Genomic DNA, 140620 nt, shown 5'->3' on the forward strand with positions numbered 1-140620 from the left:
GGATTTATGCTGCAGTAATGGAGATCAGCACCTACTATTGACCTTTGATTTGGCTGAGGAGACTAGCATATGTGGTTCCACATAGTCAATATTTCTGTAGCCTCACACAAGGTTGTGATTTTCTGGCTGTGAACAAACTAGCTGTCCATTTATTTCCATGAGCAATGTTTTTACACTTTGCACTCCCCATCTGTCCTTCCTGAGTGGCCAACTGGTTGACATTGGTCACGTTTATAGTATTCTTTGGACTGATGGGTAAACAGACTGGTTGGCCATCAGCCACATATACACATTGAATATATCAGGCCATGTGACTGGCTTCTCCTGAGCATAATGGTACACTACCCACCCCTATTGTACTCATCAGCCCAGATGTGCAAGCAGCTTAACATGTAATGCTAATTTATCACTTCAAAACAGTTTTGTCCTACTTGCTCCATTTCTTTGTTAATCATCTAAATTTGGTTGCATAATTTCTTTTCTGAATCATGTGTAAAGTCTCCACCTCATTGGCATCACTCCAAAGCTCCCCTCTCTCCCCCACTCCTGCTCCAAACACGCACAGACATAGGAATAATTATTCACGTTGGACAATGCACATGAACACCCAAGGATCTGCCCCAGTCAGAAAAGGGTGGAGATGGGGCATTAGCTGCCATAGCACTTGAACATAACAGCCGTAGGTTTTATGTGAAAACCCAAACTAGACATGTAATCACCTGCTATATCCAGCATAATTTAATGCCTGGTATCAGCATTTGCAAGAGTGTGGCAAGTCTGGAGCCTTTGGGTGAAAGAATCAGGGCACTCTTTTTAGCTACTAGAATATGCATATTGAGCCAGAATCATCCCTGATATAAGTCCACTGACATCAAGGTAGAATAATCAGATTTCTGTAACAGGTCATTAAATATATTAATATTTTAAAAGCTTTCACCCTATTCTGTATTTTCCTTCCCAGGAGTGAATAAGAATAGTTTGCTGTAATTTGTGTGTTATTTACATCTACTTGTGTGAGTCACTCACTGCTGTTTTTTACTGAATATATGACTGACATTGAACTATGACACTGTTTTCCTGTGATAAGCTTTGTTATATAATTGGTAGTGATGCTGACTTTGCCTCTTGCTATTTTGTAGCCACAAATAGCTAACACTGCTGACGGAGATTAAATGACTTCACGAATGATCTAAAGAAAAAGGCAACCTGTCAAAAAAACTGCAGGACACACACACACACACACTCTCTCCACCCCCAGCAGTGTGGATTGTGTCCAGTGTTTTGTTTAAGTTATTAGAAGATGACACTGGAATCAGTTTATAGCTGCAAATTAAGAGTGCTGTACAAGATGGCAAACTCCAAAAATAAAAGCAACCACTTTAAAGTGATCCAAATACGCTCCTGCCCCCAATCTTTCCCCTCAAAGGTTGTATCATTCTAGCAGGAATAATCTGCACTCTCCTCTATAAACATCTGAATTACAAACAAAGTAGCGAGGAATTTTAAATAATCTGTTTGACCCATGCAGGCTAGTTGTTTTCATTCTTCATCCAACCAGTTGACTGGTAGGGTGGTCAGCATTGGTCCTTGGTGTCACAAACCAGGATATGGGCTGTTAGGCCTAGTGACTGGAGCAAGAGCCAGGCAGCCAGTAACCAGAGCCAGAGTCAGGACCCAAAGCCAGGGGTCAGAGTTGGATTCTGGAATCAGAGCTGGAGCAGACTGAGCAGAACAGGAGCAAGGCTACAAACAAACCAGGATCAGGACTAGCGCAAGGCAGGCCCACAGGAGAGCATAGCTGCAGGTGTACCTATTGAATAGTGAGAGAACAGTAGTTGTGGACTCCCTCCACCAATCAGACAGTATCATCAATCAGGAGCCCCTGCTGCAGCTCAGCTATGCTCACAGGCTGCCAGGAGACTCAGCAGGCAGAGCTACACCTTCTCATTCCTGACACTTGGAGTTTCTTCACCAGGGCCTTATATCCTCATTGCAGCTTATTTCTGTTCACAAGTTCCCAGCTGGCTACACTGTTTGGTTCAAGTGTATCTCTTAGAAAACTACATGGTCCATGGTGATCAAACTGATAGTCACTTCTAAAGTTCACTTCACTAAACCAGGCACAGCTGAGATTACAAAGTCATCTTGGATTCTTTGCTCCAGCCCAGGCACCACTGTGTTCAGCTTTAGCCAGCAAGCAGCTCCTTCTAGGCTGGGTCTCTGTGTCCTGCTCTCATAATACAATTTGTTTCTGCATCCTGCCTGCCCTCCATACACTCATAGGGGAAAGCCCTGTGCCATAAGTCACATGGCATAGTCACATGGAAGAGGCTTCACTAGTTGTACTTGTGGTGAATGCTTGGGGCATTAATCCCTTGTAAATTGCAATTCAGCATAAAAACAAGGTTGGTCCCATTCTCAGGGAGAATTGCATAATAAAAAAATAATTGAAAGACTATTTCCCAGCACAAGGTTTCTTACCCAGGCTCTTGGCCTTCTCCCAGGAAACCTCCAACTTCCTGCTCTTGAAACACTTGTTTTCTTGACCCCTCCCAGGAGCATCTGTGTGAGCCTGAGTTGTAATTAACTATTTGTTTGCCAGGAACATACCCCCTTCCACTGGTCCAGCTGCTCTACAGTAAAAAGGAACTCCACATATAGGCTCAGTGATAACTAATGTCCACTGGAAATGGGTTCTCTGAGTCTACATCTGAACCAGAGAGTGCGTAACCCACACAATCCCCTATCCAGGTGTGATTGCTGTAGTCAGCTCTTGTGGCATCACTGAGCAAGGCTTTCTGCATTTAACCTTTTCTGAGGAGAGTTTCATTTGAAGTACTTATATATCAAGAATTCAGTATGCAGTTCATTACCACCTTTGCCCTACATGTCAGCTGTCTAGGTCATGGCACCTGGTACAAGATAATTAAGCCCTTGGGACCTGTCCTGCTCTCAAGCCATGACTGTTTCACAGTTAAGCTGAGTGGGGACAAAAGCTATTTACCAGAATAAGAACGGCTGGTTGTCCTGGCACAAAAATGCGACAAGCCCTCAGATGTCTAGATGGCAGTGTCCTAAGATGTGACAAGGGTAATTTATTCAAAGTATATCAATCTGTAGTATAAATGCAGAGAAGCATCCTTCTCTGTACTGCACATTCTGCCTTTACAGTGTTAGGACAAAGAATGGGGAAAATGCTTTATTACCACCTTACGGCCCCTGTTTATGAGGAATTTCTTTCCATCCAGGTGTTGATGAGTTCATTGTGCTGTCCCCATAGACCACAGGTGTCCCCATGAGAAAGCTGTTGTATTATCTGGGGTGACTTTGGAAGGGGAGGAGAAGGACTTGTAACATTTAGGGAGAAGGAGAATGACCTGTCAGAAGACCACAAAACCATACACTGGTGAGTTTTTGAAGTTGCACACACACATAGCATGCATACAGTACAGCAGATTTTCAATAAACACAGGTATCTAGAACTGCTTTAAAACTCCCCATTTTCAGAGCACCACAGAGTGGCTGGCCAAAACCTCCACTGATTGCCGGAAGGAAGGCATTTGAAAATTTATTTGTGTATGACTTGTACAAAGGCACCTAAAGAGCTGATTGCAGAGCCAGGAGCCCTGCTCCCCAGAGACCAGATATAACCGGTAGACAACACCACTATTGGTACATTTGTTAAAAGAAGAGTAAATGTTAAAGATAAATTTGTGTGTAACTGCCAGGTTAACAGGAAGAATAGTAAAATGGCCAGATCTTATTCTACATTACTACAGCTGTTTTGCACTGCCTCAGCTCTGCAGGTCACTGGGCAACCCCCCAGTTTAGGGGAAATCCTTGGGTGGAGTAGAATTGCTATAGCACCTCCTAGAACACCGCCTATCCTTTCTAGTCACCTGTGTCAGAGTACGGTTGAGAAGAACAGGCCTGGCCATTGCAATTCTTAGCTGCTGGAACAGCTCAGGGTGGGGTGGGGCAGGGGTGTCTTTGAAAGCCAGCATAAGGAAGAGCACCTCTTCTTTATGATGGAAACCAGACCAGGATTAGGGTATGCAAAGGACATCTTTGCTCCTGCCTCCTCAACTTCCCTGACCACTGCTTGGCCATAGCTTAGGATTTAGCCACATCTTTGTAAACCTCTGAGGTCAATATCCTAGCTCTTTTATTAGTAAATGAAAATAATGTCCTGCAGTTACAGACAAATTTAGTTGTCTTTTTCAAGACCCCATAACACCAGATTAGGTCCTTTTCTAGGTGGCCATGGCCTAGAAAAGGGGAGAGGGTTGGTGGAAAAATTATATGGCTGTTTGAGGTGTTTTGAGGGTTCTGCACCTGACTGACTTTGTACAGTATCATCTTTGCACGTACTTGCACACTGTATGAATAGATTATACCCTTCACTTAGTTGAATATATTACTTGACATCTTAATGCATTTGACAAGTAAAAAATTAATGTAGCTAATATAAGTCCCAAATACTTTTATAGCATTTATTCCTGTCATTTGATTTTAAATTATAAAAATGTTTAAATAATGTACTATAGGCTTTCCGAACCTGACACACAATTGCAAAGATACCTTTGTTTTGTTTACATTTAGCTCGGATTTCCAATTATATAATCATAATCCCAGATCCTAGTGGCAGACTTTACCATGCTACACAACTCTGATTTACTTCAATGAATACCAGTGTCACTGCTAGCTGATAGATCATGCGATTGTTCCCCAACTCCAAACTCCTGCAGTCAAGACAATGAGGTAGTAATTAAGGAAACACTGTGAGAAATAAATTTTGTCCATGTGATGGGGTTTACGGATCACACACTAACCCAGAGGAAGGCATGGCATGGTACTGGGTCAGGAAGGCACCGCCCCTCCCCAGCTGCTGAACATGCTCCCGGTGGAGGTGCAGTTTGAAAAGGGCACTGGAAGCCGAGTCAGAGGGACGAAAGAGTTACAGGCTGCACCAGGAAATGAGGCTGATGCCTGGAGTTGTAGCAGAGCAACTGCAGCCTTGGTAAGGCCACTCTGGGAGCAGTGGTCCATATTTCCTCCCACACTTCTTTGGTGTCAAGAACCTACAAGAGGCCCCAAAGAATGGGATGGTGTTGTCCTTTGGCAGACAAAGCATGGACCAATGAGCAGTCTGGATATTGGGAGCAGGGTCCTGGGTCAGGATCTGGTGGAGTGGGAGGGCCTGGGTCCCCCATGCTGCCCCTGTCTTGAGAGAAAGAGGGGACACACAGGACAGACTGAGGCCCCCTGTATATGACTTAGCAGGGTGCCCTCCAGGATGGACAGACTGAAAAGAAATGTGAAACCACTGCCTGACCACTAAGCCAGCTAGCTATCAAACTCTACCAGTACAAAATTGATGGAGAATTCAAGCGGGTGTCCTCGGGCCTGAAGGGAGCCTGAGGCATGTGAATAAAAAGTGAAGGGGGTTGTAGAGCTGCATCTTGACACATTGCTGAAATGGGTTGTGGAGAATCTGCAGCAACAACAGACTTGGTTACTGCAACAACTGGCAATGCAACAAAAGGAACAGGCTCAGCAGCAACAACAGCAGCAAGCTTATTAGGTAGTTGGCAACACAACCGAGGGAGGAGCAGGTGATGCTGCTGCAGCCCCAAAGCCTGCCGCTAATCTGCCAGTGGGAGCAACTAGCATCAGCCTGGCTCCAGACCTCCCTTTGAAACAATATGGGACCAGATGCTGACCCCAAAGAGTTCCTAGTAACACTAGAGACCGTTGGCTGGTGGAGAGCTGGGCGGTCCTGATTTGCCCATATCTCAGAGGGATGGCTCAGGCTGTATACCAAAGTCTTGATGTGACAGCGACACAGGAGTATTTCCTACTCAAAGGTGGCCATCCCAGTTGCTTTTGGCATTTCAGGTGAGGCCCATTGCCAGAGGTTCCGGATGTGGGAGGTTTTTGGCCAGAGCTTGACCCAGGGTGGTAGCCCAAACTCTAAAGGAACATTGCTGGTGGTGGCTCTGGCCTGAAGTTAAAAAAAAAAAGAAAAAAGAAGGGGGCAGGTGGCAAAAAGAGTCGAGCTGCAGCAGTTTCTCCAAATTCTCCCACCCAGAGTATGGAAGTTGGTGGTGTGACACCAACCATAGAGTCTTCCAAAGGCAGTGACACTGACAAAATTACATGCAGTCTGCCAGACCTGGTCCGAGAAATACCAAAGGGGAGCCCTAGCTCAACCATGGCCAATGCAGAGAAGGGCAAGAAGGGGAGGTACAAGAGAAACCTGGCTTCCCAATCCAAGGTTGGCCAACTGAGCAGAGACTGCCCTTGGGAGTTCAACCCCACAGAGAGATGAAACAGGAGGGAGGCTTCAGCCTGGTTAGAGGCACTTTCACAGGAACACCGTTCAATGAAGGAGACAAGCAACGGAGGCCCTACACTGTCTGGCAATTGCCTCATGTGTGAACAACTGGGCCACTTCCAATGGGATTCCCTATACATGGACTGCAATTCAGGGCAGGTCTGGGAGGTGGAATCTAGAGTCCACAAGAAGGGACCCCTTCCCTTCCCCCCCAAAATGGGTCTCACTGCAGGTTAATGGGGGTCAGAATGCAAAGTTTAATAGATTTGAGGGTGTAGTCAGACAATGGTCAGAGAATACCTGTTAGGGGTCGAGGGAGAGTCAGGTTCTTAGCACTATTGGTGAGTTTGCTGGTTTGAAAGTCCCTCTGGAACACATCCACAACTAGAATGGGTCACTGAGTCCTTTGTTCAGAGCTTCATTTATAGAAAGGTTTCAGAGTAGCAGCCGTGTTAGTCTGTATCCGCAAAAAGAAAAGGAGGACTTGTGGCACCTTAGAGATTAACAAATTTATTTGAGCATAAGCTTTCGTGAGCTACAGCTCACTTCATCAGATGCATTCAGTGGAAAATACAGTCTTTATTCAAGCCTAAGTTAATTGTATCCAGTTCGCAAATTAATTCCAATTCAGCAGTCTCTCGTTGAAGTCTGTTTTTGAAGTTTTTCGTTGAAGAATTGCCACTTGTCACGAAAGCTTATGCTCAAATAAATTTGTTAGTCTCTAAGGTGCCACAAGTCTTCCTTTTCTTTTTGTTAATAGAAAAATTACTCTAGAGGTTAGAAGCAGGAATGAAGACAAAAATGGAAAAGATGCAGCTGCCCTTTATATTCCTTTTGCCATATGGCTTGAACTTCCTGTGTCCCAAACACATGATTCACAGCACATGGCATGGAAAAGCCTTAGATTCTCTGTTCACAGGCATACTACATGCTTTGCTAACTCATAAGCGGTATCCCCTGGTTCCTTTCAATGGGTCCATTGTACAGTTGATGACCCTTGATGGGCCATTGAACAGGCTAGGCAGCGCTGATGACAGTCTGTCTAGGGGTGTCACCCAGATGCACAGTACAAGTTTGGAAATACAGATATACCATACATATCTATAACTCACAATACAAAGGTGATACAAACATATAAACAAATCATCATACTTAGCAAATCATAACATTTTCAGATACCTTACATGGCATATCTCTGGTCATATTCCTTGCAATTTTATAATATTGGTATCAACAATATCATAAATGGTCACCCATGTTCCATACAGCATCACACTGCTCAAATATATCATGTTAACCTGCTGAAAGTGTGGAAAGAGCAGGGGGGACTCTGTCATTCCATTCCCTCCTGAGCTCAGTCCCCAGGCTATGATGGTTCCCCACCCAGAGACAATAACAATCAGATAAGCGTTACTACGGGAGCAGGACCAGAAGATACATCAACTCCTCAGAACCTTCCCACCCATATTTTCCACAACCCAAGGTTGGCCTCACCTGGTGTCTCACCATATAAAATCCAAACCCGGATGAAAAGCATGGAAGAATGTGGGAAACAGTGTGGCAGGAACTGCAGAATATGTTGACCCAGGTTACTGTCAAGGAGTCACACAGGAAGCGGTGAAGTCCGATAGTACTGGTGTCCAAACCAAACAGTTCAACAAGGTTTTGCATTGACTTTTGAAAAGTGAACACAGTATCCAAGTTCATTTATTCCATGCCATGTGTCAATGACTTGCTGGATAGGTTGGAAGCTGCCAGGTATATATCCACTCTCAATCTGACCAAGATCCCCCTGACCCCCAAATCCCAGGAGATTGCCTTCTATACACCCATGGGTTTATTCCAATTTACAACCATGCCTTTTGGTCTGTATGGGGCCGCCACTATGTTCCGAAAGTTAATGGAAAAAGTATTATGAACACACAGGCAGTACGTGGCCACTTATTTCAATTCTTTTTGTCATTTATAGTGAGACCTGGGGGGACAACCTGAGACGTCTCACAGTAGTCTACAAGCACCCCAGGAAGCAGGACTGACAGCCAACCCTGCTAAATGTTGTTTGGCCAACTGTGAACTACCTGAAAAACAGTGCGGGGGGGGGGGGGTGAGGAAAGCGGGGAGAGGGGGGGGTTATGCCCATTGGTGGGAAAGGTGAAGGCTTTGTCAGAATGCTCGATTCCCTGCTACATAGAAACAAGTGTGCTGCTTCTGGGGCTAGCAGGAAACCGTAGGTGGATCATCCCTGACTTTGTCTGATTGCTGCCTCTGGAGAAAGACGTTTAATCAAGGAAGATCCTCTGGACTGAAGCCTGTGACAAAGCCTTCCAGGTATTACAAGAGCCACTGATCCAGGAACTTGTTTTGTTTCACCCTGACTTCTCAAGCCCTTTTATTTTGCAAACAGATGAATTTGTCAGCCTTGGACCCATATTGTCACAAGAAGTGGGAGGAGAGGAACATTCTGTCCTATATCTTAGCAGGAAGTTGTTCCCATGGGAAGTTGCGCATTTGATTATCAAGAAGGAGGCCCTATCTGTAAAGTGGGCTGCAGAGGCCCTACATTTCTACCTGTTCTGGCTAGCAATTGTCCATTCACCCCTATGATGGCTACAGTCCATAAAAGATCACAACTCCTGAATCATGTGGTGGTACTGGTCTCTGCAATTGTTCCACTTCAAAGTACATCAAGCTGAAACTGACATTTTCTTTTCATGAGATGGGGAGAGGTCTGTCAACAAAAGTGGGTCTGCAACTCTGGAGCTGAGGGGGAGTGTGTGTGATGGGTTTTAGAGCCCCATTCCAAACCAAAGCATGGAGCAGTACTGAGCCAGGGAGTCTGGCTGGCTCACTACAGTCCTTAATCAGGAATAATGTATATTAGCTGCATTTTTACAGTGTTTTAAACTAGTTGCATTTGGAAATAGAAATCTAAAATTTGCTAGCCCCTGAAAATCCCTCTCTAGTACACTGTACAGCACTAAGATATCCCAGTGACAGGCATGTTAGAAATGCCTGAGCTAGACAGACGAAAACTATCAATTAGGTGAATTAGTTCAGACTAAATATGAATCTCAAGTCTATTCCCCCACCCCAACCTCAGTACTTAGAGGGTAGAGAGAGAGAATCACAGGGAAAGGAAAGGGAGGTGGTCAAAATAAAAGTAGGGTGTGGGGATTGAGAGGGATATAAAGTCAGAGGTAGACTGAAGCAAATTTTAGTTTTTAAACAGAGGAAAGCAATTCTGAATTTGATTCCGAGCTTGATAGGAATCTAGTGAATACAAATTTAGATCCATTATTGAAAGATCCGTCCAGCTGTATCATTCTGGATCCCCTGGGAACTGCATTAGTTGTTTTAGGAAGCGAACAAGCATTCTGGCCGGAATTCATCCTCTCTTGATTCAAATGTTCTTCATGTGGTCAGAGAGGTGTACAAAGACCACGTTCCCCAGAACCTTCCTGTGGAGCAACAGGATGCAGATTGGATGAGAATTAGCAAGTGAGCACAGGCCAAGTGGGACTTACTCAGAAGGGGTGATGGGGCTGTCAGAAGCGATAATTTTGAGTAGGAAAGGGGAAGAGCTAGTAGAGACAGAGAGGCTGATGGCAGGTCTATAAAGAACTAGTGCAGAAAGACACAAGGAAACAAGTGATAGTAGAAGGGAATCCAATAAGGAGATGCTTTTGTTCCGAGAGGAGAGGAGGCAAATAATGGCTTTGTGGAGAGGTGGCTCTGGCTGCCAAATGGATCTGGGAGGTGGTGATGTCTGATCTTGTGGCTTTCACTGTAAGGAGTATGGGTTTTTGTATTACACAAAGTCCGAATCTAGGAGCATTGGCCCTTCCAGCCATACGTTCTAATTATGCCTTTCACCACTAGATTAAAGAGCCCTTTAGTACCCAGTATTTTCTCACTGTCAAACTACTTTTACACTGTAATTAACTGACCTCAATCTGTTTTGATAAGCTGAACAGATTGAGCTCTTTAAGTCTCTCAAATCATTTTTGGGGCTATTTTCTGTGCCTGTGTCAATTTTTTCAAATGCGGATACCAGACATTCCAGTCTGGTTTCACCAGTGCTGTATAAAGAGGTAAAAATCACCTCCCTACTCCTAGTGACTACTCCCCTGTTTATATATCCAAAGGTCACGTCAGCCCTGTTTGCGTGTGCATGGACCAGGAATCTATTGTGCAAGGCACTGTACAAAAAGAGAATACTTGCCCCCAAATTTTTATTTTTTTGCGTGACAGTTCACCTTTAAATAGCCATACAACTCCAGCTTCTCTCACAGCTCTTATCCCCCTCTTTATAGAGTAATGTCAAAAAAACATTCAGATACAAACTAGGCTGGTGAACTGCTAGCAAATTATTTCCAGGTAAATCTAAAACCCCTGACACATGATACAGCGGTTATTTACCCAACAGTAAATCTTCTTCGAGATGTTGTCGTCAGGGTGGTTTCCACTCTGGATCCACATGAGGCTCATTAGCATCAGATTGGAGTATTCTGAATAGCATTGCTCTTTATGCTCCTTATCCGGGAGCACCAAGTGAGGTCTATGAGGGCTCATGGACATCGCTTGGTGGTCCCGGATTAAGGGCATAAAGAGCAGAACCCTTCCTCATTTCCCTCACAATTTAAAGCCCGTGTTTGCTGAAGACTCTGAAAGTAGGGAGAGAAGGTAGGTCCTGGGATCTACCTGAACAACATCATCTTAAAGAACCACATCTTGCATCTGAAGAACTGAGTTTTTTACCCACAAAAGCTTATGCCCAAATAAATCGGTTAGTCTTTAAGGTGCCACCGGATTCCTCCTTGTTTTTTTTTTTAAAAGTTACTTGAAGAAGAGTTATTTATCCTATAGTATGATTCAATGTGGATCCCACTGTAGATGACTGGCAAGCAAGCATCCCCTCTGGATGGTGGGAATAAGAACCTTCAGTTGCATCAGTCGAACAGCTGACAATACTGCTCTCCTGAACTTGGCATCTGGTCTGGAAGCTACGTCCAAGTCATAGAGCTTGACAAAGGTCAGTGGTTTACTCCTTATTGACACCTTGCATCTCTCAGATATTGGCATATTCTTGAAGTAGTTGGTGGCTGTTGCCTGAGCACTTGTAAAGTGAACGTTAATATTCTGCGGGAGGGGTACACTAGGCAATTGATGAGTCAAGATACAGTGAGTTATCCACTTGGATATTCTCTGTGATGAAGGAGGCTGAACTTTTGTTTGGCCACCTAAAGCTAGAAATAGATGAGGAGACAAGTCTGAAAAGTTCAGTTCTATTGATATAATAAAGTAAGTTTCTGGGAACATCCAGCGAGTGCAGTTTCTTCTCTCCAGCACAGCAGGAGATTTAGGGAAGACAGGTACATTAATTGATTTGTTCAAATGGAACTCTAAGACTATATGTGAACAAAAACTTATTGAGACCTCTTCCTATGACCAGGTCCTTGTGAAACATTATGTATGGAGAGGTTCAGCCGTGAGTGCCTGAAGCTTGCTCACTCGCCTCGCTATGGCACCCACAAAGATCATATTAAGGGTGAGGTAGCACAAACAGCATTCTGAGAGAGGCTCAAAGGGGAGATCCAGCAGGTCTCTGAAAAGAGGGATGGGGAAAGAGGAAAGGACAGAAACTGGATTGGGTAGTCATGACTTATGGATCTCTAGAATCCATTTGTCATCTGTGATACTATACAGAGCTTGGTGGAAGTGGGCAAGGCAAGCGAGGTAGAAATGCCAAGGCACTGTGGTAGCTGTTGCTGAGCATTTCCTCCCACAACCTCCCAGTGCACGTCCCCCCTTACTCAGACTGGGCACTAGGATGAGGCTTTGGGCCTGGCCTTAGTGGAAAAAAAAATCACACCAATTGCAACTACACATCAGTTTTTCTTAGTTTCATATCTAAAATAGACAGTGTGTAACTGGGTTTGACTCACCACAGTGGATCCTCCTGCTGGTCAACCTGGGAATTGTCTCGGGGTTGCCAGTGCGCCCTCCTCTGGTGGTGGTGTCTCACCCATTGTCACTCCTATCTCTCGTCCAGGACCCACGTCACTCCCCGGACCATGTTGTCCTTTTCTGGACACAGCCCTCTGGATGTGTCCCACTCGGTTCTTTCCCCCTCTCCGGGGGGCCGACAGGCCTCAGCCCAACCACTTGCCTCAGTGGCAATCTGCAGTTCAGGTTCTAGCCACTCATCTCAGTGGCAGACTGCAGTCCATGCACTGGCCACTCTCCTCAGTGCCCGGGGCGGGCGGGGGGGGGGGGGAGAAATGGGGAGCCTGGGCCCAACAACTACTCCGGGCCCTGACCCAGGGACTCTATAGCCAGCAGCCAAGCACTGCCCCTCCTCCAACTCCACTGTTTCCTTCCCTGAGCCACTTCCCCCACAGCCCTAGCAGCTCCTCTGCCCTTGTGTCAGGGCCTCAGTCTGGCAGCCATCAACCTGGAGCTTTCTGATACGCTGCTGACCCTGCCCAGCGCTGCTCTGTCCATGGTGCTCCAGCCCCCTAAGCAGCCCATCCTCCTCCCTCAAAACTCCGCTTTGCTCAGTAGCCCCTTCTTATATGAGCCAGCCTGGCCCTGACTGACTCCTCCAATAAACCTTCTCCTAATTGGCTGGCATTACAAGCGTTTTCCTTATTGGCTGCCTCCTGCGCAGCCTCCCCAGAGTGGCTTTAACCCCTTACATACCAGTGAGGGGCAGCCACCCCATCTCACAGTAATAACGTTCAATAGCCAGTGATTAGGTTGATTTAAGAAACAAACTGATGGTACAAGCACTTTCAGTAATGTTATCTGTATTGTGTAAAAATGTCTGCTTCAGCAGCTGCACTTCCTCTGGAAGAGAAAGCTTTTGATCTTATTGAGTAGTCTTAATTTGCTGGGTTTGATCCTAACTTTAGTACACTGGTGTTTCTTCTCTGCAACTTTCGCTTGCTAATATTCATATTTCTCAACCTCTTTATTCGCTTGCTAATATTCATATTTCGCAACCTCTTAGCTCCCCCCTTCTTTTCAGGGACACCAAAATATGCTCCTATTGCTAGTGTAGACTAGACTTAACTGAGGTTCTCTCTCTTTATTTATTTTGGCTATAAAGCTGTTTGCAATAGCTATCCAAAATTCCCCTAGTACTGACTTGTGTTACCTGCGGACGATCTACTGATGTACTATACACAGCTAATCTTGTGAACCCAGTGGAATTAGCACAGATCTCTTGCTTAGTCTTCTCTCTGTTAATCTGCCATACTGCACTCTAAGGTGAGCAGGGGGACTATTCATGGAGAATTATCTACCATATTGCACTACATGAAGGTGAACAAAGGAACCAGCGTTGATTTAGTCTTTCTGGAATTTGTTCCTGTGACATCCTGGGGTTCAACCCAGACCAGAAAGGGGTTTTGCCACTGTCTGCTGTGGAACCCTGGGTGCCTCTGTGCTGCACAGCTTTGGTTCGGAGCCCTGACACCAGCAGTGTGCACACAGCACAATGGCCTCACCCTGACTTCCACCAGCTTGCAGGGTGACACCAACACCCTCCCAGTCCTGAGTTCTCTCCTGGGTTGAGAACCACTGCCTTACATGACATCTTTTTAGATATAGATGATGACAACAGTGTGGCATGTGTAGTGAGTATGTCGGGCCTGACAAGAGTTGCGGACACACAGTAGTGAACACAAATGGGCTTGTGTGTCACAGTCCCTATGATCTTGCTTCTGAGAGAGAAGCAACATTTGGCTCAGACATTCCTTCAGAAAAATAAATGGATGGCAATCCCCTGGCCTGAAAGAAGCTAGATTTGTTGTCTTCTCTCCCCAACAAGGTCCCCTTGGGATCTTTCAGGGAAGATACTGGTGTTCAAGAATCAACTCATCAGAGATTCTACCCCTTTCTACTGTACGGGGGCCACATGGGTCTCCGTTTCCCCTAGAGGTCTCAGTTAGGTATATCAATAGAGATCCTGGAGGTCTGATATAGAAGTGGTAGCAAGGAGAGGGAGCTGGGCCCAAAGGCCCCTTACCACACTTCCTGGCATTGGTAGTGTCCCATGGGGTGTCCAGTGCCCTCCATCTACAGCCTGAGGGAAGGGGGAGTAGATGGCTGAGCACCACAGAATGTGGCTGCTGATGTGGTCTATAGGGACTCAGGTGCAACCTTCCATCAGGCACACTGCCCTTCTAGATTCTCTCCCCTCAGAGATGGGCGAGGGGGGTTGTTTGCCCTGGAACCAGTTCATTTCCAATCCTGCTTGCCTCTTTCCCTTCCCAGGCTTGGGACCACATTCTGTCCACAGAGCCAGCTGAGCTCCCCAATGAGACATTCAATAAAAGGGAGTAAGACACAGACCTTTCCTTGTGCTTATAGCTTTTCTCTCTGAAGCCTGCAGGGCCACAGCCACTGCAAACACCTCAGAAGAGGAAGCCGAGTTAGAGGACAGTTTTCCCAGAAGGCAAACGCAGCCCTGGGACACGACTGGGAATCAGACACATCAGTGAGTCACACTGTTAGTTAGAAATTTGAAATAAAGTTTCAAATTTCCTTCAGAAAGGTCCCACAGCAGTGAGGGCTGGGTGAACAACTGGCCACTGGGAAGGCAAATACACTGGAGGGAATTTCAGGGGGAAGGCCATTGCCCTGCTCCCAGCAACTGACAAGTCTGGTCCTGCCCACAAGCCACACACAGGCTGAAGTACCCCTTGTAACAGGTCTGTGGACCCTAGGGTGATGAACAGTGACCACATAAATGTTTTCCAGCTGAACTGAGAGCTGCTTAACTCTGACTTTGGTAAGTCTTTGGTAGGTTTTCCCATATAGTAGCTTATTCTGTTTAATTATTTAAGCATGGACCATAGATCTTTATAAACTATTTTTTCAGAGAAACTGCATTTTCATTATTTGTTTCCAGAATTAGTTTGTACTAAGTACTAGATCTCTCTCAATTTGTTTTGAATATTATGCAGGGCTGGAAAATTGATAAACACAAAAATACCCATTATAAAATATAATTTAGGTTCTGCGTGCATATTTGAACAGAGCCTTGAACTCCTCTTAGACTGGTATTGTGACATGTATTATTCTGAAGGCAGCTTTCCCTAGATTTACAATAAGATCTTTGGTAATGAAAACTACTAAAGTTTCATTTTGTTATTTTAATTAAAGAAATACATCAATGTCAAAAATCTTATTATAAAAGTATTTTATTGACATATTTGCAATGAACAGGATGAAAACATATTTCTCTAAACAAAAAAAGGAAGGAGAAAAAAATTAAACAGAAGAAATTTAACCAAAGCCATCAATTAGAGACAAAGGGAAATCAAGTCTATATTATTAGGAAGTTTAGAACACCGTGATCCATTTCTTACTTAGGTATATATGCACTGAGTTCAGGATACATCTCGTCTGATTAGGTCACCAAAATAAACAGTTATTGTCTTCAATTTGTTATTGAGAAAATTTTGTTCTATTTCAACTTGCCCTCCTGGTCCAGCCAAGGAAGCAACCTAAAAAGAATAAAAACAAATAGTCTACTCCCAGAAAAACAAGCAATTTCAAAACACATCTTTCATTCATCTCCACATAACCAAACATAATCAAAAGTGTTTTCTTTGCTACTATTAAAACAGGGACACACTTTTTGGTAACAGTGAAAAAATCCCTCCTTAAACATGTAAACAAACAAACAAAACAATGGCTGATTAGTGTCTACGTGCCATTTGTGCCTCTGAAAAATCTTCCCTCTTCATAGCTATTAAAACAGTAGGACTACATATGAGGAAAAATGCTTGCTATTGTTCACACTTCAGTGTTATTTAAAAGTGGTTACCAGAAATGTTAATCCTGGGGTACAGGACCCTCAGTTTTGAGAGCACTGCAGTTCGCCCATCTCACTTGCAGCAAACAGCAACAGGAAGGCACCAAAATCCCATAATTTCTGTAGATTATGAGAGCTAAATTTTAATCAAGAAAAGGATGAAAGATTGCATGGGAGTTGACTGCTCAAGAAAAAATATGGGATGAGAAAAATGTGTCACAAAAAAACCCTTAACTAGACTTTTTTTTTTTTTTTTTTTTTTTAAGTCTCACATAATGTTTAGAATAAAACAGTTAGCAAATTAACTGCTGCTAAATGTTCCAGATAGAAATCCTGGCCCCACTGAAGTCAATGGCAAAAAGTCTACTGAATCTGCTGATGTTCAGCTACTATGCTTTGAACATCCTTAATGCTCAACTATTTTAAAGCAATATTTACAGGACAGTAGCAAAGAGAACTTGTTGCAGCAGGTGCTCTCATTCTATGACTATAGCATTCAGTAATTGTGTTCTTCCTACTTCATATGTACAGTGTGCCAAGTATGAGCATTAGGAAATACTTGTTTATTACAGCTGTACATGGGATGGACTACCACAAGAAGGAAAGAAAAAATATACGGAACGTAACTGAAAATGTATCTTCAAAGAAAAAAAGAAAAGGTACCCTTGAAGACCCTGATCTGGCAATGTGCATGGGCAGGCAGTTGTGTGGATGCAGGGCCTCCTTGATTTCAGTGTGCTTCCACACATGTGCTGCAGTCTGTCTGCAGCTGTTAAACGACTGGGTGGCACCCAATCTGATACACTTTGTTGTCTTTGCATCAGTTTTGCATTGAAATTGCTCCCAAGAAAGCAAACGTACAAAGTGATTCTATGCTGACTAAAATTTTAAGGTCATGAACTACAAGCCTGCAGTAGATTTTAACTGACCTTTAGATCAAGAAGTCCATGGCAGCAGCTGCTAAAATGCAAAGTTAAGTATGCACTGTTACCTCTTCTAAACTCCTTTGAGACTTATACATGAGTTTATATTTAAACATGCTGAACTTCCTCTTATTTTTGTATTAGTAAAAAAACAGCTACTGTAATAGAGAGGAAATAACATTAATTTAAATTCTACTTTGAACTTTTTTATGGAAATCAATAATTATCACATATTAATCTGAAACACATTTATTTTCTTTCTTACAGCAGCAGACAAAAACAAAAGCCTTAAAAGCTTTTTCATTCCACAGTTTAATGTTAATAAGAAAAAACACTGTTCTTGTCAAAATGCAACCGAATACTTAAGGCAAAAAAACAGAAGCTGACTGAGGTATTTATAAATAGCACAAGAATCTGAATTTGGCAAGTGGTCAGGAATGTTAAATGTTCTGACTTATTTTTTCTTACTTGAAGTTTTAATGGCAAAGTTGTTAACATCTAAGGGCAAAACAAATTTAAGGATGTTAGTTTTGTGCTACTCTTCTTTAAGAATTCTGTTTAAGAAAAAGCAATAATCACCCTCTTCAAAATTGTTGGAATACATATGTTTTGTAATTAGATTTGTTTAAGTTATTACATCAATATTTTGGACGAGACTACTCAGTATGAGAGCAGGTACCTACACAATGCCAGCAAAAAGGCATTTCAATATAAATTTCAGCACACTAGGAATAGAATTTGCAGCATGAAATGTTTCTGTGCATGACTAATAAATTCCTACTAAACAACAGAAGCATTTAATCAAAATGTCTGATAAAGATAAAGAATGGACTGATTTCCTTAATTTTTCCAGCTTCCTAATAAACCAAATGGAAACTACACAACTAAATAAAGAAAAATAAAATGTCGGACTTAGCTGAAATGCAGGACATAAGCGTTGAAGAAAGGCAGCACGTACTGAAGCACATTTGAACAATTACAGTGTATGTGGCTATTTATAGTTTCATAGTATTAGATCCAGGATGAGTATAGTTACAATTTCAGTCAATCACTAAAAATACTTTAAACAAAGTGTGACAAGGTTCCTTGAAGCCAATTAAATATACAAGTATAAGCAATATAGGGAAATTAAACAAAATGTAGTATAAAAGTCTCAAGATTCCAGATTGCCATGAACTACACAGGTTGCCTGCTCATCTACACTCTATGCTAATTCCTCAACCTTCTCTTTGTTGAGGAGAGGTCCAGAGAAACAAACAGAATTCAGTACAGAGGTGCTGCTGACTCATATGGAACAACCTGCGTGCAGGAAAAAAAAATCTAAGAACTTTTCCAGTTATGTTCATGTACAAATTACTGGAGATCTAATTATGTACAAGATACTTGCTGGCAATTCTAAATCAGCAGGGTTCAATGAACCCTGACAGTTATAGGGGGGGAAAAAACCAAAAACCCCAGCATTACACAAGACTAACTACACACTAATTGACAAATGCTTTTAAAAACTGCAATCACTGCCTTCCTCAATCCCTATTCCCCCCTTGGTTATTTTAATACATTCTGTTCTTTCATCTTCCATTATTCTTAGAAATATCAACATGCACCTCCTATGAGTCTTAATAAAATTATTTTAAAAACAAAAAAAAACAAAACAATTTTTTGACATTTCTCCTTTCTACTCTAGTTACATTTTAAATATAATATAATGGGATGTGAAAAAGGAAATATGAGCAGGAAAGTAGATCTGGATAGCTACATTATCTTAGATAATGATTAAAAAGTATGGCTCTTTTTAGGTTAGCAATTAAGGTAATGTGCAAACTTACTATATATGCTGAGAGTACACGATCCAGCATGGAGTGTTTCTTTGTCCTCCTCTTTTTCTCATACTTTCTTCAGACCTAAATTCCTTAAAGCAGCTAATCTAGGCATCAATTTCCTCCACTAGCTGGACTTATGATGCATAGACTCCCCTAAAATGCCCAACTTCTTTGACTGCTGACACTGCCATTTTACAACAATCTTACAACAGTGCTATGGCAGCCATGTCACTTTATACAATATGTAGATAGCAAATTAAAATTAATATTCTAACAACCTAGAAACTAACAAAAATCCTAACCTGCTAAGGAAAGTTAATATTCTTTAACTGCTTTGGGCTTTACACAGAACACAACCAAGTTCCAATTACTCACCATCCTTGCAGGGAGCATTTTTCATGTAAATACTTTAAAGACCCAATGAAGAACAACAACAATGTATGAAAACCCCTCAAAACTCTGGTGTTATTTAAAAACTGAGATAAGCCCAAACCAAAATCTCAGATCCAAGCACCTTGAAATTTAGCAAGTTTGAAATCCAGAACTGATCCTGTGATTCTATTGTCTTGAGTCTTCATTAAATACTAGAGCACCTGAGTTTGTTTTATAGATGAGACACATTTTAAAAGCAAAGTACAGTAAGTATAGTTACCTGGCAAAATCTATGAATCTAAGTTCTTCTACTGTGCCAATCACAGCACATTCAAATTAACATAAGATCTCACTGTCTCTCACTCTTTGCCTTTAACTATTCAGAAGGGAAGTTATAAGAAATACTTCTCCATATAGGTCAGAGGGTCAGGCTTTGCTATGTCTTAGTCTTGGACCTTGTCTAAAAAGCATTGCTAACCAAAGGGGATCAGCAGCAGTTTTAAGGACCAACTCATCACAAGGCTTCAGAGATAGAAATGCATGTCACACAACATCTGAAAACTGGGTTAAATTACACAACATTCTTTTCTATGCCTTGTACGTCATGAGATAGACTATAATCAAATCTCATGCTTCAGGCTTCAGCTGGTTGTCTGCAGGGGTCAGGAAGGATTTTTTTTCTCCAACGCATAATTGGCTAGGTGTGTTCTGGGTTTACTTGTTCTCCCCTTCCTCTGAGGCATCAGAGATTGGCCACAGCTGAAGACAGGACACCGTTTGGATGGACCAGTGCTCTTGAGGTGGTTCAGAAATTCCTCTTTCTAGATGCCTGGATGGTGCGTCTTGCTCACATACGGATTGCCAGATTTAGGTTGGGAAGGACTAGCAGAGCCCTTGGGAGTTTCTCCTCCTTCCCTTGCATTGTGGAGTGAGGTTGGCCGCTGGGATCATGCAGACATATCTCACCTGTCAATTTCCTGTCATTACAGGGGCCTCAAGCACTGGTGATACTTTAGTCTGTCCTGTTCTCTGCCAGTTTAGTATCCTGAGGACTGAAATACCTTATTCTAAGAAAAGCCTTTGGGCTTAGTATAGGGGTATATGGAGGAAATATAATAGCTTGTGATATACTGGGTGGTCATACAAAATGATCTGATGCTCCTTTCTCGACTTAAACTCTATGGAAAAACAGTCTATGAAAAAAATGCAGTGGGTGCATGCCTAGAATTTGATATTTCATGCTTTAGACGTTAATGTTGCCATGGAAAATGCGGACTGAAATGTTGTGGACAGCTACAGTCTTGGCTTATGTTTGTAAAAGAAATCCTGCCTTCACTGCATGTTTAATGAAACAGAATTGGATTTTATTTTGCACAAGACTTTAGCGGACATCCCTGGGCAGTTTGCCTAAATCTTTCCCTTAAATTCAGAGGGAACTCCTGTGCAGCCACTGAGTAATAACTTATCTGCAGCCATTTTATAAACCATCATCCTGACAATTTTTGTCATGCTGTTCTGGTTATTATTCCAAACATGAATATTTTGTTGGGTCTGTCAGCTTTACATAATTATGATTTATTTGGCCAACAAGTCAGCAATTAATAGCTCCCCTTCCAGTAAAGTCTCTTGTGTTCATTTTTCCTCACCTTATCCAATTGCTTGTGACGTTTAAGACTTTTTATAAAGCAGAGTTAAAGAGAAATGAGATTTGCTTAAGTGCTAAAAGCTAAAGCACAAGAAAGTCATTAGATGTTACCCAAAAAAACAAAAGCAGCACTGTTCCTTTTCTTCTATAATAGTAAACTAAAATGCTGTGCCAAAAAAAAAAAAAAAAAAAAAGTCAGCTGAAGAGAATAAATTTTGATGAATGTTTTTGTGGCAACTAACAGGAAAAGACCTTTCTCCTTAATAAAAAAAATTACGTTTCAGTTTATGGAAGCCAAAGTTCTGTTAAAATTGCATTGGGAAGCCACTGATATAGACATTAAAATAGGCTCTCTTCATGCTTAAAAGCAAAAGTCCACCCTGCTCTTGATGAATATTTTACACCACTGTTCTTTAGTTACTTCAGTATTTACTGATAAACTGCTGGTGCAAATATCTTACAATGAATAAATAGCGAATAGCAAGTTAAGAAGCTTCAGAAGATCTTAAGTGAACAATATGAATCATCAGCACAAAGGCAACATACGAGAAACCCTTCAGAACCCCAGGAAAGAGTCACATTCTGGCCTTACAATTTAACATAGAAACATTTTCCCTCTGAAACCACACGTTTACTCGATTTACATAGATATGTGTCTGTCTGGAACCCACTTTGATTCTCAAATAAGTTTTTACTAGTTTCCTTTTTGTTTGAACAATATTAAGATATTTTATTTGTAGAGTTACTGGAAAGGTTTTAACAATACCACTATATCCTGTATTGCCTCGTCTTAACATATCAAATAGAAGCTCAACACTATCTTGATTGATTTGGCTTATTAGGATAATAACATAAAGGTGAAAGACCTCATCTGAAAATTTGTGCAAAGCACCCTGCTGCTTTTGCCAGAGAACAAGCCACCTAATTTTATTTTTTCAAACCAAATGGTCAACCTACTTTGGTCAACGCAGTGAGAGTGTAGACTCTGCACTATTCGAAGCAGTGCACTCTAAAGCCAGTTAAGACTGACTTGGTGGCGTGACAGAGTGTTGAGATGTGACAGGTGGGTCAGCACTCTGATCACTGTAGCCTGAATTGGTTCCCCCAGTAATTGCTGATTGCATAATTAGCTAATCAGAAGGAGAGACTAGGGAGGTAAGGAACTAATTAAACCTCAACAATTAGACCTGAACAATCTGATAAAAGCCAAGAAGGAAGTGTTATGCGGGGGGAGGAGGACATGACTAGCTGAGTCTAGAATGAAGGCACTCCTTAGAGAGAGGGAGACCTCCTCTCCTTTTAGGGCCCTAGCAAAGAAGGGCTGAAAGAAACACAGGTTAAAACTGTGATGTTGCACTCTACTGGGGCTGGTGAATTGGTTTAGAATAAAATGCAGCCTACATACAAGAAGAAAGTGGGTCAGTTTCTGGGGCATCAGGACAGAGCATGGCCCTGTCACAGACGGACAAAACACACTTACCCCATTATTCCCTTCTAGACTACAAGTTTTTTTCTGAAGATGGTGAAAGCTGCAGAGATGTTACGGCAAACTACAGACGGAGCATGACCACAGAAGGAATGGGAGGGCACTAGGAGTTGCCAAGGAAGTAAGGAATTACAAACAGATGTGGAAAATATCTGGATAAACTAGCTTTCTATACAGCTTAAAAGATAGCAAAGTTACACAAAGTTAGTTGGGAAAATGGCTTTTGTATGGAAAATCCATCTGTGACTTAACCTTTACAGAGGAATAAACTAAATCCTAACAGATGAATGCTGAGAAAACTTATCTTCTAACTACCAACTAAACAGCTCTAATAGAGATCTCTGTGAAACAATGTAATGATTTAACATAAATCAGCATTCGTACACTGCTTTGAGGCTACCTTCACCCTCACCTTTTGTAACAAAGAAGGGCAAAATGGGAAATCATTAATACTGATGCTTTCTGAAAAGAATCCTGCTCCTTCTCCCACCCCTGTAACATTTTCATGTTGAAAAGAATCAGTGCCGATTACTTTAGACGGCCAATGAAAGTTTGCTTGTTGGGAATAACAAGGGTGCTTTCATGTTTGTTAACCCAGAATTGTCATTAGTCTTGACAGTTACAGATTGCAATCACCTTTGCTGAAATAATACAGAGTTGGTTGAATAAAATCCAGTGATAGGGAGACAATTTACAGCAGGTTAATTATTGTATGCTAAGACCAAGATTTTCCAAAGGGACTAGTGATTTTGGATACCCAATTTGAAACACCTTAAAGCAGTGGTTCTCAAATGTCCCCCTTCTTTGTGTCTGTAATAGTTTATCCCCCCACCACGTAAGTACATATACAGATAAAACAAAAAATCAACATGCAACTCTCACTAAATATTAAAAACAGTAACGCATTAATTCAAACAGAGCCAATCATCCATTGTAATAAGAGGAAAAGCAAAACTACGATTGCCGTTGATACTTACAATTAAATGTTCACACTACATCCTAGCAAATGACTTAACATATAGATGGCGACAACTTTGTATAATGCTGTGCAAGCTTAACAGAAATCCATCAAAATGCACAGTCCATCTAGAGTCAAATGCACAGCACCATCTGAGGACCTGATATGTTTGGACGCATCAGCTTTGCTAATTATTCATTGCTTTGGGTAAAATGTGCGCCGTACGTTTCTCCCCCCACAACACTTCTCACGCCCCTGCCCCCAGAATATATTCCGCTCCACCCCAGGCGGGACACAGTTGGACAACACTTGCCTTAAAGGGACCCAATTTTCAGAAGGCGGATGCTTAGCACTTTCTGAAAATCGGATTTCAAGATCTCAAGCTGAGCATCCAAAAACGGAGGCTGCCAAAAATAAATACTCTTACAAAACTTGACCCAATTGTTTTTAACCTGTGAAAATTGTTTACTGGACTAAGGGCACTTTGTAACAGTTGTTTTTAATTGTTTTATAATTGCATGCCTATTTACAGAACTGAAAACAGACCGTATTAAGAAATAAGGACAATTCATGGTAACACATATTATAAACTGTCTTTTTGCTAAAAGGAAAAAAATGTTTTTTCTAAAGTAAATATTCATTCATAACTACTGACCTTGTTGTGATTTCATTATTTTTAAAATTAAAAATAGGATACTCAAGTGCTCAGAATACAATATCATGGAAACTAATTAACCAGGGTCAGAGTGGCTAGTGATAATCCAAATTTCACAAGTTTCTTGGTAATTAGCCTCTATCAAGATTGGGTAGGCTGGTAAAAAAATCATATTAAGTAAGTTGATACTTGAATTGGAAAACCAATTTTACCAACTGTGGATGATTTGCACTAGGTGTTCTCCCATTGTTTTATTAAGCTATTCCAATTCGCTTTTTTTGCCAGGTTAAAAATCCTACAGTTTTAATCAGAGGTGTCACATGCAGAATCTCAATAGAACATATAAGGAGGGCGTTTTTTTAAATGAATTATACAAAGTTCTATATTAATATGCATAATCAGGAATCTGTTTGTCAAAAAAATTAACAATGCAGACAGAAAAAGAAGATTCTGGTACAGACATTCTTGCGGACAGATATTTTGAAATAAATTACCAAAATAATTGTAACTGGCATAATTATATTGTGTTATTTTCACAAATACAATATGCAGAATTTTCAAATATAGTGTGCAGAATTTTTAATTTTTTGGCACAGAATTCCCCCTACAAGTACAATATGCTCAACAATATGCTCTTTCTCAGCAAGTATAAAAGGTTGCAACATTTCAAGAGAGAGTAGCAAAATCCCCTAAAGAAAAAACAAGCTATGAAAAGAGCCAGCACTACTACCTTAGGGGCAAGTTCTGCTCCCCGATCCTGATGGTTTTACTACTTGGTTTGAAAAAACATTGTAAGTGAACAAGTCACCAGAAGAAGTCAGTGGGGTTCTTCAACTATCTGAATGTTCACAGAGTTTCCACTGTGCTTGATTTTGGAAACTGTAAAACAAACAAAACAAATACCCTAAAGAGAACAAGGAAGTCTCTCTGAAGCTGACACTCTAATCCTTTTCATTAAACCTGTTTCTCCGGAAGAGTTTTTCCAGCTGAAATTTTGTGCTACGGTATGTAAACGTACAACTAGCAGCCAATTAAAGTGATCTCTCAATCCAAGTCTTGTTAAATCGTTTGACTGATAGTTTTGATATTTTGAAAATACTAGTTCTGGATTTTTTTTTTTTTTTAAAAAGAGAAAATATACTCGGTGCATTAAAATCGTGATGCAAGGAGATTCAGCACCATGAAGTATGTCACACATACAGAATGCAGGGCTGTCAAACAATTAAAAAAATAAATCGCGATTAATCGCGCTGTTAAACAATAATAGAATACCATTTATTTAAATATTTTTGGATGTTTTCTACATTTTCTAATATATTGATTTCAATTACCACACAGAATACAAAGTGTACAGTGCTCACTTTATATTTATTTCTGATTACAAGTATTTGCACTGTAAAAAAAACAAAAATAGTATTTTTCAAGTCACGTGTAGTGCAATCTCTTTATCATGAAAGTTAAAAACTTTAAAATGTAGCATTATGTACAAAAAAACCTGCATTCAAAAATAAAACAATGTAAAAAACTTTAGAGCCTACAAGTTCACTCAGTCCTATTTCTTGAAGTTCAGCCAATTGCTCAGACAAACAAGTTTGTTTACATTTGCAGGAGATAATGCTACCCATTTCTTGTTTACAATGTCTCCTGAAAGTGAGAACAGGCGTTCTCATGGCACTGTTGTAGCCGGCGTCGCAAGATATTTATGTGCCACATGCGCTAAAGATTCATATGTCCCTTCATGCTTCAACCACCATTCCTGGGAACATGCGTCCATGCTGTCCTGCTCGATTACCATCCAAAGCAGTGCAGACTGATGCACGTTCATTTTCATTATTTGAGTCAGATGCCATCAGCAGAAGACTGATTTTCTTTTTTGGTGGTTCAGGTTCTGTAGTTTCTACATTGGAGTGTTCTTTTCAGACTTCTGAAAGCATGCTCCACACTTCATCCCTCTCAAATTTGGAAGATTCTTAAACCTTGGGTCGAGTGCTGTAGCTATCTTTAGAAATCTCACCTTGGTACCTTCTTTGTGTTTGTCAAATCTACAGTGACAGTGTTCTTAAAATGAACAACATGTACTGGGTCATCATCCAAGAGTGCTATAACATGAAATATATAGAATGCGGGTAAAACAGAGCAGGGGACATACAATTGTCCCCCAAGAAGTTCAGTCACTTGTAGACTCTGAAGTTTTACATTGTTTTGGTTTTGAGTGCAGTTATGTAACAAAAAAAATTTAGATTTGTAAGTTGCATTTTCAGGACAAAGATATTGCACTACAGTACTTGTATGAATTGAAAAATAATATTTCTTTTATCATTTTTACAATGCAAATATTTGTAATCAAAAATAATATACTCTTGATTTCAATTGCAACATAGATTACAATATATATAAAAGGCCAGAAAAAAATCCAAAATATTTAATAAATTTCAATTGGTATTCTACTGTTTAACAGTGCGATTAAAACTGCGATTAATTCTTTTGAGTTAATCGTATGAGTTAACTGCAATTAATCGACAGCCCTAAAAGAGTGCTTAAAAACAAGGAAATTAAGATTTATAATTAGCATAAATAGAAACTTCTTTAAAAAAAGTTAAAAACAGGTCTTTCATATTTTACTGGGGCTGTTCATCTTCAATTTGACCTAAAAATGCAACACATGAAAAATTATTCTTGTAACAAAAGATCACAATCATAGGCAGGTAAATTTGATGGGATTTAAAAAAAGCAAAACAGTTTCTTGTAAAAAGAAAAGGAGTACTTGTGGCACCTTAGAGACTAACAAATTTATTTGAGCATAAGCTTTCGTGAGCTACAGCTCACTTCATCAGATGCATTCAGTGGAAAATACAGTGGGGAGATTTATATACATAGAGTACATGAAACAATGGGTGTTACCATACACACTGTAACCAGCGTGATCACTTAAGGTGAGCTATTACCAGCAGGAGAGTGGGGGGGACGGACGACCTTTTGTAGTGATAATCAAGGTGGGCCATTTCTAGCAGTTGACAAGAACGTCTGAGGAACAGTGGGGGGGGGGGGGGAATAAACAAGGGGAAATAGTTTTACTTTGTGTAAAGACCCATCCACTCCCAGTCTCTATTCAAGCCTAAGTTAATTGTATCCAGTTTGCAAATTAATTCCAATTCAGCAGTCTCTCGTTGGAGTCTGTTTTCGAAGTTTTTTTTGTTGAAGAATTGCCACTTTTAGGTCTGTAATCGAGTGACCAAAGAGATTGAAGTGTTCTCCAACTGGTTTTTGAATGTTATAATTCTTGACGTCTGATTTGTGTCCATTTATTCTTTTACATAGCGACTGTCCAGTTTGACCAATGTACATGGCAGAGGGGCATTGCTGGCACATGATGGCATATATCACATTGGTAGATGTGCAGGTGAACGAGCCTCTGATAGTGTGGCTGATGTGATTAGGCCCTATGATGGTGTCCTCTGAATAGATATGTGGACATAGTTGGCAACAGGCTTTGTTGCAAGGATAGGTTCCTGGGTTAGTGGTTCTGTTGTGTGGTGTGTGGTTGCTGGTGAGTATTTGCTTCAGGTTGGGGGGCTGTCTGTAAGCAAGGACTGGCCTGTCTCCCAAGATGTGTGAGAGTGATGGGTCGTCCTTCAGGATAGGTTGTAGATCCTTGAAAATGCGCTGGAGAGGTTTTAGTTGGGGGCTGAAAGTGATGGCTAGTGGCGTTCTGTTATTTTCTTTGTTGGTCCTGTCCTGTAGTAGGTGACTTCTGGGTACTCTTCTGGCTCTGTCAATCTGTTTCTTCACTTCAGCAGGTGGGTACTGAAGTTGTAAGAATGCTTGAGAGAGATCTCGTAGGTGTTTGTCTCTGTCTGAAGGATTGGAGCAAATGTGGTTGTATCGTAGAGCTTGGCTGTAGACAATGGATTGTGTGATGTGGTCTGGATGAAAGCTGGAGGCATGTAGGTAGGAATAGCGGTCAGTAGGTTTCCGGTATAGGGTGGTGTTTATGTGACCATCGCTTATTAGCACCGTAGTGTCCAGGAAGTGGATCTCTTGTGTGGACTGGTCCAGGCTGAGGTTGATAGTGGGATGGAAATTGTTGAAATCATGGTGGAATTCCTCAAGGCCTTCTTTTCCACGGGTCCAGATGATGAAGATGTCATCAATGTAGCGCCAGTACAGTAGGGGCATTAGGGGACGAGAGCTGAGGAAGCGTTGCTCTAAGTCAGCCATAAAAATGTTGGCATACTGTGGGGCCATGCGGGTACCCATAGCAGTGCCGCTGATTTGAAGTTTCTTGTAAATTTCTTTAACACTTTTCCCCATGTTTTAGTAATACTACTGCTCCCTCTAGAGATAGAAGAATTAACAGAAGAGAAACAATTTGATAAATTGCACCTTACCTAGGGCTAGTGTACTCCACTGTAGCGTGTCTGGGGAAGACACGCTATGCCGATGGGAGAGTGCTCTCCTATCGGCATAATTAAGCCTATGATTTAGTCACAGGTGTTTTTAGTAAAAGTCATGGACAGGTCATGGGCGATAAACAAAAATTCACAGCCCGTGACCTGTCCATGACTTTTACTAAAAACACCTGTGACTAAATCTTGGGGTGGAGTGGGCTGGGAGGCTGCTGCAGGGAGTGGGGCATCGCTGCAGGGGTGGGGGTGCAGGGCCAGTGGACCACAGCTGCTCCAGCCGGCTGGGGATTGCGGATGATCTGGCTACCCCGGGACTGCTGTCGGGGGCTGCTAGAGCAGTGGCTGGTGTGGCTGTGCCCTGGGATCAGCCAAACTGGCCCCTGCAAAAGTCATGGAGGTCTCAGAAAGTCATGGAGGTCTCGGAAAGTCATGGACTTCCACAACCTCCAGGACAAAACACGGAGCCCTAGGCATAATTATTCCACCTCAATGAGAGACGGAAGCGATCAGTGGGAAAGCATCTCCTGTCGACACAGCGCGGTGTGGATGCCGCTTTAAGTCCACTTACGTTGCTCAGAGGGGTGGCTTTTTCACACATCAACTTAAGCAGTAGTGTAGACAAGCCCCAAATTTAAGGCAAAGAGTTTTACCAGTAAGGCCTACTCAGCACACGAAGGCAGTCCCATCGACACTAGACTCTAAGAGTTTGGGGTTTTTTTTATTAAACACACAGCTAGTATAGAAAAGGAAAGTGTCAGTTTTACCTCAATGTAGCTGGTCAAGATGAATCCTAGAAATGAGCCTGGAGTTCAACCTGACCAGCTAGAGCAAAATAAACTTACCACTTGCTTTATCTGTACTAGGATTTTCCAGCAACACGGCTATCTAGTTGTAAAAAGAAAAATACCCCTTTCCCCCCGTGTAGACATAGGAAAAGTTGCACCATGGTTACACCTGGTTTGTATTGGTTTAGGCTGCATTGGTAAGTTTACAGGTGCAAGCTATATAGGTTTAAAACTGGATACATCAGAAAAAGTATATTTGCCCAGGGGTTTGCACCTTTAACTAAATCAAATTTAACTAAAATCAGCTTAGTTCAATCAGTGCAATTTGTCTGTAGACAAGGCCCAAACACTTGACTATACAGACTGGGGGAAAAGTGTATCAGCTCTTCCCTAAGGTTGACTATAGAGACATAAAATGCTTTTGAAGGTGTAGTACACTGTCTAAACTAGGGGCTACGGCCCAGATTTTTAGAAGTATTTAGGCGCTGTGGCACTTAGTGTTGCAACTCCTAAATGATTTAGGAGCCTAACTTCCATTCTGAAAAGAAATTTTGGCACCTAAATGCCTAAATTATTATTATAAAATAATATGAGAGCAACCAAATTAAAACCACACCTTTTTCTGACTCTGGAAAACACAAATCTTAAGAAAAAGTCTGTAAAGAATTTGTACGAATCAAACTTAGCTTTTTAAAGTTTTCTTTGCAAACCTAGAAGGTCAGACAATCTAGTCACCCAATATTGTTTGAAACGTCCAAATCAGAGTTTCCCCAACAAACTATTTGTTTTCCCCATCTTTATTCTCCTCAAAAGTAACATTTGACCATGGGCAGTGGGTATCGTAGGCAGGGCCCATAGCAATGTTGCCCAGCGCACCATGACTAGGGCCTTGCCCCCTGTCCGCCCAGTGCTGGGGGCCGCGGTGGGGGTGCTCTGGGCTCCTGTGACACAGGGAAGGGCAGAAGAGAGGGGCAGATGGGGAGGGGTGGGGCATTGGGCACAAGGGGAGGGGCTGGGGGCTAGCCTCCCCCCAATAGTCGAGTCACTAGCCGCCCACGCATTTCATCTTATTTCATTAATCTGCCTCTTTCAGCCTCCAGATGTTTTAATACTCTACAGTCTTGTGCATGGCTAACACGGCAGACAGTGTCAACGTGTGACAGTGCTAGGGCACTGAAGAACTGACCACTCTCATTCATCAAATGAGCGATCCTATGCGAAGATTCCCTTTGAGCTTTTTTTTTACTTCCTCTCCCGCTTCTTGTTTCATGCTGTGATACTGCTTATATTGGAAGTTTCTGCCTGCCATCTCCTAGGGCAGTAGGCTCCAAATAGCCATTTAGGGTAAGGACGTTTACTACATTGGCCAGCACACGGAGAAGATTTGATAAGGAGTATTAATTCCCAAATGATAAGAGAGAGAAGTGAAGCATTTTCCATTTCTACAAATATGTCAAACATCTGTTCTTGCATTTTTCTCCTTTTTCTTTTTTGAACAGCAACAAGATTATGAAAGATTATCAAGGGATACAGTAGTATATATACACTAGTGCTTCCTAATTACAGATGTCACACAAATGGCCTTGATAGAATTCAATTTTTAAAAATAATTGACACATTATTTTCAGCTTTTATTGTTATCAATTTTAAATTTTCACAGTTGTGGGAAATTATGGGAGGGCAGACAATCAGGATAAGAATAATTTTAGAATAACAACAGATGTTGAGGTTCAAAAAGCTGAAGCTTTATAACGTAAAACACAAATTGTATATGTTGACATGATGATGACAAAGTAAACAGCCTTACATTAAACTAACTTCTCAAGCAGCATTTTTCTTACATTGCCTAAATTTTGATTATCAACAGAAACATCTCTTCATCAGTTTGTATGTGTACAGTGAAATCGATGTTCATAGATATTTACCAGTAAAAACCTAATCCTTCCAAGCCTTCACATAAAACAAGCACTAAATTAAAGATTAATGGCAGACTAAATTTAAAAATGAATAAAAAGAAACACTTTATGCTGCACACTGTGAATTCCACACAGAATGATCATCACAGGTTGCAGAGCCAGATATTGTAGGTGGAACCAAAAAGGGGATGAATAGTTATATGGCCAATAACAATGTCTGTAATTGCTCATTGTAATATAGAGGTAATAAAACCTTATAATTCAGGGTGCAACTGACCTCCATTGGGATCATTTAGGAATTGCCCTGCCATGTACAACATAGCACAAATTGGCTTGGTACATTATGGCTTTTTCCACCCCCCCCAGTTAAAAAATAAAATTAGAAATTGGCCGCTCCTGTAGGCAAGATACCAGACTTGAAGGACCAATGGCCTGATCCTGTATGACAAATCTCATTAGAAGTTCTCTGGGGGATGGGATTGCCTATTCTACTTCTTTTGCTTTTTTGTGTTTTGCCACCTTGTACACTCCAGCACTAAACAAACGTAATGTTATTTAAGTAATAGTGAGGGGAAGAAGGAATGAAAACTAAAAACAATTTGTTTGTCTTCTTATATCCTGAACAAAACATTCTAAAAACCCTGCTGTTTATAAACTGGGATGGGCACAATTTTTCCGGAATAATCCTTCTGCATTAGTACTTACTCTGATAATGTATGGAATATGGGTGACCATTTATATTATTGAGTATCAGGGGATAGCTGTGTTAGTCTGTATCCACAAAAACAACAAGGAATCCGGTGGCACCTTAAAGATTAACAGATTTATTTGAGCATAAGCTTTTGTGGGTAAAAACCTCACTTCTTCAGATGCATGGAGTGAAAGTTACAGATGCAGTCATAAATATACTGACACATGAAGAGAAGGGAGTTACCTCACAAGTGGAGAACCAGTGTTGACAGGGCCAATTTGATCAGGCTGGATGTAGTCCACTCCCAACAATAGATGAGGAGGTGTCAATTCCAGAAGAGGCAAAGCTGCTTCTGTAATGAGCCAGCCACTCCCAGTCGCTATTCAAGCCCAAATTAATGGTGTTAAATTTGCAAATGAATTTTAGTTCTGCTGTTTCTCTTTGAAGTCTGTTTCTGAAACAGTAAGCTATCTGAGACAGTAAACTATCTAAACTCCTACACGCCACAGGGGGCTACAACAGTGGTACCCTCAACTCACCTAACAATATTGTTAATCTATCCAACCACACACTTAGCCCAGCGGAAGAGTCTGTCCCATCTCGGGGACTCTCTTTCTGCGCTACCACCCCCACAAACATGATACAATTCTGTGGTGATCTGGAAGCCTACTTTCGTCGTCTCCAATTTAAGGAATATTTTCAAACACACCACTGACCGATGCACTGACCCACAGGAACCCTCCTACCAACACTACAAGAAGAATTCTGCGTGGACTCCTCTGCACGGTCGAAATGACAGACTGGACTTCTACATAGAGTGCTTTTGCAGATGTGTACAGGCTGAAATTGTGAACAGCCAGCACCATTTGCCTCATAACCTCAGCCGTACAGAACGCAACGCCATCCACAGCCTCAGAAACAACTCTGATATTATAATAAAAAGGGCTGACAAAGGAAGTGCTGTAGTCATCATGAACAGGTCGGATTATGAACAGGAGGCTGCCAGGCAACTCTTCAACACCACATTCTACAGGCCACAATCCTCTGACCCCACGGAGGAGTACCAAAAGAAACTACACCATCTGCTCAAGAAACTCCCTGCTACAGCACGGGAACAAAGCTACACGGATACAGCCCTAGAGCCCTGACCAGGGGTATTTTATCTGCTACCCAAGATCCATAATCCTGGAAACCCTGGATGGCCCATCATTTCAGGCATTGGCACTCTTACAGCAGGATTATCTAACTATTTGGACTCTCTTCTCAAACCCTACGCTACCAGCACTCTTAGCTATCTTCAAGACACCACCAATTTTCTGAGGAAACTACAATGCATTGGTGATCTTTCTGAAAACACCATCCTGGCCACCATGAATGTAGAAGCTCCTTATACCAATATTCCACATGAGGATGGACTATAAGCTGTCAAGAACGGTATCCCTGATGAGGCCACGGCACACCTGGTGGCTGAGCTTTGTGACTTTGTCCTCACCCACAACCATTTCAGATTTCGGGACAACTTACACCTTCACGTCAGTGGCACTGCTATGGGTACCCGCATGGCCCCACAGTATGCCAACATCTTTATGGCTGACTTAGAGCAATGCTTCCTCAGCTCGTCCCCTAGCGCCCCTCCTCTACTTCCGCTCCATTAATGACATCTTCATCATATGGACTCACGGGAAGGAGGCCCTTGAAGAATTCCACCTAGATTTCAACAATTTCCATCCCACCATCAACCTCAGCCTAGACCAATCCACACAAGAGATCCACTTCCTGGACACTACAGTGCAAACAAGTGATGGTCACATAACCACCACCCTATACCGGAAACCTACTGACCGCTATACTTACCTACATGCTTCCAACTTCCATCCAGGATACCTCACACGATCCATTGTCTACAGCCAACCTCTAAGATACAACCGCATTTGCTCCAATCCCTCAGAGAGAGACAAACACCTACAAGATCTTTATCAAGCATTCTTAAACTACAATACCCACCTGGGGAAGTGAGAAAACAGATTGACAGAGCAAGACGGGTACCCAGAAATCACCTACTACAGGACAGGCCCCACAAGGAAAATAACAGAACACTACTGGCCATCACGTACAGTCCCCAGCTAAAACCTCTCCAGCACATTATCAACTATCTACAACTTATCCCTCACTCTCACAGACCTTGGGAAACAGGCCAGTCCTCGCTTACAGACAGCCCCCCAACCTGAAGCAAATACTCACCAGCAACTACACACCACAGAAACACTAACCCAGGAACCAATCCCTGTAGCAAACCTTTTTGCCTACTCTGTCCCCATATCTACTCTAGTGACACCATCAGAGGACCCAACCACATCTGCCACACCATCAGAGGCTCATTCACCTGCATGTCTACTAATGTTATATATGCCATCATGTGCCAACAATGCCCCCCTGCCATGTACACTAGCCAAACCGGACAGTCCCTACATAAAAGAATAAATGGTCACAAATTGGACATCAGGAATGGTAACACACAAAAGCCAGTGGGAGAACGCTTCAATCTTCCTGGACGTTCTATAACAGATTCGAAAGTAGCTATACTTGAACAAAAAAACTTCAGAAACAGACTTCAAAGAGAAACAGCAGAACTAGAATTCATTTGCAAACTTAACACCATTAATTTGGGCTTGAATAGGGACTGGGAGTGGCTGGCTCATTACCTCACTTGTGAGGTAACTCCCTTCTCTTCACGTGTCAGTATATTTATGTCTGCATCTGTAACTTGCACTCCACGCACCTGAAGAAGTGAGGTTTTTACCCGCAGAAGCTTAAGCTCAAATAAATCTGTTAGTCTTTAAGGTACCACCGGACTCCTTGTCATTTATATTATTGATACCAATATTATAAAATTGCAATGACTCTTACAAGATACACCATGTAAGGTATCAGTGGCAAAGTTATGATTTGCTAAGTATGATAATCTTGTTTATATGTATGTATCATCTTTGTATCATGAGTTATAAATACATGTAATATACCTGCATCTCAAACCTGTGCTGTGTTTCTGGGTGACACCCTCAGACAAACTGGCATCAGCACTATCTAGCCCGTTTGATGGCCCATCAAGGGTAATCCAGGTGTATTAATGAACCCATTGAGAGAAGCCAGGGGCTATGCCTTTGAGTCAGCAGGACATGTCTGGACATGTCTGTGGACAGGGGACTCCCAAGAACTTTTCCATGCCCATGTGCTGTGAGCTTGTGTTTGGGACAGAGGATATATCCTTTGCCATGTGGCTTGTACAAAAAGGCAGTTGCATCACCTCCATTTTGTCTTCCATCCTGCTTCTCTGATTGCTTTGACCATTTAACAACTCTCTTCTTGTTCTTTTCTTTTCTAATAAGCCTTTGTTTTAGATACTAAAGGATTGGCTGGCAGAGTGGTATTCTGGGTAAGATCCAAACTAGTATTGATCTGGTAATGTGGCTGGCCCTCTGGGGATCGGAAGAACATTTTGTGTAGTTTTAAATACAGTTTAGAATAGAGTTTTAAATAACTTCTCACTTTGCTGGACCTATTTGCTGACTGGAAGTCAGAAACTGGAATGCAATAAAGGGGGCTGTGTAATTTCTTTTTGTCAGCTTCTTGATAACCAGTGTGGGAGATCAGGAGCACAGTCTGTGACTGACTGGTGAATCTAACTACAGTGTTAACCACCAGCTTTAGGAGAATCTACTCTCCTTTTTGCAGCCTGGCCTTTTTCAGTGTGGGCTACCCTAGGCACCTTGGGTCACACTTACCAAACACCTTTTCACATTACAGACAGAGCTGGTAGTGATGCTTATTGATGAGGGAGCCTAACACTATATGATTCCGTTTTCAACTGCTCATAAAACTCTGCCAAAGATTAATTTTTCAGGCAGAAGTTTTCCGTGCTTGCTCTTTGCCTCAAGGTGAAGATTTTAGTTTAAAGTTTCAGCTCAAATGGTTCAGTCACCATGCATCATAATAGTATATGAGGATGTAGTTAAAAATTGTCTGTTCTACAGCAGGCATGCCTCATTCAGTGCACAGGATGGACAGTGAATTAGACAAAGTTCTAAGCAGAGTATGGACGTTCTCTTGTGGTTAAGGCAGTACAGTGAGACAGAAGAGGGCTGGATTCTTTTCCTGACTCTGCCCAAGACTTCTATTATGATTCATAGATTTTGTGATCAGAAGGAATCATTGTGATCACTTAGTCTGAGCTGGGTAACACAAGCTACAGGATTTCCACAAAACAATTTTTGGTCCTGCTTTGAACAGGGAGTTGGACTAGATGACCTCCTGAGGTCCCTTCCAACCCTGATATTCTATGATACACATATCTTTTAGTAAAACATCCAATCTTGAATTAAAATTTCCAGTGATGGAGAAATAACTTGACAAGATCTAACTTGACAAAAATCTCTCTTTGATGAAATTACACGTTTGGTTGATAAAGGTTATTGCATTGATGTAATAAACTTCTGTAAGTCATTTGACTTGGTACAGCACTAAACTTAAATTCAGAAACTAGAATGCTACCATATCAATATGGCACATATTAAATTGGTTAAAAATTGATTAACATCTCAAAATGTAGCTAAACTGGGAATTATCATAAAGCGGGTATTTTTTTAGTGGGGTCCTACAGGGATTGGTTCTTGGTGCTACACTACTTAACATCTGTATAAGTGATTTGGAAGAAAACAAAACCACTGATAGTTTGCAGATGACACAAAAGATTGCAGGAATGGTAAATAATGAACAGGACAGGTCACTAATACTCAGCAATCTGAATCACTTGCTAAATTGGGTGCAAGCAAACAACATGCATTCAGTAGGGCCAAATGTTAGGTCTATATCAAGACAAAAAGAATGCAGGCCATATGTACAAGATAGAGGACTTTATCCTGTGAAACAGTGATTAAAGACGACTTGGGGGTCATGGTGGATAATCAGCTGAATATGAACTCCCAGTGTGATGTTATGACCAAAAGGGCTAAAGTGAACCTGGGACGTGTAAACAGGGGAATATGGAGTAGAAGTAAAGACATTATATTACCTCTGTATTTGGCACTGGTATAACCACTATTGAAATAGTGTGTCCACTCCTGGTGTCCACAATTCAAGAAGGATGCTGAAAAACTGGAGAGGTTTCAGAGAAGAGCCACAAGAATGATTAAAGGATTGGAAAACACGCTTTATAGTGATATACTAAATAGACTGAGATCCTTGAGTCTAACAAAGAAAAAGAAGGTTAAAGGATGACTTGGCCAATCTACAAGTATCTAAATGGGGAACAGAAATTTGATACCAATGGGCTCTTCAATCTAGCAGACAAAGATATAAAAGATCCAATGGCTGAAAGCTGAAGCTAGACAAAATCAACCTGGAAATAAGGTGCACATTTTTAATAGTGATGATAATCAACCACTGGAAAGATTTACCAAGGACTGTGGTGGATTCTCCATCACTGGAGATTTTAAAATCAAGACTGGATATTTTTCTAGTTCAACCACAGCTATTGGACTTGAAACAGGAATTTATTCAGGACGGTTCTATGGCCTGTGTTATGCAAGTGGTCAGGCTAGATCACAGTGGTCCCTTCTGGCCTTAAACTACAAATTCTGTATAGATTAACGCATACTGTAAGGAGAGGAAATTAAGTCAATCACTTGGAAGAGATACAGTGCAGAACATTCACTATACCTATTTACCAAATGTTATTAGTATATCCCAACCAAAAGGGATTATTTAGCTTCTACTAATACTGACAATAACTGTTCCACTTTACAGGTTTCAGAGTAACAGCCGTGTTAGTCTGTATTCGCAAAAAGAAAAGGAGTACTTGTGGCACCTTAGAGACTAACCAATTTATTTGAGCATAAACTTTCATGAGCTACAGCTCACTTCATAATGGCCAATGAATTTCACATTGCACATGACATAATTTAATAATGAAAATTCCTGTAGTAAGTGTATGCTGGTAGAACAAGTATTTTGTTTATATGATCTTTCATATCTCTGGATCATCTAGTCATTTATGTTCATGGGCTGCCTATATGTGAACAAGCAATTGCATAGGTAACTAATGTCAGCTCTGCTTCTAGCAGCACACTGATATTCTAGAGCCCAAAACATGTTTACTTTGTACATTACCTAAGACACTACTCAAGTTGGATTCCAGGATGTATAATGATTTTCTTCAGCTTTCTTTATGTACTGAAAATCTGAATACTGAGCTTTATTATTCAACAACTCTCCTCAAGTCCAGCGCTGGTTAAAGACACATGCTATAACTGGTTTGATTGATATGAAGAAGCATTAGTTACACACCCTGACAGAAGCATATAGGAGTTTGGAGGAGAGCGGCACACAAAATTGAGAGAGTAACGTACTGTTGTTCTAGAATGCAGTAAGGAAAAACAAACTGACATGAGTTATTCACTATCCAGTTTCCCGATATGTTGTAAAGGTAAAAGTTATTAACTATAGGCCTGTACTACAACAACTGATTCATTTGAATAAGGTTACAAAAATCAATTTATATCAGCAAAGTTGCTTCTGAAAGCTGCTTGTGAATGATAACTTACCTGGTCAATGTCAGCATTGCGTGGCAGGAAATACACAATGTTGTTTGTGATCTTCTGGGACAGCCTGAAAATTTCAAATGTAGAGACCAATAAAGGAAAAAATAAAAGCTTCACATGGGTTCATTTGCTATGTTAGAATATCCCCAATCTAGTGATTAGAGATATTACATTCTTCTAATTAGTCTATTGGTGCTACGTATTAGATACTCTTTTGAAATGTCAGACCTAGCACTACCAAAATGGATAAACTCCTCACATTCCATAAATTTGCCCAGATGTTATGAAGTGTTTCATGTGTCAGTGTTTCACTAAAATGGTTTCTTAAAATGAAAATAGTACCTGTTAAAACTGTCGCACATTTTTCGTTTGCTGGCTATTTTCTATCCCATATTATGGCTTGATCCTTCTAATTACTCATGCATATATAAAAGATTAATTTAAAGTTATACACACACACACTCAATATAAAGTTACCAAGAGGCCACCAGGATGCCACAAAATATCAGTACAGAAATGATCCAGTAACAATAAGACTGCTTTGTGCTATTGATTGGTTTCCTAGGATACAGTCATCTGCTATGTTTTAGACAGTCTGGAAAAAGATTCTAAATAAATAGGATGTACTTTTCATAAAACAATAAGAAAATAGGTAACTAACTCTGAAACACAGCCCATGTGTTTTTGTAGGTAATTTTTTGAGTTAGGGAAAGTTGTCTGGTTACATCAATTTATATTTTGATATGAAATATTTTAATACACTGGAAAGGAGCTCAGGAGTACTCGATGAATGTTTTATAAATAATTTATAAATGGGGAAACGCTAGTAGAAATTCTAGCTTTTAAAACAGAATTTATCTGTTTTACACTTTTAAAACAGGTTATTTTTTTCAATTTTGAACAAAATATCTTAAGAATAGATGTATAGTTTCTTTATATTTAATTAAAGATTGCCTGTATTTTTAAAAATCTGATACAAATCATATCACCTAATAAACATGCAGATAGGTAATTAGGGCACTATGTTTGTTTGGGGGCTTTTTACTATAATTTAGAAAGCTGATGTATTTCTATAGCCCGCAGATGGGTCTTATCACATGCTTTATGCATTGCTGCCTACATGAAAAAAAGTTTTCTTGTATGCCAAAAAGCCGGATATCAAAACAAAGCAAAATACTAAGAATATCTTGGTTTTATTATCAGCATGACAAATGCCATTAACAGTGATGCACTGATTTAAAGACCTACCACAGTCTCATTAATTTTTTTGAAATAGAAGTCTGCTTTTCAGACAACTTTGCCTACTCTCACCCACTTGTTTTTTTTTATTTTTAATAATTAAGTACAGTTGCATGAGAAAAAGGCAACAGTTGCTTAAGAGTCTTCATATGTTCCTGCTGCTTACTTCTCATTTGAATCCATAAGACCAAATCCTCTATTACAGAAGGAGAAAAAATCTGTCCCATAATCCTCTGGTTGCAACACCGCAACTGATTAATGTGAAGAAGATCATGTCACTTAAGATCATGGCCTCAAGGAAGAAAACAGAGGCAGGGAACATATGAAAAATCCAAAGCAACAAGATCATGTTTTCAAACAAATATACTTCATTTTTTTTTTAACTGAAAGAAGAAAAAGATCAAAAGCGACATCAACAACTATTTTTGATAATTTTTGGAGACACGTGATCTACATCCACTGCACACCGATCTTGAACCTAGGTGCTCCTGAGCATTAACCTCAGCTCTAACACTACTCTCTGCATGGGCAAGTCTCCAAGGACCAAGTTTTGTAAGTGTGTCCACTCATTCTGAGCACCTCAGTTTTGGGTATCCAACCTCACACATCTAAGGCCTGATTTTCAAGAGTGCTGTGCACCTGCAATTCCAAATCAAGTTCAAAGGAGCCCAAACTATCAACAGAACAAGACAGAGCCAAAGAATCCTGCATTGTTTTATCCTGCTAAAAGAAGTGAAGCTCTTGTTAATGTGTGAGAGCTATTGCTGTGAACATACGACTTTCAAAGGATATCCATCAGGCGATATCATTGTTCTAACATCAAAGATTTCTGCCGTGGCGTAGTCAGGACCCCCCCACGGGGGGCTGAGGAACACAACATCTGCTTTTATATGAGAAGCCAGCAGCATGAAGTCTCCACATATGAAGTCTATCTGATCGGCTACTCCATACACTTCTGCATTATTGCAGGCAAGACTGATCTTAACAGGGTCAATATCGATCGCAATCACTGAAAATAAGGTGAAAGGAAAAAGAATTAACACTATGAAACACACAAGCTGACAGATGTCCATATTGCTTGCCAAAACAAGATGTTCCTTTGGTTAAGGTGCTATATTGTAGTTCTCGGGTGCAGAACACATTTATAAACCCACTAATTTTGTGTTCCCAATCGTGACTTCTATAAATATGTATACCTTTTGGCATATACCAACAGCCAATTATCTCAATCTTGTTGCTAAAGCACACCAAACTATTTCCTCAGAGGGGCAAATTCTTACCCTCCAACACTGCAAAGCGGAGGTTCCCAGACACTGCAGAAACAGTAGAGTTTCACACTGTACGAAGGAGGGAAAGCAGGTGAGATTTGGGAAAGCTGGCTGTGGTTGTATATACCCAAAACATGCTGTGAAGCACAGTTCTGCAATGGCTCCCTGTGCATTCCTGACCTGGGGTATTTGGAACTGTGCATCTGCTACTATGTTGATCCACCAACTCAACACTGGGCTGGAGCCCTGGTAGGTAATGCATTCTGGGAGGGCAAAGACTCCTTTCCTTGACACCAGCAAAACCCCCTAGGATACATGGCTCAAACTACTTGGCTGGCAGCTGATCTTACCCCAAGAATAAATGAAAGACAGGCTGCAAGAGATGACACTAATCAATAACTCTTCTGAAAAGTAAACTGAAACTGTGTGCACCTGATATAGTATAAACATTTACACAAAACTCAGCCACAAAATATAAAGAAAAAAACTAAGTTTAGATGAAAAGAATTGTTACAGAAATAACTGAACGTGAGCTGCCAAATTTAGCATAGATCACATCACCTTCCCTCCCCAGAAAATATTCAGCACTAGAATATGAATCTGCTTCACACCCATGAATGTTTAGTGACAGATTCCATGGAGCAGAATATTGAGTATTATATGTTTTCTCTGAAGAAGTTGCTTTCACTTCATTAGTGCAGTAGCAATAGATTAGCAATGTAAAAATATGCTAATTTTAGATTAATATTACTTTGCAGCAACTGGCTCAGCTGCACCAGCATGTGCTCCTATTACTGGCAGTATTTTATACTCCATATGTAATGTGCTTATGAGTGGCATACAATTGCATACTGCACAGTTGTCATGGAAACAAGAAGCTGTAAGCTGCTCTCCTGACACATACACTGCTGATTAGCTTAACTTTCTGGGCCTCATCAGAACCAGATGAACTGAATAAAAAAAAACCTAAAAGATTCTTGGGGACTGTGGAATTATTAAACCTGATAAATGATTTCTTGAGAAAAACTATTCTTGTGAACATATCTTACACACTGTTTTTCTTAACTTGTTAGAGTGAAGAGCATTTTCCTCCCAAATTCTTTTCAGCTCCTTTTGGCTAGGGAGGACTAGATGGCATTTTGCTCAGAGCCAGTCAACGATGCCCCTTAGTTTGTCATAGGCATTGTCCCAGGAAGTCTGTTACAAGATGGAGCTAACTTCTGGAGCAAATTCCTTAGATTCTGCATCACTCTGATGTGGGAGACTGGAAATTTTGCAGCAGCTTCATTCAAATAAAAAATGGAGGGTCGTCATTAATTTGTATTATTCATTTTAATTTTAATCAGTATCGTAGCCCCTGTGTTATTTGTTTTTATATTAAATTATCCCAGCCGAATCCCTACAGAGCTATGGGAGTCTACTTGGGATTGGGATATACACATCATACAGGTTAGCTATTTTACTAGAACACGTGATAAATAAAATAACTTTGAATAATGCAACAAGTGATCATCTTTGGCTAAAATAAACTGATTAAAATATGCCCGGCCGAAATACAAGAGCAGCCCTGTTTTTTTCAAATATATAAACAATGACATGCTTATGCTGGAGTAAAAAAATTCATCAATAGTATATATCGCAGTAGAACATAACGAATAAGGTAAAACACATGCAGAAAGCCAGTATCAAGACTGCTTGCAGAGAGAACAGAGGATGGGGTGGGGAAATCACGTTATACAAACAGATTATTACCTCTTTTTGATGCCAAGGCAAACTGAATAGCATTTCCTCCAACTCCACAGAATGCATCCACTACTATATCACAGTTGAAGGACTGCCTGATGCGGCTTGCAATATGCTTAGCAATCTTCTCAGGTGTGACAGAAAACCAACCCTCTGATGGAGGCAGTGTGGGAAGGGACGGAGAGAAAATTTGTCAATTGTTTCCAAAATCAATCATTCAAAAGAACTAAACAGAGGCTGAACATTAAATTAAGCCCAGCAACTTTGGTACCATGCATTTTACTAGGGTACTATGGGGTTGATCCTGTAAGGTTCTGAATACTAATTCGATACAGTGGGTTACTTTAAGTCCAGGAGTAGTCCCACTAAAGTCAGCCTACTCATGTAATTACAGCTAAACATGTACTTCAGTGCTAGATTGAGCCAAAATGCTCAGCACCTTATAGGATCAAGCTCTACAAGACTGTGATGAAAAAATAATGGTTTACACTTCAGTCACAACAATGCCATTTTGTTACAAACACACCCAGAATTTCTGTTAAAATTGAAACAGAGCTGAAATAAAATGGCAGAGAAGACAGAACATGGATCTTTATAACTGAAGTTCCACATGCCTAATATTTCTCCTTATATTTACATGGGGACTGCTTGAAATAAGATGATAAAAAAAACCACAAGAAGTTGTTTTACAATCACTAGTCTTTCTGCAATTTATGACTTTTTCCCTTGGAGAACCCATACTGATCTACGTAAAGCTGTATTTTAGCAACTGACTAAATTTAGAGCATTTAATATGCAAACATGACATGTAATCAACATATTTCAACATCGGAAGTTTATTTGGCCATATACAGATTACACCTTTTGCCATCTGATTTCTGAAGATCACTGCTGACACAAATTAACCAACCAGAATATGGTATAATTACAGGCAGCACAATTTTCAGAAAAGATCAGGTCTGACATATGTGGCAGATCCTCAGCAGAGATCAACATAGCTCTATTGAAATCAATGAGCTACGCTAATCTGCACCAGCTCACTATAATTTGTTCATACATTCCACACTGATGTAAATTATTATTCACTTCTGCTTTGTTGTTTCTTATCAGATGATGAAAGTGCAGATTTAAATACCTTTACGCTGCAATGTTTGCGTGCTTCAGCTAATAACATACCTCTATCTAATTTAATCCCCTCATCAAACCGAGAAAACAGTCTGTAACGCTGTGCCCAGTATTTGGTCAGCTCAGGATCAGCAGCAATCTCAGCAGGTAAAGATGGTGGTGTGGTTCTGTTCTTTTTTTTCTTCTTGTTTTTCTTCTTTTGGGGATTTCTTCTTTCGGTTGGTTCAGCTACAACTGAAAACACCAAATTACAAAGTTAGCATCATTCCAGCAATCCCTCATTCCAAGGGTGAGGGTTGTAGTATGTAAGTAGATATACGGCAACAATTATAACACTATCTAAGCACACTGCTGGATTCCATATGGGGTCATTTGCAGGATTCTGTGGGTTGGTAACTTGAGCTAGAGACACTCATGGTTAGGTTTGTGCAGGCTGCAGTGGTTCCATACCAAATCTGCAGTACAGATATAACTAGGCCACAAACCTATTATTAAGACAGAAAGGGGAATACTGATGAAGTATCTTGTGGAAGGTTTGGATTGGCAGGGCAAAGGGAAGAGAATGAGAGCTCAGAGTGGCATTAGGAACTTGGGGTGAATTTACAGTTGGAGCACCACCCTGCCACAGTGTCAAATCCTCCTGCTCCCCAGTGTCAAGTCTACTTACCTTGGCTGCTTGGTTCCTGTACTTATTTCCCTGACTTAACTGTTAGGCTGACTGGTTAACTGGCCAAGGGGTGAACCTCAGCAGATTTACCATTCTTTTCAGCAGACGGCTAGATAGTTGACATTGCATAATTAACAACTGTTAACCAAATCAAAGGGCAATTTAGTGACCAAATATAAGCAACTGAATTATGCTTTGTATTTAAACCAGGAATCAAAGCTGATTTACACAGAAGAATTATGTAATACCAATTTTATATTAAAATAAGTAAAACTACAACCACAGAAATAATGGAATGTATATGGAATCCTCAGTAATCCTATTCCTTTGGAGTATAGTAAGTGTTAAATAAATAAATAATAAAAAAAGCTCAAAATACTGGATTTTTTTTTCTAGAAAATAAAGTAATGTTAGTATTGACACATTATATGTTCCTTGAGGCTCAGTGCAATAACATATCCAAGAATCCAAACTCTGACAGTCCAGACATTTCTTTTTTAATTGAATCAATCCCTACTAAGGACTCTGCCTCACTACTGAAACAATGCAACTGCAATGAGGGAGTTCACTGGGAGTAAAGAAGATTGACGAACTGCTGTTCATTAAAACAAGCCCCAAAGAATCATTATTAAAAACAGTGGCAAGGTCAGAATTTATTCAGAAAAAATACCAAAGCTATCTTCACCTGCACTGCACAAACCAAATCTCAGTTTGCAAGATTTTGACTGCAAACATTTAAGAATATAGTAAGCTTCATTAAGTAAATATAAAATGACAAATAGCTTGGTAAAGAAACCTCACAGGATAAAGTTTATAACCAATTTGCCTCCAGTTATTAAAAACTGTACGTACCTTGACTCACACTTTCTGTTTCCACTTGAAGATAATCTGGAATATCCAGAGCAACTAGCTGTCGTCCAGAATGACATTTCTGTCTTCCTGAGCTCTGAGAGATAGAGCCACTTGCTGTTGCATCTTCCTTCTCCTCTTCTTCAAGGTTATTTGTTCCAAGTTCATAACTAACAATTCTGGAAGATAGCGGGTCATGCTTTTTCGCACTGAAATTATTACTTTGTGAACTTTCCTGTTCCTCTGAGTCACTGCTTGTAGAGGAGCCCTGCACCTTATCCTGAGCAAAGGATTCCTGGGACATAGTCTCCTCCACAGGTTCACTAACCTGTCTTAGGAACTTCTCTACCTGGAATGGTCAAGTATCACAAATAATTAGATTGCACCATCATCACGATGAAACAAGGTAGTTTAAAACAGTGGCTCTCAACCTTTCCAGGCTACTGTACCCCTTTCAGAAGTCTGATTTGTCTTGTGTACCCCCAAGTTTCACCTCACTTAAAAGCTACTTGCTTACAAAAATCTGACATAAAAATACAGTGTCACAGAACACTATTAATGAAAAACTTTCTTATTTTTACCATATAATTATAAAATTAATCAACTGGAATATAAATATTGTACTTGCTTTTTGGTGTATAGAATACAGAGCAGTATAAACAAGTGATTGTCTGTATGAAATTTTAGTTCGTACTGACTTCACTAGTGCTTTTTATGTAGCCTGTTGTAAAACTAGGTAAATATCTAGATGAGTTGATGTACCCCCTGGAAGACCTCTGCATACCCCCAAGGGTACACGTACCCCTGGTTGAGAACCACTAGTTTAAAAGTCTCTTCCACTGATATAGCAATAGTTCATATTAACGTATTATTTACCCTAAAAAAAAACAGTTGAAAATGTTAAGTTTGCACAGTTAAAAGTGAATGTGAAAACTGCTTCTTTGGGCCAATGAATCAATATATGATCAGAGTAATTCTTCAGATATTACATAATAATACAAATTTTCCTTTACAACTTTAGATACGCATTCTCTGTGTATGCAAGAGACAAAATCCATGCAATTAATTAATATAAGTAGTACAATAATCCAATTTCACAGAATTCATTACAGATGAAAATATAGTATAAAAAACTTGCTGGCACGTGTAAGCCAAATTTACAGCTTTTTAGTTAACTTGTCTCATCCTGTGAACTGCATTTAAGAAGGCTACAAAGTGCATGTAAATTAGCTCCATGTTAGCTGCCTCATCTGTTGAATTGTACCTAGGGAAGGCTGTGCGTAGTAAGAAATTCCATCAAAATAAGTTTCTTCTCTCTCTCTTCTAAAGAGAGAAATCTTCAACGTGAAATGCCCTGGTAAAAAACTACCAGAACACCTTATCTAATGTTAACAGTTGGAGCCCTGATCCTTCAAAGATCTCCACATATGGTTAACCTTAACATTACTGCTATTGTCTTTGCAAGACTGGGCTTACCTCAGCAGGAGATAGCCCCCCTCATGTAAACCTTAGGAAGTATACGGCTATTTTCAAATAGCCACATATTTCTTTCTTAATCCCACCAAAATGGAATTTTCCCTAGAATTACACTAGCCTCAGGTGCAGGGTGGGCAATACTCAGTCTTAGATCAGTGAGTTTAGTGACAAGTTTAAGGTCCAACACACCACTAACCACCAGTACTAGAAAATAAATTTTGCAATAGGAGAGTTGGAGCCCTAGAAGAGCCCGTGAGCCCTAGAAGAATGTGAGATAACAGATCTTAAAAAGGAGGTTGTTAACTAGAAAAATCACTTGTAAACAAGTTTCTCTAAATAGGTTACAAATTCCAAGGCAAAAAATCTGTTCAAATAGAGTTAAGGTTGAGATTACATTAAAGTAAGTACAGGTAAACAAACCCAACAAGAATACTGAAGTTATCAAAATAATATAACAAGGGAGAAAAAGTGATGACTAAACAACAATGGCTACAGTCTACAATAGTGAACAATCTAGTAGCTTCTGTTCAGTCTGGCTGAAACCTAAATCAATGATTTGGGTGATCACAGCAACGATATAGCAAATGTCCTGGTGATGGACAGGAGAATGGATAAACTTTTTTGGGGGTATTTTTATGTGCAATATAAAAGTTATGCTGGTGTATACAATTCACTATAGCATAGAAATATTTTTTCCTCACTGTTAATGCATGTGTTTCAAAATGCAAAACACATGCATTTAAAAATGCAGGTAATTCAGTGGTCTACAGCAGTGGTGGGCAACCCGACTGCGGGCTGCGAGACATTTTGCTGACGTTGACCGTCCGCAGGGACTGCCCCCCAGAGCTCCCAGTGGTCACAGTTCTCTGTTCCCGGCCAATGGGAGCTGTGAGAGGTGGCAGCCAGCATGTCCCTGCGGCCCCTTCGCCTGCAGGCACCGCTTCCCACAGCTCCCATTGGCCGGGAACAGAGAACCACGGCCATTGGGAGCTGGGGGTGGGGGGGGGGCAGTGCCTGCGGATGGTCAACGTCAGCAAAATATCTCGTGGCCCACAATCAGATTACCCTGATGGGCTGCGTCCGGCCCGCGGGCTGCAGGTTGCCCACCACTGGTCTATATATAGAAACATATATACACATTACTGAACAAACGAGGAATATAGAGGTAACGAAAGCTGTTTATATAAGATGGCTGTTAAGATGACATTCTTAAAAAGTGACATTCTTCAAAACAACGCAGTGAAGAGTTTTTCACTGTTTTGATATGCTTCCTGACTAGAGTGCTTTTGACTAAAGAAAGATGTGTAAGCAATAAAGAGACACAGGTTGATGCTTAATAATGTGTATTCATTTGATTTTTACTGGCCTAAACACTCCTGTTTTCACAGTTCAATAATAGTTATCAGAAAAAACACAGATACATCTACAATACCGCGGTTAGGGCGCTTTGCTATAACAGTGCTAATAAATAAACTTATAAGAAATACTTATACCTTACTCAAAGTTTTACTTTTTTGACAAGACAACATTTCTGACTCTTCTGTGAAGAAGAGGTGTTTATTTTTTCTCTTCACTGGTTTGCGCATGTCCAAGAACTGGGATTTGAGCTTTGCATTTTTGTCCAGATACTGGACCTTTCTGCAGCTAAAGTTTGAAATTCCCCCATATCTGCAATCAAAAAGAATGGATTAAGAACAGAAGTTTAAATATGTGGGATTCAGCTGTTATGAAATGTTTGAGAGAGACTGTCAGTTTTGACAGGCCAAACATTACCTTAAAATTACACTTTTCAGCCTAAGTACAAATTTAACTATCCAGATCTCCCCATAAAATGAAAATATTTGCATATTACACAGTGTGTGTTAGTGACACCTTATCTTACAGCAGCCCCAGAGCCAAGTAAAATGGATTCCATACTGGATGGATCCAAACTAGAACATCCTCCCCCAAAGTTTGTAGACCATGCCATGAGCCAATGGAAACTGTTTTATTAATCATGAAAACACTGTCAACATCTGCATCAACAGGACAGCAGCTTTGTCCTAATATAATGAAGCCGCAATAAGTTCCTATCTGGCTCCTAACTAGACACCAACTTTTAAAAACTGATTAACAATTAGAGCCCTCAGGACCAGAGAATTTAAGAGACTAATTCATATTTATAAAACCACAAGCATTTTAACAAAAAAGGAGTTATACTTTAGGATGCCATCTAATTTAAACCTTTGTTACTTGTTACCTTCACTTCAAAGCACTTTTATTATTCTCTAATTCACCTTTAACACTTTGCATCCCTCCTTTCCACTCCTACAATCACCCAAAGACAAACCTATAGTTTTATTAAGCACAAACACTAATTTTCAAAATAACTTTCAAATAACTTAATAGTCAGAAGGAACAGAGATTGCTGGTACACTTGAAAATAATAGGTATGGGCCAACTAGTGCGTAAAAGGAGCTAATTTTTGGGGGGTGGGGGAACACTGAATTTGCTTATAAGTCATTACTTTTGTCCTGTACCATGCTTGAATCCCAGAAGAGAACAGGTTTCCTCAGGATCCGCAACAGGATTTTCATCTGCATCCAGTTCATGGCTATAAAGAAACCCAGACGTCGGTTACTTTCTATAAAAAGTCACCATTTTTATTATAGTTCCTACTAAGAGAGGAAAATTCCCATTAACTCTGGCTGACTCTTATCTTCTGGGTTTTAAAGGCTACATCATGAAGAACCCAAGTATTAATGAAGTTTTAATATACACATCAGTAAGTAACACACAGTGACCTTTCCATTTATATCCTCCAAGTCACAAGCTAGACAAGTGCAATCTGTCCATGTGAATGGAGACAATAGGCTTTTTCTACCTCAAGGCATAAGCATCTCTAGAACGACACTAACATATCAGCATCAACACCTAAACTAGTAACTACTTAATACTGTTCCCATTCCTTCTCTCACCATCCCCAAAAATAAAAAAGCAGGTTTTTATGCCAATTACAAATAAACAAGTCCATTCTCAACAGAAGGTGCACCCCATCCAATTTAGCAATCTGGTGATAAGTGTGTATATACACCTCTCAGAGTTTGGAAGTCAGGGCTCTAAATGCTTTCCTTGGAATAAAGAAAGAGAGACCTCCAACCAACATAAAAGCTCCATGCTCTCAGATGGGAAGGTAAGGAAGTAGGAAAGCCAATTATTATTATTTGCATTGCAGGAATAGCCAACAGATCCAATCAGGGATCAGTGCCCGATTGTGCTAGGAGCCGTTCTAATACAGAGGAACACACAGAAACAGATTTTAGAAATAGAAAAAACTAATTTATTACTTGCCTCCTCTTGACTTTTGCATGTTTATATTCAGGAGGTTCTTCCTCTTCTTCGTCTTCTTTCTTATCATTGTTGTGCGATCCTCTTTTGTCATCTGAATTTGGTCTAGATGGCTCCTGTGAATCTAAAGAGGCATAAAAACAGCACTGTTTTTGGTTGTCCAATCATTTCTTCTCCAGTCTACAAAAAACTAAATATTTTGGAGGGTTTTTTTTGAAAAAGGTACACTATTATGTACTTAAGTCTGACAAACAAGTGATTACCAAACCACATGTACCCTTGCTTTTCTCCATCTTAAGTCTCAACATACCAACAGCTATGTTTCCTCTGCTGTTTTAAAGGACCTTTACATATTTGGCAACATCAATTTTAAAGACTCAAAGGTTTCCATATATGAAAAGTCTATACAGGACAATGCCCACATGGCTTCCCTGTCCTTTTTAAAAAATAACTGCAAGTTAATAAGTTAGGATTTTCATCCCATGTCTCATCTTAATGGTTGAGAGCAAGTCTGCCAGGATAGTGCAGTGACATTGGCTAAAGAACTCACAGCAACACTCAAACAACCCACTGGCAGTCCCAGGGCTGGGGGTAGCAATTTAAGGTGAATAGAGGGCATTCAGAAGGAAAGGAGAGAGAGGGGAGGCTGCTGAGAGTTGGCTCCAAGCTCCTGCCTCTGGTATTTCTGTGAAGCTGCCAGGAGAAGGGGGAAAATCTATCCGCTATCTACACTCCTCAGCAGTGCATAATACAGGTGTTTCTCCTAACACCTCAGCCACGGCTGCTCTTGCATATTCCACCCTTCCTCTTAAGCAGAAGAAAACACAGAGCAGTACAAAAGGGTTATATGGGCTGCCTCTGAGGAGTGCAGGCAGGCAGAAGTAATGGCGGAAGAAGGAAAAGGGATACTTTCCCTACACTCCAAGACACATGAATGCTAGAAAGTTGGAATCAGCTCTCAGCATTCTGTCTCAGCTGCCAGACAATACTGCATCTTCCCAGCGATCAGCACATCCCTCTTCCAAGCTAATCCGCCCAACACCTGCAGTGGCAAGTAGCTTCACTCTCCCAATGTGATAAATCAACCCTACTTTGGTTGTAGTCCATGACAATATTACAAAATAAATTGGCATTTCCACTAGTCAGTGCTGGTCAACTATGGCTTATATCAGGGGTTGGCAAACTTTTTGGCCTAAGGGCCACATCAGGATATGGAAATTGTACGGCGGGCCATGAATGCTCACAAAATCGGGGGTCAGGGTGCGGGAGGGGGTGAGGGCTCTGGCTGGGAGTGCGGGCTCTGGGGTGGGGCCAGAAATGAGGAGTTCAGGGTGTGAGAGGGGGCTCCGGGTTGGGGGGGTGAGGGCTCTGGCGTGGGGCTGGAGGTTTGGGGTGCAGGAGGGGGCTCCAGGCTGGGACCGAGGGGTTCGGAGGGTGGGAGGGGGATCGGGGCTGGGGCAGGAGGTTTGGGGGGGGGGGGGGTCCTCAGGTGTGCAGGCTGTAGGCGGTGCTTACCACAAGCAGCTCCCGGAAGCATGTCCCGCCTCCAGCTCCGAGGTGCGGCCACGCGGCTCTGCCCTGTCCGCAGGCACCGCCCCTGCAGCTCCCATTGGCCAGGAACCACAGCCAATGGCAGCTGCAGGGGCGGTGCCTGCAAATGGGGCAGCGCACAGAGCCACGCCTCTGTGTATTACGTAGGAGCTGGAGGGGGGTCATGCCAGCTCTTTCCTGGGAGCCACGTGGAGCGGGGTAAGCCCCTGACCCTGCTCCCTGGCTGGAGCTGAGGACCAGATTAAATGGTTTGACGGGCCGGATGTGGCCCACGGGCCATAGTTTGCCCATCTGGCTTATACAGTATCACCAACTTGATTTGTTCATAGCTAATAGTTTATAGTGCAGTAAGCAGACGGCTGCCCTGTGATATTACATACATTGAATCAAACAAAACCCAAATTTTCAGGTACAGCATTTTGGGGGCAGATATGAGAAGATGGAGTGAAGAAAGGATTGTATGTTTATTAGGACTTTCCTTCAAAATTGATCTTTCACAGGCCAGATTTATTAAAACATCTATTTCTGTTCTATTTACTCCAACCTACTGAGTGAGATATATACTAGGGGGAAGCCAATTGGTCTGTGTTTTTATAGTAAAAGTTTTGTTATATGGCATGTTGGGGAAATGGGGGGGGGGGGGTGCCAGTAAGCCAAAAATTTCAGTTAACTAAGAGGGTGGGAGTTCCCAGATCTGGCACCCCGAAAGTCCTCCTGCACCCAAACTCCTCCCAGAGCCCGTGCCCCACACCTCCTCCTGAAATGCCAGTTTATAGAGCTTTCTGGTTTGTAAAGTGCCAGATAATACAGCTTTTCCTGTATATGGATAGTATAGCAGCTGCATAGCAGACAGACTTAAAATAAGGAAGCATTAATACTGCTATCCCACCACTTCTCTAGTACATCCAGAGTTTTTTTTTTTTTTTAAATAAGAGATACACATCTGGAGGAATATTACCAGAATCAATATTAGCAAATCCTGCACGGACCTGATTGGTTTGTGCTTTTATTTTCAGAAGATGCACTTTTCGTGGTTCCTCCATTGCATGATTCCTTCTGGCTGGAAACACAAGGGCACTGCCTTGTATTACTAGTTGAACTCAGAATTTGATGGCCATCATAAATTACGGTTAGGGTTAATTTGCTCTCCTCCACTTCCTCCAAATCCAGATTTATGTTACTAATCCCAGAGAGGATTTCATTATGGTGCTCATCACATGAGCTAGGGTTTTCTTTACAGCTGATGTTGGAGGGAGGATAAGAAGAAAGTTCTGAGTCCAGCACTTGATGAGACACAGCATCTGTACTAACACAGTCTACTTCTCCTGGCAGACCTGTTTCGAGTTTATATGCGTTGATTTCAGTGCCATCGTTATGTGGGCTGTCAACAGTCCATCCTTGACTTGCCCAGTACTGAAACTGTTCCCAGTAATACCAGTATATTTCGTTATAATGCTGCTTCCACTTTTCCTGGGTGTCAGGAGAGTTCCAAGGCTCAGAAGTAGGTGCATTCTCAGACAATTCTCCTTCCATGTGCTTCTCCAGCCAACTTTGCCACAGAAGACCTTCTCCATACTCACTCCAATATTTTTCCCATTTCTCTTTCAGCTCACTGGGTAAAGCATCATTAATAGGGCAATCTCTATTTTCACAGTTGTCCTCATTCAGAAGCTGGCATGTTTTTTTCTCCTCAGTTTGTTCTGTATGTAAAGCTGGATCATCTGAAAAAGACTGGTTATGGTCTTCACAATCTTCTTTCCAGGTTTCCCGCATGATCTCATTCAAGTGCTTTTGCTGCAACTTTTTCTTCTTCTTCTTCTTCTTCACTATCTTATTTCTCTTTCTGGAATTTTCTGATGCCTAAAAATCAAAAAGAAATAAAATGTGTTTTTAAAAAATGCCCAGAGCCAAGTAACTCACAAGGGAGAATTTATTCTTTCCTCCTTGTTCTGTCTTCAGGGACATTCCTGCTTCTGCCCTCCACTCATTACTCAGAAGTATTTTTTCCCTCATGAGTAAAGCTATGAGTATGTCATGGAGGTCGCAGAAGTCACAGATTCTGTGACTTTCCACAACCTCTGTGACATTGAGCCCCTGCAGCAGCCCAGCCACTGTGGCCAGGGGGGACCCTCCGCAGCTCCCAGCTGCCACGGGCGGCGGCCTCCCCCCCAACTCCCAGCCCTGCAGGGCGACAGGGGATTCCCCCATAGCTCCCAGCCTCGGCGGGCGGTGGGGGGACCCTGCAGTTCCCAGTCACTGCAGGGAGTGGGGGATCCCTAAGCTCCCAGCCCTTCAAAGGTAGTGGAGGATCACCCCTCCCCCCACCCCTGCCCCGGCTCCCAACCCCGCAGTCAGGGATCACTCCTAGCTCCCAGCCACTGGGCAGAGGAGCCACAGCTCCCTGCCCCCGCTGCATGCAGTGGGGCAGGGTGCTGGACCCTTCTCCCTCCCCATTTTGTCATGGATATTTTTAGTGAAAGTCAGGGACAGGTCATGGCTTCCATGTTTATTGCCCGTGACTTGTCCATTACTATTAAAAATATCCATGACAAAATCGTAGTCTTACTCATGAGATTACTGGTAGAAGATACTAAGGGAGCTTTTGGAGGAGAGCAGGGGAAGAAATGAACTCCTGCCACAGCATATAACCCTTTCATATGCTGCCCAAAACACAAGGTAAACTTGACAAAGCTATGGTGAAGGAGAAGAGACAGGGAAACAACTAACAGGAGGCAAAAGGTAATAAGATGGCCAACTTGGTGCAGGAATGCTTGTTTACATAAGCCGTGAATTTGGCCTGTAGTCATTTTTAAAAGCCATCAACAGAGATCAAGAAATTGTTTCACTAGTGCCGACCGTGGATGTTTGGCTAAATCCATGAAACTATTAATTTGGCAGTAAAATGGGAAGAGAATAATCCTCTTTTACATTGAGTACAACTTACCAGGGCCAACAGCTACACAAAAAATTATCCTACACAGAAGTACACGCCCAAAATTATTTCTGAATCACAGTCAGCTTCACTCAGCTTTGTACTGCTGAGGAAAGGAGCTTCAAAGTTCATTTGCATCAATGGCTGAGACTTTCAAAAGAACAAGCAGTGTTCAAATTGTTAAATTGGAAACCCATTTTCAGTTGCTGTCAAAGTTCAGCTAGAACTGAAATGCTGTGATCCAAGTTTTGCAAACTTGCTCATTTTTTCTTAATGCCTGCTGGATAAAAGATGTCCAGAGTTACCTAATGGACTTGTTATATATACACACAAGTATCTTTGGAAGTACCTATATTTTAGAACCAAACTTTTCTATTATGGATCTGAAAAAAGTCAAACATGAGAGTTACTGAAACTCAAACCTGCTCTTCAGATTGTGTATGGCCACTTCAGAGGCAAAAGCTGAACCACTGAGAAGTTGGTTCCAGAGAACAAATACCCATCTTTCACTGAAGTTACTTCCTTCACAGCCCTCATACCATACTTTATTTTAACATGCACTTTATAAAGCACCACTCCTACCAGTGTTCTATAAATTAAAAGTAGTGTGTATTCATTTCCCATTCAATTCCTTTGTCCCACAGTTTGTGTACCACTGTTTTTAATATCGTGTTTTGATCAGTTTATTCACAAATTTGTTCATTCAAGAAATTAATCAGTTCCTAATCCTACAACTTGCTCTGTGGACCAGCTTCTTCACATGTGTGCAGAGACGTGCAGAGACATACAGACACACACGCACGCACACACACACAGCGTTCAATTTACTTTCTTAGCTCAGAGTCTGGAAATACAAAGATGCATAAAAAGCACAGTAAACTGGAGTTTACCACAAATTCCTTGTGAGCTGACAGTCCTCCAAACTGAAGTGGTAACCCCATACTCCTCATGAGTTCAGCCTCTGAGTCCAGTTCATCCTCTTCCAGGCCCAAAGAATGATTGTTGTTTGAGTTTTTTGTCACATTGGGATGATGACTCCCCTCCTTCTCTTCCTCTATTTGCTCCTCTCCTATAAACAAGCGATATTAATTCAAAATTTCATAAATTGGTTTCAATCCTACCCGGCTCTGCTCTGTATCTTTCTGATGCAGAATCAGGAGATCTGCACCTCAAGTTTCTTTCCCCAGCTACATTCTATAACAACATTTGAAAGCTGCTTAGTAGGTACAGCCCTCTCCATGTCTTGCTGTAGTTGATCACTGCAGCAAAACGAATTATCTCCAACTCATCTGAAGTGACTACATATCTGCAGGGTATGTAGGGTTTTTTGTTGATTTTTTTTTAAACACAGCAGCCAAGAAATACATACATGAATTCTGAACTTTTGAATGATGTAATTATTTCAATTAATTATAACAGAATAAGGGCCTCTGTTGCCCCTGAAATGAACTGCACTCAAAAAAAGCATGAATGGAGTGGGGACACAGAATTGTGGGTGCAATTCACTACAGGCATAATTCTTACAGTGCCTACAAAATGGAGACCCAGTTTGAAAATCAAGTCCCAGCTGTTTAAACATTTGTAAAACACATACTGCCTGATAGTATCTGGCCAAAAATCTAAAAGCAAGGGAGAGAGTACAGAAAGTAAATGCTTCACAGGACTTTTTTTGGCATATCATTAAACCAGTGGATCCCAAACTTGTTCCGCCGCTTGTGCAGGGAAAGCCCCTGCTGGGCCGGGCTGCTTTATTTACCTGCCGCGTCCGCAGGATTCGGCCGATCGTGGCTCCCACTGGCTGCGGTTTGCTGCTCCAGGCCAACGGGAGCTGTTGGAAGCGGCGCGGGCCGAGGGACGTACTGGCTGCCGCTTCCAGCAGCTCCCATTGGCCTGGAGCAGCGAACCGCAGCCAGTGGGAGCCGCGATCGGCCGAATCCTGCGGACGCGGCAGGTAAACAAAGCAGCCCGGCCCAGCAGGGGCTTTCCCTGCACAAGTGGCAGAACAAGTTTGGGAACCACTGCATTAAACCATGGGAGATGGTCAGTAACTTTACAAAATGTACCATAAATGGGTTAACAAAGATCATGCAATTTTACAAAACACGGTGTGCCAAGAATGTCACTAAATCACCTCAAAAAGGATATAGCCAGCTATCAATTCACCATTTGCTCTTCTCTCAGTCTTTACATTTAAAAAAATTGACATAATTACAAATATGTTTAGAGCTACAAAAATAATTGCCAAAGTAGGCACTGCATATTAATGAGGCTGGCTAAATGCAGACATGTGTAATCCTGTAGCAAAAATTGATTCTTAAGCATTTAAAAAAAATCAGTTTCTTAGCCCAGAGTATATTTATTATGCAGATAACAAGGATCATCTTCAAGTTCATCTACTAAAATGTGCTCTCTCTCCTTTCACCTCTATGCTTTGGTTGGTGACTGACCCCAGAACTCATCCATATACCTAAAAGAAATACGACTGCCTCCACTTCTGACCCCAGCACTCTGACAACTCCAGGTTCTTTCAATCTCCACTTTGTTGCTCTTTCTCAATGTGTGTGGAAAGTTTCGCCTCCTCTCTAGGCAGAGCTTTTCCTTTACAAAATATTTAGTATTTAGGCCAGGTAGGAGTGACAGGATAGTAAGGAGGCAATCACATGTCAAGGGAATCATGTTCATGTAGGCATCTTGATGGGGAGTGCTAAGGATGGTAGCCAATCAGAGCAGAGGAAGTAACAGTTGCCAGAACACAATGTACATTTAAGGAATAATTATGTTATCCTTAGGCTGGAAAGGTCCTCTTTAGCAAAAGCACTAAGAAATGGATGAGAAATTAGTATGATTATGGGTTAGTAACTATACAGCATTACCGCACCCTGAATAACTAATGTAATCACGTCTACATAATTACACATATTACCACAAAGCACATATTTACTACATAATTAGTAATTATTTTAGCCACTTGAACTAAAATCAACCCTGATGTCTTTAATTATCAAGCATACTTTACCTGTACTGTCATAGTCTTCTTTACCATAAAACCCCTTTAGTCCTAATTTGTATAATTTTCGATCCCTATAAAACAAATGAAAAAAACCCCAAACATTAAAACACATCATCATTATCAAGGTCATAAAAAAAACCAGAAAAACACAACAACCATGAAAAGGCAACACCACTGACGAATCACAGAATAAATCAGCAAGAACAAGATGGACAGAAAATGCAGCTGCTAAGAAGCTATAAAGACTGACTGAGAAATAAGGGCCTCCTCCACCTACTAGATAGAGGGAAAACCAAATGCCCCAATCCTGCAATCAACTGTTCATGGGGTGCCCCTTGCAAGATCAGTGGTCATTTATGGCAGTATCAGGGCCCAAGTGCTCAGATTTCTTCTGAGAGGGTGCTGAGTGGAATATGCCTTGTCACCCCCAATGCCGCTGCTAACACAATTCCAAGCTCATTGCTAGCATCATCCTGCCTTGCTTGCATTTCACAGTAGGCTTGGCAAGATGGTCAACTGAGCAGTCACTTGGCCGCCTATTATTTGACCAGTCAAATATTGTCAGATCTTCCAGCACAAAAGCCCTGATGTAGGTGGCAGACTACGCTTTTGATTGCATGACGGTGCTGTTAGCAAGCTGACATAAATGTCTTGATTAGGGCTGTTGATTAATCGCAGTTAACTCACTCAATTAACTCAAAAAAATCAATCAAAATTAATCACAGTTTTAATTGCACTGTTAAACAATAAAATACCAATTGAAATGTATTAAATATTTTGGATGTTTTTCTACATTTCATATATATTGTATTCTGCCTTGTAACTGAAATCAAAGTGTATATTATTTTTGCTTACAAATATTTGCACTGTAAAAATGATAAAAGAAATAGTATTTTTCAATTCACCTCAGACAAGTACTGCAATAATGCAATCTCTTTGTCGTAAAAGTGAACTTACAAATGTTACTTACATATCTGCACTCAAAAACAAAACAATGTAAAACTTCAAAGCCTACAAGTCCACTCAGTCCTACTTTTTGTTCAGCCAATCATTAAGACAAAACAAGTTTGTTCACATTTACAGAAGATAATGCTGCCCTCTTCTTGTTTACAATATCACCAGAAAATGAGAACAGGTGCTCTCATGCCACTGTTGTAGCCGAAGTCACAAGATATTTGCGTGCCAGATGCGCTAAAGATTCACATGTCCCTTTATGCTTCAACCACCATTCCAGAAGACATGTGTCCATGCTGATGACGGGTTCTGCTCAACAGCAGTGCAAAGCAGTGCAGACTGACGCATGTTCATTTTCATTATCTGAGTCAGATGCCACCGGCAGGTGGTTGGTTTTCTTTTTTGGTGGTTTGGGTTCTCTAGTTTCCGCATGGGAGTGTTGCTCTTTTAAGACATCTGAAAGCAAGCTCCACACCTTGTCCCACACAGATTTTGGAAGGCACTTCAGATTCTTAAACCGTGGGTTGAATGCCGTAGCTATCTTTAGAAATCTCACGTTAGTACTTTCTTTGCATTTTGTGAACTCTGCAGTGAAAGTGTTCTTAAAATCAACATGTGCTGGGTCATCTTCAGAGACTGCTATAAAAAGGGAAATATATGGCAGAATGCGGGTAAAACAGAGCAGGAGACATACAATTCTCCCCCAGGGCATTCAGTCAGAAACTGAATTAACGCTTTTTTTTTTTTAATGAGCATCATCAGCATGGAAGCATGTCCTCTGGAATGGTGGCCGAAGCATGAAGGGGATATGAATGTTTAGCATCTCTGGCACGTAAATACCTTGCAATGCTGGCTACAAAAACACCATGCAAATGCCTGTTCTCACTTTCAGGTAACATTGTAAACAAGAAGCGGGTAGCATTACTGCCTGTAAATGTAAACAAACTTGTTTGAGCGATTCGCTGAACAAGAAGTAGAACTGGACTTGCCGGCTCTAAATTTTTACACTGTTTTATTTTTGAATGCAAGTTTTTTTGTACACAATTTGACATTCAAAACTTTCATGATAAAGAGATTGCACTTCAGTACTCATATTAGGTGAACTGAAAAATACTATTTCTTTTGTTTTTTACAGTGCAAATACTTGTAATCAGAAATAAATATTAAGTGAGCGCTATACACTTAGTATTCTGTGTTGTAATTGAAATCACCATATTTGAAAATGTAGAAAACATTCAAAAATATTTAAATGATATTCTATGATTGTTTAACAGTGCGATTAATCGCGTGATTAATTTTTTTAATCGCTTGACAGCCTTAGTCTTGATCACTCACTTGGTTAAGGCCACTGTAGCGAGGAGGTGTGGCCCCCCCCTCAGAGGCAGACATGGAAGGAGCACCGCAAGCCGCCTGGTGGGCTGAATCAGGAGGGCCATGACCTGCAAGCCAGACACAGAGGGGCAGGACAGGAAGGGGAAATGTAAAAGGCCAGCCCTACAGCTCAGTTAGGAGGGAGCTGCTGGAGGAGACGGATATTTCTTCCCCACTGCTGGCATGGAGCACCAAGCAGAACCGCTGCTGCTGCTCCAGGGACCTGCAACGTTCTTGATGTGGAGGAACTGCTACGGCTAACCCTGGCAGTGTATGCCGGGGAGACTGAGAACGACCCCTGGACACAGGTATGCCAGATGGGGAAGAGAAGGATGCAATGGAGGGGAACTAGGCAGTAGCCTGGTGGAGAGTGAGCCTCAGATCAGGTCAGTGTGTCATAGGCGGATCCCTGCTGACCCAGTGGCGGACTGCTCCACCATTGACAGGGCCCTGGATTGGGACACAGTGGAGTTGGGCAAGCCCATGTCCCTCCTACCATCCTACCACTGGGGTGGCAGTACTCCCCCTCTGTAGGCCAGGAGGCCTGTGCTCCCCAGCTCACCCCGTACCTGAGCCCCCAGAGACTGCATGTGACACTCACCCTGTACATGAGCCCCTACACTGGGCTGGTACTACAGATCTGCCTGATTGCAGGCCAGAGCCTTGGGTGGTTGCTGCCCCACCCTGCTTAATGGCTGGGCGAAGAGACTGTTGCCGCTCTGCCTGGTTACAGGCTAGAGCCCAGACTATTTATGACCCCACTCCATTTGAAGGACAGGACCCTTGAGAACTGCTACTTCCCCCCTTTTTTCCTGTGCTCGGAGAAGGCTCTAATTGACCTAAACTGCGAGGAGGCACGCCCCACCTCCCCCTGCCATATGTGGATGCCGAGGGACAGCCACGCCAGCTTACAGCTATCTGTTGCTGAAAAAGGTAAACTGGGGGAAAGCTGAGCTTGATTGGCTGGAATCTTAATGAACATTGTACATATGGATATCTTTATTTGTACACAACGCCATCAATGTACGTGGCATTTCAGACAGCACATTAAACAAGTTAAGACTCTGGATCTTCCCTGAAAAGCTTATGATTTAAACTGACCAGACAAATATACAGAAGTTAACTTAGAAGGGAGTAGGGAAGGAAGAAGCACGTTCATAGTCATTAAACCTCGTCTTCCAACACACAGAAAAGATGCGCAGCCATTAAGCCTCTCCCTTAACTAAAGTATCACAGCTATTAAGCCCCCCCAGAACACTTTCCCCACCCACACCAAACGCCCATGTAAATAACCCCCCATTTCTCCCCTCAACAAAAATCCCTTTCATAAGCCCTCCCACACAAATCTTGCTGAGAATATAAAACGCTTTATGCTAATGAGGAGTGTTGACACCACATCTCTGCAGAGGCCCCTCCCTTCCTGAAATCCTGCTCTATTCCTCCAACTGCTGCTTATGAGTCCCTTATGTTTGCTGCGGGGAGGAGAGGCCATCTGCTCTCCATGGGATCTGGGAATCTGTAAAGGTCCTAGGAGGGAGAGGGCAGCATGCCCAAAAACATTTCGATTGTCTGGAATCTTCTAGAACAGTAGGAGTTAGAAATAGATTTCAATCTAAGCATAGCCATTCAGTTCTAAGAGATACCTGATAATCTATTATGCAGAGTCAGGGGAAGCCAAAATCATTTACAGGGACATTTTATTTTAATAGACATGAACATGCAACAACTGTCAAGGTTACGTGCAATCTCTGGTTTTCTGAGTATGTGACACATGTAGGTAGAATGGGGAAACATTTGTTGAATTCTTGTGGTATATGTCTAGCTGCTGTCAAAGATAGATTATTGCAGTCAAGCAAAAAAAAGGAAAACTGGCCTGCATCAAAATTTGGTTTTCTTCTGTGCATTCTCCTTCTGCTTTGTCTCCGGCAGCACCATCATTAAGCATGGAATCTTTTGATGAAGACAGTGATATAAGTGACAATGAAAGTGAATCTAATTTCATTTCAACTTCTAATAAGAATTTTGCTACATCATCTGCTTCAGCATCAAAAACTTCTACTCCTGGAAAGTCTTCCAATGTTCATCAAACTGGTATCAAGAGATTTTTGGATAGAATGTCCCAGGACCAGAAAAATAAATTTCACTGTATGTTTGTTGGATGTCCATATGAAATGGCATAAATATAAAGATCCTTATATACTAGAATTTTTTCATAAATAGTGTCCAATTTACAAAGTACCTATTAGGAAGCAGCGTGCAGGCAGTCTTCTGAATGTCAAAGAGAATCATGTGAGGAAGAGAGAGTTGGTTTTATAGCAAAAGCTCCTCACAGGTCTCTAGCGTCTGGAGCAATATTTGTAATGAGGATGTCATCACCTTCATGATAACAACTCCACAAGTGTTTACTCATTCCAGTAAACAACTGAGCATCACCCCACACAGCCCAATATATTGCTAACCAGTTTAAAAATATAATCAATAAATTGAATCCATGGAAGGTTATTTTGGTTGTGACCTACAACAGAGTAACATGAAAGCTGCTTGGACTTTTAGTTGATAAATGACAATACAAACATTCTATGTTACTGATGTACTGCCTATAAGATGACAGGTTTCAGAGTAGCAGCTGTTTGTCCGTATTCGCAAAAAGAAAAGGAGTACTTGTGGCACCTTAGAGACGAACAAATTTATTTGAGCATAAGCTTTCGTGAGTTACAGCTCACTTCATCAGATGCATTCAGTGGAAAATACAGTGGGGAGATTTTATATACACAGAGAACATGAAACAATGGGTGTTACCATACACACTGTAACAAGAGTGGTCAGGTAAGGTGAGCTATTACCAGCGGGGGGGGGGGGGGAAGAGACACACCTTTTGTAGTGATAATCAAGGTGGGCCATTTCCAGCAGTTGACAAGAACGTGTGATGAACGGGGGGGGGGGGGGGGAGGGTTGGGGGGAGGGGAAATAGTTTTACTTTGTGTAATGACACATCCATTCACAGTCTTTATTCAAGCCTAAGTTAATTGTATCCAGTTTGCAAATTAATTCCAATTCAGCAGTCTCTGAATACGGAAAATAGTGCTATGTTGTCTGATGCCAAGAATGAGTTCCTTAAGAACATATCTGGGAAAACACAGTCCACTTACAAAAGCTGAAGGGAAAAAAAAACCACAGAAAAATCAAGTGATCATTCCCACAGATAATGCTGCCTAGCTTTTTGACCTTTGCTTCCAGGGCCAAGACCTTACTGATGATTACTTTGTTTCAACTGGTGACCTCATAGTGGCTTCTGCAAATTGTAAAGGATAGTCAAATGTACAGGTAAGAAAGTATAAAGCAAAAGGTAGCCCATTCAGTCATAAAATAACATGGAGTGTAGTTTCAGCAGTAGAATCAAATCTCCTTCATTGTGGTGGAAAGGGCTGTGTCCTCCTTGCACTATAGCTATAATGGCAGATTTTCTTAACACATACATATATTACTGCATTTGCAAAACAAAACTGGTCCATTTGGGGAACCATCCATTCAAAACCCAAAAACTGAAGACATCCTCTTTCTGGGAAGCTGGTGACAACATATCACAATGTAAGATTGGAGAATAAAATGTAGATGAAAAGTTGACTCAATATTCATCAGATAAAGAACAAGAAGGAGATACCGATGAATGCAATGATGAGGACAAAGATATAGACGAAGCCGCTGAAGTTGACAAAGAAAATGAAGATTAAAAAAAGATGCTTGAAGAGTTGACCAGCTGCCTACCTAGCATACATGCATTTAAAAATGACTTTTTTCTTTTATAGTTGCTAGGTGTTTGTTTTATTACTGCTTAAATTTTATTTTTCTTTGACACTGCTCAGTCTTGAATAATATTCTCATTTGTATGCCACCTAACATGACTAAAATGCGAATAATAATTATTCTTTCATTTGTAAAGAAATGATTTTCTTTTTGGAGATTTTTCTGAGTTAAAATAACACAGTTAAATAAAAAAAAAAGAGTACTAGTGGCACCTTAGAGACGCACCAATTTATTTGAGCATAAGCTTTCGTGAGCTACAGCTCACTTCATCGGATGCATGCCACTAGTACTCCTTTTCTTTTTACGAATACAGACTAACACGGCTGCTACTCTGAAACAGTTAAATAACTTGCAGTTTGTAGAAAGGCTGAGCCTATTGGAGAACAAAAAGACTTGGCCCTGGTCTACATTACAGAGTTTACGTTGACCTAAGTGTATACACTAAAATATAGCTCCCACTGATGTAACTTGCCCATCACACCAACTTAATAACTTAAGCATAGTGCTGAAGTCTATGTAGTTAGATTGACGCAGTGTCAGCGTAGACACTACTTTGCTTAAATTGACTGTTGTGGCCTTTCAGAAGCCATCCCACAATGCCCTACATTGACAGTTAAATTGGTAACCGCTCCTAGTGAGGACATGCACCACCAACACAAGGAGCATAGTGTGGACATGCAAAAACAATGTAATTACTGTGGTAGTTGTACATCAATGTAACATAGGTCAACTTAATTTTGTAGACTTGATTTTGCTCTTTTTGTTACTGTTGTTATAGGATAGGAATTTAACATATTTTATCATTTTTGACACACTGAAAATACTGGACCACTGTTTGGCCAGTCCACTGACCAATTATTTTTGGACGGGTCCAATGCCCAGCCCTGCTTTGGAGCACACAGGTACCTCCCCTGCTGACCTGACATTTCTCGTAACCCCACTAGAGAGGTGAAGCCCTGATCCCCCCGGTGCACAGGGAGAGACCCACCCCATGGAAAAAGAAAAAGAGTACTTGTGGCACCTTAGAGACTAACCAATTTATTTGAGCATGAGCTTTCGTGAGCTACAGCTCACTTCATCGGATGCATACCGTGGAAACTGCAGCAGACTTTATATATACACAGAGAATATGAAACAATACCTCCTCCCACCCCACTGTCCTGCTGGTAATAGCTTATCTAAAGTGATCATCAGGTGGGCCATTTCCAGCACAAATCCAGGTTTTCTCACCCTCCACCCCCCCACACAAATTCACTCTCCTGCTGGTGATAGCCCATCCAAAGTGACAACTCTTTACACAATGTGCATGATAATCAAGTCGGGCTATTTCCTGCACAAATCCAGGTTCTCACATCCCCCCCACCCCCATACACACACAAACTCACTCTCCTGCTGGTAATAGCTCATCCAAACTGACCACTCTCCAAGTTGGAGAGTGGTCAGTTTGGATGAGCTATTACCAGCAGGAGAGTGAATTTGTGTGGGGGGGTGGAGGGTGAGAAAACCTGGATTTGTGCTGGAAATGGCCCACCTGATGATCACTTTAGATAAGCTATTACCAGCAGGACAGTGGGGTGGGAGGAGGTATTGTTTCATATTCTCTGTGTATATATAAAGTCTGCTGCAGTTTCCACAGTATGCATCCGATGAAGTGAGCTGTAGCTCACGAAAGCTCATGCTCAAATAAATTGGTTAGTCTCTAAGGTGCCACAAGTACTCCTTTTCTTTTTGCGAATACAGACTAACACGGCTGTTACTCTGGACCCCATGGAAAGAGACAGCCCCTGCATTAGCGCTAACCTCCAGGCCAGCGCCCCTAGGCCCGCCCCAGGGAGCTGAGGTCCGGGGGAGGGGCCCGTACTCACTCCACAAAGGCCCGGGAACAGAGGCACAGGATGCTGCCAGCTCCCTCATCCGCCTGCAGCAGCAGCTCCGCCACGAGGCGGCTCCGCGGCTCGTAGGGCATCCCGCCCGCCGCCAACGGGAAAGGCGGGGCGCAGCGGAGGGGCACGCGCTGCTGTGCGAGTCTCGCGGCGGCCGCGGCTCAGCCCGCGCTTGAAGCAGGGGCGCGGCGGGCGCAATGGCCTCGCGTTCCTTCCGCCGGAAGCGGCCTCGACGGGGTTGGGGTGTCGCACCCAATGGGGTCCGGGCGGAGTCGCAGGAGCGTGGTTCCGGACTCAGGGCCGAAGGGGGGGGGGATGAGAGCCCGGGCGGGCCGGCCGGCCTGCAGCTCACCCTGCACCGCGCACAAACAGCTCCCTCTCCCCGTTCCCGAACTGAGCATGCCCAGTAACCGTCGCGGTTGCCGCTGCCCTCGCTTCTCCTGGCGATTGGCTGCCTCCCCTTTGGAGGGGTTGAAAAGGATTAAGGGGGGCAAATCGCGGCGGGGGGGGGGGTCAGGATTCGGGCAGGGGGCAAAAAATTTATTGGCGGGGATCAAGCTACTGTAGGTAGCGGCAGCAGAGGGGCTGAAGGGGGAAAATCGGGGGTGGGAGCCGGAGTTAAGCCCGGGGGGGGAGGCTGCCAGACCCTGGGGGGGGACAAACCCCCCTTTAGGGAGGGGGGGACAGTGACCCCATGGTATGAGCCACCTGCTGTGCTCGCAAGGCGGGGGGGGGGGGGCAGAGGCTTTTTTCGCTCTGCCCCCAGGACGCTGCACGTCAGCCCCGGCGCAGAGGGCGGGTTCCCGGGGCCGGGCTCCTAAAGGCCCGGGCCGCCCAATCCCGAGACCGTCTCTGTTCAGGCGCCGCAGCCCCTCGCTTGTATCGTGCCCCGGGGCTGCGTGTCTGCTCCGGCCGGGAGGCGGACTCCGGTGCAATCGCCTGCAGACGCGCCCGCCCTCAGACCCTGCCCCTCGCCTCCTGAATATGCAAAGGAGTCTTCTCTCAGTGCCTGTGTCTGTATGAAATCACTGCAGCTCCTTTCTCTTATATAACGTGCTGAGTTGCTAACTCCCTCCCAGAGCCCACATGTCTGCACCCCCTCCTGTACCCCACTCCCCTGCACCCCTCACTCAGACTCCCCATAGCCTGCAACCCTCCTGCACCCCAACTCCATCCCAGAGCCTGCACCCCAAAAAGGGCCGGATTAACCTTTTGTGGGCCCCCATGGGGGCAACGGGCACATGGGGCGGGGGGGGCAGAGTCCTCAGAGCGAGGGGCTGGCCGGGGGCATGGGAGATGGGTCATGGCACGGCAGGGACAGCCCCACTCCACCCAGCCCAGTACAAGGGCACTGCTTACAAACCGGGAGCTGCCAGACACACACTGGCCAGCCCGGCCCTGGGCTGCCATCATGCTGCTTCTTCTTGGGGGCGGGCCCATGCTGCACCATGCTGCCCCCCTGCCCAGCACCCCTCTGACTCAGTGCCACACCACTGGGAAGGGGCCCCCCTACGCCCAGTGCCACACCACCCAGAGACCCCCACAAACCCCCATGCCCAGCACAGTCCCCCCCCCGGAACTCCCCCACAGCTCCTCTCACTGCCCAGTTCCCCCCTAGCCGAACACCCCCCACAGCCCTCCAACAACTGCACAGCACCCTGCACCTCCCTGCCCAGAGCCCCCCCCACAGATCCCCTCACTGCCCAGTGCCCCCCACCACCACAACTGTACAGTGTCCTGCGCTGACCCCCCAAACTTCCCAGCACCCTGACACAGATCTTCCCCACTGCACAGCCCCTCAACACACACAGATCTCCCCACTGCCCAGCACCCCCCCAGACCCATTAAAGACCTACTCTCCCACACCCTGACCCCCTGCCACAATAGCCGGCCCTGATGGGAGGTGACTGTATCTGCCAGGCTGAGCCGGCAGCGCAGCCAGAGCTGGTCCCGGGGCAGGATAACTCCGGCCCCTTGGGAGTGGTGCAATCAGCCAAGCTGGAGCAGGAACAGAGCCTGCCCGGGCCAGGCTCCCTCAGGACCCACATGCCTGGCAGGACCCACCCAGCTGAGCCCCCCACACTGTCCCCTGTCACTGGCTGAGGCTGGCCCAGCCTCTGCACCAGTCCCAGGTGGCTCTTCCCCTGGGGAGGCAGGTGGGGCCCCACAGGTCCCAGGAAGCGGAGACAGCTCAGAGCTGGAGCAGTGCTGGGGAGCGGGGCAGATCCCTGGGACATGACTCCCGAGATCCCACCGAGCCCACCCACACCCATTGGCCCCGTGGCCAGCAGCCCTGCTGAGATAGCTGAACCAGCGGGCAGCTCTCCTCGCGCCCCCTCCGCCCCAGCTCACCTCTGCTCCGCCTCCTTGGGCCTGAGCGCGAAGCCGCCGCCTGCTTCTCAACCCTCCCCAGCTTCCCACGTGAACAGCTGATTTGCGGGAAGCTGTGGGGGGAGGGGGCGGAGAAGCAGAGCGGGGTGGCGCGTTCAGGGGTGGAGGCGGAGCGGAGATGAGCTTGGGCCGGGTGTGGGGAGCTGCCGGTGGGGGCTCTGCATCCGCCAAATTTTCCCTGTGGGGGCTCCAGCCCTGGAGCACCCACGGAGCTGGTGCCTAAGGCGCCACTTTTGATGTGATCAGTGGGGGGAGCAGCCGCTCCCCCTGCTCTCCCCCAGCTACGCTACCCCACCCCTAGGAGCCAGAGGGACCTGCCGGATGCTTCCCGGGAGCCACCCCAGGTAAGCACCGCCGGGACTACCCACCTCGCCCCCCAGCAGGTCCCTCTGGCTCTTAGGGGCGGGGTGGGGTGGGCACCCGCTACGGTGGCCCACGAGACCCTCCTGCCCTGTTCTGGGGGCAGTCAGGGGATGGGGGTGGATGGGGCAGGAGTCCTGGGGAGGGGGGCGTCAAGGAACACGGGGGGTTGGATGGGGCAGGAGTCCCAGGGGGCGGGGCCGGGCAGGAGTCCTGGGGGGCGGGGATGGGCCACGACCCCCTCATGGGGTGAGGAGGGAACCGGTTGTTAAGATTTTGAAAGCTCATCACTGAATGGGTCCATTAATTAAACACAAGTATGCAAACAGCTTAGTCAGTTTTTACATTAAGTAAGACAGAGCACATTGATACAAATCATTTTATTTTTACAGGACTCTCTTACGTATCTGATTTGTAACACTAAGGATCCCTTGCATGTCTGTCTATATTAAACTCATTATGTTCGTGATGTGCCAGCATTATTAATGCATAAATAACTTTGTTGACTGTCAACAGGTACAAGCCATCTCATCAGTAGTTTCCACTGTCATTCTCTCAGCAGAGCTCCACAAATGAAAGTGAAGGTAAATGCTAACACTCTTTCATACATAGCATGAGCAAAACACAATTTCATTCAGTGAGTTAAACATAGTGTGAAACAGCAAATACAATGCTATGTTTGATGTGGAGGAGTACTCTAATAGTAATACATGTAATGAAATTGGGAATTTCAGTATAATGTACATTTCATGGTTTGCTTCACTGGAAACTATAATTGCATTTCTAATTTCTTTTTAAATAAATACAGAGTGAATTACTTCAAAATGATATATTATTGCTTCCTTACCACACACCATACACCAGGTCATTGGGTTCTTGCGGTAAGATGTTTTGTATTGTACTTTGGATTATGGGCAATAAATGTGGTATTAAATACGCTATTTGTAACATTTATAGCTAGCAGTGATATAATTTCCCATGTTGCGGGTTTTCAGTGAGTTTAATGCATGCAAAGGAAAGTGGAATGTGAACGATAAAAATAAAATGCTACTGTCAAGTTACGTTGTTAATGTAACTTGGAAGAATACATTCTGTATTGAACTGATGAATGATTTCACAATATGCTTTCCTCATGTGTGTTACTGGGACATTACAAACGAGAATATGTTAATTGCATAATAATTTTTGATAAATCAGTATAAAATTTTTGAAAGAATCACACTACCAATGTAATTGGTGAATGTATTTACACTTACAGATAGCCTTGATGAAAAAAAGGAATTGTTAATAATTGACCCCTTGTGTAATGAGATGAGATATGAAAGAACATGCCTGAGGAATTGGAGGTGTTTTATTAGATACTTACTTTTACAGTGGACATGAACTGTTCCGTTGAAAAATTTTTTAAAGGGAAGGTAACAATAGTGAGACGAATATCTTCCTGTTAGCTACAAATAAAAATTGAAACAGCATGTGCTTGTACTAAATATGCTTAGTAATGGACTTTGAGTGAACTTGTGCGATTTGACTCTGGGAAACGACTTCACAGAATGTGGACACGAAACAGTAGCATGTTGCCTGATTGAGAATGTGTTATTATCAACATGGGGCATGGCAAATCAGGTGATACGTTGTGTAAGAGTGAGACAATAATATGAAAGCAAGTGTGTATATATGTGAGCAATAAGTCATTTCAATCATTAATTAAAAAGAGATAGAACTGATTTGTACCTGTGTCCAGAAACCAGAGGGGGGAAAAAAAAAAGGAAAGAAAAGCTCATTTATGCACTCCGCTAATGTACTCTCTAAAAATTTCAGAAACTTCATCAAATGATTAACTAGAAAATCCTCATCTGATTGGAATAGTAAAATTGTTCAGCATCCCAGACAAAGTGATGGCCACAACTGCAGACCGCTCATCTTAAAGGTATTGAACACCAAATTGCCATTATCATTTGTTATGTATGTGTAATTATCCAGGGTGAAAGTAAATGCCAGAGATTACCAGTGGGCACTGCACCAGCATCCTTGCCAAGGTGTGTAGGGTGGGCTTGTGGCCCCCAGAAGGGATGGGGTCTCTGGCGGAAGGTGCGGTGCTGGGGGGCCAGATTCCACCAGACAGCCCTTCCTGACAGCTGCTGCTGCAGTGGCCAGGAGCACCAGGCCCTTGTAAATTGCCGGAACACAGAGCCCCTTTTGCTCCCCAGCTGTCAGCAGCCCTGCTAGTAGCATGCAACAGTGTTGCCAGACCCTATGGCAGGGCCGCTGATGTGGGGGGGGCGGGGAATGGGATAAAGGGGGCAGTGATGTTAAAGCATAAAGCACTGCCACAGCGGAAGTGTATTCTTACCGGTATGCTGGACCAGGCCACTCTCACCTATGGTAATTATGATGTTTATTCTAAATATCAGTGTTGTTAGTTTGCAGAAACGTATTTGCAGCACAAACAACACAAGAGGCTAATACTGCGTTTAGAAGACATATAGCAATTCTTCTAATGAAGGAGTCAGGTAATTACTTTCTACCATGTACTGTGGACTCATTAGGCAGATGTGAAGACAACAGGAAGAGTGGAATTATGTCACGTAGCAGACAGTTATCTTAATACCCCTAAAGTGGGATATCTCACAGGTTTGGTTCTGTAATGGTGACTATGAATCAATAATATCTTTAAGTACACAAAAATTTGAATGGGGTGAATGGTTGCTATTCATCGACCAGTTGAATGAAATTGGTATTTTTATATAGGTGCAGTAAAGTAAAAATTTGAGAAAATATGACTCCCAAAAAAGAAAAAGGTATGTTCAAACCAGTGACTGGATTAAAATATTGACATTAATAAATCAAGATTTGCATTTTCAGTGTTGGTCGTAATGTATTCATCATTTCATCGCGCTATATTTATTTTTCAGAAAGCGTGGAGGACTCCTGCATCTACCGCAGGCTTGTCAACTGTGAAAAGGAAAGTGAGGATTGCACGATGGTAAGAAGCATAGAATTGTATGAGAAATAAATGCCATAAACTGCCTAAGGATAATGATTCTTGTAAAAATTCCACATCAGTAAACATTTTTGTCATGCTGATAGGCATATGTTAGCTAATGCTGACATATGGAAGGAATAGCATGAGTGAATGCAAAGTATGTGTAACCTTATAACTTCTGTGATTTCATTTTCTCAATTGTTACGTATCAAAGGTCCAGTGTGATTCTTGCAAGAGGTGGGTACATATGCCCTGCATTCCAGAAGGAACCAATCAAGACTATCTGACTGATGAGAAGAAAGAGTACAACTGCAAAAAATGTGCATAGTTCCCTTCTTTACCAAAAAAACAACAACAAAACAAAACAAATAAAAACAACAAAACAACAACAACAACAAACCATTGTGTTTAAATGCCTCTTGTTCAAAACATAATGCAACCAAAATAAATGTGTTAATTTATATACCAGATTATAATAATAAATGTTTTTTATTTGAAAAAAAATATTCTTGGTATTTGTGTCTATGTGTATAATGCAAATTATAAAAGCAGCAAGGAGGAAGCAAATCGTGAGTGTTTTCGACCCATCCCTCCTGATTCGCAACCATCCCTGGCTCAGTGACAAATGCATGGGCAGCCAAGGCATTGGAAATAAGCAAGGAGGAAGCCAGTGAAAAAAATCAAAGGGACCACTCTGGAATCACCTTGGGCTCATGGGCATGCTCCGGACCCCCAAACCTTACCTCCCTTTTCACATACTCACACACAAAATGAAGCAGCACGCCTCAATCATCCAATAAATCAATTTGGCACATTAGCAAGGAGGAAGCAAATCGTGAGTGTTTTCAACCAAAAACCCCATCCCTCCTGATTTGGAACCTGGCCCAGGTGGTAGCAAGTCCCGAGAAGTAGCCAAGATGGTCACTTTTGCGTGGCAGAAACTGCACCTAGATGCAAAAGGAGAGGATTATTATTTGTGTCGTCACACCAGGGCTGCCACCTGCACTTGGGCTCCCTGGCTTCGGCTGGGAAAATGCCTGGCTGAGCCTTTTGTTACCAGCGCTTCCCGTGTTCAGTGAAGCGCAGGGTTCTCTGCTGGCCCTTGGGGCAGAGTCCATGTCCCGCCCCTTTCCCCCCCTGGGCACTAGGGGAGGAAGCTGGAGGCCTCCTTTCACTCCTCCAAAATGGTCCCCATGTGCTTCACAGCGCGTAGCTTTCCTGCCAGACTCGCTCCCGCGCAGTGCAGCATGGTAATTGCTACCAGATTTTTTGATAGGAACAAATTCTTCTATTACCCGAACAAGGTTGAGCATAGCTTCTCAAGTCCCTACAATAGTGATTTCCTCTCTTGAGATAAAGGGCATTGCTACACTTGCAGACGTAGAGCGCTTTGAGTTAAACCAGCCTTCAGAGAGCGCAGTAGGGAAAGTGCTGCAGTGTGTTCACGCTGACAGCTAGAAGCGCACTGGCATTGCCACATTAGCAGCTCTTGCAAAGGCCACAGAGAGCAGTGCATTGCGGTTGCTATCCCAGCATGCAAGTGACTGCAACGTGCTTTTCAAATGGGGGGGGGGGGGTTGAGTGTGACGGGGATGTGTTGTGTGTATGTGTGGGGGGGAGAGAGTGGGTTTTGGTGGGGGCTGAGAGCATGTCAGCATGCTGTCTTGTAAGTTCGGACAGCAGCAGGCCCCCTTCTCCCCCACCTCTCTCTCTCTCACACACAACATTCCACAGTAATGGTTGCTTTGTCTCTGAGCAGATAAGCAGCCGGCTGTTAGAAATGGAGCTTTCAAAGGGCATATCCGCATTCCTACAGCGAATTCAAAACAATGAGAAGAGTGGCCACTTGACTTAAGGGGATTATGGGACGTTTCTGGAGGCTGATCAGAGCGCAGTAATGCAACACCTCATTCACACTGACGCCCAGGCGTTTCAGCCAAGGTGCAAGAAGCATTAATCTTCTCGCCCAGGTGGAGTACCAGGAGCACTCTAGCCGTGGAGTCAGAGTGCTCTACGTGCCTTGCCAGCGTGGATGGGTCGTGAGCTAGGGCACCCAGGACTGCTTTAATGCACTCTAACTCGCAAGTGTAGCCAAGCCCTACGTTTTGTTCTAGAACTAGAGTCTTCTTTAAGTGGGCAGAGGTGTCTTGCCTGTTTGTCCATTTTGTATACAGTACACATTGTTTCTGTTCTTTGTGCCTTTTAAGTACATGTTGGTCTCTCTCAGTGACTTCTGCATTTGTTATAGGTCTTTTGTCTTCTCTCTTTATATTTATGGTTTACTGTTTCCTTCCTAAATGCTTTGAGTTAGATGGTGCACAACTCTTCAACAGGTTTCAGAGTGGTAGCCGTGTTAGTCTGTATCAGCAAAAACAACAAGGACTCCTTGTGGCACCTGAGAGAATAACAAATTAATTTGGGCATAAGCTTTCATGGGCTAAAACCCACTTCATCAGATGCATGGAGTGGAAAATACAGTAGGAAGATATATATACATAGTCCATGAAAAGATGGGGGTTGCCCTACCAATTCTAACAAGACAATTCAATTAAAGTGGGCTATTATTAGCAGGAGGAAAAATCACTTTTGTAGTGGTAATCAGGGTAGCCCATTTCAAACAGTTGACAAGAAGGTGTGAGTAACAGTAGGGGGGAAATTAGCATGGGGTAATTTAGTTTTCAGTTTGTGTAATGACCCATCCACTCCCAGTCTTTATTCAGGCCTAATTTGATGGTGTCCAGTTTGTAAATTAATTCCAGTTCTGCAGTTTCTTGTTGGAATTTGTTTTTGAAGTTTTTTTGTTGAAGAATTGCTACTTTTAAGTCTGTTAATGAGTGTCCAGGGAGGTTGAAGTGTTCTCCGGCTGGTTTTTTAGTGTTATAATTCTTGACATCTGATTTGTGTCCATTTATTCTTTTGCATAGAGACTGTCTGGTCTGGCCAATGTACATAGCAGAGGGGCATTGCAGGCACATGATGGTGTATATCACATTGGTAGATGTGCAGGTGAACGAGCCCCTGATGGTGTGGCTGATGTAGTTAGGTCCTATCCTGGTGTCCCTTGAATAGATATGTGGACAGAGTTGGCAATGAGGTTTGTTGCAGGAATAGGTTCCTGGGTTAGTGTTTGTGTTGTGTGGTGTGTAGTTGCTGGTGAGTATTTGCTTCAGGCTGGGGGGCTGTCTGTAAGCGAGGACTGGCCTATCTCCCAAGATCTATGAGAGTGAGGGATAGGTTGTAGATCCTTGATGATGCGCAACTAAAACCTCTCCAGCACATCATCAAGGATCTACAACCTATCCTGAAGGATGATCCCCCTGCCAAAGAGATGCACCCTTATATAACCTCCTACTAATTTAGGTGTTGTGTAGTTGTCCGTTTCCTAGCAGGCCATGTGAAGCCTAACTCAAGGCTCAACTCTAATATGCTAGAAACCACAGGCTAAATAGATCACCAAATAAATCACTTTCAACTGTCTTGGGACCAGTATGGTCACTCTTCAGCAGGCTAGGTTTTTTCTTCATTGTTCTGTCCCTGTGGAGTGTCTGCTAGCTGTTTATTTCTCCCTCATTGCTCACAATTGGGCAGAAACAGACACCTTTTAGATGTGGAAATGAAGCAGCTAAGGAACAGAATGTATTACTAAGCTGAGTGGGAGGAAAGGAAAATTAGGGAAATTGCCAACTCTCTTTCTCACATGGGCTAGCCCTACTCTGACATCTAAGGCCTTGTCTTCATTGGGGAAAAAAGGTATATTCTAAAGGTGAGTTAACTAACTCAGGGTAAAATCCTAGGGAAGACAAGAAAGTTTTCAGTTTTCACATGAGTTAGCAGGTCGACATGAAGAGATGCTATGAAGACTCACCTCTAGTTTCCTTTTAGAGCAAGCAGAACACTTTTTACTCTTGACCACTTGAAGGTCTAGGAGAGGTTCACTACTCATGATTAACTCAAAAGTGCACTTAAGGCCTAATCCAAAATCCACTGAAATTAGTGGAAAGACTTCCATTGACTTCGCTGGGCTTTGGATCAGGATTTTTAGTGGAAAAAATGAGTGATCATTAGGGATGACATTTGGTAAATAGCACTGTATATGATCTAGAAAATAAATCCACACATGGCAAATATAAAATCAGTTCAATGGAAGTTAATCAATTCTGGCTCCAACTGAAACTTTATTTTTATTTAGGGCTTTATCTATTGTACATACAAAATTGATTTGAATGACTAAACAAGTACATTTAACATTGAGAGAAGAGTTATTGCATTTGATTTTGACACCAGAACACTGTTCTGTTTCCACACTTTAAAAATCAGGTTTTGAAGAAGACAAAACATCTAAAGACTTCTGAGTTGCATTTGTTTTCATGCAAAATGACCACTGACTTTTTAAACTCAATGGACATATTTTAAATACTAAATAAAACACCTTGTTGTACTAAAAGATGCAGTATTTCTAATTTTGCTCGATAAGATTTTACTCTTGCCATTTTCATCAAGTGGATATTACATGAAAATTAAATTTCAAAGGATAACAGGATAAACATTTGTCTGCCCTTTTAGGGAATAAAAATTAATAGATACTAAAAATCAATGGCTGTGTAAAATAAAGGCAAAATGGATTGGTATTGGAGAAGTAATGTTGACATCACAGGACACTGGAAGCTGAGCAGGAAAAGGTTTTTAAGTCAAACTAATTAAAGCACTGGGGCAGGGTTGGGGAGCTGTTTGTTCTTTTTGCCTGCACCTATATAACAACATAATGGAAACACTCCAACAAAGGAACACCCCAAACTTCTAATGAAGAACTCACAGTACACGTCAGATATCCGCAAAAAGTTCTCCAGCAAAACCAGAACTGACATTTTATGACCTAAGGGTTTTTTTTTTTTTTTTTTTTAAACCCAATAGATCCAAACTCTTTTCGGTAAAATTAACTCTTCTAAACTGTCTACACCTCAAAGAAGCAAAAAGGGATAAAAACCCAATTATTTCAAAATGCTTTGCAGGAACTGATCTGTAATATATTTAAACATTTTGAATGGTTAGGCAATTTGATTCTCTGTGCACAAAAGCATGATATAAATGATCTGCACATTTAAGTTTGATAGTAGAAACTGGAAAGAAACCGTAAATTGCTTTCTTTGTTTTAAATACATTACAAAGGAACAGCAAGGCCTTGATCTTCCTTCTTTCTCAACCCAAACTCATTCAGTCATGGGTACATAGGAATGCAAAACTGAGCCATAAGAAGACACTTTTGTGGTGGATAACATTTAAAAATTGATGTTAAAACCAAAGGTCTGGTTTTAGTAATCATTTTGGCAGACCAGGGGTAGGGGCAGTTGTTATTCCTACTTGTTTGGGTAAAATCTCCATAGAGCAATAGGATAATTGGATACTTACTATCTAATGTATTTTCTAACATTATATAGGTACCTGTCTTCCCTTGATTGGAAACAGACAAGTGACTGTAGTTAAGTTTCTTGCAATTTCTGCATAAAGAATATTGATCTTCACTGCTTAAATTCTAACCCTTCAAGTTTAAGTCAAAGACAAATAAATTACAAACTAGAAATTCACAGTAAGGAAAATCTTCTGCAACATAAATTACAACATTGCAGTGAAAGGCATTACCACAGGAATAATGGAAAAATATGAGCAAAAGAGCACTAGCCAACCAAATGCTGTTTCAAACATTCTTGCTAAATTTTAGTCTGCTCAGCATACTTATTTAGCACTCAGCACACAAATTTTTCTGGAACAAGGTGACTTTTGGTCCAAAATAGAGCATCCACAAGTGGAGCTAATCCAGAAAGTTTCCCTGTGTAGACAAGCCTTTAGCAAAGGGGGGAAACCAACTATAGCTGGAAGTGATCTACTTTATATGGGGAAATCAACACCACACACACAAAAACATTTTTTTAGCCTGTTTCTGCAGGTAGGAAAGGTACTGTTTATGTCCAGAGCACATCAGGTGAGACACAGCAATAATTATTGAAGAATTAATGATGATGCTTCTTAAAAGAAATCACAAGTTACAGTAACATATGCAATTATAAAGATCTTTTACTACCAAATGCGTAAATGTTTCAGCATATTTAAACACACTAGTCATCTTTCTGATGTTTATCAAATCGTTCCAATAGAGCTCTTAGTATATTTCCTGGTGTTTTTTGGTGCCTGTCTCTTAGAGATTGGATTGCAGTCTTTGTCTGTTAAGGGAAAGAAAGAAGAAGGAACAGAGAATTTTACTTCTTTATAAAAACACTGCAGCTCACAGAATCACTATCATGCTTGCTAAAGATACTTATTTTTAATAGGTTTCAGAGTAGCAGCCGTGTTAGTCTGTTATTAGTCTGTATTTTTAATAGTCTCTGGAAAATGCTGTAAGGGGGGAGGGGAGGAATCCCCCTCAAAATCCTTTAAAACCCATGATGAGAAAGTATTTAATATTTAGCTGTTAAAAGCCTCCAATGCTGATCCCAATCCTGCAATGGGGTGTGCCCTCACGGAGCTCACTGTGGGATTGTGCCCTATATCCTGTTCACGCCCAGTGTTAGCTATGCATGTGAACTCTTTGTCAGGCCATACTAGCAAATAACCTAGGAGAGAATGGAGAAAGAAATTAAGTAAAGGGAGGCTTGGAAAGTCTGGAGGGGAGCAGACCATGCCTGTACTGAATTTACTGACTATCTGAAGGGAAGATAGAATAATGTATATTCAGATTATTTGTTGTATGGAAGTAAAAATTGTTAGAGCCATCTGTAAATAGTAGTAGTAGTAAACATTTATACTATGTTAGTACCAAAGGCCCCAATCATTACTGAGACCTGTACAAACAGAAAAAGAGAGAACCTTTGCCCTGATTTATTATCTAAAGAGACAAACACATGAAAAGTAGGGGATGGGGATATGCACAAAGCCAAATGAATAACAGGAAGAATTGGTTCATCTTTGCTTACAGTTATGTGCATTTTTAAAATTGGTTTTATAGGAAGGGTGTAGGAAAAGGATAGGTGAAGAGTAATAATCATAGCTTGTCATCTAACTAGCTATGATTAGCATGCTGGCTTTTGTAAGCATTGTGGCAGTGGAGAGTTTTAAGGAGGAATTTGAAGAAGGATGAGGTTGTGGCTGATCAAATTTTGTCAGGGAGTTATTCCCCCATGCAGAAGAGGCAACCTGGGAGGAAAAACTGAAATATTTAAGGGAGCAACTGAGTGGCAGACAGTAACAGTTGGGAATGCTGGAATTCAGTAGGTCCATATATTAAGAACTGAAAAATGTTTATCGTTTTCAGAGGTGTGATAGTCTATTTTTGAAGGCAAAAAGAGACTATGGATTCTGGTCCTTTGCTACACATTTTGAAGGGCTCTGCTATGTATTCATGAGGTTTAGAGGTAGGATTTAAATAGTAGATGTGTCAGATAGGCCAGTGGTTCTCAAAGCCAGTCCACCGCTTGTGCAGGGAAAGCCCCTGGCAGGCCGGGCTGGTTTGTTTACCTGCTGCGTCCGCAGGTTCGGCCAATCGCGGCTCCCAGTAGCCGCGGTTCGCCGCTCCAGGCCAATGGGGGCTGCAAGAAGGGCAGCCAGCACATCCCTTGGCCCGCACCGCTTCCCGCAGCCCCCATTGGCCTGAGCAGCGAACCGTGGCCACTGGGAGCCGCAATTGGCCGAATCTGCGGACGCGGCAAGTAAACAAACCGGTCTGGCCCGCCAGGGGCTTTCCCTGAACAAGCGGCGGACCGGCTTTGAGAACCACTGAGATAGGCTGAGTTGTTATGAAACCTTTGCCTATTTCTGCTCTGTGTAGTTCCAATCCCAGACTGATGCCTCTGTCCTTTTATAAGGCTCAGGTGCTTAATAGAGCATCAGCTGGCTTCCTTATCTCTACCCTTCAGTCTGGGAAGATGCTAATTCATTATTGCACAGGTGGGGCTGGCCTCATCTCCCTTTAAAGAGGCCAGTTGCCTGCAGACAGTATTCAAGTTGCCTGAAACTGACTGCCTTTGCATCATGTTTTCCACTCCACTGAATAGTATAAAATAGGTTTCCCAAACCCTTTCACTCTGAGTCATAATTATGTGAATCACCTGCCTTCTCTTTTGAAACCAGATAACATCCCTGTGACAAGCTAATAGCTTCCATGGAAAAGAAATTGGGAAAGCTTTTAATGAAATGTTTACTTCTTTCAACGTAATTTAGCAGCTGGTAACAAGTCCAACCAGCATTGGTGATAGCTCTACATAAATAACCAGCAAGTACTTTGTGTATCACTGTTTGGAAACCTCTGGTATAAATTATGAGGGAGAGTGGCAGGGAGGAGGGTTATGAGATTAAAACTAGAGCTGGTTGAAACTCAATTTCCATTCCACAGGAAATTATGACATTTCAAAATTGCCTTTTGTCCCAATTGGAATGAAGAAAATAGAAATTTCAAACTTTCCTGCCAAACAAAAATTTCCAGAAACCCTTTTTCAGAAATATCAGCACAACCATATGAAAATGTTTTATAGCTATAGCAAAATAATCAAGTCAAAATGAATTGCTTTGAAAATATTGTCAAAAAAAATGTATGAAATCGATACATTCCCACAAAATTTTTGATTTAGTTGAATCAGCATTTCCTATCACAAAACTGTTCCATCATAATTTTTTTTTACCTGCTCTAATTAAAACAATGTACAAATCTATGAAGAATTATGACAATTTAAGACAATGAGGTCAGGAGCCAATGGCAGCCACAGATTACCAATTACAAGTCACTGGAGTCTGTTAGTGGGCAACAGTTCACTATGTAACAGATGACATGACTATAAAAAAGATTTACTTTACAAAAAACTAACAGACATTTTATTTTTGCCTTTTACCCTTGAAAAGCAACAATTTACATACAGAATACTGGAGATTTGACTATTCAGAAAATCAAATTACTGTACCTTTTCAGCTAGTTCCGCAGCAGTTACATTTGGATCATATGGTATGGGATCTCCAATATATGTGCGAAATTTAACTGGGAACCCTCCGTATAGGGGAACTACTGGCAGTCGAGAATATTCATAAAGCCACCTAAATGACCCTGTGAGTTTAAAAACAAATTGTAAATGGTAAGCAATAGGTTAAAAGCTAGCTGAGTCCCTGAATCCAAATAATGCCTGGATTGCTTAGTTTGCAAGTGACAATTTTACCAAAGCCATGACAAAATAAGCAAGACAATTTGCAGAGCATAGAATCTTGGGTGGTGGTGCGGAAACAAACCCTCTACTTACCCTTGCTTTATCTCATGCATATTTGGTATGCACCCGTATTAATACAATAATAATACAAAAAAAAAAAGTTACCAGAGTTAAAACAGAACAGAAGTCTCCATAGTTTTACAAGTATATTTCTGACATATAGTAGATATTGCACATATTTAAAAAATTCTAAACTTTAAGGGATACATATGTATTATATCTTACATATTTTTCCAAGTGTCCTATATCCTTCCCGAAGATTCTGTGTGAACATAGGGATGATGGGCTAATAAACGAGAAAAAAGTGGTGAGGATTTGGACAACATTTCACTCTAATTTTTTTAAAAATTAGTTCATTTTTTTTTAATTTTTAAAAATGTAGTTCATTTCTGAACTAGAGAGGCATTCCATCTATATCACATGGTCACAGCAAATGTTATCATCTCACTAAATTGAAATGAAACTGGTAAATTTGTATTAGTAAATGAAAGTAGTATTGTGTTTGCTTAGAAAAACTACAGCTAGTTATGTACCATGGGCCTGATCTAACTTAAATGGGGAAATTCTGAATAAGAATCTTTCCATTGATTTAAAGGGGTGTTGGATAGGGTCCCCAAGTACACAAACACTAAAACAACATTGGTTATCAGCATAACATTTAGAAGCAGAAAGAACAGATTCCATAAATAGCACAGAACCATTCCAAAGAGACTGCTTCAGAGACATAATCCTGGTGGATTTTTTTTTTTTTTGGTGGTGGTTTTGCCTAAAATGTCAAGACTATATAACAAATGAGACTATTGCTTGACAGGTAAGTAATATATTACTTGATTGGAGATGATTAATTGAAACACTGAAATGTTCTATTCAGATTGCTCTTGTGTACACAAGAGCAGTCTCAGAGTTTGACAAGCCTGCTGTTGTGCTTGCCACAGAGTTGTGGTTGTGTATTTATCAAGCTATGTTGCTATCTCTGTTCAGGTTTGATATGAAAATAAAAATGTTAACTGAGTTTGAATTTCATTTATGTCACTGACATTACCCAGGGTATAATCTGGACCATGAACAGCTGTGTCCCCTCAGTTCTCCACCCTGGGGTGCCTTTTACACTACTTTGCTCTGCCAGTTACCACTTCTGGTCGCTCACACACAGCCTACAGCATGTAAGTTACTCCCAGTTATAGTGTATGAGTACTATAGCCAGCCACTCACGAATTACACTGCAGAGAAACACCAGTAAGTTCCCAGTCCTAGACTTTCCCAGAAATTACGTCTTGAACTGCCCACCTCGCTCTTTAACAATACATGCTCATATAAAGTATGTCATTTTATTAAATAGAAAATGATATGCACAAATCCCATTATCCCAAATGGAGTTTCCCAAACATTTCAGTCCAAACACACTGGTTTAGATCAGGGGTTCTCAAACTGGGGGTCAGAACCCCTCAGGGGGTTGTGAGGTTATTACATGGGCAGTTGCAAGCTGTCAGCCTCCACCCCAAACCCCACTTTGCCTCCAGCATTTATAATGGTGCTAAATATATAAAAAAGTGGTTTTGATTCATAAGGGGAGGTCGCACTCAGAGGCTTGCTGTGTGAAAGGAGTCACTAGTACAAAGTTTGAGAACCACTGGTTTAGATAAAATAATAAAACAAATTTATTAACTACAAAAAGATAGATTTTAAGTAATTACAAGTAATGAGGCATAAAAGTCAGAACTGGTTACAAAAAAAATAAAAGTAAAAGGTGACTAATGCCTAACTTAACAAGCTAAGTGAATTCAAAGCCCAGGTCTCTCTCACCACATATTTCAGCAGTTTTACCAGCTGAATTTCTTTCAATCAGGATCCTTCTCCCAGTCCAAAGCTATTTCTTTTTTTCTTCAGGTGTTGTGGATGGTTAGAGAGAAAGGGAGAGATAATTTTGGGCAGCTGCTCTCCCTTCTTATAATTTTTCCCCCTCTTTGAGGATCATCTCCAGCTGAGGTTCAGGATAGGAACCCCCAGTTGTTTCTTTGTGAAGATATAAATTTTTTCACACATCCTCTTTCCTGCCAAAGTATGACCACTTAACCAGCTGATGGTCCATTTGATTTTGTTGACACCCAGCTGAGGAATCGGCTAGCCTTTTGTCTCTGAGGAACTGGTTTGTGGCTGCTCCCCAGACGTGGAACATGTCAGTGATACCATAGAGAGGAATCGTATAACTTGACATGCAATGTTGCCACACATATTTTACCAGGACAATAATGATCAGCAAATTGTGAGTTTTCAAATGATGCCTCACAGAGCATACTTTTTACAAAATTTATCATATTTTTGTAAAAGGGGTGAACATGAAGGTATAGACTGTGTGCTGGCTGTAGTCCCCTGTTCACTGAAGGTGCTGCAGCACAGAGGAGGCTGCAGGTTTGACTGGAGTCAATCAGTATGTTCCTAGTGGGGATTACTGACCTTTGGTGGTAACTACTGGGCTAATGAGACAATTGACTCAGTAACTGGGTGGATATATATTTGGGAGGAACAGGCAGTCATGAAAAGCTCAGAAGGTGAAAAAAGCTTTGTGACAGGCTCCTCTTGCTCAATACCTGTGCTATGTCCAATACTGTTTAGAAAGCAAGGATTAAAGGTTCATGTGGTGGAAAAGAAACAGACTGTCTGTGTGTTTTTGAGTGAGAGGCCATGAAAACAGGCTAGTCAGCGCTGCTCATGGGGTCGCCGAAGAAACGCCCTCTGACACTGTGGGCAAGAGAAATCCATTATTTTATAATACATACTTAAAAACAACTATTTTGTTAGTCTGTGGATCCCATGTTCAAGAAGAAAATATGTCTGTATGTACATGCAGGAGGTGGTACTTACCACTTTTGCATCTATAGCCACCTGAGCAAAGCCTTTGCGATTACCCCACAAGAGGTTGTAGTTTTCATCACTAAAGAATGCTTCTCGAACTCCGCCTGGCGACACACCCAATAAGTGGCCATTCTTCAGAATTTGAACACATTCTTCTCTTCCACCATGCATCACACCAAAAATATCTAAAAGCAGTTTAATACCTGTAAGAAATGTGTCCAGCTTACATTATAAAGGAACTCTAGACCACCTTACATTAAGAACTGCTTACCTTACCAAAAAAAAAGTGGCTAAACATCATGTGAAGCAGATAAGCCTGCATGTGAAAACTGAACCCCATGATTTGTAAGAGTAACAGACCTTTTTTTCTGATAGCATTAGTCTAACCTTTCCCCCAGATTTATGTCTTAGGGAATTTTGTTAAAGTTGAATTGCTGATAGTCAATGAGAACCAAAATATAAAGAGAGAAGTTAAATACCTGTCTGTGGAAAAGAACAGTTGCTTAGTCATAACAAGGGATTTTCCTTTGTGTGCATGACTGACTGACAAAGTAAGTGAGGATGCCACGTGTTAACTAGACTGCACATGCGCTATCCCCTCAGAGCTATTTAGTATTCTCCATCCTGGAGCTGAGCAGAACTCTTCCTGGAGCTGCTCACCCCAGCTACTGGCAATTGTTGTGTTGCTAGGGATTGAAATTGAAGGCAAGGATATCATCTTGCCTGTACTCTCAGTCTCCCCACTGCTGGTGCTCAAGCAGCATGGAAGATAAGGAAGTTGCTGGACTAGACGCAGAGGAGTGAGGAGTTTGGGTGGGAGACAGACAGAAGCTGGGATGGAAAGGTAGCTGAACGGGAGGACTGAAACAGGCTGGAAGGTGGAGAAGGCTGGGGAAAGGCTCGGCTGGAGGGACAGAAATAGGAGGTTTCAGGCTAGATGTAGAAGGATCTGTTACCACTATAACACACTCCTCACCAAAGCCTGGACTGAAATGTAAAATTCCTGAGTCTCAGTATGTCTCTGCTGTCAGCAAACATCTCTAAAACCACCTGGCAAAATGTATGTCTCATTTCCCTCTAGTGGCTTGTCCACTTAAAGGATGACAACCTACTACTGCTATCAGTTACTCTATTAGCTCAAGTGGCAGAAGTCTATACTGTAGATCTGAAGGAGCCAACCATGCTGATGACTTATGTGCAGAATTTGATGACTCATTATGAAATTTCTATTTATTTTGAATTGTGCATTTGTAAAACCTCAGGGAGTTACATACAAAAAATGCTAAGTTTGCAAAGTCAAGCACTAATAAAGAAATGCCACACTTAAGGATGCCTCTGAAACCTTAATTTGCCCTCCACCATAAGTATACTTATGATACAGTCTCTAATTATGTGACCACAAAATATTTTTTTCCCAAAGGACTCCTGCCTCAGCATGTACAGCATAGACTCATTGGATAGGTAATTATTCAGTATTTTGTTTTAGCTGTGTCATCATTCAGTTAATGGCCACATGACGTACTCATCATGCATTCTTCAGACCCTGCTCTGAATACTACATTATAAAAAAAGCCCTGGGAAAATTCATGACATTGCTATTGGGGTTGGTCTCCCATAGTGCCCCCTTAGGGTGTGACAGTGTGTTGAATACACCCAGCCTTTGGTCAGCAATGCCTGGCTGGTCAACAGCATGGATCTGGGTGTGGGAGACTCAGCCCTCTGACTGAGTCCTGTGGAAGTCTGCTCTTTCCTGGGCTATCAAAGATCTAAGGGAAAACAACCAAACACACAAGATTCTTTTCCTTCAGGAAGCCTCTGGCAGGTCATAGGCCTGCACAGCCCCCACAGGTGAGTCATTGGTAATAGTGCCAAAGTAATCATTCTGCATCAGGCCCACCTTCCCCTCAGAGGGCTCCAGCAGGAAGTAATTGTTTGAGCAATCCCTGCTCTTAATTAAACTTTTCTCTGGTAGATGGTCTTCTCCCAGATATGCCACTACTTTAGCTATGGTTCTCCCCTTTAGGCCATCCCACTCATTGAAGATTGAGGTGGGGCTGAACAGTCTGGCCCAGAGCTGTTCCTTAACCCTCACTTGGCCAGTGCCAGGTTTGTATACCCATCACAGGCATTCATCACTTCAGTATCTGAGTGCTGCACAGAATTTGAAGAATATATCTTCATAATAATCCTGTGAGATGAGGCACTATTATTATCCTCATTTTACAGATGAGGAACAGAGGTACAGAGAAATTAAGCTCTGAAGTGTCCACTAATTTGAAGTGCCCAATTTGGAAAAGATATGGCCCGATTTTTCAGAGTATTTAGCATTCTATATCACTTTATATGTTCAGAGCACAGTTCCCAATGACTTCAGATGAGCTGTGAATGCTCAGCACTTTTGCAAATCAGTCCTAGGATCTCAAACTGGGTGCCCTGAAAATGCAAAACACAATTAGTGACCCCCTGTGAAAAGTTTGGTTTAAATGACTTGCCCAGAATCACATAGGACGTCTGTGGCAGAGGCAGGGATAGAATCTAATTCTCCAGAGTGGTATTCAGCTGCCTTAACTAGGAGACCTCCCCTTCTCTTTCTGCAGCCCCCTGCCTCCTTCACAACACACTTTCCAACATCTGCAACAAATAGGGACAGGGTCTTACAACCAACAGCCTACACAACTCTAATGCATTTTCAGAGCATAATCTATTTTGTGCACTGAATAAGGCAGAGGTCTTGTGGGAAAATAGTATATGATCATGTAATTAGAGACTGTATCATAATGTGTACGCACAAGGAGGACAAAGTAACGTTGCACGAGCAACCTTAATTCTGACATTTCCTGACTTTTGACTGCTTGATTTTTCAACCTTAATGTTCTTTTAACATAGCTTTTTTACTGTAATATCAACAGGTCTTGAGATTGATAGTACCCTGTTATTTTAAGGCTGATAGCTAAAAAAGGTATGCCACCTTCCCAAATTATTAGATAAAGCAGATATGGAATGATTGTATTTGGCAGTAATTAACCTAATAATTAGATTGGTAAATTAATACTACCTTGATTAATCTTAATTTGATTTGTTTATATTTTATGTTATTGTTTGATTTTTGTTAATATACAATTGGAAAGTTGTGTGAACTGGATGTTTCTTATCCAGACATCAGTGCCTGGGATGACCAGACAACCAGGGTAGTAATGAAGACAAATCTAATAAGCCACCTATTGGTAGTCCACACAATCTGCCCCTTTAGTCCTCACAGTCAACCAATTTTGTATAGTTGGCTACACTTTAAATATCGATCAAACAAGACATTTTGTTATAGTCAGTAGCAACAAGTCTAGCATAACAAAATCCTCCCATATAATTGACACTGACACTCTGACATGTTCAGCCACCATTGTATGGAAAGGCATTTGCACGTCAAACTATAGCAAAGTTCTGGCTACAACCTGGGCATGAAGCCATCAGTCCTTAGGGAAATTCAACTAGTATGGAATGCTCCAGCACATCTCCTCAGCAACATGGGCTACAGTGATCACGTCAAACCTATCCTTCACTCTACACTGGCTTTCCGTAGAATATCAAGTCACATTCAAGGACTCAGTTCTTATCTTCAAGGTGCTCAGTGGCACAGCTGAAGACTGTGGTCAGCAATGTCACTTCTCAGCACAATGAAACATTCCACCTTAAAGGTAAAACTCATCTGTGCAAACCAGGCTTTCTTGAGGGCTGGTCTGAGACTGTAGAATGAACTCTCATAGGAACTAAGGACTATCACAGACCTCCCCATCTTCAGCACCAAGTGTAAGGTGCATTTCTTCCACCTTGCTTTCTCTAATATAAACAACATAGCACTGTGTAGATTTAAAAAAAAAAAAAGAGAAACAACAAAAACCCCTACTGCAACAGAACACTACACTGTACACAAAATTGTTCCCCTGAGAAGAGTGTGAGAGAATAAACATGTGACAAACTGCAAGCGATGTTAGTCACACCACTTAATGCACTACTGGAAGGCGCTTAGACACTATGGTGGTGAGGTCACTATAAGAACCTATATTGCATAGAACAGCAGAGATGGCCAATGCCTGCTGATGGCGGCGGGGGCCACAACCATGGAACAGCTGGAATCACGCCCCTTGAGGCTGCATCCCCACCCGGAAAGCAGTGCCCCCCCTCCCGGAAAGCAGCAGCCCCTCCTGCAGCTCCCAGGCTATTCTTTCACCTCTGCTTCTCCCTGCCTGGTGCAGCTCGCAGCTCACTGGCTCAGCTGCCCTGCAGGGAGGGGGCCTGGCTGCACCATGTGACCGAGTAATCGGGGGGGGGGCATGCGACCCCCACGTCTCCTCCTCACATGTTGTTTCTGTTGTACAGTATACTATAGTATGATGGCCAAGGTTACTGTCAAGAGAGGCCTTTGTCCTACAATGAATAAAACAGCTAAGATGGCTAGAATACTACCAGAGGAATTTGGTAATGAGCAGCCCTGATCAGTGCAAGCTGATGTCTTTTAGAACGTCAGCTGAAAGATACAATTCAAGAAAACTTGAAATATACCTATTCCAGAAAAAGTGCTGACATACATAAAAAATTGCCAGGTAAATTCATCCCCACTCTATTACTGGTGGTTTCCAAAGACTTAGATGAGCGGTGAATCAAATGCACAACTACAAAATAGGGAATAACTGGCTAGGTGGTAGTCCTGCTGAAAAGGATCTGGGGTTTATAGTGCATCACAAATTGAATATGAGCGAACAATGTGATGCAGTTGTGAAAAAGGTTAACATCATTCTGGGGTGTATTAACAGCAGTTTCTTATGTAAGACATGGGAGGTAACTGGCCCGCACTACTTGGCACTGGTGAGGCCTCAGCTGGATAACTGTCCAATTCTGGATGCCACACTTTAGGAAAGATATGGATAAATTAGAATAAGTCCAGAGGAGAGCAACAAAAATGATAAAAGGCTCAGCAAACCTGACCTACGAGGAAGGCTAAAAAGACTGGGCATGTTTAGTCTTGAGAAAAGAAGACTGAGGAGGAGACCTGGTAATAGTCGTCAAATATGTTAAGGACTGTTGCAAATAGGACAGTGATCAACTGCTCTCCATGTCCACTCAAGGTAAGACAAGATGTAACGAATTATCTGCAGCAAAGGAGATTTAAGTTAGATATTAGGAAAAACTTCCTAATGATAGGGGTCATTAAGTTTTGGAATAGGCTTCCAAGGGAGGTTGTGGAATCCCCATTACTGGGAGGTTATTAAGAACAGGTTGGGCAAACACCTGTCAGGGATGGTCTAGGCTAACTTGGTCCTGCCTTAGCACAGGGTGCTGGAATTGATGATCTCTCAAGGTCCCTTCCAGCCCTACAGTTCTATGATTCTATGAAGACCTGGCCTCAGTTATTCATGCCTTTATCACCTCCTGGCTAGCTAACAGAAATGCAATATACCTGGGCATGAAAACGTCAGCATTTAGGAAACTCCAGCTAGTACAGAATGCCACAGTGCATCTCTTCAGCAACACAGGCTACTGGGAAGATATCAAATCTGTCCTCCACTCTCTAGACTGACTTCCAATAGCATATTGAATAGAATATTGAATCAAGTTCAAGGTCTCAGTCCTGATCTTCAAAGTACTCCATGACCTGGGCCCAGGATATGTGAAAAACCATCTAAAGTTCTCGAAGGAAGACCATGGCTGATGACTGCACTCCTCTGGCACAATGGAATTCTCAACAATAGGAGTAAAACTTGTCTGTGCAGGAGACAAAACTTTCTCTGGGGGGAATCTGAGACTTTGGAATGAACTCCCCCAGGAACTAAGGACTATCATAAACATCATCAATTCAGGTGCAAGGTGCATTTCTTTGACTTTGCCTTCTCTAATATAAATACATAGTAACACGTATATGTGTGTGTGTGTGTGTGTGTGTATATATGTATATGTGTATATGTATGTATGTATGTATACACACATATATAAAAAGTCACACCCTACCAAAATAAGACACTCCGCTGCACGCATTTCTCCCTCTGGGGAGATGATGAGAGAACAAACAACATGTGACAGATATGTAGTGACGTGGCTTAATGCACTGCTGGAAGGCACTCAGATACTAGTGATGAGTGCAGTATAAAAACATCTATTGAATAGAATAGAAAGTGAAAGTTAATATGAACACTTGGAGGACAAGGGGGGACAATGTCTGAAGGGGAAGAATGTTGATACATAACACACATTCCTACATAAGTAAAATATAACATATACAATTTTATCATGCTGATACAGAAAGTTTATTTATTAGAATAGTTTCTATATAGGGCCCTACCAAATTCACGGTCCACTTTGGTCAATTTCATGGCCATAAGATTTAAAAAATCGTAAATTTAATGATTTCTGATATTTAAATTTGAAATTTAAAAGGAGGTTGTCGGGGGGGGGTCACAAGGTTAATATGAAATAAGGTATGGTATTGCCACCCGTACTGCTGCTGGCAAGGCACTGCCTTTGGCGCTGGTCGCCCAGCCAGAAGCTGCCACTCTCTGGCTCTGAAGGCAGCGCAGAAGTAAGAGTGGCAATATCATATCCTGCCACCCTTATTTCTGCGCTGCTGCCTGCAGAGCTGGGCGGCCCCCCTACATTAACCCTATGACCCTCCCCAAGACCCGCTTTTGGGTTGGGACCCCCAGTTTGAGAAACGCTGTCTCCTCTGTAAAATCTATATAGTATAGAGTAAAAGTACACAAAAGACCAGATTTCACAAGAGATACCAGATTTCATGGGCCATGAATTGGTAGGGCCCTATTTATATATAGTTTACAACTTTGAAAGTCAATAATAAAACTAGCTTAATAATGTATTCTTTTCACTTACAACAGCCTTAATTTTACCAAAAATATTAAGTGGGATACTTAAGAGAAGAAAGGACACTGCCTCTTCTTTATGTTAATGCCACATGCAAAGTTTTTGGAAATCTGTGAACCAATAGCTATTACGAACTTCAGGAGACCTCAGACTTCCTCAAACATTTGTAATTACACTATTTTTTGTAGTACACACTGGAAAGCAACCTGAATGCCTATACTGATGTATGTATCTCTAGTATTAATGTATGAATTTCTCCAAGTATCTTTGAATTTAAAATATTTTTAACTCTCCTCCCTTCCCTTCACCTGCCCAGTACAATGAAAGTGCTTTACCTGGTATTTTAAAGGTGAAATGATCAGCTACTGAATGGCAGAGTCTGCCCTTCTGGTTACATAATCTAGCCATAAAGTACAAATAGTCTATAGGAGTGGCACCATGGTAATAAATAATCAGCCCTGGTCCTTCTGGGATTTTTTCCACACCATGAAGCTCATAACCTGTCAAGTACACAAAGTGCAATTAGTGTTCTACCTGTCATGCTGTGATTTAACATAAGTTCCTTACTAGATACCAGCAGGAAGTTTTAGAGGAAACTGTGCCAAAGATTAACGTCTCATTTGCTATGTCACTGATATCAAAGTAATGTTGATTATAAGGTGATGTTGTTACTGAAGGAACTGTGTAAGAGGGAAATAAACCTGCACAGCAAACTGTCTTGGCTTCACAATAGCTATTGTGAAGCCATCTCATCTGCTCAGTGCGCTCCAGCCTTTATGATTCAGTGAAGTGGGGAAGGATAGGAAACATGAATATGACCCTGAGATCATTGGGATAGAAGAGATCCTGCCTGAGAGACCTGGGGTTCTGGGAATCATGAACAAGATCGGGGGTGGGGGTGAAAGGTTAGCCATTCCTTGCGAGAGGCAAAGAGATCTAGGTGGATATTGCCTTGCTTTTTACAGAAACTGGGGGTTGGTGTGGTGAACCAGGTCCAAGAGCACCTTTCTTTGGGGCCCAAAGTGTTTGTACCACCCACTACATACCTCCCCACTTGGATGGCTGGTGTTCTACTCCCCATAAGCAATCTCACCAAGATGTCCATACCTGCACCTGGAAGGCATACAGCTGCAAAGCTAGATACCACTGGATAACCCAAGAATCGGTGTCCTTTAAAATATTAAGCTAATGCAATGGGGCACGATCTGTAAAAGTTGTCATTAAAAGACAGTACTGGAGGGATACCATATTAGCCCTAGGACTGTTAAATGCTCTTTCTCAAGTCTGTAAAATTTAGTTTCTCAGGGAAAGTGATTTCAATTCAAATATAGCAGTGAGTGTTCACGATACTGAAAGGCTTAAGCATCAGTTTGGAACACAGATGTCTGAGTGAATGACGGGGCACTGACACAGGATTTTTTTTTATCATAAAAAAGACCTTGTCACACTGAACCAGACAGTGAATAGTTAAAGGAGCAGCCAGCATGGCAAAGTTGGGTAGGAAGTAGCCAGCTAGTATTTGTTTGGAGAACCAGGGTTTTCTTTAGTGCCTTCACTTTATCTAAGAGGGTTTGGATTTATGTTTAAAGAAAACATCTTGCTTACCATGCCATAACTTTCCATACAAGTCCCAGAGGCATACCACCATTTGCCTCCCATTGTCCCATAACTTACTGGAATAATCCCCCTTTAGGTCATTCTTTCTCTTGTAAACATGAAGAAGAAGACTGGAAAGGTAGAGAACACCAAACAGAACGATATGAAATGCAAGCAGCATTATAAATGGAATTAACTGCGACAAGAAGTAGAACACCTAATCCAGATAGTCTTAAGGTACTCCAGACCAGTCAATTCTTCCAATGTGTAAGTCAGATAGGTCATATAGTTTACAAGTTTCTGCTCTGAAATACTGGATTTACTTCTGCTTAGCATCTCCTGGTAAAAAGAGAATGAAACAAACTAAGTCCAAAACTCTTCATAATCATAGCAGCTTTCTTAGCTTTTCCACTAGAAAAAGATGACATTATCCTTTATTCTTACTACTAGCAAAGAAGTTCCAAACATTTTTATTTCATTTAAATGGTGTTCTTAACATTAACTGACTGTCCTATATAAACTAGGACTTTGAGATATGGCTAATACTATGGTTAATAAATACGTTATTTTTTATTTATATTAGATAGCGTCCCATTGTACTGGGCACTGTAATTAAGCACATATTAAGACACTGTCTCTGTCCCAAGCAACTTCCAGTCCAAAGCTCTGATCCCACAAAAATGTATGCTTGACTTCAATAGGAATACTCAGATGCTTAAAGTTAAGCATGTTCGTAAGCATTCTCAGGATCAGAGTCTAAGACTACAAGTGATATACAAAATATGTTCCATGTTTATATATATTCTATACATAGGTGTTTGTTATTTAAAAATAATAGATAAATACATATTAACTGTATCTCTAATGCCCCCAACCTATCCTTAAGTCTTTGGTAATTTCTTGTAGCTTTCACAGAAGAAGTGGGTGTTAGAGAGGGTTTTGAAAGAGAAGGTAATGAATAGTCGTAAGGTGCAGTTTGGGGATGCAGTCACACACATGGGAAGTGTGGGAGATAGTTGTAAGAAAAGCAAACAAAAGAATGGACAATGCTAGGATCAGTGGAACTGTGAAGGGGCAGTTGGTTGGCATGTGAGAATGCCTGGCAGTGGGCTGGGTCAGAGGGTCTTGAGGCAGATTGGTGGGAGGATGTTAGTGGGCTGGGTGGGAAAGTGCCTGGGGCAGTTGTGGGGGAGGGATGTTGTGGGAGTGGGACAGTTGGATGTGGTGGGGCAATTGGGTGGGGCTTGTGTAGTTTTGGGCTATATGGCAGAAGACTGGGGCAGATGGGTGGGGTGGGGGTATTGGGACAGGCTGAGTTAATGGTGTCTGGGGTAGTAGGGTCTTGGGGTAGTTAGGCAGTTGGGTGCGGGGTGCTGGCAGAGGCTGCTTTAGTTGAAAGCAAACTAGGCAGCTGCCTAGGGCAGCAGATTTCTGGGCACTCAAATTTGGCCTGGCCACCCCTCTATCATAGTGGAAGTACGGCCAGGCCAAATCTGCTGCCCAAAGCCTATGAAGGAGGTGAGGGAGGGGGGTGTCGGTGCAGATAGGCAGTTGGGTGGGGGTGGTTGGGGCAGGTGTGTTGGCTGTGTTTGGGCAGTTGGATGGGGCTGTGTGTGGGGGTGGGTTCTGGGACAGCTTGCTGGGGGTGTCTGGTTGTGGGTGAGATAGGTGGGGGTGTCAGGGTATTTGGGTGGTGGTGGTGGGTGGAGAATGTCTGTTGGTGTGTGAGGATGTTGGGGCAGTTTTGTGGGGGTGTTGGTGATGTGTGGGAATGTCGAGGCAGATGGATTAGGGGTGTCTGATGGTGGGTGGGTGGATGGGATGGATGGGGTTGTCTGTTGGAGCAGTTGGGTGAGGGTATCTGGTGGGACACTTGAGTGATGGATGAGGGTGTCAAGTCGTGGGCGGCTGCATTGGGGCAATTAGGTAGGGGAGGAGTAGTTAGGTAGGGGTGCCAGGACATTGGGCGGTACTGTCGGGTAGCTGGGTTGGGGAGCAGTTGTGTGGGGTTTTGGGGCATTTGGGTGGGGGATGCCAGGGCAGATGGATTTCGGGACAGGTGGGTGGGGGTGTTGGGGCAGTGGGGTGAGGATGTCAGGGCAATTGGGTAGGAATATTGGGGTTGTTGGGTGGAGGTGTTGGGGAAGTTGGAGGGTGTTGGGTGGGGGAGTGATGGGGTGTGCTAGGGCAGTTGTGGGGTCCCGGGGCAGTTGCGGAGTGTTGGGGCAGTTGGGTGGAGGAGCCGGGGCAGTTGGATGTCAGGACAATTGGGTAGGGCTGTCAGTGGCACTTGGGTGGGTGGTGTTGGGGTAGTTGGGAGTCAGGACTCAGGACAGTTGGGTGGGAGTGTCGGGGGCAGTTGGGAGTCAGTACAGGTGGGTGGGAGGTGTCGGGGGCAGTTGGGTGGGGGTGTCAGGGCAGTTGGGTGGGGGCGTCGGGGGCAGTTGGGTGGGGGTGTCAGGGCAGTTGGGTGGGGGCGTCGGGGGCAGTTGGGTGGGGGAGTCGGGGGCAGTTGGGTGGGAGGTGTCAGGGCAGTTGGGTGGGGGCGTCAGGGCAGTTGGGGGGGGGCGTCGGGGGCAGTTGGGTGGGAGGTGTCAGGGCAGTTGGGTAGGGGCGTCGGGGGCAGTTGGGTGGGAGGTGTCGGGGGCAGTTGGGTGGGAGGTGTTGAGGTCAGGCGGGTGGGGGCGTCGGGGGCAGTTGGGTGGGAGGTGTCAGGGCAGTTGGGTGGGGGCGTCGGGGCCAGTTGGGTAGGGGCATCGGGGGCAGTTGGGTGGGAGGTGTCGGGGGCAGTTGGGTGGAAGGTGTCGGGGCAGTTGGGTAGGGGCGTCGGGGGCAGTTGGGTGGGAGGTGTCAGGGCAGTTGGGTGGGTGGTGTCGGGGGCAGTTGGGTGGGGGCGTTGGGGGCAGTTGGGTGGGAGGTGTCGGGGGCAGCTGGGTAGGGGCGTCGGGGGCAGTTGGGTGGGAGGTTTCAGGGCAGTTGGGTGGGGGCGTCGGGGGCAGTTGGGTGGGAGGCGTTGAGGTCAGGCGGGTGGGGGCGTCGGGGGCAGTTGGGTGGGAGGTGTCAGGGCAGTTGGGTGGGGGCGTCGGGGGCAGTTGAGTGGGAGGTGTCGGGGGCAGTTGAGTAGGGGCGTCGGGGGCAGTTGGGTGGGAGGTGTCAGGGCAGTTGGGTGGGGGCGTCGGGGGCAGTTGGGTGGAGGCGTCGGGGGCAGTTGGGTGGGAGGTGTTGAGGTCAGGCGGGTGGGGGTGTCAGGGGCAGTTGGGTGGGAGGTGTCAGGGCAGTTGGGTGGGGGCGTCAGGGGCAGTTCGGTGGGAGGTGTCGGGGGCAGTTGGGTGGGAGGTGTCAGGGCAGTTGGGTGGGGGCGTCGGAGGCAGTTGGGTGGGGGCGTCGGAGGCAGTTGGGTGGGGGCGTCGGGGGCAGTTGGGTGGGAGGTGTCAGGGCAGTTGGGTGGGAGGTGTCAGGGCAGTTGGGTAGGGGCGTCGGGGGCAGTTGGGTGGGAGGTGTCAGGGCAGTTGGGTGGGGGCGTCGGGGGCAGTTGAGTGGGAGGTGTCAGGGCAGTTGGGTAGGGGCGTCGGGGGCAGTTGGGTGGGAGGTGTCAGGGCAGTTGCGTGGGAGGTGTCGGGGGCAGTTGGGTAGGGGCGTCGGGGGCAGTTGGGTGGGAGGTGTTGGGGGCAGTTGGGTGGGTGGTGTCGGGGGCAGTTGGGTGGGGGCGTCGGGGGCAGTTGGGTGGGGGCGTCGGGGGCAGTTGGGTGGGAGGTGTTGAGGTCAGGCGGGTGGGGGCGTCGGGGGCAGTTGGGTGGGAGGTGTCAGGGCAGTTGGGCGGGGGCGTTGGGGGCAGTTGGGTGGGAGGTGTCGGGGGCAGTTGGGTAGGAGGTGTCGGGGCAGTTGGGTAGGGGCGTTGGGGGCAGTTGGGTGGGAGGTGTCAGGGCAGTTCGGTGGGTGGTGTCAGGGCAGTTCGGTGGGTGGTGTCGGGGGCAGTTGGGTGGGGGCGTCGGGGGCAGTGGGTGGGAGGTGTCGGGGGCAGTTGGGTGGGAGGTGTCAGGGCAGTTGGGTGGGGGCGTCGGGGGCAGTTGGGTGGGGGCGTCGGGGGCAGTTGGGTGGAAGGTGTCAGGGCAGTTGGGTGAGAGCGTCGGGGGCAGATCGGTAGGGGCGTCGGGGGCAGTTGAGTGGGAGGTGTCGGGGGCAGTTGGGTAGAGGCGTCGGGGCAGTTGGGTGGGAGGTGTTGAGGTCAGGCGGGTGGGGGCGTCGGGGGCAGTTGGGTGGGAGGTGTCAGGGCAGTTGGGTGGGGGCGTCGGGGGCAGTTGAGTGGGAGGTGTCGGGGGTAGCTGAGTAGGGGCGTCGGGGGCAGTTGGGTGGGGGCGTCGGGGGCAGTTGGGTGGGGGCGTCGGGGGCAGTTGGATGGAGGCGTCGGAGGCAGTTGGGTGGGAGGTGTTGAGGTCAGGCGGGTGGGGGCGTCAGGGGCAGTTGGGTGGGAGGTGTCAGGGCAGTTGGGTGGGGGCATCAGGGGCAGTTGGGTGGGAGGTGTCGGGGGCAGTTGGGTGGGAGGTGTCAGGGCAGTTGGGTGGGGGCGTCGGGGGCAGTTGGGTGGGGGCGTCGGAGGCAGTTGGGTGGGAGGTGTCGGGGGCAGTTGGGTGGGAGGTGTCAGGGCAGTTGGGTAGGGGCGTCGGGGGCAGTTGGGTGGGAGGTGTCAGGGCAGTTGGGTAGGGGCGTCGGGGGCAGTTGGGTGGGAGGTGTCAGGGCAGTTGGGTGGGAGGTGTCGGGGGCAGTTGGGTAGGGGCGTCGGGGGCAGTTGGGTAGGGGCGTCGGGGGCAGTTGGGTAGGGGCGTCGGGGGCAGTTGGGTGGGTGGTGTCGGGGGCAGTTGGGTGGGGGCGTCGGGGGCAGTTGGGTGGGAGGTGTTGAGGTCAGGCGGGTGGGGGCGTCGGGGGCAGTTGGGTGGGAGGTGTCAGGGCAGTTGGGCGGGGGCGTTGGGGGCAGTTGGGTGGGAGGTGTCGGGGGCAGTTGGGTGGGAGGTGTCAGGGCAGTTGGGTAGGGGCGTTGGGGGCAGTTGGGTGGGAGGTGTCAGGGCAGTTGGGTGGGTGGTGTCGGGGGCAGTTGGGTGGGGGCGTCGGGGGCAGTGGGTGGGAGGTGTCGGGGGCAGTTGGGTAGGGGCGTCGGGGGCAGTTGGGTGGGAGGTGTCAGGGCAGTTGGGTGGGGGCGTCGGGGGCAGTTGGGTGGATGGTGTCAGGGCAGTTGGGTGAGGGCGTCGGGGGCAGATGGGTAGGGGCGTCGGGGGCAGTTGAGTGGGAGGTGTCGGGGGCAGTTGGGTAGAGGTGTCGGGGGCAGTTGGGTAGAGGCGTCGGGGGCAGTTGAGTAGGGGCGTCGGGGGCAGTTGGGTGGGAGCGTCGGAGGCAGTTGGGTGTTGGCGTCGGGGACAGTTGGGTGGGAGGTGTTGAGGTCAGGCGGGTGGGGGCGTCGGGGGCAGTTGGGTGGGAGATGTCAGGGCAGTTGGGTGGGGGCGTCGGGGGCAGTTGGGTGGGAGGTGTCAGGGCAGTTGGGTGGGGGCGTCGGGGGCAGTTGGGTGGGAGGTGTCAGGGCAGTTGGGTGGGGGCGTCGGGGGCAGTTGGGTGGGGGCGTCGGGGGCAGTTGGGTGGGGGCGTCGGGGGCAGTTGGGTGGGGGCGTCGGGGGCAGTTGGGTGGGGGCGTCGGGGGCAGTTGGATGGGAGGTGTCAGGGCAGTTGGGTGGGAGGTGTCGGAGGCACTTGGGTGGGGGCGTCGGGGGCAGTTGGGTGGGAGGTGTCAGGGCAGTTGGGTGGGGGCGTCGGGGGCAGTTGGGTGGGGGCGTCGGGGGCAGTTGGGTGGGAGGTGTTGGGGGCAGTTGGGTGGGGGCGTCGGGGGCAGTTGGGTGGGAGGTGTTGAGGTCAGGCGGGTGGGGGCGTCAGGGGCAGTTGGGTGGGAGGTGTCAGGGCAGTTGGGTGGGGGCGTCGAGGGCAGTTGGGTGGGAGGTGTCGGGGGCAGTTGGGTGGGAGGTGTCAGGGCAGTTGGGTGGGGGCGTCGGGGGCAGTTGGGTGGGGGCGTCGGAGGCAGTTGGGTGGGAGGTGTCAGGGGCAGTTGGGTGGGAGGTGTCAGGGCAGTTGGGTAGGGGCGTCGGGGGCAGTTGGGTGCGAGGTGTCGGGGGCAGTTGGGTGGGGGCGTCGGGGGCAGTTGGGTGGGAGGTGTCGGGGGCAGTTGGGTAGGGGCGTCGGGGGCAGTTGGGTGGGAGGTGTTGAGGTCAGGCGGGTGGGGGCGTCGGGGGCAGTTGGGTGGGAGGTGTCAGGGCAGTTGGGCGGGGGCGTCGGGGGCAGTTGGGTGGGAGGTGTCGGGGGCAGTTGGGTGGGAGGTGTCGGGGGCAGTTGGGTAGGGGCGTTGGGGGCAGTTGGGTGGGAGGTGTCAGGGCAGTTGGGAGGGTGGTGTCGGAGGCAGTTGGGTGGGGGCGTCGGGGGCAGTGGGTGGGAGGTGTCGGGGGCAGTTGGGTAGGGGCGTCGGGGGCAGTTGTGTGGGAGGTGTCAGGGCAGTTGGGTGGGGGCGTCGGGGGCAGTTGGGTGGGGGCGTCGGGGGCAGTTGGGTGGGGGCGTCGGGAACAGTTGGGTGGGAGGTGTCAGGGCAGTTGGGTGGGGGCGTCTGGGGCACTTGGGTGGGGGCGTCGGGGGCAGTTGGGTGGGAGGTGTCGGGGGCAGTTGGGTGGGGGCGTCGGGGGCAGTTGGTTGGAGGCGTCGGGGGCAGTTGGGTAGGGGCGTCGGGGGCAGTTGGGTGGGAGGTGTCAGGGCAGTTGGGTGGGGGCGTTGGGGGCAGTTGGGTGGGGGCGTAGGGGGCAGTTGGGTGGGAGGTGTTGAGGTCAGGCGGGTGGGGGCGTCGGGGGCAGTTGGGTGGGAGGTGTCAGGGCAGTTGGGTGGGGGCGTCGGGGGCAGATGGGTGGGAGGCGTTGGGGGCAGTTGGGTAGGGGCGTCGGGGGCAGTTGGGTGGGAGGTGTCAGGGCAGTTGGGTGGGGGCGTCGGGGGCAGTTGGGTGGGAGGTGTCGGGGGCAGTTGGGTGGGGGCGTCGGGGGCAGTTGGGTGGGAGGTGTCAGGGCAGTTGGGTGGGGGCGTCGGGGGCAGTTGGGTGGGAGGTGTTGAGGTCAGGCGGGTGGGGGCGTCAGGGGCAGTTGGGTGAGAGGTGTCAGGGCAGTTGGGTGGGGGCGTCGGGGGCAGTTGGGTGGGGGCGTCGGGGGCAGTTGGGTGGGGGCTTCGTGGGCAGTTGGGTGGGAGGTGTCGGGGGCAGTTGGGTGGGAGTTGTAGAGGTCACGCGGGTGGGGGCGTCGGGGGCAGTTGGGTAGGGGCGTCGGGGGCAGTTGGGTGGGAGGTGTCAGGGCAGTTGGGTGGGAGGTGTCGGGGGCAGATGGGTGGGGGCGTCGGGGGCAGTTGGGTGGGGGCGTCGGGGGCAGTTGGGTGGGAGCGTCGGGGGCAGTTGGGTGGGAGGTGTCAGGGCAGTTGGGTAGGCCGTCGGGGGCAGTTGGGTGGGAGGTGTCAGGGCAGTTGGGTGGGGGCGTCGTGGGAAGTTGGGTGGGGGCGTCGGGGGCAGTTGGGTGGGAGGTGTCAGGGCAGTTGCGTAGGGGCGTCGGGGGCAGTTGGTGGGGGCGTCGGAAGCAGTTCGGTGGGGGCGTCGGGGGCAGTTTGGTGGGAGGTGTCGGGGGCAGTTGGGTGGGGGCGTTGGGGGCAGTTGGGTGGGGGCGTCGGAGGCAGTTGGGTGGGAGGTGTCGGGGGCAGTTGGGTAGGGGCGTCGGAGGGAGTTGGGTGGGAGGTGTCGGGGGCAGTTGGGTGGGGGCGTCGGGGGAAGTTGGGTGGGAGGTGTCGGGGGCAGTTGGGTGGGGGCGTCGGGGGCAGTTGGGTGGGGGCGTCGGGGGCAGTTGGGTGGGAGGTGTCGGGGGCAGTTGGGTGGGGGCGTCGGGGGCAGTTCGGTGGGGGCGTCGGGGGAAGTTGGGTGGGGGCGTCGGAGGCAGTTGGGTAGGGACGTCGGGGGCAGTTGGGTAGGGTGTCGGGGGCAGTTGGTTGGGAGGTGTGGGGGGAGTTGGGTGGGTGCGTCGGGGGCAGTTGGGTGGGTGCGTCGGGGGCAGTTGGGTGGGAGGTGTCGGGGGCAGTTGGGTAGGGGCGTCGGGGGCAGTTGGGTGGGAGGTGTCGGGGGCAGATGGGTGGGGGCGTTGGGGGCAGTTGGGTGGGGGCGTCGGGGGCAGTTGGGTGGGGGCGTCGGGGGCAGTTGGGTAGGGGCATCGGGGGCAGTTTGGTGGGAGGTGTCGGGGGCAGTTGGGTGGGGGCGTCGGGGGCATTTGGGTGGGAGGTGTCGGGGGCAGTTGGGTGGGAGATGTTGAGGTCAGGCGGGTGGGGGCGTCGGGGGCAGTTGGGTGGGAGGTGTCAGGGCAGTTGGGTGGGGGCGTCGGGGGCAGTTGGGTGGGGGCGTCGGGGGCAGCTGGGTGGGAGGTGTCGGGGCAGTTGGGTAGGGACGTCGGGGGCAGTTGGGTGGGAGGTGTCAGGGCAGTTGGGTGGGGGCGTCGGGGGCAGTTGGGTGGGGGCGTCGGGGGCAGTTGGGTGGGGGCGTCGGGGGCAGTTGGGTGGGGGCGTCGGGGGCAGCTGGGTGGGAGGTGTCAGGGCAGTTGGGTGGGGGCGTCGGGGGCAGTTGGGTGGGGGCGTCGGGGGCATTTGGGTGGGAGGTGTTGAGGTCAGGCGGGTGGGGGCGTCGGGGGCAGTTGGGTGGGAGGTATCAGGGCAGTTGGGTGGGAGGTGTAAGGGCAGTTGGGTGGGGGCGTCGGGGGCAGTTGGGTGGGAGTTGTAGAGGTCACGCGGGTGGGGGCGTCGGGGGCAGTTGGGTAGGGGCGTCGGGGGCAGTTCGGTGGGAGGTGTCGGGGGTAGTTGGGTGGGGGCGTCGGGGGCAGTTGGGTGGGAGGTGTCGGGGGCAGTTCGGTGGGGGCGTCGGGGGCAGTTGGGTAGGGGCGTCGGGGGCAGTTGGGTGGGAGGTGTCGGGGGCAGTTGGGTGGGAGGTGTTGAGGTCAGGCGGGTGGGGGCGTCGGGGGCAGTTGGGTGGGAGGTGTCGGGGGCAGTTGGGTAGGGGCGTCGGAGGCAGTTGGGTGGGAGGTGTCGGGGGCAGTTGGGTGGGAGGTGTTGAGGTCAGGCGGGTGGGGGCGTCGGGGGCAGTTGGGTGGGAGGTGTCAGGGCAGTTGGGTGGGGGCGTCGGGGGCAGTTGGGTGGGGGTGTCGGGGGCAGTTGGGTGGGAGGTGTACGGGGCAGTTGAGTAGGGACGTCGGGGGCAGTTGGGTGGGAGGTGTCGGGGGCAGTTGGGTGGGGGCGTCGGGGGCAGTTGGGTGGGGGCGTCGGGGGCAGTTGGGTGGGGGCGTCGGGGGCAGTTGGGTGGGAGGTGTCAGAGCAGTTGGGTGGGGGCGTCGGGGGCAGTTGGGTGGGAGGTGTTGAGTTCAGGCGGGTGGGGGCGTCGGGGGCAGTTGGGTGGGAGGTGTCGGGGGCAGTTGGGTGGGAGGTGTCAGGGCAGTTGGGTGGGGGCGTCGGGGGCAGTTGGGTGGGAGGTGTCAGGGGCAGTTGGGTGGGGGCGTCGGGGGCAGTTGAGTGGGAGGTGTCGGGGGCAGTTGGGTAGGGGCGTCGGGGGCAGTTGGGTGGGAGGTGTCGGGGGCAGTTGGGTGGGAGGTGTTGAGGTCAGGCGGGTGGGGGCGTCAGGGGCAGTTGGGTGGGAGGTGTCAGGGCAGTTGGGTGGGAGCGTCGGGGGCAGTTGGGTGGGAGGTGTCGGGGGCAGCTGGGTAGGGGCGTCGGGGGCAGTTGGGTGGGAGGTGTCAGGGCAGTTGGGTGGGGGCGTCGGGGGCAGTTCAGTGGGAGGTGTCGGGGGCAGTTGAATAGGGGCGTCGGGGCAGTTGGGTGGGAGGTGTCAGGGCAGTTGGGTGGGGGCGTCTGGAGCAGTTGGGTGGGGGCGTCGGGGGCAGTTGGGTGGGAGGTGTCAGGGCAGTTGGGTGGGTGGTATCGGGGGCAGTTGGGTGAGGGCGTCGGGGGCAGGGGGTGGGAGGTGTCGGGGGCAGTTGGGTAGGGGCGTCGAGGGCAGTTGGGTGGGAGGTGTCAGGGTAGTTGGGTGGGGGCGTCGGGGGCAGTTGGGTGGGAGGTGTTGAGGTCAGGCGGGTGGGGGCGTCGGGGGCAGTTGGGTGGGAGGTGTCAGGGCAGTTGGGTGGGGGTGTCAGGGGCAGATGGGTGGGAGGTGTCGGGGGCAGTTGGGTAGGGGCGTCGGGGGCAGTTGGGTGGGAGGTGTCAGGGCAGTTGGATGGGGGCGTCGGGGGCAGTTGGGTGGGAGGTGTCGGGGGCAGTTGGGTGGGAGGTGTCAGGGCAGTTGGGTAGGGGCGTCGGGGGCAGTTGGGTGGGAGGTGTCGGGGGCAGTTGGGTGGGGGCGTCGGGGGCAGTTGGTTGGAGGCGTCGGGGGCAGTTGGGTAGGGGCGTCGGGGGCAGTTGGGTGGGAGGTGTCAGGGCAGTTGGGTGGGGGCGTCGGGGGCAGTTGGGTGGGAGGTGTTGAGGTCAGGCGGGTGGGGGCGTCGGGGGCAGTTGGGTGGGAGGTGTCAGGGCAGTTGGGTGGGGGTGTCAGGGGCAGATGGGTGGGAGGTGTCGGGGGCAGTTGGGTAGGGGCGTCGGGGGCAGTTGGGTGGGAGGTGTCAGGGCAGTTGGGTGGGGGCGTCGGGGGCAGTTGGGTGGGAGGTGTCAGGGCACTTGGTTGGGAGGTGTCGTGGGCAGTTGGGTGGGGGCGTCGGGGGCAGTTGGGTGGGAGGTGTCGGGGGCAGTTGGGTGGGAGGTGTCAGGGCACTTGGTTGGGAGCTGTCGTGGGCAGTTGGGTGGGGGCGTCGGGGGCAGTTGGGTGGGAGGTGTCGGGGGCAGTTGGGTGGGAGGTGTCAGGGCAGTTGGGTAGGGGCGTTGGGGGCAGTTGGGTGGGAGGTGTCAGGGCAGTTGGGAGGGTGGTGTCGGAGGCAGTTGGGTGGGGGCGTCGGGGGCAGTGGGTGGGAGGTGTCGGGGGCAGTTGGGTAGGGGCGTCGGGGGCAGTTGTGTGGGAGGTGTCAGGGCAGTTGGGTGGGGGCGTCGGGGGCAGTTGGGTGGGGGCGTCGGGGGCAGCTGGGTGGGAGGTGTCGGGGCAGTTGGGTAGGGACGTCGGGGGCAGTTGGGTGGGAGGTGTCAGGGCAGTTGGGTGGGTGGTGTCGGGGGCAGTTGGGTGGGGGCGTCGGGGGCAGTTGGGTGGGGTCGTCGGGGGCAGTTGGGTGGGGGCGTCGGGGGCAGCTGGGTGGGAGGTGTCAGGGCAGTTGGGTGGGGGCGTCGGGGGCAGTTGGGTGGGGGCGTCGGGGGCATTTGGGTGGGAGGTGTTGAGGTCAGGCGGGTGGGGGCGTCGGGGGCAGTTGGGTGGGAGGTATCAGGGCAGTTGGGTGGGAGGTGTAAGGGCAGTTGGGTGGGGGCGTCGGGGGCAGTTGGGTGGGAGGTGTCGGGGGCAGTTGGGTGGGAGGTGTCGGGGGCAGTTGGGTGGGAGTTGTAGAGGTCACGCGGGTGGGGGCGTCGGGGGCAGTTCGGTGGGAGGTGTCGGGGGTAGTTGGGTGGGGGCGTCGGGGGCAGTTGGGTGGGAGGTGTCGGGGGCAGTTCGGTGGGGGCGTCGGGGGCAGTTGGGTAGGGGCGTCGGGGGCAGTTGGGTGGGAGGTGTCGGGGGCAGTTGGGTGGGAGGTGTTGAGGTCAGGCGGGTGGGGGCGTCGGGGGCAGTTGGGTGGGAGGTGTCGGGGGCAGTTGGGTAGGGGCGTCGGAGGCAGTTGGGTGGGAGGTGTCGGGGGCAGTTGGGTGGGAGGTGTTGAGGTCAGGCGGGTGGGGGCGTCGGGGGCAGTTGGGTGGGAGGTGTCAGGGCAGTTGGGTGGGGGCGTCGGGGGCAGTTGGGTGGGGGCGTCGGGGGCAGTTGGGTGGGGGCGTCGGGGGCAGTTGGGTGGGGGCGTCGGGGGCAGTTGGGTGGGAGGTGTTGAGTTCAGGCGGGTGGGGGCGTCGGGGGCAGTTGGGTGGGAGGTGTCGGGGGCAGTTGGGTGGGAGGTGTCAGGGCAGTTGGGTGGGGGCGTCGGGGGCAGTTGGGTGGGAGGTGTCGGGGGCAGTTGGGTGGGGGCGTCGGGGGCAGTTGAGTGGGAGGTGTCGGGGGCAGTTGGGTAGGGGCGTCGGGGGCAGTTGGGTGGGAGGTGTCGGGGGCAGTTGGGTGGGAGGTGTTGAGGTCAGGCGGGTGGGGGCGTCAGGGGCAGTTGGGTGGGAGGTGTCAGGGCAGTTGGGTGGGAGCGTCGGGGGCAGTTGGGTGGGAGGTGTCGGGGGCAGCTGGGTAGGGGCGTCGGGGGCAGTTGGGTGGGAGGTGTCAGGGCAGTTGGGTGGGGGCGTCGGGGGCAGTTCAGTGGGAGGTGTCGGGGGCAGTTGAATAGGGGCGTCGGGGCAGTTGGGTGGGAGGTGTCAGGGCAGTTGGGTGGGGGCGTCTGGGGCAGTTGGGTGGGGGCGTCGGGGGCAGTTGGGTGGGAGGTGTCAGGGCAGTTGGGTGGGTGGTATCGGGGGCAGTTGGGTGAGGGCGTCGGGGGCAGGGGGTGGGAGGTGTCGGGGGCAGTTGGGTAGGGGCGTCGAGGGCAGTTGGGTGGGAGGTGTCAGGGTAGTTGGGTGGGGGCGTCGGGGGCAGTTGGGTGGGAGGTGTTGAGGTCAGGCGGGTGGGGGCGTCGGGGGCAGTTGGGTGGGAGGTGTCAGGGCAGTTGGGTGGGGGTGTCAGGGGCAGATGGGTGGGAGGTGTCGGGGGCAGTTGGGTAGGGGCGTCGGGGGCAGTTGGGTGGGAGGTGTCAGGGCAGTTGGATGGGGGCGTCGGGGGCAGTTGGGTGGGAGGTGTCGGGGGCAGTTGGGTGGGAGGTGTCAGGGCAGTTGGGTGGGAGGTGTCAGGGCAGTTGGGTAGGGGCGTCGGGGGCAGTTGGGTGGGAGGTGTCGGGGGCAGTTGGGTGGGGGCGTCGGGGGCAGTTGGTTGGAGGCGTCGGGGGCAGTTGGGTAGGGGCGTCGGGGGCAGTTGGGTGGGAGGTGTCAGGGCAGTTGGGTGGGGGCGTCGGGGGCAGTTGGGTGGGAGGTGTTGAGGTCAGGCGGGTGGGGGCGTCGGGGGCAGTTGGGTGGGAGGTGTCAGGGCAGTTGGGTGGGGGTGTCAGGGGCAGATGGGTGGGAGGTGTCGGGGGCAGTTGGGTAGGGGCGTCGGGGGCAGTTGGGTGGGAGGTGTCAGGGCAGTTGGGTGGGGGCGTCGGGGGCAGTTGGGTGGGAGGTGTCAGGGCACTTGGTTGGGAGGTGTCGTGGGCAGTTGGGTGGGGGCGTCGGGGGCAGTTGGGTGGGAGGTGTCGGGGGCAGTTGGGTGGGAGGTGTCAGGGCACTTGGTTGGGAGGTGTCGTGGGCAGTTGGGTGGGGGCGTCGGGGGCAGTTGGGTGGGAGGTGTCGGGGGCAGTTGGGTGGGAGGTGTCAGGGCAGTTGGGTAGGGGCGTTGGGGGCAGTTGGGTGGGAGGTGTCAGGGCAGTTGGGAGGGTGGTGTCGGAGGCAGTTGGGTGGGGGCGTCGGGGGCAGTGGGTGGGAGGTGTCGGGGGCAGTTGGGTAGGGGCGTCGGAGGCAGTTGTGTGGGAGGTGTCAGGGCAGTTGGGTGGGGGCGTCGGGGGCAGTTGGGTGGGGGCGTCGGGGGCAGTTGCGTTGGGGCGTCGGGGGCAGTTGGGTGGGAGGTGTCAGGGCAGTTGGGTGGGGGCGTCTGGGGCACTTGGGTGGGGGCGTCGGGGGCAGTTGGGTGGGAGGTGTCGGGGGCAGTTGGGTGGGGGCGTCGGGGGCAGTTGGTTGGAGGCGTCGGGGGCAGTTGGTTGGAGGCGTCGGGGGCAGTTGGGTAGGGGCGTCGGGGGCAGTTGGGTGGGAGGTGTCAGGGCAGTTGGGTGGGGGCGTCGGGGGCAGTTGGGTGGGAGGTGTTGAGGTCAGGCGGGTGGGGGCGTCGGGGGCAGTTGGGTGGGAGGTGTCAGGGCAGTTGGGTGGGGGTGTCAGGGGCAGATGGGTGGGAGGTGTCGGGGGCAGTTGGGTAGGGGCGTCGGGGGCAGTTGGGTGGGAGGTGTCAGGGCAGTTGGGTGGGGGCGTCGGGGGCAGTTGGGTGGGAGGTGTCAGGGCACTTGGTTGGGAGGTGTCGTGGGCAGTTGGGTGGGGGCGTCGGGGGCAGTTGGGTGGGAGGTGTCGGGGGCAGTTGGGTGGGAGGTGTCAGGGCACTTGGTTGGGAGGTGTCGTGGGCAGTTGGGTGGGGGCGTCGGGGGCAGTTGGGTGGGAGGTGTCGGGGGCAGTTGGGTGGGAGGTGTCGGGGGCAGTTGGGTGGGAGGTGTCGGGGGCACTTGGTTGGGAGGTGTCGTAGGCAGTTGGGCGGGGGGCGTCGGGGGCAGTTGGGTGGGAGGTGTCGTGGGCAGTTGGGTGGGAGGTGTCAGGGCAGTTGGATGGGGGCGTCGGGGGCAGTTGGGTGGGAGGTGTCGGGGGCAGTTGGGTGGGAGGTGTCAGGGCAGTTGGGTAGGGGCGTCGGGGGCAGTTGGGTGGGAGGTGTCGGGGGCAGTTGGGTGGGGGCGTCTGGGGCAGTTGGGTGGGGGCGTCGGGGGCAATTGGGTGGGAGGTGTTGAGGTCAGGCGGGTGGGGGCGTCGGGGGCAGTTGGGTGGGAGGTGTCAGGGCAGTTGGGTGGGGGCGTCGGGGGCAGTTGGGTGGGAGGTGTCGGGGGCAGTTGGGTGGGGGCGTCGGGGGCAGTTGGGTGGGAGGTGTCAGGGCAGTTGGGTGGGTGGTGTCGGGGGCAGTTGGGTGGGGGCGTCGGGGGCAGTGGGTGGGAGGTGTCGGGGGCAGTTGGGTGGGAGGTGTCAGGGGCAGTTGGGTGGGAGGTGTCGGGGGCAGTTGGGTGGGAGGTGTTGAGGTCAGGCGGGTGGGGGCGTCGGGGGCAGTTGGGTGGGAGGTGTCAGGGCAGTTGGGCGGGGGCGTCGGGGGCAGTTGGGTGGGAGGTGTCGGGGGCAGTTGGGTGGGACGTGTCAGGGCAGTTGGGTAGGGGCGTTGGGGGCAGTTGGGTGGGAGGTGTCAGGGCAGTTGGGAGGGTGGTGTCGGAGGCAGTTGGGTGGGGGCGTCGGGGGCAGTGGGTGGGAGGTGTCGGGGGCAGTTGGGTAGGGGCGTCGGGGGCAGTTCTGTGGGAGGTGTCAGGGCAGTTGGGTGGGGGCGTCGGGGGCAGTTGGGTGGGGGCGTCGGGGGCAGTTGCGTTGGGGCGTCGGGGGCAGTTGGGTGGGAGGTGTCAGGGCAGTTGGGTGGGGGCGTCTGGGGCACTTGGGTGGGGGCGTCTGGGGCAGTTGGGTGGGAGGTGTCGGGGGCAGTTGGGTGGGGGCGTCGGGGGCAGTTGGTTGGAGGCGTCGGGGGCAGTTGGGTAGGGGCGTCGGGGGCAGTTGGGTGGGAGGTGTCAGGGCAGTTGGGTGGGGGCGTCGGGGGCAGTTGGGTGGGAGGTGTTGAGGTCAGGCGGGTGGGGGCGTCGGGGGCAGTTGGGTGGGAGGTGTCAGGGCAGTTGGGTGGGGGCGTCGGGGGCAGATGGGTTGGAGGCGTTGGGGGCAGTTGGGTAGGGGCGTCGGGGGCAGTTGGGTGGGAGGTGTCAGGGCAGTTGGGTGGGGGCGTCGGGGGCAGTTCAGTGGGAGGTGTCGGGGGCAGTTCGGTGGGGGCGTCGGGGGCAGTTGGGTGGGAGGTGTTGAGGTCAGGCGGGTGGGGGCGTCAGGGGCAGTTGGGTGAGAGGTGTCAGGGCAGTTGGGTGGGGGCGTTGGGGGCAGTTGGGTGGGGGCGTCGGGGGCAGTTGGGTTGGAGGTGTGAGGGCAGTTGGGTGGGGGCTTCGGGGGCAGTTGGGTGGGAGGTGTCGGGGGCAGTTGGGTGGGAGTTGTAGAGGTCACGCGGGTGGGGGAGTCGGGGGCAGTTGGGTAGGGGCGTCGGGGGCAGTTGGGTGGGAGGTGTCAGGGCAGTTGGGTGGGAGGTGTCGGGGGCAGATGGGTGGGGGCGTCGGGGGCAGTTGGGTGGGGGCGTCGGGGGCAGTTGGGTGGGAGGTGTCAGGGCAGTTGGGTAGGGCGTCGGGGGCAGTTGGGTGGGAGGTGTCAGGGCAGTTGGGTGGGGGCGTCGCGGGAAGTTGGGTGGGGGCGTCGGGGGCAGTTGGGTGGGAGGTGTCAGGGCAGTTGCGTAGGGGCGTCGGGGGCAGTTGGGGGGGGCGTCGGGGGCAGTTGGGGGGGGGAGTCGGGGGCAGTTGGGTGGGAGGTGTCGGGGCAGTTGGGTGGGGGCGTTGGGGGCAGTTGGGTGGGGGCGTCGGAGGCAGTTGGGTGGGAGGTGTCGGGGGCAGTTGGGTAGGGGCGTCGGAGGGAGTTGGGTGGGAGGTGTCGGGGGCAGTTGGGTGGGGGCGTCGGGGGAAGTTCGGTGGGAGGTGTCGGGGGCAGTTGGGTGGGGGCGTCGGGGGCAGTTGGGTGGGGGCGTCGGAGGGAGTTGGGTGGGAGGTGTCGGGGGCAGTTGGGTGGGGGCGTCGGGGGCAGTTCGGTGGGGGCGTCGGGGGAAGTTGGGTGGGGGCGTCGGGGGCAGTTGGGTAGGGACGTCGGGGGCAGTTGGGTAGGGGCGTCGGGGGCAGTTGGTTGGGAGGTGTGGGGGGAGTTGGGTGGGTGCGTCGGGGGCAGTTGGGTGGGAGGTGTCGGGGGCAGTTGGGTAGGGGCGTCGGGGGCAGTTGGGTGGGAGGTGTCGGGGGCAGATGGGTGGGGGCGTTGGGGGCAGTTGGGTGGGGGCGTCGGGGGCAGTTGGGTGGGGGCGTCGGGGGCAGTTTGGTGGGAGGTGTCGGGGGCAGTTTGGTGGGAGGTGTCGGGGGCAGTTGGGTGGGGGCGTCGGGGGCAGTTGGGTGGGAGGTGTCGGGGGCAGTTGGGTGGGAGGTGTTGAGGTCAGGCGGGTGGGGGCGTCGGGGGCAGTTGGGTGGGAGGTGTCAGGGCAGTTGGGTGGGGGCGTCGGGGGCAGTTGGGTGGGGGCGTCGGGGGCAGCTGGGTGGGAGGTGTCGGGGCAGTTGGGTAGGGACGTCGGGGGCAGTTGGGTGGGAGGTGTCAGGGCAGTTGGGTGGGTGGTGTCGGGGGCAGTTGGGTGGGGGCGTCGGGGGCAGTTGGGTGGGGGCGTCGGGGGCAGCTGGGTAGGGGCGTCGGGGGCAGCTGGGTGGGAGGTGTCAGGGCAGTTGGGTGGGGGCGTCGGGGGCAGTTGGGTGGGGGCGTCGGGGGCAGTTGGGTGGGAGGTGTTGAGGTCAGGCGGGTGGGGGCGTCGGGGGCAGTTGGGTGGGAGGTATCAGGGCAGTTGGGTGGGAGGTGTCGGGGGCAGATGGGTGGGGGCGTCGGGGGCAGTTGGGTGGGGGCGTCGGGGGCAGTTGGGTGGGGGCGTCGGGGGCAGTTGGGTGGGGGCGTCGGGGGCAGTTTGGTGGGAGGTGTCGGGGGCAGTTGGGTGGGAGGTGTCGGGGGCAGTTGGGTGGGAGGTGTTGAGGTCAGGCGGGTGGGGGCGTCGGGGGCAGGCGGGTGGGAGGTGTCAGGGCAGTTGGGTGGGGGCGTCGGGGGCAGTTGGGTGGGGGCGTCGGGGGCAGCTGGGTGGGAGGTGTCGGGGCAGTTGGGTAGGGACGTCGGGGGCAGTTGGGTGGAAGGTGTCAGGGCAGTTGGGTGGGTGGTGTCGGGGGCAGTTGGGTGGGGGCGTCGGGGGCAGTTGGGTGGGGGCGTCGGGGGCAGTTGGGTGGGGGCGTCGGGGGCAGCTGGGTGGGGGCGTCGGGGGCAGCTGGGTGGGGGCGTCGGGGGCAGCTGGGTGGGAGGTGTTGAGGTCAGGCGGGTGGGGGCGTCGGGGGCAGTTGGGTGGGAGGTATCAGGGCAGTTGGGTGGGAGGTGTAAGGGCAGTTGGGTGGGGGCGTCGGGGGCAGTTGGGTGGGAGGTGTCGGGGGCAGTTGGGTGGGAGTTGTAGAGGTCACGCGGGTGGGGGCGTCGGGGGCAGTTGGGTAGGGGCGTCGGGGGCAGTTCGGTGGGAGGTGTCGGGGGCAGTTGGGTGGGGGCGTCGGGGGCAGTTGGGTGGGAGGTGTCGGGGGCAGTTCGGTGGGGGCGTCGGGGGCAGTTGGGTAGGGGCGTCGGGGGCAGTTGGGTGGGAGGTGTCGGGGGCAGTTGGGTGGGGGCGTCGGGGGCAGTTGGGTGGGAGGTGTCGGGGGCAGTTGGGTAGGGGCGTCGGGGGCAGTTGGGTGGGAGGTGTCGGGGGCAGTTGGGTGGGAGGTGTTGAGGTCAGGCGGGTGGGGGCGTCGGGGGCAGTTGGGTGGGAGGTGTCAGGGCAGTTGGGTGGGGGTGTCGGGGGCAGTTGGGTGGGGGTGTCGGGGGCAGTTGGGTGGGAGGTGTACGGGGCAGTTGGGTAGGGACGTCGGGGGCAGTTGGGTGGGAGGTGTCAGGGCAGTTGGGTGGGGGCGTCGGAGGCAGTTGGGTGGGGGCGTCGGAGGCAGTTGGGTGGGGGCGTCGGAGGCAGTTGGGTGGGAGGCGTCGGGGGCAGTTGGGTGGGGGCGTCGGGGGCAGTTGGTTGGGGGCGTCGGGGGCAGTTGGGTGGGAGGTGTTGAGTTCAGGCGGGTGGGGGCGTCGGGGGCAGTGGAGTGGGAGGTGTCGGGGGCAGTTGGGTGGGAGGTGTCAGGGCAGTTGGGTGGGGGCGTCGGGGGCAGTTGGGTGGGAGGTGTCGGGGGCAGTTGGGTGGGGGCGTCGGGGGCAGTTGAGTGGGAGGTGTCGGGGGCAGTTGGGTAGGGGCGTCGGGGGCAGTTGGGTGGGAGGTGACGGGGGCAGTTGGGTGGGAGGTGTTGAGGTCAGGCGGGTGGGGGCGTCAGGGGCAGTTGGGTGGGAGGTGTCAGGGCAGTTGGGTGGGGGCGTCGGGGGCAGTTGGGTGGGAGGTGTCGGGGGCAGCTGGGTAGGGGCGTCGGGGGCAGTTGGGTGGGAGGTGTCAGGGCAGTTGGGTGGGGGCGTCGGGGGCAGTTCAGTGGGAGGTGTCGGGGGCAGTTGAATAGGGGCATCGGGGCAGTTGGGTGGGAGGTGTCAGGGCAGTTGGGTGGGGGCGTCTGGGGCAGTTGGGTGGGGGCGTCGGGGGCAGTTGGGTGGGAGGTGTCAGGGCAGTTGGGTGGGTGGTATCGGGGGCAGTTGGGTGAGGGCGTCGGGGGCAGGGGGTGGGAGGTGTCGGGGGCAGTTGGGTAGGGGCGTCGGGGGCAGTTGGGTGGGAGGTGTCAGGGCAGTTGGGTGGGGGCGTCGCGGGAAGTTGGGTGGGGGCGTCGGGGGCAGTTGGGTGGGAGGTGTCAGGGCAGTTGCGTAGGGGCGTCGGGGGCAGTTGGGGGGGGCGTCGGGGGCAGTTGGGGGGGGGAGTCGGGGGCAGTTGGGTGGGAGGTGTCGGGGCAGTTGGGTGGGGGCGTTGGGGGCAGTTGGGTGGGGGCGTCGGAGGCAGTTGGGTGGGAGGTGTCGGGGGCAGTTGGGTAGGGGCGTCGGAGGGAGTTGGGTGGGAGGTGTCGGGGGCAGTTGGGTGGGGGCGTCGGGGGAAGTTCGGTGGGAGGTGTCGGGGGCAGTTGGGTGGGGGCGTCGGGGGCAGTTGGGTGGGGGCGTCGGAGGGAGTTGGGTGGGAGGTGTCGGGGGCAGTTGGGTGGGGGCGTCGGGGGCAGTTGGGTGGGGGCGTCGGGGGAAGTTGGGTGGGGGCGTCGGGGGCAGTTGGGTAGGGACGTCGGGGGCAGTTGGGTAGGGGCGTCGGGGGCAGTTGGTTGGGAGGTGTGGGGGGAGTTGGGTGGGTGCGTCGGGGGCAGTTGGGTGGGAGGTGTCGGGGGCAGTTGGGTAGGGGCGTCGGGGGCAGTTGGGTGGGAGGTGTCGGGGGCAGATGGGTGGGGGCGTTGGGGGCAGTTGGGTGGGGGCGTCGGGGGCAGTTGGGTGGGGGCGTCGGGGGCAGTTTGGTGGGAGGTGTCGGGGGCAGTTTGGTGGGAGGTGTCGGGGGCAGTTGGGTGGGGGCGTCGGGGGCAGTTGGGTGGGAGGTGTCGGGGGCAGTTGGGTGGGAGGTGTTGAGGTCAGGCGGGTGGGGGCGTCGGGGGCAGTTGGGTGGGAGGTGTCAGGGCAGTTGGGTGGGGGCGTCGGGGGCAGTTGGGTGGGGGCGTCGGGGGCAGCTGGGTGGGAGGTGTCGGGGCAGTTGGGTAGGGACGTCGGGGGCAGTTGGGTGGGAGGTGTCAGGGCAGTTGGGTGGGTGGTGTCGGGGGCAGTTGGGTGGGGGCGTCGGGGGCAGTTGGGTGGGGGCGTCGGGGGCAGCTGGGTAGGGGCGTCGGGGGCAGCTGGGTGGGAGGTGTCAGGGCAGTTGGGTGGGGGCGTCGGGGGCAGTTGGGTGGGGGCGTCGGGGGCAGTTGGGTGGGAGGTGTTGAGGTCAGGCGGGTGGGGGCGTCGGGGGCAGTTGGGTGGGAGGTATCAGGGCAGTTGGGTGGGAGGTGTCGGGGGCAGATGGGTGGGGGCGTCGGGGGCAGTTGGGTGGGGGCGTCGGGGGCAGTTGGGTGGGGGCGTCGGGGGCAGTTGGGTGGGGGCGTCGGGGGCAGTTTGGTGGGAGGTGTCGGGGGCAGTTGGGTGGGAGGTGTCGGGGGCAGTTGGGTGGGAGGTGTTGAGGTCAGGCGGGTGGGGGCGTCGGGGGCAGGCGGGTGGGAGGTGTCAGGGCAGTTGGGTGGGGGCGTCGGGGGCAGTTGGGTGGGGGCGTCGGGGGCAGCTGGGTGGGAGGTGTCGGGGCAGTTGGGTAGGGACGTCGGGGGCAGTTGGGTGGAAGGTGTCAGGGCAGTTGGGTGGGTGGTGTCGGGGGCAGTTGGGTGGGGGCGTCGGGGGCAGTTGGGTGGGGGCGTCGGGGGCAGCTGGGTGGGGGCGTCGGGGGCAGCTGGGTGGGGGCGTCGGGGGCAGCTGGGTGGGAGGTGTTGAGGTCAGGCGGGTGGGGGCGTCGGGGGCAGTTGGGTGGGAGGTATCAGGGCAGTTGGGTGGGAGGTGTAAGGGCAGTTGGGTGGGGGCGTCGGGGGCAGTTGGGTGGGAGGTGTCGGGGGCAGTTGGGTGGGAGTTGTAGAGGTCACGCGGGTGGGGGCGTCGGGGGCAGTTGGGTAGGGGCGTCGGGGGCAGTTCGGTGGGAGGTGTCGGGGGCAGTTGGGTGGGGGCGTCGGGGGCAGTTGGGTGGGAGGTGTCGGGGGCAGTTCGGTGGGGGCGTCGGGGGCAGTTGGGTAGGGGCGTCGGGGGCAGTTGGGTGGGAGGTGTCGGGGGCAGTTGGGTGGGGGCGTCGGGGGCAGTTGGGTGGGAGGTGTCGGGGGCAGTTGGGTAGGGGCGTCGGGGGCAGTTGGGTGGGAGGTGTCGGGGGCAGTTGGGTGGGAGGTGTTGAGGTCAGGCGGGTGGGGGCGTCGGGGGCAGTTGGGTGGGAGGTGTCAGGGCAGTTGGGTGGGGGTGTCGGGGGCAGTTGGGTGGGAGGTGTACGGGGCAGTTGGGTAGGGACGTCGGGGGCAGTTGGGTGGGAGGTGTCAGGGCAGTTGGGTGGGGGCGTCGGAGGCAGTTGGGTGGGGGCGTCGGAGGCAGTTGGGTGGGGGCGTCGGAGGCAGTTGGGTGGGAGGCGTCGGGGGCAGTTGGGTGGGGGCGTCGGGGGCAGTTGGTTGGGGGCGTCGGGGGCAGTTGGGTGGGAGGTGTTGAGTTCAGGCGGGTGGGGGCGTCGGGGGCAGTGGAGTGGGAGGTGTCGGGGGCAGTTGGGTGGGAGGTGTCAGGGCAGTTGGGTGGGGGCGTCGGGGGCAGTTGGGTGGGAGGTGTCGGGGGCAGTTGGGTGGGGGCGTCGGGGGCAGTTGAGTGGGAGGTGTCGGGGGCAGTTGGGTAGGGGCGTCGGGGGCAGTTGGGTGGGAGGTGACGGGGGCAGTTGGGTGGGAGGTGTTGAGGTCAGGCGGGTGGGGGCGTCAGGGGCAGTTGGGTGGGAGGTGTCAGGGCAGTTGGGTGGGGGCGTCGGGGGCAGTTGGGTGGGAGGTGTCGGGGGCAGCTGGGTAGGGGCGTCGGGGGCAGTTGGGTGGGAGGTGTCAGGGCAGTTGGGTGGGGGCGTCGGGGGCAGTTCAGTGGGAGGTGTCGGGGGCAGTTGAATAGGGGCATCGGGGCAGTTGGGTGGGAGGTGTCAGGGCAGTTGGGTGGGGGCGTCTGGGGCAGTTGGGTGGGGGCGTCGGGGGCAGTTGGGTGGGAGGTGTCAGGGCAGTTGGGTGGGTGGTATCGGGGGCAGTTGGGTGAGGGCGTCGGGGGCAGGGGGTGGGAGGTGTCGGGGGCAGTTGGGTAGGGGCGTCGAGGGCAGTTGGGTGGGAGGTGTCAGGGCAGTTGGGTGGGGGCGTCGGGGGCAGTTGGGTGGGAGGTGTTGAGGTCAGGCGGGTGGGGGCGTCGGGGGCAGTTGGGTGGGAGGTGTCAGGGCAGTTGGGTGGGGGTGTCAGGGGCAGATGGGTGGGAGGTGTCGGGGGCAGTTGGGTAGGGGCGTCGGGGGCAGTTGGGTGGGAGGTGTCAGGGCAGTTGGGTGGGGGCGTCGGGGGCAGTTGGGTGGGAGGTGTCAGGGCAGTTGGTTGGGAGGTGTCGTGGGCAGTTGGGTGGGGGCGTCGGGGGCAGTTGGGCGGGAGGTGTCGGGGGCAATTGGGCGGGAGGTGTCGGGGGCAGTTGGGTGGGAGGTGTCAGGGCAGTTGGATGGGGGCGTCGGGGGCAGTTGGGTGGGAGGTGTCGGGGGCAGTTGGGTGGGAGGTGTCAGGGCAGTTGGGTGGGGGCGTCGGGGGCAGTTGGGTGGGAGGTGTTGAGGTCAGGCGGGTGGGGGCGTCGGGGGCAGTTGGGTGAGAGGTGTCAGGGCAGTTGGGTGGGGGTGTCAGGGGCAGATGGGTGGGAGGTGTCGGGGGCAGTTGGGTAGGGGCGTCGGGGGCAGTTGGGTGGGAGGTGTCAGGGCAGTTGGGTGGGGGCGTCGGGGGCAGTTGGGTGGGAGGTGTCAGGGCACTTGGTTGGGAGGTGTCGTGGGCAGTTGGGTGGGAGGTGTCGGGGGCAGTTGGGTGGGAGGTGTCGGGGGCAGTTGGGTGGGAGGTGTCGGGGGCACTTGGTTGGGAGGTGTCGGGGGCAGTTGGGCGGGGGGCGTCGGGGGCAGTTGGGTGGGAGGTGTCGTGGGCAGTTGGGTGGGAGGTGTCAGGGCAGTTGGATGGGGGCGTCGGGGGCAGTTGGGTGGGAGGTGTCGGGGGCAGTTGGGTGGGAGGTGTCAGGGCAGTTGGGTAGGGGCGTCGGGGGCAGTTGGGTGGGAGGTGTCAGGGGCAGTTGGGTGGGAGGTGTCAGGGCAGTTGGGTAGGGGCATTGGCGGCAGTTGGGTGGGAGGTGTCAGGGCAGTTGGGTGGGTGGTGTCGGGGGCAGTTGGGTGGGGGCGTCGGGGGCAGTGGGTGGGAGGTGTCGGGGGCAGTTGGGTAGGGGCGTCGGGGGCAGTTGGGTGGGAGGTGTCAGGGCAGTTGGGTGGGGGCGTCGGGGGCAGTTGGGTGGGGGCGTCGGGGGCAGTTGGGTGGGAGGTGTTGAGGTCAGGCGGGTGGGGGCATCGGGGGCAGTTGGGTGGGAGGTGTCAGGGCAGTTGGGTAGGGGTGTCGGGGGCAGTTGGGTGGGAGGTGTCGGGGGCAGTTGGGTAGGGGCGTCGGGGGCAGTTGGGTAGGGGCGTCGGGGGCAGTTGGGTGGGAGGTGTCGGGGGCAGTTGGGTGGGGGCGTCGGGGGCAGTTGGGTGGGAGGTGTTGAGGTCAGGCGGGTGGGGGCGTCGGGGGCAGTTGGGTGGGAGGTGTCAGGGCAGTTGGGTGGGGGCGTCGGGGGCAGTTGGGTGGGAGGTGTCGGGGGCAGTTGGGTGGGAGGTGTCAGGGCAGTTGGGTAGGGGCATTGGCGGCAGTTGGGTGGGAGGTGTCAGGGCAGTTGGGTGGGTGGTGTCGGGGGCAGTTGGGTGGGGGCGTCGGGGGCAGTTGGGTGGGGGCGTCGGGGGCAGTGGGTGGGAGGTGTCGGGGGCAGTTGGGTAGGGGCGTCGGGGGCAGTTGGGTGGGAGGTGTCAGGGCAGTTGGGTGGGGGCGTCGGGGGCAGTTGGGTGGGGGCGTCGGGAGCAGTTGGGTGGGAGGTGTTGAGGTCAGGCGGGTGGGGGCATCGGGGGCAGTTGGGTGGGAGGTGTCAGGGCAGTTGGGTGGGGGAGTCGGGGGCAGATGGGTGGGAGGCGTCGGGGGCAGGTGGGTAGGGGCGTCGGGGGCAGTTGGCTGGGGGCGTCGGGGGCAGTTGTGTGGGAGGTGTTGAGGTTAGGCGGGTGGGGGCGTCAGGGGCAGTTGGGTGGGAGGTGTCAGGGCAGTTGGGTGGGTGGTGTCGGGGGCAGTTGGGTGGGAGGTGTCGGGGGCAGTTGGCTGGGAGGTGTCAGGGCAGTTGGGTGGGGGCGTCGGGGGCAGTTGGGTGGGAGGTGTCGGGGGCAGTTGGCTGGGAGGTGTCAGGGCAGTTGGGTAGGGGCGTCGGGGGCAGTTGGGTGGGTGGTGTCGGGGGCAGTTGGGTGGGTGCGTCGCGGGCAGTGGGTGGGAGGTGTCGGGGGCAGTTGGGTAGCGGCGTCGGGGGCAGTTGGGTGGGAGGTGTCAGGGCAGTTGGGTGGGGGCGTCGGGGGCAGTTGGGTGGGAGGTGTTGAGGTCAGGCGGGTGGGGGCGTCGGGGGCAGTTGGGTGGGAGGTGTCAGGGCAGTTGGGTGGGGGCGTCGGGGGCAGATGGGTGGGAGGCGTCGGGGGCAGTTGGGTGGGGGTGTCGGGGGCAGTTGGGTGGGGGCGTCGGGGGCAGTTGGGTGGGAGGTGTTGAGGTCAGGCGGGTGGGGGCGTCGGGGGCAGTTGGGTGGGAGGTGTCGGGGTCAGTTGGGTGGGAGGTGTCAGGGCAGTTGGGTGGGGGCCTCGGGGGCAGTTGGGTGGGAGGTGTTGTGGGCAGTTGGGTGGGAGGTGTCAGGGCAGTTGGGTGGGGGTGTCGGGGGCAGTTGGGTGGGAGGTGTCGGGGGCAGTTGGGTGGGTGGTGTCAGGGTAGTTGGGTGGGGCGTCGGGGGCAGTTGGGTGGGAGGTGTTGAGGTCAGGCGGGTGGGGGTATCGGGGGCAGTTGGGTGCGGGCGTCGGGGGCAGTTGGGTGGGAGGTGTTGAAGTCAGGCGGGTGGGGGCGTCGGGGGCAGTTGGGTGGGAGGTGTCAGCGCAGTTGGGTGGGGGCGTCGGGGGCAGATGGGTGGGAGGTGTCGGGGGCAGTTGGGTAGGGGCGTCGAGGGCAGTTGGTTAGGGGCGTCGGAGGCAGTTGGGTGGGAGGTGTCAGGGCAGTTGGGTGGGGGCGTCGGGGGCAGTTGGGTGGGAGGTGTCGGGGGCAGTTGGGTGGGAGGTGTCAGGGAAGTTGGGTGGGGGCGTCGGGGGCAGTTGGGTGGGAGGTGTTGAGGTCAGGCGGGTGGGGGCGTTGGGGGCAGTTGGGTGAGAGTTGTCAGGGCAGTTGGGTGGGGGCGTCGGGGGCAGTTGGGTGGGAGGTGTCGGGGGCAGTTGGGTAGGGGCGTCGGGGGCAGTTGGGTGGGAGGTGTCGGGGGCAGTTGGGTGCGTGGTGTCGGGGGCAGTTGGGTGGGGGCGTCGGGGGCAGTTGGGTGGGAGGTGTTGAGGTCAGGCGGGTGGGGGCGTCGGGGGCAGTTGGGTGGGAGGTGTCAGGGCAGTTGGGTGGGTGTTGTCGGGGGCAGTTGGGTGGGGGCGTCGAGGGCAGTTGGGTGGGGGCGTCGGGGGCAGTGGGTGGGAGGTGTCGGGGGCAGTTGGGTAGGGGCGTCGGGGGCAGTTGGGTGGGAGGTGTCAGGGCAGTTGGGTGGGGGCGTCGGTGGCAGTTGGGTGGGAGGTGTTGAGGTCAGGCGGGTGGGGGCGTTGGGGGCAGTTGGGTGGGAGGTGTCAGGGCAGTTGGGTGGGGGCGTCGGGGGCAGATGGGTGGGAGGTGTCGGGGGCAGTTGGGTAGGGGCGTCGGGGGCAGTTGGGTGGGAGGTGTCAGGGCAGTTGGGTGGGGGCGTCGGGGGCAGTTGGGTGGGAGGTGTCAGGGCAGTTGGGTGGGGGCGTCGGGGGCAGTTGGGTGGGAGGTGTCGGGGGCAGTCGGGTGGGGGCGTCGGGGGCACTCGGGTGGGAGGTGTCGGGGGCAGTCGGGTGGGAGGTGTCGGGGGCAGTCGGGTGGGAGGTGTCGGGGGCAGTCGGGTGGGAGCGTCGGGGGCAGTCGGGTGGGAGGTGTTGAGGTCAGGCGGGTGGGGGCGTCGGGGGCAGTTGGGTGGGAGGTGTCAGGGCAGTTGGGTGGGGGCGTCGGGGGCAGTCGGGTGGGAGGTGTCGGGGGCAGTCGGGTGGGAGGTGTCGGGGGCAGTCGGGTGGGAGGTGTCGGGGCAGTTGGGTGGGGGCGTCGGGGGCAGTTGGGTAGGGGCGTCGGGGGCAGTTGGGTGGGAGGTGTCGGGGGCAGTTGGGTGGGGGCGTCGGGGGCAGTTGGGTGGGGGCGTCGGGGGCAGTTGGGTGGGGGCGTCGGGGGCAGTTGGGTAGGGGCGTCGGGGGCAGTTGGGTGGGAGGTGTCGGGGCAGGCGGGTGGGAGGTGTCGGGGGCAGTTGGGTGGGGGCGTCGGGGGCAGTTGGGTGGGAGGCGTCGGGGGCAGTTGGGTAGGGGCGTCGGGGGCAGTTGGGTGGGAGGTGTCGGGGGCAGTTGGGTAGGGGCGTCGGGGGCAGTTGGGTGGGAGGTGTCAGGGCAGTTGGGTGGGAGGTGTCAGCGTAGTTGGGTAGGGGCGTCGGGGGCAGTTGGGTGGGAGGTGTCGGGGGCAGTTGGGTAGGGGCGTCGGGGGCAGTTGGGTGGGAGGTGTTGAGGTCAGGCGGGTGGGGGTGTCAGGGCAGTTGGGTGGGGGCGTCGGGGGCAGTTGGGTGGTGCCGTCGGGGGCAGGCGGGGGGAGGTGTCGGGGCAGCTGGCAGTCGGGGCAGTTGGGTGAGGGCGTCGGGGGCAGTTGGGTGGGGGCGTCGGGGGCAGTTGAGTGGGAGGTGTCAGGGCAGTTGGGTGGGGACGTCGGGGGCAGTTGGGTGGGGGCGTCGGGGGCAGTTGGGTGGAGGTGTCGGGGGCAGTTGGGTGGGAGGTGTCAGGGCAGTTGGGTGGGAGGTGTCGGGGGCAGATGGGTGGGGGCGTCGGGGGCAGATGGGTGGGAGGTGTCAGGGCAGTTGGGTTGGAGGTGTCAGGGGCAGTTGGGTGGGGGCGTCGGGGGCAGTTGGGTGGGGGCGTCGGGGGCAGTTGGGTGGGAGGCGTCGGGGCAGGCGGGTGGGAGGTGTCGGGGGCAGTTGGGTGGGGGTGTCGGGGGCAGTTGGGTGGGGGGCGTCGGGGGCAGTTGGGTAGGGGCGTCGGGGGCAGTTGGGTGGGAGGTGTCGGGGGCAGTTGGGTGGGAGGTGTCAGGGTAGTTGGGTAGGGGCGTCGGGGGCAGTTGGGTGGGAGGTGTCGGGGGCAGTTGGGTGCGTGGTGTCGGGGGCAGTTGGGTGGGGGCGTCGGGGGCAGTTGGGTGGGAGGTGTTGAGGTCAGGCGGGTGGGGGCGTCGGGGGCAGTTGGGTGGGAGGTGTCAGGGCAGTTGGGTGGGGGCGTCGGGGGCAGTTGGGTGGGAGGTGTCGGGGGCAGTTGGGTGGGAGGTGTCAGGGTAGTTGGGTAGGGGCGTTGGGGGTAGTTGGGTGGGAGGTGTCAGGGAAGTTGGGTGGGTGGTGTCGGGGGCAGTTGGGTGGGGGCGTCGAGGGCAGTTGGGTGGGGGCGTCGGGGGCAGTGGGTGGGAGGTGTCGGGGGCAGTTGGGTAGGGGCGTCGGGGGCAGTTGGGTGGGAGGTGTCAGGGCAGTTGGGTGGGGGCGTCGGGGGCAGTTGGGTGGGAGGTGTTGAGGTCAGGCGGGTGGGGGCGTTGGGGGCAGTTGGGTGGGAGGTGTCAGGGCAGTTGGGTGGGGGCGTCGGGGGCAGATGGGTGGGAGGTGTCGGGGGCAGTTGGGTAGGGGCGTCGGGGGCAGTTGGGTGGGAGGTGTCAGGGCAGTTGGGTGGGGGCGTCGGGGGCAGTTGGGTGGGAGGTGTCGGGGGCAGTTGGGTGGGGGCGTCGGGGGCAGTCGGGTGGGAGGTGTCGGGGGCAGTTGGGTGGGAGGTGTCGGGGGCAGTTGGGTGGGGGCGTCGGGGGCAGTTGGGTGGGAGGCGTCGGGGCAGGCGGGTGGGAGGCGTCGGGGCAGGCGGGTGGGAGGCGTCGGGGGCAGTTGGGTGGGGGCGTCGGGGGCAGTTGGGTGGGGGGCGTCGGGGGCAGTTGGGTAGGGGCGTCGGGGGCAGTTGGGTGGGAGGTGTCGGGGGCAGTTGGGTAGGGGCGTCGGGGGCAGTTGGGTGGGAGGTGTCAGGGCAGTTGGGTGGGAGGTGTCAGGGTAGTTGGGTAGGGGCGTCGGGGGCAGTTGGGTGGGAGGTGTCGGGGGCAGTTGGGTAGGGGCGTCGGGGGCAGTTGGGTGGGAGGTGTTGAGGTCAGGCGGGTGGGGGTGTCAGGGTAGTTGGGTGGGGGCGTCGGGGGCAGTTGGGTGGGGCCGTCGGGGGCAGGCGGGGGGAGGTGTCAGGGCAGCTGGGAGTCGGGGCAGTTGGGTGAGGGCGTCGGGGGCAGTTGGGTAGGGGCGTCGGGGGCAGTTGGGTGGGGGCGTCGGGGGCAGTTGAGTGGGAGGTGTCAGGGCAGTTGGGTGGGGGCGTCGGGGGCAGTTGGGTGGGGGCGTCGGGGGCAGTTGGGTGGGAGGTGTCGGGGGCAGTTGGGTGGGAGGTGTCGGGGGCAGGTGGGTGGGGGTGTCGGGGGCAGTTGGGTGGGAGGTGTCAGGGCAGTTGGGTAGGGGCGTCGGGGGCAGTTGGGTGGGAGGTGTCAGGGCAGTTGGGTGGGAGGTGTCGGGGGCAGATGGGTGGGGTCGTCGGGGGCAGTTGGGTGGGAGGTGTCAGGGCAGTTGGGTGGGAGGTGTCGGGGGCAGTTGGGTGGGGGCGTCGGGGGCAGTTGGGTGGGAGGTGTCAGGGCAGTTGGGTAGGGGGCGTCGTGGGCAGTTGGCTGGGGGCGTCGGGGGCAGTTGGCTGGGAGTTGTCAGGGCAGTTGGGTGGGGGCGTCGGGGGCAGTTGGGTGGGGGCGTCGGGGGCAGTTGGGTGGGAGGTGTCGGGGGCAGTTGGGTGGGAGGTGTCAGGGTAGTTGGGTAGGGGCGTCGGGGGCAGTTGGGTGGGAGGTGTCGGGGGCAGTTGGGTGCGTGGTGTCGGGGGCAGTTGGGTGGGGGCGTCGGGGGCAGTTGGGTGGGAGGTGTTGAGGTCAGGCGGGTGGGGGCGTCGGGGGCAGTTGGGTGGGAGGTGTCAGGGTAGTTGGGTAGGGGCGTCGGGGGCAGTTGGGTGGGAGGTGTCGGGGGCAGTTGGGTGCGTGGTGTCGGGGGCAGTTGGGTGGGGGCGTCGGGGGCAGTTGGGTGGGAGGTGTTGAGGTCAGGCGGGTGGGGGCGTCGGGGGCAGTTGGGTGGGAGGTGTCAGGGCAGTTGGGTGGGGGCGTCGGGGGCAGGTGGGTGGGTGGTGTCGGGGCAGTTGGGTGGGGGCGTCGAGGGCAGTTGGGTGGGGGCGTCGGGGGCAGTGGGTGGGAGGTGTCGGGGGCAGTTGGGTAGGGGCGTCGGGGGCAGTTGGGTGGGAGGTGTCAGGGCAGTTGGGTGGGGGCGTCGGGGGCAGTTGGGTGGGAGGTGTTGAGGTCAGGCGGGTGGGGGCGTTGGGGGCAGTTGTGTGGGAGGTGTCAGGGCAGTTGGGTGGGGGCGTCGGGGGCAGATGGGTGGGAGGTGTCGGGGGCAGTTGGGTAGGGGCGTCGGGGGCAGTTGGGTGGGAGGTGTCAGGGCAGTTGGGTGGGGGCGTCGGGGGCAGTTGGGTGGGAGGTGTCGGGGGCAGTTGGGTGGGGGCGTCGGGGGCAGTCGGGTGGGAGGTGTCGGGGGCAGTCGGATGGGAGGTGTCGGGGGCAGTCGGGTGGGAGGTGTTGAGGTCATGCGGGTGGGGGCGTCGGGGGCAGTTGGGTGGGAGGTGTCAGGGCAGTTGGGTGGGGGCGTCGGGGGCAGTCGGGTGGGAGGTGTCGGGGGCAGTCGGGTGGGAGGTGTCGGGGCAGTTGGGTGGGGGCGTCGGGGGCAGTTGGGTAGGGGCGTCGGGGGCACTTGGGTGGGAGCTGTCGGGGGCAGTTGGGTGGGGGCGTCGGGGGCAGTTGGGTAGGGGCGTCGGGGGCAGTTGGGTGGGAGGTGACGGGGCAGGCGGGTGGGAGGTGTCGGGGCAGGCGGGTGGGAGGTGTCGGGGGCAGTTGGGTGGGGGCGTCGGGGGCAGTTGGGTGGGGGGCGTCGGGGGCAGTTGGGTAGGGGCATCGGGGGCAGTTGGGTGGGAGGTGTCGGGGGCAGTTGGGTGGGAGGTGTCAGGGCAGTTGGGTGGGAGGTGTCAGGGTAGTTGGGTACGGGCGTCGGGGGCAGTTGGGTGGGAGGTGTCGGGGGTAGTTGGGTAGGGGCGTCGGGGGCAGTTGGGTGGGAGGTGTTGAGGTCAGGCGGGTGGGGGTGTCAGGGCAGTTGGGTGGGGGCGTCGGGGGCAGTTGGGTGGGGCCGTCGGGGGCAGGCGGGGGGAGGTGTCGGGGCAGCTGGGAGTCGGGGCAGTTGGGTGAGGGCGTCGGGGGCAGTTGGGTAGGGGCGTCGGGGGCAGTTGGGTGGGGGCGTCGGGGGCAGTTGGGTGGGGGCGTCGGGGGCAGTTGGGTGGAGGTGTCGGGGGCAGTTGGGTGGAGGTGTCGGGGGCAGTTGGGTGGGAGGTGTCGGGAGCAGGTGGGTGGGGGCGTCGGGGGCAGTTGGGTGGGAGGTGTCAGGGCAGTTGGGTAGGGGCGTCGGGGGCAGTTGGGTGGGAGGTGTCAGGGCAGTTGGGTGGGAGGCGTCGGGGGCAGTTGGGTGGGAGGTGTCAGGGCAGTTGGGTGGGAGGCGTCGGGGGCAGTTGGGTGGGAGGTGTCAGGGCAGTTGGGTGGGAGGTGTCGGGGGCAGTTGGGTGGGGGCGTCGGGGGCAGTTGGGTGGGAGGTGTCAGGGCAGTTGGGTGGGGGCGTCGTGGGCAGTTGGGTGGGAGGCGTCGGGGCAGGCGGGTGGGAGGCGTCGGGGCAGGCGGGTGGGAGGCGTCGGGGGCAGTTGGGTGGGGGCGTCGGGGGCAGTTGGGTAGGGGCGTCGGGGGCAGTTGGGTGGGAGGTGTCGGGGGCAGTTGGGTAGGGGCGTCGGGGGCAGTTGGGTGGGAGGTGTCAGGGCAGTTGGGTGGGAGGTGTCAGGGTAGTTGGGTAGGGGCGTCGGGGGCAGTTGGGTGGGAGGTGTCGGGGGCAGTTGGGTAGGGGCGTCGGGGGCAGTTGGGTGGGAGGTGTTGAGGTCAGGCGGGTGGGGGTGTCAGGGTAGTTGGGTGGGGGCGTCGGGGGCAGTTGGGTGGGGCCGTCGGGGGCAGGCGGGGGGAGGTGTCGGGGCAGCTGGGAGTCGGGGCAGTTGGGTGAGGGCGTCGGGGGCAGTTGGGTGGGGGCGTCGGGGGCAGTTGGGTGGGAGGTGTCAGGGCAGTTGGGTGGGGGCGTCGGGGGCAGTTGGGTGGGAGGTGTCGGGGGCAGTTGGGTGGGAGGTGTCGGGGGCAGGTGGGTGGGGGTGTCGGGGGCAGTTGGGTGGGAGGTGTCAGGGCAGTTGGGTAGGGGCGTCGGGGGCAGTTGGGTGGGAGGTGTCAGGGCAGTTGGGTGGGAGGTGTCGGGGGCAGATGGGTGGGGGCGTCGGGGGCAGTTGGGTGGGAGGTGTCAGGGCAGTTCGGTGGGAGGTGTCGGGGGCAGTTGGGTGGGGGCGTCGGGGGCAGTTGGGTGGGAGGTGTCAGGGCAGTTGGGTAGGGGGCGTCGTGGGCAGTTGGCTGGGGGCGTCGGGGGCAGTTGGCTGGGAGTTGTCAGGGCAGTTGGGTGGGTGGTGTCGTGGGCAGTTGGCTGGGGGCATCGGGGGCAGTTGGCTAGGGGCGTCGGGGGCAGTTGGGTGGGAGGTGTTGAGGTCAGGCGGGTGGGGGCGTCAGGGGCAGTTGGGTGGGAGGTGTCAGGGCAGTTGGGTGGGGGCGTCGGGGGCAGGTGGGTGGGAGGTGGCGGGGGCAGGTGGGTGGGGGCGTCGGGGGCCGTTGGGTGGGGGCGTCGGGGGCCGTTGGGTGGGGGCGTCGGGGGCCGTTGGGTGGGAGGTGTCGGGGGCAGTTGGGTGGGGGCGTCGGGGGCAGTTGGGTGGGGGCGTCGGGGGCAGTTGGGTGGGAGGTGTCGGGGCAGTTGGGTGGGGGCGTCGGAGGCAGTTGGGTGGGAGGTGTCAGGGCAGTTGGGTGGGGGCGTCGGGGGCAGTTGGGTGGGAGGTGTCGGGGGTAGTTGGGTAGGGGCGTCGGGGGCAGTTGGGTGGGGGCGTCGGGGGCAGTTGGGTGGGAGGTGTCGGGGGCAGTTGGGTGGGAGGTGTCAGGGCAGTTGGGTGGGGGCGTCGGGGGCAGTTGGGTGGGGGCGTCGGGGGCAGTTGGGTGGGAGGTGTCGGGGGCAGTTGGGTGGGAGGTGTCGGGGGCAGTTGGGTGGGAGTTGTCAGGGCAGTTGGGTAGGGGCGTCGGGGGCAGTTGGGTGGGAGGTGTCAGGGCAGTTGGGTGGGGGCGTCGGGGGCAGTTGGGTGGGAGGCGTCGGGGCAGGCGGGTGGGAGGCGTCGGGGCAGGCGGGTGGGAGGTGTCGGGGGCAGTTGGGTGGGAGCGTCGGGGGCAGTTGGGTGGGGGGCGTCGGGGGCAGTTGGGTAGGGGCGTCGGGGGCAGTTGGGTGGGAGGTGTCGGGGGCAGTTGGGTAGGGGCGTCGGGGGCAGTTGGGTGGGAGGTGTCAGGGCAGTTGGGTGGGAGGTGTCAGGGTAGTTGGGTAGGGGCGTCGGGGGCAGTTGGGTGGGAGGTGTCGGGGGCAGTTGGGTAGGGGCGTCGGGGGCAGTTGGGTGGGAGGTGTTGAGGTCAGGCGGGTGGGGGTGTCAGGGTAGTTGGGTGGGGGCGTCGGGGGCAGTTGGGTGGGGCCGTCGGGGGCAGGCGGGGGGAGGTGTCGGGGCAGCTGGGAGTCGGGGCAGTTGGGTGAGGGCGTCGGGGGCAGTTGGGTAGGGGCGTCGGGGGCAGTTGGGTGGGGGCGTCGGGGGCAGTTGAGTGGGAGGTGTCAGGGCAGTTGGGTGGGGGCGTCGGGGGCAGTTGGGTGGAGGTGTCGGGGGCAGTTGGGTGGGGGTGTCGGGGGCAGGTGGGTGGGGGTGTCGGGGGCAGTTGGGTGGGAGGTGTCAGGGCAGTTGGGTAGGGGCGTCGGGGGCAGTTGGGTGGGAGGTGTCAGGGCAGTTGGGTGGGAGGTGTCAGGGCAGTTGGGTAGGGGCGTCGGGGGCAGTTGGGTGGGAGGTGTCGGGGACAGTTGGGTAGGGGCGTCGGGGGCAGTTGGGTGGGAGGTGTTGAGGTCAGGCGGGTGGGGGTGTCAGGGTAGTTGGGTGGGGGCGTCGGGGGCAGTTGGGTGGGGCCGTCGGGGGCAGGCGGGGGGAGGTGTCGGGGCAGCTGGGAGTCGGGGCAGTTGGGTGAGGGCGTCGGGGGCAGTTGGGTAGGGGCGTCGGGGGCAGTTGGGTGGGGGCGTCGGGGGCAGTTGAGTGGGAGGTGTCAGGGCAGTTGGGTGGGGGCGTCGGGGGCAGTTGGGTGGAGGTGTCGGGGGCAGTTGGGTGGGAGGTGTCGGGGGCAGTTGGGTGGGAGGTGTCGGGGGCAGGTGGGTGGGGGTGTCGGGGGCAGGTGGGTGGGGGTGTCGGGGGCAGTTGGGTGGGAGGTGTCAGGGCAGTTGGGTAGGGGCGTCGGGGGCAGTTGGGTGGGAGGTGTCAGGGCAGTTGGGTGGGAGGTGTCAGGGTAGTTGGGTAGGGGCGTCGGGGGCAGTTGGGTGGGAGGTGTCGGGGGCAGTTGGGTAGGGGCGTCGGGGGCAGTTGGGTGGGAGGTGTTGAGGTCAGGCGGGTGGGGGTGTCAGGGTAGTTGGGTGGGGGCGTCGGGGGCAGTTGGGTGGGGCCGTCGGGGGCAGGCGGGGGGAGGTGTCGGGGCAGCTGGGAGTCGGGGCAGTTGGGTGAGGGCGTCGGGGGCAGTTGGGTAGGGGCGTCGGGGGCAGTTGGGTGGGGGCGTCGGGGGCAGTTGAGTGGGAGGTGTCAGGGCAGTTGGGTGGGGGCGTCGGGGGCAGTTGGGTGGAGGTGTCGGGGGCAGTTGGGTGGGAGGTGTCGGGGGCAGTTGGGTGGGAGGTGTCGGGGGCAGGTGGGTGGGGGTGTCGGGGGCAGTTGGGTGGGAGGTGTCAGGGCAGTTGGGTAGGGGCGTCGGGGGCAGTTGGGTGGGAGGTGTCGGGGGCAGTTGGGTGGGAGGTGTCGGGGGCAGATGGGTGGGGGCGTCGGGGGCAGTTGGGTGGGAGGTGTCAGGGCAGTTGGGTGGGAGGTGTCGGGGGCAGTTGGGTGGGGGCGTCGGGGGCAGTTGGGTGGGAGGTGTCAGGGCAGTTGGGTGGGGGCGTCGGGGGCAGTTGGGTGGGGGCGTCGGGGGCAATTGGGTGGGAGGTGTCAGGGCAGTTGGGTAGGGGGCGTCGTGGGCAGTTGGCTGGGGGCGTCGGGGGCAGTTGGGTGGGAGTTGTCAGGGCAGTTGGGTGGGTGGTGTCGTGGGCAGTTGGCTGGGGGCATCGGGGGCAGTTGGCTGGGGGCGTCGGGGGCAGTTGGGTGGGAGGTGTTGAGGTCAGGCGGGTGGGGGCGTCAGGGGCAGTTGGGTGGGAGGTGTCAGGGCAGTTGGGTGGGGGCGTCGGGGGCAGTTGGGTGGGGGCGTCGGGGGCAGTTGGGTGGGAGGTGTCAGGGCAGTTGGGTGGGGGCGTCGGGGGCAGTTGGGTGGGAGGTGTCGGGGGCAGGTGGGTGGGAGGTGTCGGGGGCAGTTGGGTGGGGGCGTCGGGGGCAGTTGGGTGGGGGCGTCGGGGGCAGTTGGGTGGGAGGTGTCGGGGGCAGTTGGGTGGGGGCGTCGGGGGCAGTTGGGTGGGGGCGTCGGGGGCAGTTGGGTGGGAGGTGTCAGGGCAGTTGGGTGGGGGCGTCGGGGGCAGTTGGGTAGGGGCGTCGGGGGCAGTTGGGTGGGGGCGTCGGGGGCAGTTGGGTGGGAGGTGTCAGGGCAGTTGGGTGGGGGCGTCGGGGGCAGTTGGGTGGGAGGTGTTGAGGTCAGGCGGGTGGGAGGTGTCGGGGGCAGTTGGGTGGGGGCGTCGGGGGCAGTTGGGTGGGGGCGTCGGGGCAGGTGGGTGGGGGCGTCGGGGGCAGTTGGGTGGGAGGTGTCGGGGGCAGTTGGGTAGGGGCGTCGGGGGCAGTTGGGTGGGAGGTGTCGGGGGCAGTTGGGTAGGGGTGTCGGGGGCAGTTGGGTGGGAGGTGTCGGGGGCAGTTGGGTGGGGGCGTCGGGGGCAGTTGGGTGGGGGTGTCGGGGCAGGTGGGTAGGGGCGTCGGGGGCAGTTGGGTGGGGGCGTCGGGGGCAGTTGGGTGGGGGCGTCGGGGGCAGTTGGGTGGGAGGTGTCGGGGGCAGTTGGGTGGGGGCGTCGGGGGCAGTTGGGTGGGAGGTGTCGGGGGCAGTTGGGTGGGGGCGTCGGGGCAGGTGGGTGGGGGCGTCGGGGGCAGTTGGGTGGGAGGTGTCGGGGGCAGTTGGGTGGGGGCGTCGGGGCAGGTGGGTGGGGGCGTCGGGGCAGGTGGGTGGGAGGTGTCGGGGGCAGTTGGGTGGGGGCGTCGGGGCAGGTGGGTAGGGGCGTCGGGGGCAGTTGGGTGGGGGCGTCGGGGGCAGTTGGGTGGGGGCGTCGGGGCAGGTGGGTGGGGGCGTCGGGGGCAGTTGGGTGGGAGGTGTCAGGGCAGTTGGGTGGGGGCGTCGGGGGCAGTTGGGTGGGGGCGTCGGGGGCAGTTGGGTGGGGGCGTCGGGGCAGGTGGGTGGGGGCGTCGGGGGCAGTTGGGTGGGAGGTGTCGGGGGCAGTTGGGTGGGAGGTGTCAGGGCAGTTGGGTGGGGGCGTCTGGGGCAGTTGGGTGGGGGCGTCGGGGGAAGTTGGGTGGGGGCGTCGGGGCAGGTGGGTGGGAGGTGTCGGGGGCAGTTGGGTAGGGGCGTCGGGGGCAGTTGGGTGGGGGCGTCGGGGGCAGTTGGGTGGGAGGTGTCGGGGGCAGTTGGGTAGGGGCGTCGGGGGCAGTTGGGTGGGGGCGTCGGGGGCAGTTGGGTGGGAGGCGTCGGGGGCAGTTGGGTGGGGGCGTCGGGGGCAGTTGGGTGGGGGTGTCGGGGCAGGTGGGTAGGGGCGTCGGGGGCAGTTGGGTGGGGGCGTCGGGGGCAGTTGGGTGGGGGCGTCGGGGGCAGTTGGGTGGGAGGTGTCAGGGCAGTTGGGTGGGGGCGTCTGGGGCAGTTGGGTGGGGGCGTCGGGGGCAGTTGGGTGGGAGGTGTCAGGGCAGTTGGGTGGGGGCGTCTGGGGCAGTTGGGTGGGGGCGTCGGGGGCAGTTGGGTGGGAGGTGTTGAGGTCAGGCGGGTGGGAGGTGTCGGGGGCAGTTGGGTGGGGGCGTCGGGGGCAGTTGGGTGGGGGCGTCGGGGCAGGTGGGTGGGGGCGTCGGGGGCAGTTGGGTGGGAGGTGTCGGGGGCAGTTGGGTAGGGGCGTCGGGGGCAGTTGGGTGGGAGGTGTCGGGGGCAGTTGGGTGGGGGCGTCGGGGGCAGTTGGGTGGGGGTGTCGGGGCAGGTGGGTGGGGGCGTCGGGGGCAGTTGGGTGGGGGCGTCGGGGGCAGTTGGGTGGGAGGTGTCGGGGGCAGTTGGGTGGGGGCGTCGGGGGCAGTTGGGTGGGAGGTGTCGGGGGCAGTTGGGTGGGGGCGTCGGGGGCAGTTGGGTGGGGGTGTCGGGGCAGGTGGGTAGGGGCGTCGGGGGCAGTTGGGTGGGGGCGTCGGGGGCAGTTGGGTGGGGGCGTCGGGGGCAGTTGGGTGGGAGGTGTCGGGGGCAGTTGGGTGGGGGCGTCGGGGGCAGTTGGGTGGGAGGTGTCGGGGGCAGTTGGGTGGGGGCGTCGGGGCAGGTGGGTGGGGGCGTCGGGGGCAGTTGGGTGGGAGGTGTCGGGGGCAGTTGGGTGGGGGCGTCGGGGCAGGTGGGTGGGGGCGTCGGGGCAGGTGGGTGGGAGGTGTCGGGGGCAGTTGGGTGGGGGCGTCGGGGCAGGTGGGTAGGGGCGTCGGGGGCAGTTGGGTGGGGGCGTCGGGGGCAGTTGGGTGGGGGCGTCGGGGCAGGTGGGTGGGGGCGTCGGGGCAGGTGGGTGGGAGGTGTCAGGGCAGTTGGGTGGGGGCGTCGGGGGCAGTTGGGTGGGGGCGTCGGGGGCAGTTGGGTGGGGGCGTCGGGGGCAGGTGGGTGGGGGCGTCGGGGCAGGTGGGTGGGGGCGTCGGGGGCAGTTGGGTGGGAGGTGTCGGGGGCAGTTGGGTGGGAGGTGTCGGGGGCAGTTGGGTGGGAGGTGTCAGGGCAGTTGGGTGGGGGCGTCTGGGGCAGTTGGGTGGGGGCGTCGGGGGCAGTTGGGTGGGGGCGTCGGGGCAGGTGGGTGGGAGGTGTCGGGGGCAGTTGGGTAGGGGCGTCGGGGGCAGTTGGGTGGGGGCGTCGGGGGCAGTTGGGTGGGAGGTGTCGGGGGCAGTTGGGTAGGGGCGTCGGGGGCAGTTGGGTGGGGGCGTCGGGGGCAGTTGGGTGGGAGGCGTCGGGGGCAGTTGGGTGGGGGCGTCGGGGGCAGTTGGGTGGGGGCGTCGGGGCAGGTGGGTAGGGGCGTCGGGGGCAGTTGGGTAGGGGCGTCGGGGGCAGTTGGGTGGGGGCGTCGGGGGCAGTTGGGTGGGAGGCGTCGGGGGCAGTTGGGTGGGGGCGTCGGGGGCAGTTGGGTGGGGGTGTCGGGGCAGGTGGGTAGGGGCGTCGGGGGCAGTTGGGTGGGGGCGTCGGGGGCAGTTGGGTGGGGGCGTCGGGGGCAGTTGGGTGGGAGGTGTCAGGGCAGTTGGGTGGGGGCGTCTGGGGCAGTTGGGTGGGGGCGTCGGGGGCAGTTGGGTGGGAGGTGTCAGGGCAGTTGGGTGGGGGCGTCTGGGGCAGTTGGGTGGGGGCGTCGGGGGCAGTTGGGTGGGAGGTGTCAGGGCAGTTGGGTGGGGGCGTCTGGGGCAGTTGGGTGGGGGCGTCGGGGGCAGTTGGGTGGGAGGTGTCAGGGCAGTTGGGTGGGGGCGTCGGGGGCAGTTGGGTGGGGGCGTCGGGGGCAGTTGGGTGGGGGCGTCGGGGGCAGTTGGGTGGGGGCGTCTGGGGCAGTTGGGTGGGGGCGTCGGGGGCAGTTGGGTGGGAGGTGTCAGGGCAGTTGGGTGGGGGCGTCGGGGGCAGTTGGGTGGGAGGTGTCGGGGGCAGTTGGGTGGGAGGTGTCGGGGGCAGGTGGGTGGGGGTGTCGGGGGCAGTTGGGTGGGAGGTGTCAGGGCAGTTGGGTAGGGGCGTCGGGGGCAGTTGGGTGGGAGGTGTCAGGGCAGTTGGGTGGGAGGTGTCGGGGGCAGATGGGTGGGGGCGTCGGGGGCAGTTGGGTGGGAGGTGTCAGGGCAGTTCGGTGGGAGGTGTCGGGGGCAGTTGGGTGGGGGCGTCGGGGGCAGTTGGGTGGGAGGTGTCAGGGCAGTTGGGTAGGGGGCGTCGTGGGCAGTTGGCTGGGGGCGTCGGGGGCAGTTGGCTGGGAGTTGTCAGGGCAGTTGGGTGGGTGGTGTCGTGGGCAGTTGGCTGGGGGCATCGGGGGCAGTTGGCTGGGGGCGTCGGGGGCAGTTGGGTGGGAGGTGTTGAGGTCAGGCGGGTGGGGGCGTCAGGGGCAGTTGGGTGGGAGGTGTCAGGGCAGTTGGGTGGGGGCGTCGGGGGCAGGTGGGTGGGAGGTGGCGGGGGCAGGTGGGTGGGGGCGTCGGGGGCCGTTGGGTGGGGGCGTCGGGGGCCGTTGGGTGGGGGCGTCGGGGGCCGTTGGGTGGGAGGTGTCGGGGGCAGTTGGGTGGGGGCGTCGGGGGCAGTTGGGTGGGGGCGTCGGGGGCAGTTGGGTGGGAGGTGTCAGGGCAGTTGGGTGGGGGCGTCGGAGGCAGTTGGGTGGGAGGTGTCAGGGCAGTTGGGTGGGGGCGTCGGGGGCAGTTGGGTGGGAGGTGTCGGGGGTAGTTGGGTAGGGGCGTCGGGGGCAGTTGGGTGGGGGCGTCGGGGGCAGTTGGGTGGGGGCGTCGGGGGCAGTTGGGTGGGAGGTGTCGGGGGCAGTTGGGTGGGAGGTGTCAGGGCAGTTGGGTGGGGGCGTCGGGGGCAGTTGGGTGGGGGCGTCGGGGGCAGTTGGGTGGGGGCGTCGGGGGCAGTTGGGTGGGAGGTGTCGGGGGCAGTTGGGTGGGAGGTGTCGGGGGCAGTTGGGTGGGAGGTGTCGGGGGCAGTTGGGTGGGAGTTGTCAGGGCAGTTGGGTAGGGGCGTCGGGGGCAGTTGGGTGGGAGGTGTCAGGGCAGTTGGGTGGGGGCGTCGGGGGCAGTTGGGTGGGAGGCGTCGGGGCAGGCGGGTGGGAGGCGTCGGGGCAGGCGGGTGGGAGGTGTCGGGGGCAGTTGGGTGGGGGCGTCGGGGGCAGTTGGGTGGGGGGCGTCGGGGGCAGTTGGGTAGGGGCGTCGGGGGCAGTTGGGTGGGAGGTGTCGGGGGCAGTTGGGTAGGGGCGTCGGGGGCAGTTGGGTGGGAGGTGTCAGGGCAGTTGGGTGGGAGGTGTCAGGGTAGTTGGGTAGGGGCGTCGGGGGCAGTTGGGTGGGAGGTGTCGGGGGCAGTTGGGTAGGGGCGTCGGGGGCAGTTGGGTGGGAGGTGTTGAGGTCAGGCGGGTGGGGGTGTCAGGGTAGTTGGGTGGGGGCGTCGGGGGCAGTTGGGTGGGGCCGTCGGGGGCAGGCGGGGGGAGGTGTCGGGGCAGCTGGGAGTCGGGGCAGTTGGGTGAGGGCGTCGGGGGCAGTTGGGTAGGGGCGTCGGGGGCAGTTGGGTGGGGGCGTCGGGGGCAGTTGAGTGGGAGGTGTCAGGGCAGTTGGGTGGGGGCGTCGGGGGCAGTTGGGTGGAGGTGTCGGGGGCAGTTGGGTGGGGGTGTCGGGGGCAGGTGGGTGGGGGTGTCGGGGGCAGTTGGGTGGGAGGTGTCAGGGCAGTTGGGTAGGGGCGTCGGGGGCAGTTGGGTGGGAGGTGTCAGGGCAGTTGGGTGGGAGGTGTCAGGGTAGTTGGGTAGGGGCGTCGGGGGCAGTTGGGTGGGAGGTGTCGGGGACAGTTGGGTAGGGGCGTCGGGGGCAGTTGGGTGGGAGGTGTTGAGGTCAGGCGGGTGGGGGTGTCAGGGTAGTTGGGTGGGGGCGTCGGGGGCAGTTGGGTGGGGCCGTCGGGGGCAGGCGGGGGGAGGTGTCGGGGCAGCTGGGAGTCGGGGCAGTTGGGTGAGGGCGTCGGGGGCAGTTGGGTAGGGGCGTCGGGGGCAGTTGGGTGGGGGCGTCGGGGGCAGTTGAGTGGGAGGTGTCAGGGCAGTTGGGTGGGGGCGTCGGGGGCAGTTGGGTGGAGGTGTCGGGGGCAGTTGGGTGGGAGGTGTCGGGGGCAGGTGGGTGGGGGTGTCGGGGGCAGGTGGGTGGGGGTGTCGGGGGCAGTTGGGTGGGAGGTGTCAGGGCAGTTGGGTAGGGGCGTCGGGGGCAGTTGGGTGGGAGGTGTCAGGGCAGTTGGGTGGGAGGTGTCAGGGTAGTTGGGTAGGGGCGTCGGGGGCAGTTGGGTGGGAGGTGTCGGGGGCAGTTGGGTAGGGGCGTCGGGGGCAGTTGGGTAGGGGCGTCGGGGGCAGTTGGGTGGGAGGTGTTGAGGTCAGGCGGGTGGGGGTGTCAGGGTAGTTGGGTGGGGGCGTCGGGGGCAGTTGGGTGGGGCCGTCGGGGGCAGGCGGGGGGAGGTGTCGGGGCAGCTGGGAGTCGGGGCAGTTGGGTGAGGGCGTCGGGGGCAGTTGGGTAGGGGCGTCGGGGGCAGTTGGGTGGGGGCGTCGGGGGCAGTTGAGTGGGAGGTGTCAGGGCAGTTGGGTGGGGGCGTCGGGGGCAGTTGGGTGGAGGTGTCGGGGGCAGTTGGGTGGGAGGTGTCGGGGGCAGTTGGGTGGGAGGTGTCGGGGGCAGGTGGGTGGGGGTGTCGGGGGCAGTTGGGTGGGAGGTGTCAGGGCAGTTGGGTAGGGGCGTCGGGGGCAGTTGGGTGGGAGGTGTCGGGGGCAGTTGGGTGGGAGGTGTCGGGGGCAGATGGGTGGGGGCGTCGGGGGCAGTTGGGTGGGAGGTGTCAGGGCAGTTGGGTGGGAGGTGTCGGGGGCAGTTGGGTGGGGGCGTCGGGGGCAGTTGGGTGGGAGGTGTCAGGGCAGTTGGGTGGGGGCGTCGGGGGCAGTTGGGTGGGGGCGTCGGGGGCAATTGGGTGGGAGGTGTCAGGGCAGTTGGGTAGGGGGCGTCGTGGGCAGTTGGCTGGGGGCGTCGGGGGCAGTTGGGTGGGAGTTGTCAGGGCAGTTGGGTGGGTGGTGTCGTGGGCAGTTGGCTGGGGGCATCGGGGGCAGTTGGCTGGGGGCGTCGGGGGCAGTTGGGTGGGAGGTGTTGAGGTCAGGCGGGTGGGGGCGTCAGGGGCAGTTGGGTGGGAGGTGTCAGGGCAGTTGGGTGGGGGCGTCGGGGGCAGTTGGGTGGGGGCGTCGGGGGCAGTTGGGTGGGGGCGTCGGGGGCAGTTGGGTGGGAGGTGTCAGGGCAGTTGGGTGGGGGCGTCGGGGGCAGTTGGGTGGGAGGTGTCGGGGGCAGGTGGGTGGGAGGTGTCGGGGGCAGTTGGGTGGGGGCGTCGGGGGCAGTTGGGTGGGGGCGTCGGGGGCAGTTGGGTGGGGGCGTCGGGGGCAGTTGGGTGGGAGGTGTCGGGGGCAGTTGGGTGGGGGCGTCGGGGGCAGTTGGGTGGGGGCGTCTGGGGCAGTTGGGTGGGAGGTGTCAGGGCAGTTGGGTGGGGGCGTCGGGGGCAGTTGGGTAGGGGCGTCGGGGGCAGTTGGGTGGGGGCGTCGGGGGCAGTTGGGTGGGAGGTGTCAGGGCAGTTGGGTGGGGGCGTCGGGGGCAGTTGGGTGGGAGGTGTTGAGGTCAGGCGGGTGGGAGGTGTCGGGGGCAGTTGGGTGGGGGCGTCGGGGGCAGTTGGGTGGGGGCGTCGGGGCAGGTGGGTGGGGGCGTCGGGGCAGGTGGGTGGGGGCGTCGGGGGCAGTTGGGTGGGAGGTGTCGGGGGCAGTTGGGTAGGGGCGTCGGGGGCAGTTGGGTGGGAGGTGTCGGGGGCAGTTGGGTAGGGGCGTCGGGGGCAGTTGGGTGGGAGGTGTCGGGGGCAGTTGGGTGGGGGCGTCGGGGGCAGTTGGGTGGGGGTGTCGGGGCAGGTGGGTAGGGGCGTCGGGGGCAGTTGGGTGGGGGCGTCGGGGGCAGTTGGGTGGGAGGTGTCGGGGGCAGTTGGGTGGGGGCGTCGGGGGCAGTTGGGTGGGAGGTGTCGGGGGCAGTTGGGTGGGGGCGTCGGGGCAGGTGGGTGGGGGCGTCGGGGGCAGTTGGGTGGGAGGTGTCGGGGGCAGTTGGGTGGGGGCGTCGGGGCAGGTGGGTGGGGGCGTCGGGGCAGGTGGGTGGGAGGTGTCGGGGGCAGTTGGGTGGGGGCGTCGGGGCAGGTGGGTAGGGGCGTCGGGGGCAGTTGGGTGGGGGCGTCGGGGGCAGTTGGGTGGGGGCGTCGGGGCAGGTGGGTGGGGGCGTCGGGGGCAGTTGGGTGGGGGCGTCGGGGGCAGTTGGGTGGGGGCGTCGGGGGCAGTTGGGTGGGGGCGTCGGGGCAGGTGGGTGGGGGCGTCGGGGGCAGTTGGGTGGGAGGTGTCGGGGGCAGTTGGGTGGGAGGTGTCAGGGCAGTTGGGTGGGGGCGTCTGGGGCAGTTGGGTGGGGGCGTCGGGGGAAGTTGGGTGGGGGCGTCGGGGCAGGTGGGTGGGAGGTGTCGGGGGCAGTTGGGTAGGGGCGTCGGGGGCAGTTGGGTGGGGGCGTCGGGGGCAGTTGGGTGGGAGGTGTCGGGGGCAGTTGGGTAGGGGCGTCGGGGGCAGTTGGGTGGGGGCGTCGGGGGCAGTTGGGTGGGAGGCGTCGGGGGCAGTTGGGTGGGGGCGTCGGGGGCAGTTGGGTGGGGGTGTCGGGGCAGGTGGGTAGGGGCGTCGGGGGCAGTTGGGTGGGGGCGTCGGGGGCAGTTGGGTGGGGGCGTCGGGGGCAGTTGGGTGGGAGGTGTCAGGGCAGTTGGGTGGGGGCGTCTGGGGCAGTTGGGTGGGGGCGTCGGGGGCAGTTGGGTGGGAGGTGTTGAGGTCAGGCGGGTGGGAGGTGTCGGGGGCAGTTGGGTGGGGGCGTCGGGGGCAGTTGGGTGGGGGCGTCGGGGCAGGTGGGTGGGGGCGTCGGGGGCAGTTGGGTGGGAGGTGTCGGGGGCAGTTGGGTAGGGGCGTCGGGGGCAGTTGGGTGGGAGGTGTCGGGGGCAGTTGGGTAGGGGCGTCGGGGGCAGTTGGGTGGGAGGTGTCGGGGGCAGTTGGGTGGGGGCGTCGGGGGCAGTTGGGTGGGGGTGTCGGGGCAGGTGGGTAGGGGCGTCGGGGGCAGTTGGGTGGGGGCGTCGGGGGCAGTTGGGTGGGGGCGTCGGGGGCAGTTGGGTGGGAGGTGTCGGGGGCAGTTGGGTGGGGGCGTCGGGGGCAGTTGGGTGGGAGGTGTCGGGGGCAGTTGGGTGGGGGCGTCGGGGCAGGTGGGTGGGGGCGTCGGGGGCAGTTGGGTGGGAGGTGTCGGGGGCAGTTGGGTGGGGGCGTCGGGGCAGGTGGGTGGGGGCGTCGGGGCAGGTGGGTGGGAGGTGTCGGGGGCAGTTGGGTGGGGGCGTCGGGGCAGGTGGGTGGGGGCGTCGGGGGCAGTTGGGTGGGGGCGTCGGGGGCAGTTGGGTGGGGGCGTCGGGGCAGGTGGGTGGGGGCGTCGGGGGCAGTTGGGTGGGAGGCGTCAGGGCAGTTGGGTGGGGGCGTCGGGGGCAGTTGGGTGGGGGCGTCGGGGGCAGGTGGGTGGGGGCGTCGGGGCAGGTGGGTGGGGGCGTCGGGGGCAGTTGGGTGGGAGGTGTCGGGGGCAGTTGGGTGGGAGGTGTCGGGGGCAGTTGGGTGGGAGGTGTCAGGGCAGTTGGGTGGGGGCGTCTGGGGCAGTTGGGTGGGGGCGTCGGGGGCAGTTGGGTGGGGGCGTCGGGGCAGGTGGGTGGGAGGTGTCGGGGGCAGTTGGGTGGGGGCGTCGGGGGCAGTTGGGTGGGAGGCGTCGGGGGCAGTTGGGTAGGGGCGTCGGGGGCCGTTGGGTGGGGGCGTCGGGGGCAGTTGGGTGGGAGGTGTCGGGGGCAGTTGGGTGGGGGCGTCGGGGGCAGTTGGGTGGGGGCGTCGGGGGCAGTTGGGTGGGAGGTGTCGGGGGCAGTTGGGTAGGGGCGTCGGGGGCAGTTGGGTGGGGGCGTCGGGGGCAGTTGGGTGGGAGGCGTCGGGGGCAGTTGGGTGGGGGCGTCGGGGGCAGTTGGGTGGGGGCGTCGGGGGCAGTTGGGTGGGGGCGTCGGGGGCAGGTGGGTGGGGGCGTCGGGGCAGGTGGGTGGGGGCGTCGGGGGCAGTTGGGTGGGAGGTGTCGGGGGCAGTTGGGTGGGAGGTGTCGGGGGCAGTTGGGTGGGAGGTGTCAGGGCAGTTGGGTGGGGGCGTCTGGGGCAGTTGGGTGGGGGCGTCGGGGGCAGTTGGGTGGGGGCGTCGGGGCAGGTGGGTGGGAGGTGTCGGGGGCAGTTGGGTGGGGGCGTCGGGGGCAGTTGGGTGGGAGGCGTCGGGGGCAGTTGGGTAGGGGCGTCGGGGGCCGTTGGGTGGGGGCGTCGGGGGCAGTTGGGTGGGAGGTGTCGGGGGCAGTTGGGTGGGGGCGTCGGGGGCAGTTGGGTGGGGGCGTCGGGGGCAGTTGGGTGGGAGGTGTCGGGGGCAGTTGGGTAGGGGCGTCGGGGGCAGTTGGGTGGGGGCGTCGGGGGCAGTTGGGTGGGAGGCGTCGGGGGCAGTTGGGTGGGGGCGTCGGGGGCAGTTGGGTGGGGGTGTCGGGGCAGGTGGGTAGGGGCGTCGGGGGCAGTTGGGTAGGGGCGTCGGGGGCAGTTGGGTGGGAGGTGTCGGGGGCAGTTGGGTGGGAGGTGTCAGGGCAGTTGGGTGGGGGCGTCTGGGGCAGTTGGGTGGGGGCGTCGGGGGCAGTTGGGTGGGGGCGTCGGGGCAGGTGGGTGGGAGGTGTCGGGGGCAGTTGGGTGGGGGCGTCGGGGGCAGTTGGGTGGGAGGCGTCGGGGGCAGTTGGGTAGGGGCGTCGGGGGCCGTTGGGTGGGGGCGTCGGGGGCAGTTGGGTGGGAGGTGTCGGGGGCAGTTGGGTGGGGGCGTCGGGGGCAGTTGGGTGGGGGCGTCGGGGGCAGTTGGGTGGGAGGTGTCGGGGGCAGTTGGGTAGGGGCGTCGGGGGCAGTTGGGTGGGGGCGTCGGGGGCAGTTGGGTGGGAGGCGTCGGGGGCAGTTGGGTGGGGGCGTCGGGGGCAGTTGGGTGGGGGTGTCGGGGCAGGTGGGTAGGGGCGTCGGGGGCAGGTGGGTGGGGGCGTCGGGGGCAGTTGGGTGGGAGGTGTCGGGGGCAGTTGGGTGGGAGGTGTCGGGGGCAGTTGGGTGGGAGGTGTCAGGGCAGTTGGGTGGGGGCGTCTGGGGCAGTTGGGTGGGGGCGTCGGGGGCAGTTGGGTGGGGGCGTCGGGGCAGGTGGGTGGGAGGTGTCGGGGGCAGTTGGGTGGGGGCGTCGGGGGCAGTTGGGTGGGAGGCGTCGGGGGCAGTTGGGTAGGGGCGTCGGGGGCCGTTGGGTGGGGGCGTCGGGGGCAGTTGGGTGGGAGGTGTCGGGGGCAGTTGGGTGGGGGCGTCGGGGGCAGTTGGGTGGGGGCGTCGGGGGCAGTTGGGTGGGGGCGTCGGGGGCAGTTGGGTGGGGGCGTCGGGGGCAGTTGGGTGGGAGGCGTCGGGGGCAGTTGGGTGGGGGCGTCGGGGGCAGTTGGGTGGGGGTGTCGGGGCAGGTGGGTAGGGGCGTCGGGGGCAGTTGGGTAGGGGCGTCGGGGGCAGTTGGGTGGGGGCGTCGGGGGCAGTTGGGTGGGAGGCGTCGGGGGCAGTTGGGTGGGGGCGTCGGGGGCAGTTGGGTGGGGGTGTCGGGGCAGGTGGGTAGGGGCGTCGGGGGCAGTTGGGTGGGGGCGTCGGGGGCAGTTGGGTGGGGGCGTCGGGGGCAGTTGGGTGGGAGGTGTCAGGGCAGTTGGGTGGGGGCGTCTGGGGCAGTTGGGTGGGGGCGTCGGGGGCAGTTGGGTGGGAGGTGTCAGGGCAGTTGGGTGGGGGCGTCTGGGGCAGTTGGGTGGGGGCGTCGGGGGCAGTTGGGTGGGAGGTGTTGAGGTCAGGCGGGTGGGGGTGTCGGGGCAGGTGGGTGGGGGAGGCGAAGCGCTGGGCTGGGAGTCAGGTGCTGGTGCCGGCGAGGCCTGCGCTCTCCTCACCGTCGCCGGCCATGGGTGTGCAGACGCCCCTCTCCACTCGCTGCCTGGCTGGCTGCAATCCAGCCGATAACCCGACATCAGCATGAGGTGAAAGAAAGGGGACACCTAGCCACCTTTCGCTGTGCACTGCCACAGCATCCCCTGGTGAGCGGGATGACGTACTGCAGAGGAAATCTCACAGGACTGCAAGAGGAGTGTGACATCCCAGCTGGACTGCAGGAAGGTGTGACAAGGCTGCTGACTGTATGAATGTTATGTGAGATTCATGAGACTTGGGAGCCCTGCTCATCAGCCCTCCTTGAATTCCTAAAGCAAACCCTGTGCACAGTGGTACGGACAGAATGGACAGGTGTTGGTTATATTGGGTAGTGCAGGGCTCAAATTTGGTTAGGGTGAATATTTTTTAAAGCAGGTTTATCTTTAAAATTTACTTTCCTCGCCACTATTAAATCCACTAGAAAGGTAGGTGAAATAGGAGATATCCTTCTGTAAATATATCAGTGTTGAACAGTCCATTACTTTTTATGAAACAAAGGCTTTTTTCTAAACACAAGTTTGCTCTGATTCAGGTATGGTCTCCACTAGGAGATTAGGTCAGTATAACTACATTACTCAGTCAGGTACACATCAGGGGTGTGGATGTGTACCTCAGCAGTTCTGACTCTTGTACTAGAAATGTATCCCCTCTGGAACTGTGGCCCCTGGCTCCCTGGGATCAGTAGGCTTGGTACCAAAGGTATGTCTAACACCGCAAAGAAAACCTGCAGCGCTGAGTCTCAGAGCCCGGGTCAATTGACTTGGAAAGATGACCATATGTTTAAATTTACATATTTTGTTGTAAAATATTGAAAACTACATAATTTACTGTAACTTTTACTTTTAAAAATTAAAATTTTTCTCCCCACAAGATATTTCAAAATACATGCAGGAAATAATCATATAATTTTTCTTAAAACATATCTATGTCTTATCTAGTCTGGACATGGGCTGTCTTTCTGCCATCAACAAGGGGAAACAGATGTAAAACCAATTTTGTGATGCTGACTCCCTCTATAAACTCCAGCTATAATCAGCTTTCCACTGTGTTCTCCTAATGTTACATAAGCTCTAACTTTTTATGTCAGGATAAAGTTGTCTGCTATCATGTGGTTAAGTATCTCCAATGGATTTCTCTCAGTTTAACAAACCTTTCCATTTCCTTTTAATATTTGGATTGAAGTTGCCTACTGGGGAGTTTGGTTCCTTTTGACTTGTTTAGTTTGAGTGGTTTGAGGGGGAAGGGGTTCCCTTCCTGTCCTTCTTTCCTTCCCCCACCCCCACCCCAAAAAGATAAGATTTTGTTATTTAAAACATCTAAAGAAAGCTGGAAGTCTACAACTAGAGGGGACCTACCTGATGTAGCCCTGGTGTCACAAACCTTTTTATGGTCTGTCTCCAGTTGCTGCTTCAGACCACGTCAAGAATGACTATGAGAAGAAAAACACACCTGATAGAGGAAATTAACTGTAGATGTAGCCTTAAATAGCTGTTGGTTTGTGACCAAGGGGTGTCATAGAGTACCCTGTTGTCACAGTACAGCCCTGAAGGTGTGCTGCCCTCAGCTCCCTCTGGCTCTTGCAAAGTGCTTCATTTCAATGTTATCATTCTGACTTTTATGTTATAATATAAATAAAAGTTTTGATAAAGTAGTGTTGAAATTTCCAAAACAAAAATTTCAAAAATTTTGTTGTGCAGGAAATTTTGAAATTTTTACTTTTTTCATTCTGATTCAGGACTAAAAGAGATTTTAAAATGTTGGAATTTCCTGTGGAATGGAAATTTTGAGATTCACCAGCTCTAGTTTTAATCTCACAACCCTCCTCCCTGCCCCTCTCCCTCAGTAATTTACACCTGAGGTTTCCAAACAGTAGTGCATAGAGTACTTGCTGGATACGAACGGAAAGCTGGCTTGTCACAGGTACTGGTTCGACTTGTTACCAGCTGGTTAATTACACTGAAAGCACACTACAATAAAAGCTTTCCCCATTTCTTTTCCATGAAAGCAATCAGTTTAATTGTCACAGGGATGCAAAAGGGAAGGGAGGTAATTCACATAAACCTGACTCAGGGGGAAGCTGATCGTTGAGGCATTTATTAACATGTAAAG

The 140620-nt window shown here is 51.7% G+C and overlaps 1 protein-coding gene, 1 long non-coding RNA gene and 1 pseudogene across 11 annotated transcripts; 1 reads left to right on the forward strand and 2 right to left on the reverse strand.

Moving 5' to 3' along the window:
• Positions 1–15528: 15528 nt before the first annotated feature.
• On the reverse strand, positions 15529–65864 carry TGS1 (trimethylguanosine synthase 1). Of its 8 annotated transcripts, XM_075125212.1 has the most exons (16): positions 65598–65732; positions 61802–61878; positions 59893–59996; positions 57610–57674; positions 55484–55662; positions 52651–53521; positions 50114–50234; positions 49290–49376; positions 48277–48451; positions 45311–45656; positions 43843–44025; positions 42676–42819; positions 40446–40664; positions 38420–38496; positions 17093–17123; positions 15529–15852 (listed from the first exon to the last, which is right to left on the reverse strand). In XM_075125212.1, exons 1-15 carry the CDS (start codon positions 65644–65646, stop codon positions 17100–17102), a joined length of 2721 nt encoding a protein of 906 aa, XP_074981313.1. In that variant the 5' UTR covers positions 65647–65732; the 3' UTR covers positions 15529–15852; positions 17093–17099. The 8 variants fall into 8 exon arrangements, with proteins under 8 accessions (XP_074981313.1, XP_074981311.1, XP_048696657.2 ...); XM_075125210.1 differs by lacking the exon at positions 17093–17123; XM_048840700.2 differs by lacking the exon at positions 17093–17123 and having other exon boundaries at positions 38420–38483; positions 40432–40664.
• On the forward strand, positions 65668–71855 carry LOC125632464 (uncharacterized). Of its 3 annotated transcripts, none has more exons than XR_007355319.2 (8): positions 65668–65753; positions 68883–68950; positions 69175–69247; positions 70185–70293; positions 70787–70876; positions 71115–71164; positions 71279–71349; positions 71564–71855. It is a non-coding gene; the product is annotated as an uncharacterized LOC125632464 (long non-coding RNA). The 3 variants fall into 3 exon arrangements; XR_007355318.2 differs by lacking the exon at positions 65668–65753 and adding an exon at positions 68082–68350; XR_007355320.2 differs by lacking the exons at positions 65668–65753; positions 69175–69247 and adding an exon at positions 68081–68350.
• Positions 71856–75543: 3688 nt separating this feature from the next.
• On the reverse strand, positions 75544–92240 carry LOC125630989 (DGAT1/2-independent enzyme synthesizing storage lipids-like; annotated as a pseudogene).
• Between the last annotated feature and the right edge of the window lie 48380 nt (positions 92241–140620).

Source organism: Caretta caretta, chromosome 2, assembly GCF_965140235.1.
Source record: "Caretta caretta isolate rCarCar2 chromosome 2, rCarCar1.hap1, whole genome shotgun sequence".
Lineage (NCBI taxonomy): Eukaryota > Metazoa > Chordata > Testudines > Cheloniidae > Caretta > Caretta caretta.

Bases quoted from the DNA above. Each gene is read 5' to 3' on its own strand.
- TGS1 (XM_075125210.1), bottom strand. From the start codon at position 65,646: ATGAGGGAGCTGGCAGCATCCTGTGCCTCTGTTCCCGGGCCTTTGTGG. The intron at 55,663-57,609 runs GTAAAGTATGCT...GCTTGTTTATAG, and splicing joins AGAAGACTATGACAGTACAG to GAGAGGAGCAAATAGAGGAA. The intron at 42,820-43,842 runs GTATGTTATTAG...TGCCTCCATCAG, and splicing joins GGGGATTAAATTAGATAGAG to AGGGTTGGTTTTCTGTCACA.